Source organism: Onychomys torridus, chromosome 5 (genome assembly GCF_903995425.1).
Source record: "Onychomys torridus chromosome 5, mOncTor1.1, whole genome shotgun sequence".
Taxonomy (NCBI): Eukaryota; Metazoa; Chordata; class Mammalia; order Rodentia; family Cricetidae; genus Onychomys; species Onychomys torridus.
The window spans coordinates 16,002,554-16,146,732 of record NC_050447.1 but is presented as its reverse complement, the minus strand read 5'-3'; the positions used below and the strand labels follow the sequence as shown (position 1 = coordinate 16,146,732).

At 45.4% G+C, this 144,179-nt stretch overlaps 3 protein-coding genes and 1 pseudogene across 11 annotated transcripts; 2 read left to right on the top strand and 2 right to left on the bottom strand.

The window, feature by feature from the left end:
• Positions 1-27,306: 27,306 nt before the first annotated feature.
• Cyld (CYLD lysine 63 deubiquitinase) lies at positions 27,307-74,398 on the bottom strand. 4 transcript variants are annotated; one of them, XM_036187782.1, is made up of 19 exons: positions 74,239-74,325; positions 68,739-68,911; positions 66,428-67,083; positions 64,979-65,281; positions 62,609-62,714; positions 52,259-52,267; positions 50,947-51,045; positions 46,739-46,855; positions 40,359-40,738; positions 39,338-39,503; positions 38,392-38,533; positions 37,340-37,462; positions 35,362-35,453; positions 34,220-34,286; positions 31,565-31,697; positions 30,575-30,683; positions 29,688-29,806; positions 29,161-29,377; positions 27,307-27,861 (listed from the first exon to the last, which is right to left on the bottom strand). In XM_036187782.1, exons 3-19 carry the CDS (start codon positions 66,929-66,931, stop codon positions 27,677-27,679), a joined length of 2,871 nt encoding a protein of 956 aa, XP_036043675.1. In that variant the 5' UTR covers positions 66,932-67,083; positions 68,739-68,911; positions 74,239-74,325; the 3' UTR covers positions 27,307-27,676. The 4 variants fall into 4 exon arrangements, with proteins under 4 accessions (XP_036043675.1, XP_036043672.1, XP_036043673.1 ...); XM_036187779.1 differs by lacking the exons at positions 68,739-68,911; positions 74,239-74,325 and adding an exon at positions 74,332-74,398; XM_036187780.1 differs by lacking the exon at positions 68,739-68,911.
• Positions 48,078-48,772, top strand: LOC118583810 (annotated as a pseudogene).
• An 8,871-nt stretch (positions 74,399-83,269) lies between the features above and the next one.
• On the bottom strand, positions 83,270-131,746 carry Nod2 (nucleotide binding oligomerization domain containing 2). 5 transcript variants are annotated; one of them, XM_036188249.1, is made up of 14 exons: positions 123,390-123,425; positions 118,432-118,898; positions 111,569-111,671; positions 106,249-108,064; positions 101,346-101,429; positions 101,100-101,183; positions 99,092-99,175; positions 97,242-97,325; positions 96,577-96,660; positions 91,655-91,660; positions 88,737-88,814; positions 86,445-86,528; positions 84,054-84,719; positions 83,270-83,931 (listed from the first exon to the last, which is right to left on the bottom strand). In XM_036188249.1, the coding sequence occupies exons 1-13, from the start codon at positions 123,418-123,420 to the stop codon at positions 84,647-84,649; spliced, it is 3,078 nt and encodes a 1,025-aa protein (XP_036044142.1). In that variant the 5' UTR covers positions 123,421-123,425; the 3' UTR covers positions 83,270-83,931; positions 84,054-84,646. The 5 variants fall into 5 exon arrangements, with proteins under 5 accessions (XP_036044142.1, XP_036044141.1, XP_036044140.1 ...); XM_036188248.1 differs by lacking the exons at positions 83,270-83,931; positions 84,054-84,719; positions 86,445-86,528; positions 91,655-91,660; positions 123,390-123,425 and adding an exon at positions 131,694-131,746 and having other exon boundaries at positions 88,742-88,821; XM_036188247.1 differs by lacking the exons at positions 83,270-83,931; positions 84,054-84,719; positions 86,445-86,528; positions 91,655-91,660; positions 123,390-123,425 and adding an exon at positions 124,131-124,180 and having other exon boundaries at positions 88,742-88,821.
• Snx20 (sorting nexin 20) lies at positions 124,260-140,425 on the top strand. Of its 2 annotated transcripts, XM_036188250.1 has the most exons (6): positions 124,260-124,410; positions 125,273-125,415; positions 132,413-132,534; positions 136,370-136,511; positions 138,009-138,160; positions 139,418-140,425. In XM_036188250.1, the coding sequence occupies exons 4-6, from the start codon at positions 136,382-136,384 to the stop codon at positions 140,084-140,086; spliced, it is 951 nt and encodes a 316-aa protein (XP_036044143.1). In that variant the 5' UTR covers positions 124,260-124,410; positions 125,273-125,415; positions 132,413-132,534; positions 136,370-136,381; the 3' UTR covers positions 140,087-140,425. The 2 variants fall into 2 exon arrangements, with proteins under 2 accessions (XP_036044143.1, XP_036044144.1); XM_036188251.1 differs by lacking the exons at positions 124,260-124,410; positions 125,273-125,415 and adding an exon at positions 125,946-125,970.
• Positions 140,426-144,179: the final 3,754 nt, after the last annotated feature.

Genomic DNA, 144,179 nt, shown 5'->3' with positions numbered 1-144,179 from the left:
CTTATTGCCACCTGTGGCTGAGCAGATGCCTGGGGTCTTGTGATTTCAATTAAAAAATAAGTAAATAAATAAAACTTTTTCATAACAAAACCTAAAGTTCATACTAAAACACATGTGTTTACCCTCAGACACTTCTAGGTCAGTGACTCTAGGCCACGGACCAAAGACCACCAGTGGGCGGGTGCCTTAGGGCTAGGTGCTCTGTAAAGTGCTGAGAGAACCCCTCACTTTCATTCCAGATGTGTACGAGGCGTTACAGATGTGCATGAGTGCACCTACCCCTCACGCAGAAGTTAGCCCGATTAGCGCTAGCTTTGAATCCTGTTGGCTGCCCTCTCAGACCCTCTGTCTGGACCTCAGCTGACTGCATTAGGCAAATAATAGTTCCCTTCTCTGGAGCACAGTAGTCAGCTAATGAGAGTCACACGGGCCCAGAAGCTAAACCCCATTCCAGCAAGTGCAGCCTACAGACAATGGCTGACGATCAAACGATCCAAAAGACATTGGTCCCAATACAAGAGATGACTACAGAACAATTTGTGTTTCAGATGTCCCTCCCACAGTCATGGCCCCTCCCACAGCCACAACCCCTCCCACAGCCATGGCCCCTCCCACGGCCACAGCCACAGCCAGGACTGGACTTTGGTTTACCTCCCTGTTCTACACTTTCCCTTTTCTTACTGTGCTTACTTTCTTCCCTGACAAGATTTATTTCTGAAAATAACATCCTGGATCAATCACCCACTCCCCAAATACTTGTCACTCCCCAAATACTTGTCTTGGGCTCTGCTCCAAGGAACCTGAACAATTCGGTATGGGAGTTTTGCTAGCAAACAGACAAGCAGAATGGGATTCTGAAGAAGCCAAATGGCGATAATTTAGGATTTGTGGTAGCGCCATATGCAACAGCACACCTGGGCCACCCCTAGGGCCTGGGGGACAGGTGACAGCGGTACACTGCCTTTTGCAGGAGCTTTGGTGCTTGAGAGGTGTGACAGAAATAGTTCTCATAAACACTGGACTCGGATGACCACCAACAAACACCATCAATGCCCTAAAAGAAGGAAAATTCAGCTCAGAGCAACCAGTCACCACAAGCAATGAGGCATGAGTGGCCAAGAGCCTGTGGTAGTTAATCTGTCAGCTTCACGGGAAGAAGAAGCGCACAGGAGTTAACAAGGCTGGATGAGGGTGTTTCTGGAGATAATTAGATCAGACTCTGACCTACTGAAAGACTTGGTCCATTGAGGGTTTTCAGAATCTCAATAGGCCACTGAGGAGGTAGTTTGCTGAGGGCTTTTGCTTTGGGGATATTTGACTTGTCCTCTTCCTGTTCCTGCTCCACTCTACTTCTGGTCCGCCAGGAAATGAACAGCTTCCTCCTCACATGCCCCACTGTCATGATACTCTGCCTCATGGTGGGCTCTGAAACTGTGAGTCAAAGTCACAATTCTTCCCTGTACAGTTCCATGACCTATTCTGTTACCACAATGAGAAAGATAGCCAATCTCCTCGCACCACCATAGAGACTCCTGAGCAGGAGCAAGAGGAGCAGTCAGTCTGAGTTTAGGACCAAATCCCATCCTGAGACAACTGTGCTTGGTGAACAGGCATAGGCAGGGCTGCGGAAGACTGCCCAGTGGCTCTTGAGGATGATGGGTTCAAGGGACAGATGGAACCCTGCATAAGGTAGCATTGGCTGACAAGGGTGCCCTCTCCTTTGACACAGGACTTAAAACCCCAGGAAATGTTCCAGGGATGGAGTCCCTGAGGATCTTGGGACATGTGATGGCTCACTAAAAGAGCAGCGTTGCTAGCACTTCCCATGTGCACAATGGACAAAAGGTCAACCAAGCTTCGCCCTGTGACCCCTGTGCCAAGGATGGGGTCTTCATTACTTCTTGGCTGCTGTGCTAGAGCACTGACCAAAACCAACTTGGGAAGGAAAGATTGTTTTCACTTCTCAGTTCACAGTCTATCATGAAGGGAAGTCAGGACAGGAACTCAAGGCAGGAACCTGGAGGCAGGAACTGAAACAGAGGTCATGGAATGTTGCTATGCTCAGCCTGCTTCCTCATATCATCCAGGACCACTTGCCCAGGGTGGCACTGCCCCACAGTGAGCTGGGTCTTCCCACATCAATCATCAGTTGAGAAAATGTCCTACAGGCTTGCCCATAGGCCAATCTGGTAGGAGCATTTTCTCATCTGAGGCCCTCTCTACTCAAATGACTCTAGCTTTTGTCAAGTTGACAAAACACTAATCATAACAGATCGTATATTCACCAGAGCCAACTATCAGTGTGTAGCTTTGGATCTGGTCTGATTAATGTGTCCTTTTACCTACCATGTCAGTTTCTTAACACTAGTATAACAAATTTGTAACTGAGGTTATCTCCTGGTCCTGCCTGGCCCACAGTCAGGACAAATCTCTCTCAACCACCAGTCCCACAGCCAAGTAAACACACAGAGATGCTTATATTATTTAAACTGTTTGGCCTAATGGCTCAGGCTTCTTGCTATCAGTTCTTATATCTTAAATTAACCCATTTCTATTAATCTATACCTTGCCACATGGCTCTTGGCTTACCTGTACTTTACATCCTGCTCCCCATGGCGGTGGCTGGCAGCATCTCCTGACTCAACCTTCTTCCACCCAGCATTCTCCTCTCTCCTTGTCCCGCCTATACTATCCTTCCTGCCTGACTACTGGCCAATCAGCATTTTATTTATCAATCAATCATAGCAACACAAATTCCCATAAATGTATTGGGAATGTAAAACAGAAATTTATCCCTTATAGTCCTGGAAACTGAGAGTCTGACACAAAGGCATGAGCAGACCATGCTCCTTGTAGACAGTCTTGCAACTCCCAGCTTCTACTGACAACCAGAAACCCTTCACCTTTCTTGGTGGCAGACATATTTCAGTCTCTACCCCCATTTTCACAAGACCTTACCCACAATGGGTCTCCACTTCTCTTCTAGGGGCATAGTTGGGCCCACCCTAATTCAAGATGGATTTGGATAATTGTATCTTTAAAGGATCTCATTCCAAATAAGGTCATTGTCTTGGTTAGTGTTCTATTGCTATGAAAAGACATCCATGACCATAGCAACTCTGATAAAAGAAAGCATTCAGTTGGGGCTAGCTTATAGTTTCAGAGGTTTAATCCATTCTCATCATGGCAGGAAGTATGATGGCACACAGGCAGACATGGTGCTGGAGAAGTAGTTGAGAGTTCTACATTCGAATCCTCAGAGCAACACTGGACTTGGCTTGGGCTTTGGAAATCTCAAAACCCTCCCCACTGACATACTTTCTCCAACAATGCCACATCTACTTCAAAAGCCACACCTACTCCAGCAAGGCCACATCTCCTAAACCTTCTCACATACTGCCACTCCCTAATGACTAACCATTCAAATATATGAACCTATGGGGGGGCATTAATATTCAAATCAAACCACCACAATTATATTTGTACATTTTTGTACACATATATTTAGTGGGCAGCATCGACCAACTATATATACATCCTAACCATGACTGGGAGGTCAAAAACTTTTAAATTATGTCCAAGGGATAATAGTGAATCAGTCCAAACTATTATCAATTAACTGGACATTTCTCAAAGCATCTGGCATCATTTTACTGTATTGGTGACATTTTGTTAGCCAAGTCATATAAGCAAGAAGAAGCAAGTCTTCCAGAAGCCTTACTAAGATGTACGTATGTACACCCCAAAGAGGGTGTTTAAGATTCAGGAGCACACATGAGCAAAGTGGTCTGGAGCAATGGCAAAGGCTCTCCAAAGTAAAGCACATCACTATACTGTACAACTCACCCCAGTGGAGGAGCTGGGCTAGGCAGACCCGCCTGGATTAGAAGCTGCACATACCCACTCTTAGGAGCCTGCTCTTGCCCTTTCAGAGGCTGTGTGGAGAAACGATGGTCTTGAGAGACCTTAGGCAAGAAAGCAGCAGAGCCAGGCTCTGCTGTCGGTTCTGTAGGGTAGCCCTGTGACTCAATACGCCCCATGGCTCTAACTTAGGAAAAAAAAAGGTTTAATTTGATGATTTCTGCTTAGGCCTTGATAAATTAGAAACAAGACAATAAATAAATAAGCAAAGCAGATGAAGGGAAATAATAGATTAGGGCATAAAGCAATGAAATAAGAAGAAAGAAACAGAAGAAACCCAAGAACTCAAAGATCTGGTTCTTTGAAAAGATCATCATAACCAATAAAGTTTTGGGTGAAATAATCAAGGAAAAGAAAAGAAAACACAAATCTCCAATAGCAATGATGAAAACAGAGACACAACTACAGATCTTACAGAAATTAAAATGTTGGGTAGATATCATGAGGGGGACTAGCCTTAATATACAATGCATACTTGTATAATATTTAAAAAATAAGGCATGATTATGCCATTAAACTTGATGACCAAGATATGATTGAAAAATATCTTAAAAGATACAAATTACTAATGTTTATTTGATAACTAAAGAAATTTGATTCATAGCTTCAAACATAAGTTTAGCTCAGATGTCTTTTCTGGTGCATTCTGCTGAGAGCTTAAGGGAAAAATCCAGTACACTGTAGAGAAGAGAACATGAACCCATTTGAAGATAAATTTGCATGGTAGAAAACCATACACAGAGCTGGCCTGGGGCTGCAGCTCACCTAGCATGCACCAGCACTATAAAAACAGACCCAAGAGGTTTTCAAGATAGACAATAGATACTCGAGCATGGTCTGCTAGAGTCTCAGGATCTCTAGGGGAAACTGATAATCAGCCATCAGAAAAGCAACTAGTAGACTAAAAGCTGCACCCGGGGCAGCAGCAACAACAGCAGAAGGAGAAGCCAGAGAGACTCCTCCCCTTGTCTCTGAGTTTTCAGCACTGGTAACCAACTCGGCAGAAGCAGGGCGACATTTTTTCAAAAAGAGCTCTGCTGCCATGGTGGCTCAGCAGCCTAAGACCCTCTGTGAAGTGTGCTCTTGGAAAACTCATACCAAGGGTTCCCAGGATCACTGCCTGAAGCTTAGCAAACAGAATGCTAAGAGACAGCAGGGAAGACACCAGATCAGATCTGCATTCAGTGAGCTGGAAACCTGGTGGGAACCAAAGCCCACAGGGCTCCAAGTAAGACACCATTCATGCCCGTCAACTCCCTGTCATGGAAGGGGAGGGGATCAGGAAACTCCACCCCTCCCTATGGGCTTATATGTAGGTAATGGTGATAGGGGTGGGAGAGGCATTTTCTCCAGGGGGTAGCCACTCACAGGTACAGTGCCGGTGCCGCTGCTCTAAATAGCTCTCAGAGCACTAACAAGCTTCACCAGTGCTGAGGTCAGCAAAAGGAATAAAGGCATTATATATATAACTTTATATATATATAAAAGCATAATAACAAATATGCTAAAAAAAGAAGTAAGGTCATTACTTGTTCAATATGATAGCATACACTTTTTTTTTTTTTTTTTTTTTTTACAATTCCAATATAATTCACCAGAAAGCTACTACTAGGCTAACATGTTACTTTAACATTAAATAGGGCTCAAGAATAACATACAAAAATCATAAATGAAAAACTGAAAATCAAAATTCTACCTGGGTGTGGTGGCCCAGGCCTATCACCCCATCGTTGGGGAGGTAGTGGCAGAGCGTCAGAGTTCAAAGTCATCCTCAGCAACAGAGTGAGGTCAAGTCCCGTGGTGATATATGGTGTATCAAATAAAGCTTGCCTGAGGATCAGAGGACGGAGCCAGCCACAAGATTAAACATAGAGGCCAGGCGGTGGTGGACGCCTTTAATCCCAGCGCTTGAGATCTCATGCCTTTGCTACTGGTATTTGGGAAAAACACATGCCATTAATCCCAGCACTAGGAAGGGAAGGGAAATGAGTGGGCGGAGAAAGGCATAGAAGGCGTGAGGAGACAGGAATTAAAGCTTTTTCGGCTGGAGCCCTCTCTGCTGAGGACTCAGAGGTGTTCAGTCAGAGGATTCACGCCTTCCATTCCACCTGAGAATCCAGCAGTGGTGAGAAGTTTCTCTAGTGGCTTGTTCCTTCATCACTCTGATCTTTCAGCGTTTACCCCACTATCTGGATCCAGGTTTTTGTTAAAAGACCAGCTAGGATTCATGCAACAAAGTCTGGCCCAGACTACAGGAGACCCTGTGTTAAAATACTGCCTCCACCAAAAATAAATAAATAAAGACTTTACAAAGAGCATTTACAATAGCTTCAGAAAACACAAAACAGTTATAGATCGATCTAATATCTTTTATGAGGAATGTGTGTACTGAAAACCATAAAACACTGTTGAAAGAAGAAATCAAGCCCAAATGAATGCAAAGAAATCATATTCTTCCTCTAGGTAACTCAGTGAGCTTTGAGTAAAGTCCTCCACACAGCCCTCCATGGGTAGGTGGCTCTTGTCCAATCAGCAGAGACCCTAAGAGACCAGCAGGCCAAGCTCCCCTGGGGAAGGGCAGCTCTCTGGAGCATCAGCCTCGACTTGATCAGCAATGGCTCTCCTGGGCCCTGAGCCTACCAAGTAGATCACACTACACCAAGAATGAACAGCAAGAAAATATATAACATGGTGTTTTAAAATAATTAGCTATCCAAATATGCCAATTAACACCACCATATGCTAGAAAGAGAAATGTTTAAAATACTGATGATCACCCAAGGGGCACACTGAGGCTTCCTGGAAAACTCCAAGTCAATCTTCAGTAAAGCTACAAGTAAATTACCTCATGACCCAGCAGTCCCATGGGCATTATGGTAAGAAGAAGGCAGACTCGATTTTAACATTGATGTGCTGCTGGTCAAGGAAATGCCAAGCTTCATAGGAACAGAAATCAGATCAGTAACTTCCCCAATGCAGTGGTGTAGAGCAGACACTGACAGAAAAGAGATGAAGAGTTATTTTGACTGAAGGAAACACTCTATTGCTTGGCTTGTGGCTGTGTGTGACTGTAAATATCATCAAAACTCTCTGAGCCAGGGCTTAGGAGTGCTGCTTGGTGGCAGAGAGCTTTTCCAGCCTGTGAGAGGCCATAAGGTCTATCCCCAACACTGGAAAAAAAGAAAGAAAGGAAGGAAGGGAGAGAGGAAGGGAGGGAGGGAGGGAGAGGGAGGGAGGGAGGGAGGGAGGGAGAAAGAAAGAAAGAAAGAAAGAAAGAAAGAAAGAAAGAAAGAAAGAAAGAAAGAAAGAAAGAAAGAAAGAAAGAAAGAAAAAGAAAAAGAAACCTGGACAGTCAATGGCCTCGAACTGGGGCCCAACCACCGCTTCACATATGAGAAGCAACACACTGCCTCTAAGCTGCAGCCCCTCATTGAACATCAAAGTGATGTATGTTTACACTGTATGAATTTTGCCTCAATAAACCTGGCAAACATGAGAACTCTGAGAAGCTTTGCCCACACGCCAGACCCTGAGCCAAGCTATTTTCACGAAATGACTGATGCTCACTCACTTGGTGATTTATTCCATGCGATTCTGAGACCAGACCTGAAGTCAGTGAATGTAAAAAGGGGAGGAGCGCAGAAGGCAACTCCGAGCGGATCCTCTGTCTCAGCCCCTTTCTGTGGCCGCAGGAAAAGACCACAGACTGATTGGCATCCAGTGAGGTTACTGCAGCATGCAAGGTGAAAGGCCATGCATGCACATGCAGAAGGAAAGCCGCCCCTGGAGAGCTCACTTCCTGACGCGGCGCTCCTGTGTAACTAGTCTACTCCAGTGAGGACATTAACCCCCCCTTAATGACTTCATCACTCATTCCCAGCCTCACCATGGCGCCAATCAATGCGCCTGTTATGCTAAACCAAGTCCTCCCTCCCCACTCTAGGACACGCCCACTGGCTGCAGGGTGGACATGGTACTTATTGCCCCTGATTCCTCAAACACTTTTTCAACAACCTAGTCAGAATCTGCTTTCTAACCAGACCCCACAGAGCCCTAGGGTGAATTCCTCAGATGTATTCCTGCTTCCCAGATTCCTTTCTATAATCCTAATGAAAGACAAGCTCTGGTCTCAAACTAGCTTACTAGCTTACTTCTGTTCCCAGCCCCATTTAAGTCTGGCTTGTTTTACTTAGCATAATGATCTCCAATTGCATCCATTTTCCTGCAAATGACATTTCATTCTTTTTTTTTTTTTTTTTTTTTTTTTTGAGACAGGGTTTCTCTGTGTAGCTTTGCGCCTTTCCTGGAACTCACTTGGTAGCCCAGGCTGGCCTCAAACTCACAGAGATCCATCTGGCTCTGCCTGCCGAGTGCTGGGATTAAAGGCATGCACCACCACTGCCTGGTGACATTTCATTCTTTATAGCTGAATAAAATCCCAGGCATACCTAGGCCACATTTCTTTACCATTTATCTGCTGACAGACATTTAGGCTGACACCACATCTTGGCTGTCATGAATATACATCTATTACATTTTAATTTGTAAATAAGGCACACCATGAGACTAACAATAATTACAAATAAAAATAGAACAATTATAGCAAGAGGCTACAACGAAAGTTATCTATAACCTATGAATTACTCATTTCTGGGACTTTCAGACCACAATTGACTGTGGGTACCTGAAACCACAGTAAATACAACTGAAGATCCATGTAGGAGGAGGTGGTGGTAGTTTGGTTGAAATTTTGTTGTGGAAATGGGTATGGACAAGACAATTTTGAAAATTAGAAAAGCATGTCAGAAACCTCCGCCTGAGAGTTCAGATTGCTTCAGAATCACCTTTACCACTCAGCCTTTTAAAAGGTGAACTTGGAGGCTGGGGATGTAGCTCAGCGGCACAGTGCTCAGCCTGCTGGTGTGAGGCCCTGAACACACACACACACACACACACACACACACACACACACACACACCAGTGGCACCTGGAGATGGATTTCAGGGTAACCAACCTGCAACATGGTTGCAGTCTCTGAGAAGCCAGAACGCTGGTTCATAAACTGTGTCCCAGCTCTCGCAGGGGGACCTTAGTGGCATTGTGGCATTTCCGGTCTGCAGCCAGGGCAGTACTTACTTGTAGAAAGGAGCTAAGGGGCTAGTGATGTTAGCACACCGCACTCTGCAGACGCCCCAGGGAGCAAGCTCCTGGTCCAACCTCCCACTCAGCCTGTCCAGCAGCCTCCTTTCCAGAGCCTGTCTCCTGAGCTCCTTCCCGCCTTCCTCTCAACCTCCCATTCTGTGCGTGGTCCAGCTCTCCCACTGCTCCACGCCTTCAAGCCTCCCACCAAAGCTGTCTTCTTTGTGTCCTCTCGTGAGGGCTCTTGGCCCTCAGCCCCTGAAGGGTCCGAAACTGACACAGTTAGTCTGGAGGAGGCTTAGCAGAAGAGGGGCCCAGGCCTTAGGGTGCTGCAAGGGGGAGAAGAGGCCTTTAGCGAGGCTTTGCTGTGGTTCTCGTACCCACCCCACTCTGGCCTTTCTACTATTGGCATAATGATCTTTTTTCTCTATTTTATTTTTTTGTTTTTTCATCTTACTTTGTGGCCCAGGTTGATCTCAAATGCAATTCCTCTATGTCAGCCTTTCATGTCCTGGGATTATCACCACCATGGTGCCTAGCCCATGGGTGTGTGTGTGTGTGTGTGTGTGTGTGTGTGTGTGTGTGTGTGTGTTAATGATGATGATGATTACTATTATTATTTTACACTCCTTCCAGTCCCTTCTTCCCACCTCCCCTCTACACCCCCCCACACACATGTACTCCTCCTCTGTTTCCCTTCAGAAAAGGACAGGCCTTACACGGATATCAACCAAACATGGCATATCAAGTTGCAATAAGACTAGGCACCTCCCTCCTATTAAGACTGGACAAGGCAACCCAGTAGGAGGAAAGGGGTCCCAAAATCAGGGAAAAGAGTCAGAGATAGCCTCTGCTCCCATGGTTAGGAGTTCCACAGGAAGACCAAGCTACACAACTGTCACATACATGTAGAGGGCACAGGTCAGTCCCATGAAGCCTCCCTGGTTGTTGGTTCAGTCTCTGTGAGCCCCTATGAGCCCAGGTTAATTAATTCTGTGGGTTTTCTTGTGGTGTCCTTGACCCCTCTGGCTCCTACAATACTTGTCCCCCCTCTTCCACAGGATTCCCCAAAGTCTGTCTACTGTTTGGCTGTGCGTCGGCATCTGTTTCCATCAGTTGCTGGATGAAGCCTCTCTGGTGACAACTGACAGTTGGGCTAGGCACCAATCTATGAATACTGTAGAATATTGTTAGGCATCATTATATTGACTTTTTTTTGCCAGTCATGTTCAGTTCTATCTTAGGTCTCTGGGTTATCCAGCCTCTGAGTCCTGGTGCTCCAGGGAGTGTCAGGGGTGGGCCCCCTCTTGTGGCATGGGTGTCAGGCTGGACCAGTTAATGGTTGGCCATCCCCACAATTACTGGATGGAACTAAAAAAAGTTATCTTGAGTGAGGTAACCCAGACCCAGAAAATCAAGCATGGTATGTACTCACTTATATGTAGACATTAGCTGTAAAGTATAGGATAACCATGCTATAATCCACAGACCCAGAGAAGCTAAGTAACAAGGAAGGCTCAAGGGTGGGACTCCTGAATCTCTCTGGGGAGGGAAAATAGAACAGATTTCAAGGGTGGACTGGAAGAGGGTGGGGATGGGAACATGAGGGGTCAGGTTGAGGGAGTGGACTGGAAGAGACGGCTAGAAAAGGGTATTGGTGAAATTATTAAGGCCACTCCATGTAGTTAAAAGGGAGGTTTATTTTGTGGGGTAGCTTACAAATGAAGGGGTAGGTTGCAGGGTCTGGGAAAAGTATGGCACAGTCCAGCGGTGTTCTCTGGAGAACTCTGCTTGGCCTACGCCCAGCGTCCAGGGTCCTGGAACCAAGAGAAGCCTCTCCTTTTGATCCTAGGTCTTCAGCATCCTCTCTCAGCCCCGCCTTGTAGGCGTGACCATTACTGAAGCTTCATTGGGGGTTGAAACTTCCAGGCCAAAGCTGGAATGGCTACCCACTACAAAAGGGGGGAATTTCAAAGTGAGGTAGAAGCCAGGTAGTGGTGGCACAGGCCTTTAATCCCAGCACTCAGGAGGCAGAGGCAGGTGGATCTTTGTGAGGCCAGCCTGGTCTCCAAAGCGAGTTCCAGGAAAGGCGCAAAGCTACAGAGAGAAACCCTGTCTTGGGAAAAAAAAAAAAAAAAAAAAAAAAAGCAGAGTGAGGCCGAAGCCTAGCGTAATGGAAACTCCCAGGAATCTACAAGAGTGACCTTAGCTAAGATTTCTAGCAATAGGGTATATGAAGCCTGAACCTGCCATCTCCCAAGACATCAGTGGAGGGATTGAAATACCAACCCAGCCACAAAATCTTTGCCCTACGATTTGTCCTGCCTACAAGATGTGTTGGGGTAAAGGTGTCACAGAAACCATGGTGGTTTTTTATTTTGTGTTTATTATATAGCTCTCAGGTCTATGAACATCGTGGCCTGGTGGTTTATTTCTGTGTCTGCTGCATGTCCTGTTAGCTCAGCAGCTTAACTCAGCACGGTACAGAATGCATCCTCTTACAGAGGTGGAAAGTGTCACACATAGGTGTGGCAGGGTCACAACTCTCCTAAGAGACTGAGGGGAATCTATTCTTGTCCCTTTCTGCTTCTGGGACTGTTTCGGCCTCTGGTGTTTCTGCATTCTTTAGCTAAAGTCACTCCGGTCTTTGTCCCCAGTTCACATCCCTTCTCTCCAGCATGTCTCTGTCTTTCTGTCTCTTTAGAGATGCTTGTCCTTGGCTTTAGGGTCTATTCTGACGTGAGTGTGATACCATCTTGAGATCCTGACCTTGACATCTACAAAGACTCTGTTCCCAAAAGGATCACTTTTGGGGGTTGGCTGGTAGTTTTGGAGAGATGCTGTTCAGCTACCCAGTCTCTGCTGTGAGTGAACAGGTCTGGGGATTGTCAATTTCCCTTCCTCCAACCCACTGGCCCGCAGATTACTCTCCATTTGACTCCCAAATCCAGAACAAGCCAAGAGTAGTGAGCTCCATTTCTCCCCACCACTCTTCTATCCTGTGTGTACGTGCTTGTGTGTGTGTGTGTGTGTGTGTGTGTGTGTGTGTGTGTTCTTAAATGTAGATTGTATGTGCATTTGTATTTTCTAATACATGTGCAGAAACAAGAGGAGAGTGTCCAGCATCCTCTCTCATTCTCTACCTTAACCCTTTGAGGTGAGGTCTCTTGCTGAGTTCATTTGATTTTTCAGCTTGGTCATCAGCCAGCAAGCCCTAGCACACACACACACACACACACACACACACACACACACACACACACACACACACACCTGTGTCCCAGTGCTGGGATTACAGTTTATCTGGGTGCTGGAATCCCCGCCAGTGCTTATGACTACACAGCAGGCACTCTACCCCTGGATCATCATTCCAGTCCTGAAGAGCAGAGAAGGTCTGACTTCTGAGACATGCCTTTTGGGTCTCCATTCCTAAAGAAAGACATTTTTATCATTCTGGGGAAATCCATCTTCCCTCAAGCAACCCCATGCACAGGCCTGGGGCCTCCCCAAAGGCAAGACACTTTTATTTTGTCATTTTCTGGATGACATAGTTTATCATCATCTACATAGGCTTCAGTGAATGAGATAAATGAGGTGATATAAAAGACCAGCCACTTGGGATGAGTGAGGAGCAAAGAGGGCTGGCCCACCTCCTCCTCACCAGCTCAGCCCCCTTACTTTGGTAACTACAATGGAGCCTTTCCGACTCCTAAGGTCCAAGGCTAGAAATCATTTCTTGGTCCTGCATCCCCCACCATTAGGGCAGACTTAATAATCTCTGGTACCCAGGCACAGGGCAGCCTTTGGTTACTATGGGGGATGGCAGAGTTCTGTGCTTGCTGGGGTCCTCTGCTGCCCAACTGCTCTTCCAGAAAGTGGGCCCCGAACTGCCAACTCCTTTAGTTTTCTGAGAAAAGCTAGAGGTGCCAATTTTATATATAAAAAAAAAATTTAAAACACTAATGTGTTGGTCTAAGATCTCCAGAGAAATAGAACCAATGAGATAGGTAGATGGTGGGTAGGTAGACAGATAGATAGACAGATGGATAGATAGGAAAGATAGACAGACATATAACTGAAGGGATAAAAAAGGAAGATCGACCATAAAGCTTTGGCACAGTTACCACCTGCAAGCCCCAGAAGACCCAGTGATGAAATTCCACCCAGACCCAAGGCCCAAGATGTGATGGAAATGTCAGCTTGAGGCAGGGGAGGATGAAACAAGATGCCCCATCTAGTACTGGCTAATTCTTATTCTCACCTTGAATGGATTGAGAAAAGTCTAGAGAATTAATGAGGCATGTTTCTAGGGGTGTCTGGGAAGCCACCTCTAGAGACAATTACATCACAAGGTTTCTGACCTAATGAATGGATTCATCCCCGATATGATGGCATCTTCAGGGCTGTGTCATCCCCTGACCTCTTCCTCTATGCTCTTTACTCTGCTTCATGCCCACCATGAGGGAGCTGCTGGGATCTCCAAGCCCTCGCCTCCACGGTGGACTGAGGCCCTGTAAGCATGAGACTGAAGTCAGTCCTCCCTTTAAGCTTTTTTTGTGAGGCACCAGCAACGGTAAAACCACCTCACTCCCAGCTTGAGCAGACAGGCATGGAAAGGGGCGAATTCCTCTTTCTTCCATCCTTGATTCTCTTCAGCCCTCTGAAGGACTGAGTGGTGCGGGCTAACACTGGAGGCTGGGGGTGCGGGTTAGGGGGCTCTGCCCTGCTGAGTCCCTAGTTCAGATGTGATCTTATCAAACAGCAGACGGATACAGTCCCCCTCCACCAGTGTTGAATCTGAACACTCACTGGCCCACTAAGGTATGAGATTAACTGGTATCGTAACTATTCCCACTGAGTTGCAAACATGAAGATGGGTGGAGTCTGCAATGCGCACTCTCTGATCACTTGCCATCTTTCTGAGCAAAGAAGCCAGGGAGAGAAGCAGAAGACCTCTGGAGGGAGGCATCACTTTTCTCTCCTCTACACATGCTCTCCTACCCAGGTCTTGTTCTTAGAGAGGAAACTCAGAGCCACCACCAAGACCTTTGTGGAACTCCAGGTCTTTCCCAGACCCTACACCAGCACACACACTGCCCCGCCCCCCCCCCCCCCCCCCCCCGCAGGAAGCCCCGCTGTCAGATAAAGGGGATAGAGGGGGCTCAGGATTCTCTCAGACCAGAGTTTGGTACCTGGCTCCATCACAGCTCAGCCAAGATATCCTGGGTGAATCGCCTCCCTTCAAAGATGGCAACACTAATGTCCATCTCTCAGGGAAACTGTAGAAGGCCTTTGCTCAGTGAGCAGAGTGTGTGAGGTGGTAGTGTCCTTCTTTCAGTCAAGGTCTTGGAAAGGACCACACATCCACCTACAGCCATCCACTCCTTCATTCTTCCTGAGTCTCCGGTCCTGGGCCAGGCTCTGAGACCCATCACCAAGTGCAATCAGTAGGCAGGTGTGGGATCTGGTGACCATTAAACTGTCTCCAAGCTATGACGCTGAGGGCCCTGGCACTGAGAGTCCGTCCTTTGAGACTGCTGGAGTGTGGGCTTGGGAAGGCTCCCCTGGTGTCTGGGTGGCACCCGTGCCAACAGAGGCTAGAGAAGAGAGTGGGACATGTGCAGTGGCCAGCATCATGACCTGCAGAAAGAGCAGGTACCGAATCTAGGGGAGTGGGAAGAAGGGGAAGAGGGGCGAGAGGAGACGTCACCACTGGTGGTCCAGGTGAGCGGTGGGGATGGGCAGAGGAACCAGCAGGCTCTGTGCTGAGGTAGGGGGACAGGGAAGTCACCTACAGGTGAGTAGTCACTTGCCATTGTCCGGGACATGCAATTCCATCCACCCAGCTGCCAGAGGGGAGTCCCCATGCTCCCTATTCATTACCTGACATAACTAATTGCCTGGTGACATTTCCCATATTATAGACAAATGTGAGTTATGGGCCCAGCTGCTCCCTCTCTCGTCACCAGGAATCGGTTGATAAATATGTTTATTCGAGGTCAGCCTGGCCTCATCCATTAGAAATATTGTTTTTCTAAACATTACATTGATTTAATTTAACTCTAATCAATTTAAAATGGTTCTGACAATTAACAAAAGCTTCAAATATGACCTTAAAGTAATAGGATTCATTAGCTATGTTTAGGATTAAACTTACCCTAATAGGGCAATTTTTCTTCCAAGGGTATTTGGTAAGCGACTAGTGGTCAGTCAAAATGAAATCAATTATTATAAATTATACAGTTAAAGTTGATTATGTATCCCCTGCTAATTTGTATAAATAAGGGTCTCTGACAATGGGAGTAATTTATTAATAACTATCTCTCCCCCAGCCCGGATCACACTTCATGTTCCAGCTGCCAGGGCATCTGTAACCCACGAAGTATTATTTTCAGGGCTGCTCTCGATGTATGCTAATTAAACCATAATTAATTGGAGCAGTTATAGTTAAAGACAATGCTGGTGCCCTTTGCTCTGTTATTCATGACAGTTCACTCATTCAAAAGGCAACCTGATCAAAAATGCATATGCTACGCTGGCCCCCAGTCAGCTCACAAAGAGAGACATGGCAGCTGGTGAGCTGAGAGGGAGACACACAGGCAGAGCTCTAACCTGCTTGGGTCTAGACTTCTCTCTGCTGCCACCAGTCTGGGCCCGGATAGAAGATGTGGCCTCTCCGAGTGCCAGAGAGTGTGTGGAGATCACAAATCGCTGGTCCGTCAGTTCAAGAGAGAATGATTGTCAGAACTTTGCGAACGGGGAACTCTCACTTCCTCTGGAAAACTGGATTTGGAAAAGCAGAGCAGACTGAACCCCCTGCTTGCTCCCTTTAACTGCACAGACCCCAGTATCATCCGTCTGGCCCTCAAGGGCACCTGAAGCTTTAAGAGCCGTGAGCTAGGATACCTCATTTGATTGCCCAAGGTCAGCACATGGCCAGCTGAGCCCTGTCACTTAGGCAATACCAGCTCGTACTCCAGGAAGAAATTCATCTCCACTGAGGAGCCTCAGAGCCAAACCATGTCCCGGGCAGGAGGGTTCACCTACTATATCCTGATCCAGCCCTGCCTCTAACTCACCTGAGATCCTGGGTGTGCTCATCCCCAGGTAAGGGTGTACTTATTCAACAGAGCCCTGCCAGCAAGGAAGGAGAGAGTGTGGTAGAATGTGACCAGTCCAGTGACAACCTCAGACTACACCTCAGCATGCAAGGCCACAGACTTCCACGACATGAAGTTGGTGGAGCCAGGAGCCAGAACGATGGTTGTGGTATGCAGGGGCTGACACTTGCCTGCAGGAACAAAGGAGCCTGGGCTCAGGCTGGATGTCCCTAGGGTGCCATGTGACCTGAATGCAGGATGGGAGTATGCAGAAGCCCCACATGCTGTGGCCATTGGCATGACATTAACAGAGAAGAAAAAAACAAAACAAAAAACAAAAACCCGCTTTGTATGTCCCTGTGGCCCCAGAGCTGGCCAGCTTACCACGGGGCCTTCCCTTCCCATGGCCTTTCTACAAGCGGAACCGAGGGAACCACCATGACCCAGCACTTTTCTCCAAGTTCAAGTCCCATGGCTCTGTCAGTGCCTCTGTTTCCCCACCTGAGAAGTGAGGATGATGTTCTCATAAGAGAATTCGAGCCAGGGACTGGTGTTCTCCCTGTAGAGAAACTGAGGCCCAGGCCACATACACACCTTGCTTTCTCATTCACCAGGCTCCATCAGCTTCTGACCTAGTTCCTCCAGGCTTAGCATCCTTAAAAACATGTAGCCTGAATCCCGAGTATGTCCACCCAGTTAGTCCTTCCCTGTCCCTTATCCCAGGTGTCCAGGTTATACACTTCTACGTACAGGTATCAGCCCACACTGCCCATGTCCCAGCACCTCCTCTATCCACACAGTGTGCTCAGCCTTGCTCTGCTCCTCCGGGTTCTCTTTGTACCTCTCATCCTTCTCTCCAGAACCCCAACACTGGCTGGGAAAGGGAAAGACATTTCTAAGGTGGGAGGCCCACAGTCTCTCCTCTCCAGTCTCCCAAATAACACAGCCACAGATGGACCCTCTTGGTCTATGGGTGGTTTTAGTCATGGTGACAGAGTCCATGTACCACACACATGAGGCCAATGGAACTTTTCCCATCCACGAGACCATACAACCCACCCTCCATCCTGCTGTTGCTTTTCACGGGCATGGCCTCTTTTCCCCGGAGAGGCCAAGAGAAGGCCTCATTGCAAACCTGAGGGAAACGTGCCCAGGCCTCGCCTTCCCAGTGACCTCCAGAATTCCTGCCACACACTCCCCAGTACCCAGAGCAGCACGTAGCATGTGATCTACAGCACACAAGGCTCCTGTACCTCCTCCGACACACCCAGCTATGCTCGCGACAACTCCTGCTCAGTCAATGGTTAGTTCCAGTTTAGAAGAGATGGATGAGAGAAGAGCAAACTTATAAATGTCATCCATGGCCAGGAAGAGCTCTGTAGCCAGTGTGGTGTCTTACACACACACACACACACACACACACACACACACACACACACACACACGATCCAGAAAAATCATCAGAGACTGAACCATGCTCCAGGGTCTACTTCTACCATAATATATCAAGATCCTGAACATTCAAGCTTCTCAAGTTGACCCCATTATAAACAACACCATCAGGGTCTTTCGTCTTACCCTAGGTAGATGTGCAACCACCAATTCCCTCAAAAATGTTCCTACTGAGATCCTTGCTGACTCCAAAGTTTGCAGAACATGGAGACTTTTGAACCCTGGTTCCCAGTTTGTGAGCAATTACCTAGGAGCAGGGAGCTGAAAAATAATTAAAACTAGAAAATCCAGCAGCGGAGGAGAACCAGACTTCAGGAGAGGTACCTGGAGCTCACTGATGGGGACTTCAAATGCCAGAACTGGACGGGACAGTGCAGAATGTGGTCCAGGTCCCCTGTGTGGGATGGGTACTGATGCTCTGAGAGAGGCCATGAGAAAGATGGTGAGGTCATTGGAGGATCTTCCCAGCAAAGCCCTGTGCTTTGTTTATGGTAAGCCCTGCTCAGGGCCCCCACGAATGGAGCTGCATACTACCCTTCCCGACCTCCAAGCTGAGCAGGAGTGGGAGAAAGCTGGTGGGTGCTGGGCATGCCATGGTGGCGGCACACAGGGAAAGCAGCAGCAGTAACCTGCAGGACCTCCTGTGGCCTGCCAGGCCTACCCAAGGGTCTCTTGATGCATGTCACAAAGTGAGCATGGAGAAGCACCATGGCTCCTCAAGGGCTGTCTGCCCCCACATACACAGAAAGTACCGTATTAGTGTCCTTTCCACATGTAAACTCCAGGTCTCCTGAAAGATAAAAAGTGTGCTCCACCCTGGCAGGAATTGGCATACAGTCCACCTGGTGAGGAAGGGATGGCTGATTCTGTCGGTTCTGAATGGGACCTCCACACCTGCCTTTCCTCATCACTCAGAGGTAGGTGGTCCACGATCACTCTAGATTCTGATGAAGTCAATAGTGGGGACATTAGTGCAACTGATGCCTTTAGGTTGAAGCCGAGACACACACCTCAGTGAAGGGGGTGTGACGTCAGAACCTGTTCCTTTCCAACTTTCTTCACATAAAACAAGATTCATTCTTCAGATCTGGGCTAGGACTCCACAACCAATCTTACTGTGTTCTCCCAGTAGATGGCACTAACTCGTTTTAAATGTGGCTTTAGAGGAGCCTGGAAACTGAAGCTAGAGTTAGAACTGGGGCAGAGCCAATCATGAAAGAGGACAGTGACAGCAGAAACGGCCAGCGCAACCATCTGTCTTTAAATCACACTGGGGAAGCTTAAGACCTCCTGCATGTCATTTGTAATGAGTCGCATAGCCCCGAGGGCCAGCATCACCTGCTCCTTCCACACATACAGTCTGACTGGGGCTGACTTCTTGGGAGCAATCAGGGACATTGTCATAACTTAAAGTACCCACAAGATGGCGCTGCTGCACGAAGGACAAGATGCCTAAGACATTCCGAATCTTACAAAGCAGTACAGAGACTTGCTGTGACGGAGAGAACGAAGGGGTATGTTAATTAGTCTTGCGGGTCTATCTCTCGAGTTTGGATTCCATTTCCACGATGTTGCTGCTTCTGCTGCTACTGTGGCTAACATCTAGTAAGGGGGTTCTGAGCACCAGGCACTGTGTTGTGTGCTTTATGAGCATAGCTTCATTCAAAGTTTACTGAAAGCCTCTGGAGAAGCTCTGCGATGTCTCCAAGAACATGTGTCATGGGGCAGCTAGAGGCGAGGAGCTCTTGTATTTCCTCAAAAGGACTGACAGTGATTCAGTTCTGGCTGTACCCACAATAGTGAATAGGCTGGCTTATCTGCGTAACAAGCAAACGGTTCCTTTCCCCATTCAACTATCTGAGCATCTACTTTGTGTCATGCCGAGGAAAAGGGAGTACAGAATAAGAGAGGGCCTGCTGCTAGTTCTGAGATCACAGCAAACACCAGATCAGAGTAAATGGTAGAGGAGGGTGAAGAGAGCTGGGGAGAAACGCCCATGCGGGGCATTTGAGGAGTCTGTGGTAAGCAAGAACACCACCCACAAGGGGCTCCTGAGAAGCAATAGTTAAATCTTCAGGGATGGACAGCAGTGAGCTTAGGTCTTAAATATATCCATTACAAAGTTAAAGCGAGGCAGGAGAGTTGATTCACACCTGTAATCCCAGCGCTCAGAACACCAAGGCAGGAGGATTATGGCAAGATCAAGGGCACCCCAGGCTATAGAATATCTTCCCCCCCCAAAAAAAAAGAGCAAGGAAGAGAGGGAGGAGGAAGAATAGGAGAGAGAGAGAGAAAGAGACAATTAATTACATGCACAACAAAAACAACCTTTAGAAACTCGACCCTTCCTTTACATATCTATCTTACCATAGCTATAACACCAGTGGTGGACTTTTCCTGCAAATAGCCAGAGGGTAAATATTTTAGGCCGTGCAGGCCTCAAGTTTTCTGTCACAGCTCTACAATTCTGCTGTTGCCAGACCCAAGCAGCATAGATGAGTGAGTGTGACTGTGTTTCACCAAAATGTCACTTGGGAAAACAGTATTGGGTTAGGCTTGGTCCCCAAGCAGTGTGCAGAGCACTGGGTCTAAACTGTAGCATTTCAAGTGGACACGCTCTGCACTTTTGTGAAGAAACCTTCTGTGTCCCTCTTTCCATTCATCTGCTGAGCTTTGATAGCGTGCAATGGCCAAGGTCTGGATGTCAGTGCCACAAAATAAGCAAAGAGACCAGCAGGTTTGCTCCCATGCCCCCCATACTCTACCCTCACCCTTCCCATACTCCCAGCCCCCAGCTTTAAGGCCTCCCCTAATGCTTCTCTGGGAGGACTCCTAACTTGCCAGGTCTGCCTGCTGTGTGGCAGTTTGTTTATGATACAATGCTTCCCACAGTATAATCACATCCCATGACAATCCCCTGAGCAGCCTTGATACTCTGTAGCCAACGGAGCTGAGAAGCAAGCTGTGGGTGTCGGCTCAAGGTCTGACTGCATTTATTCCACAGGCTGGTGAGACCAACTGGCCACCAAGCAGAGCCTACCAGGGTGGCATAAAGTCTTGAAAAGTGGTAGTGTCCACAGATAAAATCCTTGCATATTTTAGTTGTCTTTTGTAATGAGAGCCCCTTGCTAAGAGAAATTACCCAGTTCCCGTAAAGTGCAGGTGAGTCTTTGATCACCTCCTTGCTGTAACTAGATCCCAGAAACAACCCCTTCCATCAAAACTGAGTACTGGAAGGCAGTTTTCCACCACTGGCAACCCATCTAGACCTGCTGCTGTTCACCAACAGGTGAAGATAGGCAGGAAACTGTCCCAAACTGTCCTTCCCTGGGACAGATTCCCTCGTCAACCTGGTGGGCTATTCTTTTGAATGACACCTGAAACATCTGGAGGTCACACACACTTTAGATGTTTCCTTAAAAAAAAAAAAAAAAAATAGCACCTTCACGGTGCCCATATTGGTATTCTAATTGTTTAAAATCTTTATTTTTATGTGTGTGGGTGTTTTGCTTGCATGTATTTCTGTATACCATGCTGCATCCAGTGCCTTCAGAGTCCAGAAGAGGGTATCAGATTCTCCTGGGACTGGAATTGCAGATGGCTGTGAGCCATCATGTGGGTGTGGGGGATTGAACTCAGGTCCTGTGGAAGAGCCATCTCTCCAGCCCATATCAGTTTTGTTTTTTGTTTGTTTTGTTTGTTTGTTTTGGTTTTTCGAGACAGGGTTTCTCTGTGTAGTTTTGCACCTTTCCTGGAACTCACTTGGTAGCCCAGGCTGGCCTTGAACTCAGAGATCCCCCTGGCTCTGCCTCCTGAGTGCTGGCATTAAAGGCATGCGCCACCACCGCCCAGCCATATCAGTATTCTTTACTCAAACCTTCTCCCATCCTGCCTCTAATCCATCTCTCCTATATCCAACACACATCTACCCAATCTTTCTTGAAGAGCTGGGCCAATAACTTTTCATAGATTTTTCTACTTCACCTTTAGAGCTTACATCCACAACCTATCTTCTACTAGAGCAGAAGGTTCCCATTAGCCATGTGGATTGCTTACCTTGAAAAACTCTATCCAGAAGTGGTCCCAACTTGACCAATGGATAGAGCAAATACCTGACAAATACCTCTGGGCCATCTACAGATACTCCCTTGGGCCTACATAAAGCATAAGCACCCTGAAAAAAAAAAAATCCCTGTGTAGACCTGACCTCCAGGCAGGAATCAGAACCCTTGCTCTGACAGTGCATTGCATCCTTCAGATTGTGTCAGGGAGCCTGGCCAGTGGTCAAGGATAGGACCAGAGTTCCTCTGGCTAGGTCAACTTTCTTCAACAATGACTGGTTTTCACTTGATGTTCATATCCACAGATGGGCAATCCAATCCCTGTCACATCAATATGCCCAAATGCAAGAATGAGATCTATGAAAATGTATCCCAACCTTTGAATTCAGCAGAAGTAGAGCTGCAGAGTTGCCCATGCTGCTATCAGCATGATCATGTTATCAGCTGTGGGTTTTCTAAACAGAACCCTTGAGGTACTAGAACAGCAATATAATTCAGATCAGTCTAGCATCCCTTCCTGGATGCACTAAGTGGCTTGGTCTCCAAGGAAGGAGGATTTTTCATGTATTTTGTTACCTAAAAGAAGCCCAGAGTAAAATTTCAGTCCCTAAAACGTCATAGATCATTCCCTGGGCATTACAGAGAAGTAGCCACATCCTTGGCACCTCATAGGCCCAGCACACACCCTCTGAAATGAACAGCTCTGGGCCACATATCTGCAGGTGAAATGGCATCTCAGGAAGAGTAACCTGTGGTTGGAGGCTTAGAGATGGTGGCGATGAACCACATCTAGCACCAGAGTGGGTAGTTGCCAAGCTATGGCCCAGAGCTGAACGTTGGTACCCTGAAACACTCCCTAAACACAATGTATGCCTAGAAGCTTGATGAAGAACCAATTTCCATGTCCCCCCAACCTCAAGACCCTTCCCCAAAAGAAATCAAGGAGAAAGAACCATAAAAACTGCATTTTAATGATACAGAAATAGTACATGGTACATTTCTTTCCACAGCAGCACTTCATTCATCTCTAAGTTTAACAAAATTAAGGCTAAATCGGAGCATTCTGAGAGTAAGGGACTGTTTTATACGATGTCACTCATGTTTTCATAAACAAAAGGATTTCTTCAGGCAAAAAAAAAAAAAATGTTGAACAAGATACCAGAAAAGGAAATGGAATACAAAATGTGTTCCTTTGGGTCAGCCTGATAATAACCATACCCCCCTAGGGAGTGCCAGTGGGATTTTATTAAATGAATGCTTCCAGTATGAGGGCAACTCTCCAGAGTTAACATTCTGCAGCACAAGGCTATTTCATAATATGAAACTAAAGACAGTTGTGTCTCCAGTCTAATCCCTTTGGAATAAATAACTAGTGAAAGTCAACAGTATTTAAAAGCACAAGAGAACTGTGCGGAGGCCCATGGTGCCTGGAAGGATCATCCCTGCATCAACAGCTCTTCTCCCTCAAGCCTGTTAGGAAGAAAATGAGAACTAAAATGTGATGAGACAGAACCACAGCTGCCAGGACAGAGGTCAGGACCCTGTGGTACTCGTGAGCACAGCACTGCCATTTAAGGCCAGCAGCAAGGGTTTGTCCCCATTCCCCACTGTCCACTACTCCTGGCCAGCTCCGCTGCTCAGCCTCTCTCACCACATCTGGACTCAAGAGAAACCCTACAGGCTTTAGAATAAGACAGAGCATTGCCCTGCCCCCTCCAGCCAGCCCCCCACCCAATAAGACAGCTGACAAAAGCTCCCACAGAGGCTTAATTCCCTGACAAGAAGCCACGCTCTGACATCTTTGACAAGAGGGCCAATGCCCAGAGCCACAGAAGCTTGCCTTCATGCCACCCTGTCCTCTGCTATGCTGGGCAGCTCACTGCCTCCTCCAAACCTTTTTGTTCATAATTTCTACCTAACATCCTCTTCTCCACCCACCCAGCTGCGTTTGGAACTAACCAATTATTTCACTGTTGAAGAATTGGGGCTGGGGCTGGAATCACCAAACTCAAGGAGTCAGTCTTGTTTTCAACCACAGGTCTCCTCAGGAGCTACCTACTCTAAGAGGACACGCTATGACATGAAGACTTGTTATCCAGTGTGTGTGTGGTGGGGGGGGGGGGCGTGCAGGCAAAATCTTCCCATGAATTTAAATGTTTACATTATTAAGCAGTAGAGAGAAATAAATTCAGTGATTTTCCCCTTCAACATGAGAGTTTTGTCTATTTCTTTGGCCCCCAGAGCCTCTATTTCTGTAGAAATAGGGTGGAAGGAAATATCCAAGTAAGTACCATCAAGCATCCTCTAAGACTTACATATATTCCAAAGACTGTTAATCGCTATAGCAATAGAGGGCTGAGGTACACATACCAAATGCACTTATTATAGAAGTTCATATATAAACACAGATAAACAGTCAATACTCACTTCTGCACACTTACATAAAATAACTGCTACAGACAATAGCATTGTTTGACCCCATAGTAACAGAAGAGAAAGGGTCTTTGAAGCCTTCCAACCTTATGATTCCATGCACACTGGACACTGGGTTCTGTTGCTGAACTTCTGAGCTGAAATTTCCTGCCTCCAACAGGAAATCAGATCTATTAGGCATGGTCTGGAACCTTGACAATTTGCCCCATTTTCCCTATCCAACCCCTTCATCATACAGAGCAAGAACCTACAGCTCAGGAAGTCAAGGTGTCGTCTGGCTACGGAGCAAGTGGTAGAGAAAGGACCCAGGTTTTTTGTTCCTCAGTCCTTTACTTCCCTGCTACTCTACATTGTCTCCGAAACTGGTCCCCAGATAGGCCTGTCACCCATACCTAGGCTAAGAAGTCATCAACAGATGCTCTGGTGTTGAAATTAGGCAGTAAGCTGTATTAGAGCAGACAGCAAGCCTCATAGGCCCCATGCCATATCCTAGCCACCTAATAAATGTCCAATAAATACTTGTTGGCACGTGTTCACCAAGGCCAAATACTGTATTTTGCACTCCTGTCTCAGTGTAGGATAATGCAAACAGACACAAAAGTATATAGCTGCTTGCTAAAATCCATCCAGGAGGGCTGCTACTCCTGAATTTATAAAAATGCCACATTCAGACACCCAGAGAGTTGACAAGCTCCACAAGAGTCAATCCTTTGTCCTCCTCTGTGCTCGAGAGGGTGTGTAGGAAAAAGAAATGATCAGAGCTAAGATGAGCCTGGCCATTTACCTAAGCATTTGGCAAATATATAATAAAAACCCTAAGTTACTCTGAGGATAAAATGCATAGCAACTATCAAAAGCTGCACTATACAGATACCTATTTATGTTTTTCAAAGCATTTGTCCCATCTTAGAAAATGTTATTTTGGGAATTGAGTTGGACTCTTTCTCTATGAAACTGACAGTGAGGAGCTAGACATTTAGCTTAGGTCCCCTTCCCTCTCCCTCTGCCTATCCCTCTGATTCCCCATACACAGATACAGATTTACTGCAAGGTAGAGAAACATGAATTCTTTTTGTTTGTTTTGTTTTTTTTGTTTTTGTTTTTGAAGACAGGGTTTCTCTGTGTAGTTTTGATGCCTGTCCTGGATCTCACTATGTAGACCAGGCTGGCCTCAAACTCACAGAGATCCGCCTGGCTCTGCTCCCCAAGTGCTGGGATTAAAGGCATGTGCCACGACCACCTGGCCGAGAAATATGAATTCTTATATTTTCTATTTGTAGCTATGGATCATAAACCATGTTGTAAGTAAGATGATCTTACTATACTATCATCTTGATAAGGAAAAAGGATAATCAAAACATTTTAAAAGGCAATTGGAAAACAGCACAGAAAACCTAAGATTTAAATTAATCAACAGGCACACATCTGCACCACCTAGTGCAGCCCTATTACCCCCACAGCAAACCAGGCTCTGCTGGAACCAGAAATGAGGAGAACTATCCAGAGGGACAAGAAAGCATGAGGAAATGCTCCTGCTGGCCTGTGGTCCTCAGGGCTCCAGTCGCTGAAAGTGGGTCCTTCACTGTGTGCCCCCACTCATCCACTTCTGCTAAAGAACACAATACTACTTGGAGAAAATCTTGCTACAGATTGCCTATGGACATGGTTCTGCTCACTCACAAAGTGCCACCCCAACTTTGGAGACACTGCCAAACAAGCTGTGAGTCCTCTGCTCTGAAAGCCAAGTAGCTGGTCTCTCTTGACATGGATTTTTGCCTCCATTTCTACAATTAAAACAAACAAACAAATGCTTTCCCTCACCCCTTTTGCTGTTAAATCAGTCTTGCCTATATACAGATTCATGATAATTTCTCAATTAAACCTTTCAAAGTCACACTAACAGCCTCACTCAATACATACTTATTACAGGGTGACTGGACTCTGGGTGGTCAGTCCGCAAGCCTCAGACCCTGTGCTGGCCACTCTCACCCGTCCCAAGGTGATGAAGGCAAGGTTAGACCATAGCTGGAGGTCTTCACTGCCATCTAGTCATGGCCTCACCACCAAGCCTAGGCACTCAGCTATACAAAATTCTGTGCAGAATTTATGTTCTTTTCTATTGCAAAAGTACAAAGATTACAAGATGGAAGAACTTTTGTGCCTTATGATTTATAAAGCTAATACACACTAGCAAAATGGAATAATAAAACCAAGGAGCAAAGTGCCTTTAAAAATAACAGCAAGATTTATAAAGACTCTCTTTTGACATTAAATATTTTATAAAGCCATATGCTACCCATACAACACCTTCTCTGTCTTTCTGTAAGGTTGAAATATTATTCCAGAGAGACAGCAATACCACAAAAGAACACTCCAACAACAAAGCCCTCAGTGCTGGCTTGTATACTTGATAGTTCTAGTGCAGAGCACCCACCGTGGTCTATGCACACACTACACGCAGTCCTAAGACGACATCCATCTTCTACTTCTTCAGTCAGCAGGAAGAAGCTGTCACTAACATTCCAGTTACACATGATATCAATGCCATTATCTCAAGTCAAACAAAAGTGACATCAGTGAGTATAAGGCTCTCTGATCAAATCCAATCACAGTCTTATTTAAATTAAGAGAGGTTCACTTAAATTAAAAACAAAATAATTTATTTGCAATGAGAATTTTAAATACCTAATACATCTTTTCAGGAAAATGTTAGTAATGTCTCTAAGCAACTTTATCTTCTCTGGACCGTGTACCTATATAAGAATATATTATCTACTTACCACTCCAGTCACTTCATAACTGTGCCTTGTTCCATAAATACTTAAGAACTCCTACAGAAAACCTGTTAGGTAAAGGTTGTTACCATGACTGAGATGCTCCAATTGCTATGTACCCTAATCCTCCAAGGTGACATCAAAAATGGACATTTTATAACAAAGTCACTCATTTATCTCAAAACCAGAACAAATAGAAAATAACAGCATGAAAGGAATGTCAGCATGTTCTGACCACTGCTGCAGGAACACAGAAACTCGGCAAAACACAGACATGCAGGAAATCAGCACTAGATAGGAAAAATGAACAATTAAATTCAGCACACCTTCAATAACTGGAGTAAAGAGAGACTCTTAATAAAGCTGTATTATTTCTTCCTCAAGGCAATCAATAGCTACAAAAGGAAAATGATTTCATATCCTTGGTCCATAAGAAGAGATATTTATTTACATCCTCAATGGACTAAAAGATGTTTCAGATGTCACAATTAAAATTGTATGCTTCCAAAAATATCATATCATCAATGCAGTTAACTTAAAGTTTCAGGTATTAATAACTTCATTTAGACTTCTTAAAAAACCAACACAAACATACTTCCTAGAGTGCAAAATGCTTCTTATTAAATACTTCAAGAACACAAAAGCAATTTGTTTGGAAACACAAGAATCCTTTGCTGAAGGGCCAGCATCACAAAAGACACCCATTGCCGGCAATGGGCACCGGAAAGAACCGCCAGCTAGAGGAAAACACAGCACTAAGCTTTGTGCTCGGTCTCTGCCCATTTCAGATGACCTGTTATTTGTACAAGCTCATGGTTGGACTCTGGTACATGCACATGTACGCATCACAAAGAAGTCTGCGTGCACAGCCTTGAATCCTTCTGGAATCCAAAGAGTGCAGGTCCTCCAGAGACATCTTCAAGTACTCTCCCACTTCTGGGCAGGGTGTCACTTGTGGAATGTTGAAGCCATTCTGACCACCTAGGAAGAGAAGATCTCTCTTTAGGGCAGCAAACTTCAAAGTCCTCTGGGCACCCTGTCCCCCTATAACAATTTTACTATCCTAGAATTTAGTGAAGACTGACTCCCGGAATCAGGTGAGAAAAAAAAAAAAAAAACACCTTTGACTTACTTTCAGTTTCTAGAATTATAGTCTCCTTTTGGCTTCTGAGAGGGTTCAGCAGCCAAAAGTGAATAAAATTGGTAAAAGGACATATATTTAGGAAAAGCTGCAGCCCTGTTTGCAGGCTGCTACCCATGTGTGCACACACAGTCTTGGCCCCTCATACTTTGATATCCCTTCCAGACACTAGCAGCCTTACATTCTTTCCCACAAGAATATCCAATTTTGAACAAATTTAGTAATTACACACTACTGTTTCCCTAAGTTTTAAGAACATACTTGCACACCTCTAGCATGGTTTGTTTAAATACTGATCATCAGAATAGGCATGTGCTCTGATGATCGCACTTGCTCTCCCAAGTGCTTTCCCAAATGTCACGATGCCTATGTTAACTGGGTGAAGCACACACAAGGAGGGGTGGGCTGGACCCTCAGGCATCTGAGAGTTGAGGGGAGATGAAGAACTGTTGGTCTACAGCTTCTTATGCCTCTGGTTATTAGAGAGCCACACCAGAAGACCTGGGGACTAGGGCTTGGGAGAACAGCTGTAAAGAAAATGGGGCATTCGGGGGTACTGTGACCAAAACCCCCCAAGATCCTGGCACCCAAGTGTATACTAAGTAATAACTAAGCTTCCTAAAAACAGCTCACTGGGTAAAGGTTTCTTCTTTAAATGAAATGCACGAGATCAGGAAGACTGAGTTAAATACAAACGATGCAACCTTAACCACCTTCAACTTTAGCTGAGACAACAGAAAAACAGGCATGATTTCCATGACCAAGTATTCCCACAGAGCTTAGCATTTATGTATACTATACTGTATACAAAAAGGAAAGAAGTAGACTTTTAAGATTCTTCTTTTTTTTTTTTTTTTGAGGTGGGACAGCCTGAAACAGGTACTCGCTGTGTAACACAAACTGGCCTCCAATTCACAATCCTCCACTTCCCAGGACTCTTTAACAAACCTGTGTTAGGGCCAAGACATCACAACATTATTGTTCCTTAGTTTGAATAGCAGAATTATGAATATTCTTTGAAGATTAAAGTCTGTAACACTATGATATCCTTCAAAGAAGCCTCTCACAAAATACCCTATTACTACAAACAAGTACCCTCACTAGGAAGCACCTCACCACAAACGAAAAGTTTTAAATACCATCTCTATCAGCCATGCTGTCAAAGAAGAGCCAGGCAGAGTCATCCTTCCCATACTTCACAAAAGCAACATAGTGGCTCGTTTCTATGCAGAGAACAGCAAATAACTCCATCTTCTGACAGGGGATGCAGCCATGTCTCCAGTCCCAGTCAGGCAAGTCTTTGGGAAGTGATACTGGGTGATATGTATGATTCAACCTCCTGGGATGGAGGTGAACCTAAAATAGACCATGAAGAAAATGCCACACATGAGCTAATGCTATGTTTTAAGGGCAGACTCTAATCACTTTCACTGACTATCACATCTCTTAAAAACAGTCAAGTACTTCACAGACACATACACACACACACACACACACACACACACACACACACACACACACACACCAGCAGAAGAGACATGAGCAATAACATTTATTGTGAATGTTTAAAGTGCACTTTATCTTGAAAGGCTTTCAAACCCTGCAATGTTCTGGACCATCAGTAGCTGATTGCTGCAGGGCGGATCCACCAGTGAGTTCAGATTACCTGAGTGCTGCAGGTCTTACAGAACTGCTTGATCTTCCCTGCTGAGATGTCAGGGTCATCATAGCACTCTCTACACTCATACATTGCAAGTCCTCCACAGATGCGACACTGCCTAGGAGCTACCATATGCAGAGAGGGAAGGAAGAAGACTTTTAAAAATATATTCTGTCATTAACAATAAAAGCTATACTTTGAATACAAGAATGTGGCAGGGGTGCAGGGAGAAGGACCTAGCCCTCTCTGACTCCCTTTTATTTGGATTTTCTTCTATTTAATATTTTTAAGTACATTTTTTTTTCCAAATAACTGTTTTGTTCACCTATTCTAGAATTGTTCCTCTGGTCTTGAAATGTCCAAAGAGACCAAGAAAGTATAAAGAAGACCGATAGCAATATGATCATAAATAAGTCAGTAAGTGACAATCATTGCCTTTACGAACTTTCTCTAACAGTTTCATGTCTGAATATTTATGTAACTGTGTGCACCCAGGTACACATGTATCTCAAGCATCTCTCACATGGCCTCTCAATGCTTTCCCTTCCACTAACTACTACACATACTGCTTTCACATGTGTTGTCCTCAAACCTGTGGGTTTTAATGGTAGTATGTGTATTGTTTGGATATATAATCCAATTAACCACTTCCCTCTAATTAACATTTACTTGTCTCTAATTTCTTGTCAGATAAGTAATTTTGCATTCAAAGTGTTTATTTTTACCTCTACTTTTTTTCAGAATAAATTCTCAGCACTCAAATTATTGGCTTAATATGCCAAGCTCTTCAGATACTGAATTACCTATCAAAAGTATTACATCTGTAACTAATGAAAAGCCCAGGCCAACTATTTCTAAATAAAACCAAAACAAACAAAGGACTGTATACTTACTGTCTTCAAGCAAATCTGTTATATTTAATTCCAGAGAAGGAAAAATTTTTTTAAATAGCTTAAAGTCTTTTCCAAACCGAGGCATCTGGATAATCAAGCATGATGGTGCCTTAAAAAAAAAAAAAGAAAGAAAAAGAAAAAGAAAGACAAATAGTTTTAGAAATCAAAGTCCTAAGTAGCTGAGTACTCAGCTAAATGTAGTGCTTGCCTAGCATGTCCATAGCCTTGAGTCCTATCCCCTGTAACTCATGGAGGAAACTTGTAAAACAAAACAAAACAAAAACATTTCCCTATGAAACTGAAACAGTTATGGCTGTCAGGCCCAGCAGTGCTTTTACCAGTGTTGTTGGCCCATGAAACAGAGCCTACTTGTGAACGTGCAATGTGAATGCAGAGCAGCAGCAAGCTACAGAATTTCCAGATTTGATGCTACCTATATATCAGCAAAGAAGTAAGTGAAATACCACCTCAAAGACGAACATGATAAAAACAGACCACAGCATGCACTGCAGAAATTATACATTCAGACAGTAAAAGAAACTTTTCTATCACATTCAGTAGCAAACCCATACAGAAGAATTTACTGACATTTTACCTCTTAACAAAGGGAGAAAAGTAGCATTACCTTTGACATATTTAAATAATATGTGTGGGTAAAATGACAACTAAAAACACAAACATGTATGTGTGTATGTATATCTTTGGTATTAGGCTACTTTAAAGTTAAAAATTAGCTTTTTTTCTTTTGGATCCCAAATCCAAAACATTCCAACTTAAGCTAAGGGGCTTTCTTTAAAAAAATAACTAAGTTGGAACATCATTTTTAAAAAATGTAGTTTCTTCAAACTATACTTGCTTAAAGCACAGTGAGAGCTGGGTGTGGTTGAGTGGGGCAGCACTTGGTAGTGTGTACAAAGTCCTGGGTTTAATCCACTGAACTGATAAGAAACAAAATAAAGTAACAATAAAAACCCAGAAGGAATCACTAACCTCGGCAAATTTCAGGTTGCTGTTGATAAAAGACCATTCTAGTAATTGCTGAATTGTAGGAACTCCAACTTTCTCATTTTTTTCCATAAAAATTTGATAGAAGTTACAGTCTTGAACTTTTTGACCTGCTGATCTAGGAGCATGAAGAAAGAAATGCACATAAGCTATCTATTAAATGCCCGAATCAGAGTATGAAGCCATCTGACAGGACCTGAGAGTATGATACCAGAATGCTGATGTGCAGCCTTGGATCATCCAAATGCCAGGTAAAAGACAATGATTTGGATGAGATAATTAAGTGCACTTATGCAGAAGACCTCGTAAATTATTTCTTCTGCCTTATTTATAAATTATTCAAAAGTTCTTTTTGCCATCACAAAAAAATGTAAAATAATGTCCCAGTCAAGAAACACTATATGAACAATATTCAATTCAATTTCTCCCTCCAAATGTAGAAAGCAGCCACTGCTTTTTTAAAAAAGTTATTTTTATTTTATGTACATTGGTGTTTTGCCATGGGTGTCAGGTCCCCTGAACTGGAGTCACAGACAGTTGTGAGCACTGTTTTTAATGACTAGAACAAATGCTTAAATGCCTCAATGACAGACTCTTAGACCTAAGCAAACTTTCTTATTCCCTAAAATAAAGACCCTACATGTAGGGAAGGACAATTTCCCTGCGATGTGAAGCCCAGGCATCCTAACAACTGTCCTCTAGCCTTTCAGTCACCAGGTGTTCTTTAGATGGTCACCCACTGACTTGACAAATACAGGGAAACGTCTACAAACACCCACCATAGTGAAACACGTGTCCAACATCTCCCTTCTCTTACCAGCTTACTAGTAATCCTTAAAACTAATTCTAGCCGGGCGGTGGTGGCGCACGCCTTTAATCCCAGCAGGCAGATCTTTGTGAGTTCAAGGCCAGCCTGGTCTACAGAGCGAGATCCAGAAAGGCACAAAGCTACACAGAGAAACCCTGTCTCAAAAAATAAAACAAAACAAAACAAAACAAAAACCAAAAACTAATTCTACTAAGAAGATTGTTTTTAATCTTTCAGTTTACTACTTATCTTTGGGTTTAGAGTCACCTTGTTTAAATGTATATCTAGATTTTAGGAGAAATTTTTAGAGAAAAATATCAGCAAAGTGTTTATAACAAAACCTCTGCAATTCAGAGAGCACCCTATAGTGATCTTCAGCTTCCCTAAGCAAACTATGTCCTGAATTTACAAAACTTAAAATCTGGTAACAAGCTAGAGAACTCTTGAGAACTAAACTAATAAGAACAGATTATAATCCAAGAAACCAGCAGTTATTCTAGAATAACATTAGGTTTTTTTTCTTTCTTTTTTTTTTTGTTTTTTTTTTTTTTTTGATACAGGGTTTCTCTTTGTAGCTTTGGTGCCTTTCCTGGAACTCTCTCTGTAGCCCAGGATGACCTTGAACTCACAGAGAGCTGCCTGCCTCTGTCTCCTGAGTGCTGGAATTAAAGGAGTGTGCCACCACTGCCCGGCTAGAATAACATTGGTTGTTGATAACTACAAAAGCTAAAATGTCATAGAAAAAATTCTTTCAATATGTACTCCTCACAGTGGGGGCAGGGGCTGTCTCTGACTCTTTTGCCGGCTTTTGGGACCCTACTCCTCCTACTGGGTTGCCTTGTCCAGCCTTAATACAAGGGAGGTGCCTAGTCCTCATATGCAACTTGATACACTCTGTTTGTTTGATATCTGTGGGAGGCCTGTTCTTTTCTGAGCTTCTGTGAGTTCAAGGCCAGCCTGGTTTACAGAGCAAGATCCAGGACAGGAACTAAAACTACACAGAGAAACCCTGTCTTGAAACCCCTCCCCCAAAAAAATTTTAAAAAAAAATTGATTGCTTCTTATTTTTCTTTCCTAAAACATAAAATATTCTCTTTTCTATATGCTTGAAGGAATACAAAAATGTTGCTGGTTTTTCGATGATTACTTTTTACATGGCTAGATTATAAATTCTTTTGTTAATTCTTTGTAGACAATTTTAGGATTTTTCTAGGCATACATAAAACAACTGTGACTTGCTAATAAGTATCTACACCCAATGCTTATGCATCATGTCAATTCATTTGTCAGAGATTCCCAAAGGCTACCAAACTCCAACTGTGGTGCTTTCCTTGCTCCCACAAGTCAGTTTAACATGGGCTCAAAACATAGACAGCAGTAAGAGAACTCGTCAGTGCCGGGCTTTTAAAGGAAGTAGACAGCACACTCCTAAGGTTTTCATCAGAGAAACCAAGACTGAAATTGAGAGGGGTCCGCCAGATTGTGACCACTCAAATGACCTGGGAGGCTCAGACATTTAGAATGTCTCACTGAGAACCATATCGCAATAAATCCGGGTACTCTTCCAACACAGGGAAAGGAAGAGATCAAGTCACTAAGCTGAGAACTAAGGAGCTGATTTAAGGCTAACTTAGCTCTGTAAGTGACGGGAAGTCAAAACAATGTTCCCATGGTTGTTGTTGTTTGTTTGTTTTTTGTTTTTTAAAATTCAGTTAGAATAAGATTCTTTTAAAACACTGATGAAGTATCAGTAAAGACTTCATTCCTACTGAGTGATGGCAGTGGGAAAGAAGGTCAACTTCCCTAATGTTCCCAGACAGCTTGAGAGTTACCTGATTTTTAACAATGGTTCAACCCTTAAAATATCATGAAACAGGATATTTAGAAATTCTTCAGGATCTAGGAGAAAACAAACAAAAAAATTAAGTAAATCATAGGGAAAGTTTAAAAACCATTCTACTCTTTATGACAGACACATTTCTACAAGAAATGAGTTTCATTCATTCAGTATTATTTCAATTAAAAGTTTAGTTTTTTCAAGTTTTCCTGACAAGAGAAAACTTTTATTTAAAGGTTATAGTAAAAAAATACTTTTTCATTTTGTTGTCATATTGCCCCATTTAATAAGATATACTCATCCACACACAGTGAAATCATTTCTTTGTCTTTTGAGGGTTTCAGTAGAATAATACCTATTTTCCCTTCTATTTAAGTAAGAGCCACGTGTATAGACACCACAGCTGGTTATAATATACTGTTAAACAAACTCAAAAGTCAGAAGTTGAATCTGAGCAGATTCTTCAGTTGTGAGTAGATGGAAGTGCTGGCCAGCTGTTCCACAGCCCCTTTCAACAGGGAGCACAGTGGGAAACTGAGTGCTCAGGACACCACTCGCCACAGGAAGAGAAGCAACTCCAAATACCATTGCAGGTGACAAGGAAAGCCCTTTACTTAGTCATCTGCTGTAGAGGCAGCCAGCCTTTTTTTGTTTTGTTTTGTTTTGTTTTTTGTTTTTGTTTTTTTGGGACAGGGTTTCTCCATGTAGTTTTGGTGCCTGTCCTGGATCTCGCTCTTTAGACCAGGCCCGGCCTCAAACTCACAGAGATCCGCCTGGCTCTGCCTCCTGAGTGCTGGGATTAAAGGCGTGCACCACCACCGCTCGTCAGCTAGCCAGCCTCTTAAAAGAGTTGTTTTACCAGCACATTCACTTTAGAAGAATCACAGTATCAGGAGAATTTGTGCATATCACATAGAAAAGAAATTTTTTCATTTATTTTTGCAGTGCTGGGAATGAAAGCCAAGGCCTCTTGCATACTCTACCACTGAGCTATATTCCTAGCCCTCTCAAATAATTCTAACTTAAAATTAACCCTCTAAACTAAACAGGTATATTTCAGGAAATAATTTAGCATGTTGTTAAATAGCATACTTTCAAGTTATTTTCAATCCATGTATTATAAATTAAAAGGGTCACCTTTTTCTTCAGAGGTAAATCCTGATGCAGCCTCAACTTTTTCAAGTATTTTCCTCAGTTTCATAATTTTTGTGGCACACACATATCCATATCTACATTGATAAAAATGAATTAATTGACACTGGCACAGTGAGTTATATGATACATCTTAATAACCAAATACTTCTCATACAATTATAACATGTTAAGCAAACAACAGATATGGCATTTATTTTTAAGAATACAATTGTAGGCTTCTTACAGAACTTTGAAAAGCCAAAGTCTGAGAACCAGAATTGTTTTCAGATCCTATTAAACACCTCAAAAATAACTACCATGTACTAATATAATTCTGAACTTTTTTGTTTGTTTTTTTTTTTAAGACATTGTTTCTTTGTGTAGTTTTGGTGCCTGTCCTGGATCTTGCTCTGTAGACCAGGCTGGCCTTGAACTCACAGAGATTCACCTGGCTCTGCCTCCCAAGTGCTGGGGTTAAAGGCATCGCCACAACTGCCCGGCCAATTCTGAACTTATTAAAAAGACTTGGTGAATGATTTTTAAATGGCATTTGCTTATTATATTAAAATATTTCTTTAATAAAACAAGATGTCCAAATTTTAGGAAGTCCCTTTAATATGCAGGGTAAGAGACATGGAAAAGGGAATTGATGATACTAAAAATCTATAAAGTCTTACAATGAAACCAGTCAACATAATTATAACATTCTCTTGACTACAGGAGACTATGGGCTTAAAAGAGCAAGTCAGAGCCAGCTAATCACACCATGTACCTGCTTTTTAGAGTGACTACTCACTCACTTGTTAGCTCTTTGCAATCAATATACACTAAACACCTACCACTTATGTAATGAATATATGTAGGGCACCAGGAATACAAAAGGAGAAGATTAAAAAACAACAACAACAACAAAAGCAAACAAAAAAGGGTCTCTGCTTGTGGGAAGCTTCCAATAGAGAAAGCAAAACCTCTGTCCAAACAACAGATACGAAGTTTACAGACACAAGAAATATATCTCAAATCTCTGGGCTCAACTGATCTTGCCTTAGCCTCTTGAGCTATCAAGTGCTGGGATTACAGGTGTATACCACCATGCCTGGCAAGATGCATCTTGGTCTCATAGGCCATCTGGCAAGTTTCTTGCAGTAGAGTGGGTAACAAAGTATGATAACTATGATTCTGGACTGGTTGGGCAATAGCATGCAAAGAGCGCTTGCCAACAGACTTACAGTGTTCTGAAAAGAAGGCAGGCTGTGATACCATGCCTTGTAGTTAAGGTTTGACCTGTACTGTCCTAGTGCCATTTACAGAGGGAAAGAAAATCTCAAAGCTTAAGATTTGTATAAGACAAAATAACTAATGTGAAAATCAAAGCACGTAATTAAAGGATAAGGTATCTGATTACAAAATTAAGGAAAACAAGCACCTAGAGAAATTTGTCCTCTTTGAATTTACTTTCTGAGTTACATGACACAGTAGGTCATTTGGAATACTCCTTCCTTTCTTTCTTTTGTTCTTTCTTAAATATATTAATTTTTATTTTCATTGTTAAGAAAAGTGTATCACAAAATTTCAATTGATCATAGTTGGACTTTAAATTGTATAGTTGTTTTCTATGTTCCTATCTGTTTCATGACCATTGGATAACCTAACTCTTCATCAGGCAAGTGTCTTGTGTTGTTATCACAGATCAGCATTATGTATCAAAGTCTTCCTTCCCACATGATCTTCTGTATATTTACAACTCACCTTAGTAAAGGAGTAGAGGAAGACCTAAGTATAATCTTTTAAACAAACGAAACACCATATGACTTTAATATACCTCATTAGTTTCTAGTGCAGAGTGTCATTACTAACTTGTAATGCATAATACAAATGGTTCACATCATTTCACAGAATTCACAGAGCATAAATTAATTACTATACAAAAAAACAGCAAACAGAACACCAACTAAAGACAAAACACATGTCTTCTACTTACATTCTCAGAGGATTAACTATCTCTGTCCTTAGTAGCTCTTGAGTCTCACTATAATACTCTACATCATTCTTTTCTTTGGGTCTTAGTAACACAGTGTCCAGGGCAGAACTAAAAGCAAATAAGCTGCAAAATAAAAAGAACATTTTCCCTCATGTTACAAACACAATAATATTTGAGAAAGATTCTTAAAGGAGTCAGAAAGGAAAAAGAACAAAGTGTGGGGAACCACTGGCATAAGAACCCATCAGACAGCACAGGCTGTGTTCAGCCATTCCTGCCCAGAGACCCTGAAGGTCCAGACCAGAAAGACCAAGACTATACCACACACGTGATATTCTGTTCTCTACTTTTGAAATTCTACCATCCATGCTAACTTCCTGCCTCTTATGGTACAGAGCTAGCAGAGCCACTTAGTTGAACTGGCAGTGCACAATCCTTAAGGCTATCTATTCTTGGTTCAATCTTCAGAGCCTAATGACCCTTGTCAATCCACTTTAAGAAAAACTACACAAAGGAGGGGAACAGTGATCTCATGGAAAATGATTGTGAATATAAAGATTTTTTATGATCCTCTCGATATACTAAAACATGCAGCATACAATGTCTACAGCTGACTGCAGGTTCCTTGGCATACAGGCAATCATACTACACTGGAGGCAGATGTCCTTAGAGTATCTGTTCACTGGGACCACTGCTCCTACTTATTATTCACTGCAGTGTTTTATATTAGTGCTGTGGATCTAGGATTAAAATAGGAAATTCTTTGGCTACCAAGGACCAAATCTCGTGATCTTTCCCTAACTCTGTTAGTTTCTCTACTTAAAGGCACCTGGCACCTCCTTTCACATACATACACACCTACCTGTCTCCCCTCTCCCCCCACCCAGCACCATCTATACACACACACACACACATACCTACCTGTTCCCCTTCCCTCACAGCACTATCTACACACACACACACACACACACACACACACACACACACACACACACCTGTCTCCCTCCCACACACAGCACTATCTACACCTACTGCAGAAAACAGGAACTCACCAGAATAAAGTTGAGTCTAAGTAACAAGAATTGTAATGGCCCTGGATGCCTTTTTTCTTTCCAATCATTATCTCTAAACCTTCCTTTTCCATTCTTGGTGGAGTATTTTCTTCTACTACTTCACTTAAGTAGCCTCCAAATGCTGAAAAGATAAAAAAAAATGAAAACAATTTTTTAGACCATGATATTATATATTCATATACATGCACATGTATATAATTTAAAGTATATTCTGGCATCCTCTGCAATTGTTTTGACTTTAGTTAACTGCTATTTGTCTAGACTTATAAAAGGCTATTCTTCACTTTCAACATCACTCCCTTCATACAGAACTTAGAACTAAGTCAATTAAGCACCTGTCCAAAATGTTTCATTTTCAAGCATAAAAAGAAAAAAAATTTCCAAAGCACTTTTCAACATTTAGAAAAATGTCTTTCATAAAGACGGTTTCTCTGTTTTCTCTTGCATGACTCTGACTATTACTCAGAACTGGGAAAGGCCAGCATCAGCAACCTAGTGACAAGTACTGAGAAGACCGGTCCTCCATCTGTCAAGCTGACTGCATCCCCAGAATGTATCAGATTTATCATAGGATATCCTGAATGAAGTACTTAAACAAGATGGTGAGGGGGAAGTAATGCTAAAAGGGCCACATTTCATTTCTACCACCCATACTGCCAAAAATTAAACATCCATAATCAATAGAAGAGAAGAAAAAGCAAACCACTACTTTTCACTCTTTAGATCCTAAACACTTTTCCTGACTCTTTTTCAATGTATCTCCTCTTAGGACAACTTTCTTATGCACCAAGTAACAATCTTTTCCAACTTAGAAACTTGACATTCATTGGCAAGTGAATCATTTCAACACTGTCATCCTCAGATACTGAAAGGCATCATGAGCAGTCATTCCAGATCGGTAAATAAATTGAAAGTATCCAAATACCTAAAGAATTACACCTTTCAATCTGATTAGGAACAGGCTGCAAGGACGCAAACCTAGAGTCGGGTCTGCAGCTCTTCAGTTTCACGAACAGCGCCTTCTTCAGGGCACAGGTGAAGTAGCGAGTGCCCCTGAAAGTTCCATCAGTGCAGCCTGCACACTCATCTTCCTGAAAAAGAAAGGCTTTGGTATGTGTTACGTTACATGGCACCTCACAAATAAAGCAGAGAACTATGGAGTTTTCACTTTTTCTGAATTCCTTTTTCAAATCTGTACTGCACAGAAGAGCAAAAGGGACTGACTAACTGGTGTTTGGCCCTCAGCTAGTGGTTTAAGAAAACAATTCTTCAGCTCACCGGGAAGTATTTGATACATTTCCTTTCAAAACAGGCACTTAGAACTTCCCTGGTTTACTGACTTGCCCTGAGCCATTTCAGAAGTATTAAAATCAAGGGCAGGAGTAGATAAATTACCTAGTTCCTCACCAGCAAGAAAACAAGCGAAAAAAAAATTGAAATCCATTTTTAGGTAATAGCTAAGTTTATTCAAGTCCCCACCTCCTGCTTATGAAATATCACACAATATGCTTTTCTAATATCCAAAGATAAACCTTCCCCTCTCCCAAAGACCTCCAAATATGATGATGAGCTTTAAAGTCAGTCCCATCCCTGAACCAACTGCCACGGGAGGAGGCTAAGGAGTGAGGAGAAAAGCTGGTGACAGAATAGCTTTCTTTGCTGCAGGTTTGCATGTGGAAGCTAAATAGTGCAGCCTCAAAATCAGTCCATTCCTTGATCACAGACACACATGAGGAATAAGTGGACAGGAAGCCTGAGGAATGCAAAGGGTGAAGCCAGGCAACACTGTAGAAAAGGTTTCCTCTACTACTGGCTTTTTTCTTTTCTTTTCTTTTCTTTTTTTTTTTTTGACAAATAAAACGATTTCCCAAAAATTATCTAATAGGGGAAAACCTAGACAAAACCTCATGCAGAAAATTTGTAGATTTTAGATCAAAATAAATTACCAGTTCCAGTCCAGCTAACACGTCACTCAGCCCTGGAGGCTGGCCAATCCAACGGATAACCCCATAGAACGGGGGGTTCTCTTTCACTTCAGCTAGTGAGCCCACCTCCAGACCGTGTGCATTACCAGAAGAGATGGGCAAGGGTGGACTCTCCTGGACGGGTGTGCTGTTCAGCTCCCCCATCACAGACTGCACTGACAATGAAAGTGGGCTGTGAGCAATGCTGCCATTGGTATTGGGCATCTTTGTCAGGCTGAAGGGTAAAGAGTGAAATCTGTTCTCGCTGGATAAGGAGTTCATGGAAGGAGGTTGCGGTGGAGATGATGAATGTCCAAAGTCTGGAGACAGCTCTGTAAGTGACTTTGCAGGGTCTTCAGCAACTATGAAAAATTGTCCTTAATTAGAAAAAGTTGTTCAAGAACACTAAATATGCCTGCATCTCTAAAAACAATCCAAAGCTCTAGTCTAACTGACCACATGACCCCTCGGCAAGTCTGCTCACAACATTGTAAACACACTGACTCTGAATAATGTTCTTGTTTCTCTTCTTTACCTCCAAACGTTTGTCTCAGTAATCTGGCACCCAACTGCTCATCTATGCCTGCTCAGTATCACATATGTTATATTCTTTGCCCATAATATAATTAAGTTAGAAATTAATATGAACATATACAAAAGTTAAGTAACAATTCTAAATAACTCATGGATCAAAGAAAAAATAAGTTTTAAAAATAAAGAAAAAGGACACCAGGTGTGGTGGCACAAGCCTTTAATCCCAGTACTGGGGAGGCAGAGGCAGGGAGAATCTCTGTGAGTTCAAGGCCAGCCTGGTCTACAGAGTGAGTTCCAGGATAGGCTCCAAAGCTACACAGAGAAACCCTGTCTCGAAAAACTATTAAATAAATTAAGAAAGGAAGGAAGGAAAGAAAGAAGAAAGAAAGGAAAGAAAGAGAGAAGAAACCAAAGAATAAAGAACATTTGTAGAATAGAGGTAAGTAATGTTTTTAAAAGAAAATTATTTGACAGCTTATTTTAGAAAAAAATAAAAAGCTAGGTATTAACTCACATATAACTTGGTATATCAGAAAGACAGAATAAAAAGAGAACAAAGATTAATGAAAGAGGGGAAAAAAGAATTAAAAAGCTTAAGTCAAAATAAAAACAAGAAAATAAGTCAAGAAAACAAACTTACAGTAAAGAAAACAGCCAAAAGTTTTGACTAATGCAGCTAGCAGGCAGATACTGCTTCTCTGCAGGAAAGAATGACCTTTTGAATAGTGTTGAGCTAATCATAAGACATGTGTTTGAAAACATTAGGGCTGGAGAGATGGCTCAGCAGTTGAGAGTGCTGAAGACCCCTGTGATTGGCTCCTAGCACTCCCACAGCAGCTCACAATTGCCTGTCACTTCAGGTCCAGTGGATCTGATTCCTTCTTCCAGCCTCTGTGGGCTCCTGCATGCATGGGGTACACAGGAACTCACACACGTGCAAGCACACACACACACACACACACACACACACACACACACACACTTTAAATTTTAAAAAATTAAGCTGGGACTAGGAATATACTAGGAGATTTCAGGGCAAGTATGAGGCCCTAAGTTCAGGTCCTAGCATGGCAAAGCAAAACCAAACAATAACAACAGACCAATAAACCAGAATCTTATTCATACTCTGCAAAAGTCAGATCCAGATAGCATTAAAAAAAATGTGACTGGCAAATGTGTCTAGACTACAATATAGAACAATGTTCTTTATGACTTCAAGGAAGAGAGTAATTAGGTGTAGGAATATAAACCTCCAAGGAGGAATGAAAAATAGCACCTGGTTAAAATTAAGAACCTGTTCATGAAATGGGGTTGTAGCTGAGAGTGGCCTTGAGTCAAAGGAGAAAATACTTGTAATATACACTTTTCTCAGAAGATAACTGCGATAAACGGGGGAATAAAAGATATGAAAGGTAATTCACAGAAGAAACTCAAGTAGCCAATAAACCAATGAGAAGACTTCACAGAAGAAACTCAAGTAGCCAATAAACCAATGAGAAGACCCTTGCCCTTACTAGTAAACAGGTTAAATGAATACCCAAACCAACACGAGATGTCATTTCAAAAGCTATGGGTCTTAAATGCTACTCCCATGCTTTGTCAGAGAATCTTCTCTTTGTAGTGAGCAGAGAGGTGTGTGCAGGCTCGTGGCTACCTACCACATTTAGAATGCACAACTGCTGAGTATTCGGCCTTAAACAGGACATTTATACAACCTCCTCTAAGGCTCAAGGAATAGTGCGGAACAGAGTGGAGAAAAGAATGAAAGAGATGGGCTGGAGAGATGGCTCAGTGGTTAAGAGCACTCATTGTTCTTCTGCACGTACTGAGTTCATATGCTGCCCAGCAACCATATGGTAGTTCACAACTGTCTGATGCCCCCTTCTAGTGTGCAGATGTACATTCAGACAAAACATCCATATACATTAAAAAATAAATAAATAGCTGGGCAGTGGTGGCACACACCTTTAATCCCAGCACTCAGGAGGCAGAGCCAGGTGGATCTCTTTGAGTTCGAGGCCAGCCTGGGCTACCAAGTGAGTTCCAGGAAAAGCACAAAGCTACACAGAGAAACCCTCTATCGAAAAACCAAATAAATAAATAAATAGCTGGAAGAAAACAACATACATATGATTTTTTTTTAAATTTGAAATAGGGTTCCATGTAGCTTAGGCTATCCTCTAAATTCCTATATAGTCAAGGCTATCCTTGAACTCCTCTATTTCCCAAACGCTAAAATTACAAGCATGTACCGTCATATCCAGTTTTCCATGTAAGTCTTTTAAGACAAATATTATTTCATGAAATTACTGAACAATACATCAGATTCTAGTATATCAAGAAGTTATGAATATTCTAGTTGTGGTGGTCTGAATGAGAATGGTCCCCATAGGTTCATATATTTGAATGCCTGGTCACCATGGAGTGAAACTGTTTGAGAAGGACAAGGGTTAGGAGGTGTGGCCTTATGGGAAAAGGTGTGTCACTTTGGGTGCCCCAGTCTCGTTTTCTCTGTCTGCTGCCTACAGATTAGGATGTAACAGTCTCAGCTACTGTTCCAGTGTCATGACTGTATGTTTCCCACCATGATGATTATGGACTAACCCTCTAAAACCACAAGTAAACCACAATTAAATGATTTCTTTTAAAAGAGCTGCCTTGGTCCATAGTATCTCTTCACAGCAATAGAACAGTGACTAAGATACTAGTACAATACAGAATTTGTACTAATAAAAAGAGAGATGAAGTTACAGCATAAATTTGAAGAATCAACACTATCTAGATTATGAAAGCCTCTATCTCCATTAGCTCCTTTTTCTTAGGAATCAATCAGCATCTTGGAAAGCATTTGTGAAGCTGCTTGGAATGACAGGGCATGATCACTCTTGTTTACATCATCCTGGATGGTCCTCGTGCACATCCAGAGACTACTAGGCACTCTCCAGTAGTTAGAGAGCTGAGAATTGGTAGTATAGTCCACTCCTAACCAAAGTAATCCACCAGGAGACAGGCCCGCCTAAAGGAACACTATTTAGACACACATCCTACCATGAGCAAGGGTGAATTCTTGAGAGAGATGGCCATGCTGCCTATGCTCATAGAGCCTACCTCACTCAGTGAAGGAATCAGATGTGGAGAATACCCACCTGAGTCACTTTCTGTGTAAGTATATATGTAATTTATGTTACGCAACTGCAGATTTTTACTGTGTGTTTTAGCCTGTAACTGAATCGATGTGGTAAGTAGTCCTCATAGAAACTTAGAATACTACAAATCCATGTCTTCATTTAGCTTACTGAATCTACTGAATACCAAGCACTGTAGAAGCACTAGGAACTTAGAGAAAAGACATGCAAGTAACCAAAACCACTTCAAGAACATTTAACCTAATCTAAGAGAGTGGGTGAGTACAGGGGGAAAAGAGCTTCAGTTTAAGAGGTGAACAGCAGTCAGCCACAACATCAAACTGGAGAAACTAGAAGGATTTCCAGGCAATTGATTATATGCACAAAAGGGAAGAAAGTAGGGAGAGACAGACAGACATAAATACATACACACAAGGAAGAAACCAAAGCTTCTTGTCATATCTCAGTTGCTTTGCTCCATACCCTCAGCTCACCCCAATCGATCCTCTGATGAATTATCCCCATGACAGAAGTGACTGGGGTCAGTCACTTCCAGAGGCTGGATCAGATGGGCTTTACGGGGGCTTCACTTCACATGCCCTCTCAGACAATTCAAGACTGCTGTCTACTTACTCAATGCACTCTTGACCCAACAGTCTCTTGGTTTTCCCCAAAGCCCCAATGTTACTCTTCCTTAGACTCCATTAACAACTTATCTTCCTCCAATCCCAGCCATTAAGTCCTTCAACATTTCCATCCCTGCCCCCTCTCACTGTTACTCAAAGAACTTGAATTCTCCTGTGTAAAGACAACTACAAATGTATTTCTCTAGGTCTTACTTCTCTTCCATGCTATAAACCTATACATTCAACTGTCTACTTAATGATTCACCTCTGGGAAGCTTTAAGGGACCCTCTAATGAAAGATGTTCAAAATCAAACTCATCATCTACTTCCTGCCATCTAAGTACATGACCCAGAAAACCAAGGGTCACCACTGATATGTCTTTCTTCTACAACTATTGCATTCAATCTACCTATAACTCCTTTCAGTCCAACTCACAATATCCCTTTATATCAATTTACTTCTATCTCTTCCCCCAAGTCTTATCTCAGAAATTCTAATCAGTTACTGGGCCCTATAACAGCCTTCAGTGGTATCCACTTATTACATTCACTTCAGTCTACTATCTGCCTATACCAAAATGCCATTTCCAAAAGGCAAACCTTGTTATGCCACTCTTTATAAAATTTGCTCAGTGGCTCTCCATTTTCTTTCAGAGGGTTATAAATAGGCTGTGTGTAGCCTGGCCCAGTTGGCTGTTCCCTTCATCCTTTGGATCTTTCTAGTCTACTAGGCTCCATTCTTCTCAGAGGTCTTTATATATGCTATCTCCACAGCCTAGCATATGACATTCCTCTTGTTGCACTATTTCCCTGGTGTCCTAGTTAGTTTTCTGTCAACCTGACACAAAGCAGAGTCATTTGGGAAGAGAAACCTCAACTAAGACAATTACTCCATCACATTACAGCCTATAGGTAAGCCTGTAGAGCATTTTCTTGATTAATAATTAATGTTGGAGGGCCCAGCCCACTGTGGGCAGTGCCACCCCAGGCAGGTAGTCCTGAGTTGTATAAGAAAGCAAATTAACAAGCATTAGGAACAAGCCAATAAGCAGCGTTCCTCTATGGCTTCTGCTTCAGTTCCTATCTCCAGGTTCCTGCCTTACCTCAGTGATGAAATTAACCCTTTCTTCCCCAAGTTGTTTTTTTTTTTTTTTTTGGTTGTTGTTTTTTTTTTTTTTTTTTTGGTTTTTCAAGACAGGGTTTCTCTGTGTAGCTTTGTGCCTTTTTCCTGGAACTCACTTGGTAGCCCAGGCTGGCCTTGAACTCACAGAGATCTGCCTGGCTCTGCCTCCTGAGTGCTGGGATTAAAGGCGTGCGCCACCACCGCCCAGCCTCCCAAGTTGTTTTATGACAGCACGAAGACACCTGACTGCCCTGTGACCTCTCTAGCACCAAGGCCTGTCACTGCACTCATGAGCCCTGCAATGCTACATAGCTGTGTCTGATGAATGTCTATCTGAACAATTCGACTACAACTTCAACCAGGGCAAGGGCTGTATCTATTTTATTCTGTCGCAGTAACCTGAGAATGTCTCAATAACTATTTGCTGAACACATGAAGGAAATGAATACATGAGAGGAAAATGACGTCTAAGAAATGAGTAAAGGTAGTGAGTGTATTTTAAGGGAAGTAAGATAGGAAAGTCTTAAAATGAGTCACTTCATTTCAAGAAACCTTTGATCCTAAACAGATGTATAAGAACAGACTGCTGGGTGTAGTGGCACACTTTTAATTCCAGCACTCAGGAGGCAGAGGCAGGTGGATCTCTGTGAGTTTGAGGCCAGCCTGGTCTATAGAGCAAGTTCCAGGACAGCCAGGACTATTATACAGAGAAATCCTGTCTTGGGAAAAAAAAAAGAAAGAAAGAAAACTAGACTACTAATACATTTCAAATGCATACTCAACCCTAATAGCAGTGTAGTTTAAACTATGTTTAATATTTAGTTCAGCAATATTGGCATATTAGCAATGATCTATTCATAGTTTCCAAAAATTACAAATATTGATGAAAAAGCCTTTTCCCTTACATATTAAACAGAGGGAATCATTATAAAGAAGACTAAAATTATAGATTACCTTCATCAATGTACCATGGATTTTTGGATTTGGATTGTTGTTGTGAATCAACAGATGACCCATTTAAGGTATAAAATAATTCAGATCTGCTTCTACTTCCAGGGTCTGAGGTAGATCCTATGGAACAAGAAAAAGTCCTTTTTTAAAAAGCCAGTATGTTATAAAAAGGCATTTTATAAATAAATTAATATGCATATGGTATACCAACTGCTCAAACAACTAATATATATACATACTGTATTGTCTTCAGTTTTAAAAGTTTAGTGGTCAGCACAGAAGAGAGCAGGAGCAAGTGAAAGCCTGGTCATTTTTATATTAAATCTCTAAGAAACCATTCTGGTGGGCAGTGGTGATGCACACCTTTAATCCCAGCACTTAGGAGGCAGAGGCAGGCAGATCTGAGTTCAAAGCTAGCTTGTCCTACTAAGCAAGTTCCAGGAAACCAAGGACTATGCAGAGAAACTTGGACTTGGGGGAAAAAAAATCATTCCATGTAGTCTATTTCTCAATGTCACCTCCTCTATTTTCATTTGATGAAACTACTAGCTCACAAATTTAACCTATATCTGCAACTACAGTCAAGTGCAGGCGGACATCATACCATATAACAGTGGTTTTCAACCTTTAATGCTATGACCCTTTAATACAGTTCCTCATGTTGTGGCAACCCCCAGCCATAAAGTTATTTTCGTTGCTACTTCATAACTGTAATTTTGCTACTGTTATGAATCATAATATAAATATCTGTGTTTTCCAATGGTCTTAAGCAACCCCAGTAAAAGGGTCATTCAGGGGTCATGACTCACATGATGAGAACCCCTGCCATACAAGGGCATTTCAGTCAACAAAAGAACAGACGTGCAGCAGTGTTACAGAGCCTTGATTTGCACAAAGTTCTTCCACCAAGGTTTGTGAAGTGCTTTCTATGATGGTCACAGAAAATGCATCCCATTATTAAGTGACTCGTGATTATAATTCCCCCTCATAATCATCAAATGCTATAATATAAACTGATGAACAAATTAAGTTAAAAATTCAGGTTTAGGGTGTGTGTGTGGCTCAGTAGTAGAGTCCTGGGTTAGTTTGTGTAAGGCGCTAAATTTGATCCAAGCACCACCCCCCCCAAAAAAAGTGTATCTCAGTGTCTGGAGCAATATCTGAGTAGTAAAGTACTTACCTAGCCATGTATAAGGTTCTGTTGACTTTGATCCCCAACATTACAAAAATAAATGATTTAAATTTTTTAGATTTACTACAAAATATCTTAGAATTTTATTAATAAAATTTCTAGTTTTTTGCAGTTTCAGGAGACAGACTCTTAGGGGACCTCTGGAGCAGCATGCCCTGTGCCCTGGGTGGGGATGCAGTGGAATATCTAGCCTGTGTCTGTCAATGGCCTCAGCAATTCAGCCAGTGACCCAGGTGACCAGTGGTAGTCCCCCCACCCCCTCAGGAGGTGGCATGTTCAGCTCAAGCCCAGACTGTGAAGCCCAAAGGTGAGAAGCCAGATGACTTCAAGTCTGGCATCTCTCATGCACTGCTAAAACTGGAGATGAACTCAGATTTCAAGGTGCAGTTAGGGAACTCAACATCACCGCAGCCAAGGGAACTGAAGTTGACGGTGGTCATTAAGCCATCATATTTTTAGTACCCAGTTCCTCAGATGAAATCTTTTCAGAAAATTCAAGTCTGGCTAGTACATGAATTAGAGAAAAAGTTTAGTGGGAAGCATGCAGTCTTCATTGCTCAGAGGAGGACTCTGCCTAAGCCAACTCAGCAAAGTTCTACAAAAAATCAGCAAAAAATGCCCAGAAGCTGCACCTAGTGCTCATACGCCATCCTTGAGGATTTGGTCTTCCCAAGTGAAACTGTAGGTAAGAGGATCCCTGGGAATGGATGGCAGCCAGCTCCTGATGGTTCATTTAGATAAAGCTTGGCAGAACAAGTGGAGTACAGGTCGAAACTTTTTCTGGTGTATATAAGAAGCTCACAGGTAAGACTGTTAATTTGGAATTCCCAGAGTTTCAGTTGTAAAGAAAATAAGTGAATAAAGTGTCATTCATAGTGAAAAATAAAGAATAAAATTTCTTAAATTCCACAAGTCTGAAGAATGAAGCACCATAAGTCCTCACAAATTAGATTTATTGTAGGACAAATTATACTGGAGATTAATTATGTGGGTCTTGATAACTAGATGTTATGCAAGTTGACTTCTAAAGTGCTAAATAAAAGGCCAGGCAGTGGTGGCACATGCCTTTAATCCCAGCACTCAGGAGGCAGAGCCAGGCCAGCTATCTGTGAGTTTGAAGCCAGCCTGGTCTACAGAGCAAGATCCAGTATAGGCACCAAAGCTACACAGAGAAACCTTGTCTCGAGAAAAAAAAAACAAAAGCAAACAACAACAAAAATGCTAAATAAAAATGCATTTCTCTCCAGAAACTTCCCCATGGTAGATGTAGAGAACACACAACTCTCTTTCTGTTAGTTTCCACACATCTCATTGGTTATAGCAGTGTTTCTCAACCTATAGGCAGCAACCCCTATCAGACATCCTGCATATCAGATATTTACATTATGATTCATAGCAATAGCAAAATTACAATTATGAAGGAGCAACGATTGTTGGGGGTCACCATAACATGAGGAACTGTATTAAAGGGTCACAGCATTATGAAGGTTGAGAACCATTGGTTTATAGGGTGATCGGTAAATAAGAAGAAATTATATCTGCATCACAAACAGGTATAGATACTTCTCTGTCTTTGTATTAACTACAAAGACACACCTCATTGGTGATCAGTAGGAATTCCACAACTCATACTGAAGCCAATTGTTTTTCAATTTAAATCAAAAAGCTCTGCACCTTCATACCTTATGTGGTGCTCCTGTAGCCAGCTACTCAGAAAGCTAAGACAGAGTACCATCACCAGAGTTCAGAAGTTTAAAGTCAGCATAGGAAACTTATTAAGACCCTCATCCACAAACAAGAAATCTATAGCTTTTTTTTATATTTGAGAATAGTGATCTTATGGTATCTTTTCTGTGTGTTTAATGTGTGTGTGTGTGTGTGTGTGTGTGTGTGTGTGTGTGTGTGTGTGAGATCTCTTTTTTTTGAAGAGAGTCTCTGTTGGCCTGAAATTTGCCAATTAAGATAGGCAGACTGGGGCTGGAGAGATGGCTCATCGGTTAAGAGCACTGGTTGTTCTTCCAGAGATCCTGAGTTCAATTCCCAGCAACCACATGGTGGCTAACAACCATCTGTAATGAGATCTGGTGCCCTCTTCTGGCCTGCAAGGACACATGCAGGCAGAACACTATACATAATAAATAAATAAATCTTTAAAAAAAAAAAAATAGGCAGACTGGCTGGCTAGTAATAGCTAGCAAGTCTCAGGAATCTCCATGTCTCCGTGTCCCTAGTATTAGATTCAAAGGAAACTCTTAATTTTCCCAACTCCAAAAGGCAGTCTTGGACTATAGGAGGATTTCTAGTGGTTAGATAAAAGCCAGCACTCCGCAGGAACTTGTGAAGCCAGTTCCTCTCTACCAAAAGGAGCCATTTCCCTAATCACTGGCAGAAGAGACAAATGGTTATCTATAGTGTCTAGTAGCATACCAAAGTACATGCTGGCCTCCAGGCTCCCTCAATATCACAAGTACCATTATACATTTCACAGCCCAGGCTAGCATCCTAGCTTTTCTCACCTCCTCCCCAACCCTAAACTCCCTCCAGCTCATGGCCTTCCCTGTCCACAGCTATCCACTGTTCTCCACATAAAGGCAAGATTTGCCCCTGCCCCCACTACTCTCACTATTCTTGCAGATAGCCCTGTCATGCCCAGTCTCCTTCTCTTTCTCTCTACTCTAGACTTTTCAGATGCCCTGGATGTTCATTCTTTCTCTCTATCTCTTGCTTTGTAAACTAGGCTGGACCTCAAACTCAGTGCTGGGATTAAGAGCATGTGCCACTACCAGATATTCTCTCTCTTATCCACAATAAAAACCGCCCCCCTACAACTCATGGGGTAGTCATTTTGGTGGTTTCTTTACTTCATACTCACTTATAATCATGTATGTAAAATTTTAGTTTACATAAAATGTCTGAACAAATTATATGTATATACATACACATACATAATAGCATATAGCTTATTTAACATCTCAGAAAATCAGATTATCATGTAAACTACTGAGAATGGCATTCTTACCTGTAACCTTTGGTTTATTATGACTAGATGAACCTTTGTCACCAACACCTCTTGACATAAAGGCAAGTTTGGGAGGTCTCCTCTCCTGTGTCATACTATCTGAAACAGTAAACATACCTTTTAAATAAATTCATATGGAAGATAGTTTAGCAATTAATGACAATAGCATCAACAAAACAAAGAAATCCTTTCCAAGAACAAAAATTAGGCACAATCTTTATAGTCTTATAGATATTCTCTCTCTCTCTCTCTCTCTCTCTCTCTCCCCCTTTTTTTTTTTTTTTTTTTTTTTTTTTGGTGGTGGGGGGTGGTGGGGACGAGAGACAGGGTTTCTCTGTATAATAGCCCTGGCTGTCCTGGAACTCACTTTGTAGACCAAGCTGGCCTCAAACTCAGAGATTTGCCTACTGCTGCCTCCCAAGTGCTGGGATTAAAGGCGTGCACCACTGCCGCCACCACCAGCTGCCACATTCTCTTTAAAGTTTCCAAAGTACTGAAAAGTAATTTCTCAGGGAAAAAAAAAAAAATCAACACTGTACTTTAAAATGTAATTTCTGCAAGAAAATACACTCCTCAGTTATCGAAATGCTTTAAATTTTGAAAGGTTAGTCAGATGCAGCCAATTTTATTTGATGTTTTAAAAAAGCTTTAAAGAAAACATTGTTCATAATTTTTGTTGCATTTTCCACATCAGCATGCCCAGCACAGCCTACATATTACAAAGTGTTTTACACTCAAGCAATTATGGAAGGTGCTGAGATAAATAAAGATGGACAATTTATTTACTGGAAAAAAAAGAATCTTTACATGCCAATGTGTCTGGCTAATCTCTAAGCGACATGATATACTAAACTGATTTGATAAAACTTTTTGTGCCACTCTCGTTAGTATCTTGAATTAATGAATTTTACAGAATACAGGTTGATAAAAGCCTGGGAAGGAGACAGATCAGAGTTAGGAACGCACACAGTAGTAAATGTTTCCACTTTTTAACACACAACATTAAGAACAACACAGATATGTATACAAGCAAATGTAAACAGGAAAACAATTACATACAAACCAATGTTGCAGAAAGCAGAGACATACAACTAAATTTTTGAAGGAAGTTTCACTTCAAAGTACAGATAACAAAAAATTCTGGCAAATTTCTTTTAGAGTCAAAGATCTTCTTCCTAAACCTCAGAGCCTGGTAACATTCATGACACTCAAACACTGATCAAATAAACACAGAAGAGTCAAGGTGAAAGGTTCCCCTCAGGAAGTTCAACAGCACATCCATGAAGTGTAACATGATGCTGAGGAGCCGTACCTGATAAAGCTGTTATCAGCAAAAAAACGGTATCACCCACAGTGGAATTTTGAGGACAGAAAGAAAAACAGGAAAATTTTTATATTTTTAAACACAGAAAAGGCCACTTAAAATAAAATAGGGAGTCATATTGAATTAATTGTATGTAAATAATGCTTGACATCTTTTTTTCCATGGTTGGATGAGGAGGGAAATATATATTAAACTATAGGTCTTAAACACTTCAAAATACAATCAAATGGAATACTGAGGTATCATTTCAATTGAAAATATACTGACTAACCATAACTTTTAAAGATGATATAATGAAAGAAATACTTAAAATGTTTTTATGATATTACCATTCAGATATCTACAAATGTCATCTATGACAGTTTTGTAGAAAAAAAATAACTCTATCACTGGAGGAAGGTTCCAAATTATAGCATATAAGCTGACTAAAAATAACTAATGCCCACTGCTATGGATGATTGATTGACAAATAAAACACTGATTGGCCAGTAGCCAGGCAGGAAGTCTGGGCGGGACTAGCAGAGAGGAGAATTGAGAGAACAGGAAGGCGGGGAGGAGGAGACACCAGCCTGCCATCCAGGGAGCATCATATAGAGGCAACAGGTAAAGCCACGGAACATGTGGCGACATACAGATTAACAAAAATGGGCTGAGTATAAGAATAAGAGCTAGACAATGGCAGGCCTGAGCTAATGGCTGAGCAGTTTAAATAATATAAGCATCTGTATGTTTATTTTATAAGTAGGCTAAGGAACTGCCAGGGCTTGGCAGGAGATGGAGACAACCCACTGTTAATTGTAACTAAGAGTATATAACTCCATTTCAAAAGAGACCACCAACCATACGGATACCACAATATATGCATATTACACAGATTGAATCACTGTAACAAATGCAGCCAAGGGTCCTTCCTTTGTAAGCTGTAAAGAGGGCCAAGCAAATGGATGAGACATGATGCCAGCTCTGCTCATGATGGAGGTGATTTTCCAAGTTCTAGGAGTGGGAAACCTGCAGTTATCCTTCCACCAAAGACTTTGGGGGCTAGGGTCAAACATCAACCCTTTGAGGAACAGAACATCCCAATAGGATTCCACAGTGAGAAGGGTCACACAGCACATTTATTTTGCCCAAAACAATAATATAATAAATATTCCCTAGTATTTTGTCAAACCTATGTTTATAATCCAAAAATCACTTGGATCATAAAGCAAATTTGGCTTAATGGCTTAAATTTGAAGAGCTTACTAATATAGGATGTAGTGAACAGGGTGAAGAATAAATTTAACAGACAATTTATAAAATTGAAATTATCATGATTAAAGATATTCAAAGAAATAAGGTAAGTCAACCCAATAGCACACCAAAATGCACACAGCAACCCTATTAATAATAACTAATGGATGAAAACAATCTATTCTATAGAACAGATAAACTAGAGCACATAAAATTGTGAGCTGGAGATATAGGTCTCCAGTGGTAGAGCACTTCCCAGCATGCTCAAAGCCCTGGGTTCAATCCCTTCACCAAAACAAAATGAAACAAAACAAAACTTCTAAGGGATCATTTCTAGAGTTCACTAAAAATGTGGTCTATTAATACAATGTTCTACTACATAGCGATAAACTGGAGCAAACTACTGCTACACACAACAACATGAACACTGTGCTGAGCAGAAGAAATCAGATCTCAAGTATTCACCACACACACACACACACACACACACACACACACACACACACACACAGCAGGACTACATTCAAAATGATAAAGCTAGGAACTTAGTCATTACTCTTGTTGGATCTGTAAGAAAAAGGTCTCTTGGAGATTCTTGGGCTGAAAATCCTAATAATAAGAGAGTGAACAAGCTATTCAAACCAAACAAAATGTCTATAAATTTGAAGAGCCCTTTAAATTGAGAGCAGTTGTTTAAATGATGTACTGTTCAGCATCACTGATCACAGAGCACAATTCAAACCCAAATGAGAATTTAACATGTACAAAAAAAAAGGGGGGGGTATTAGAAAATACTGATGCCAGGTATGCTATGCATAACAATTATCTAAAAAAATCTCTGTAAGACTGGATGACTAATCAGAATAAATACTTTAGATAATTGTAAATAATAACTGTATCTGCATGGAATCTTACAGGTAACATCAGAGTTACCTGATGAGCTCTGGTACCTCAAACCATCCTTCCTTTGGACTCTATCTCCCATGACCAGAAATTATGCCTATATAGAAGAAATTCCAGAACAGGTAACTTGGAGAGACAGTTGCCAGGATCTAGAGGGAAACTACTACTGGACATAGGTAACAGGGTTTCTATCTAGGATGGTAGCTAGATGATAGCAATAGATGTACAACACCCTAAAGGCACTTAACATTGATGAATTATGCTTTAATAGAGTAACAGTACTGATATATGAATTATATTTCATGTTTTAAAACTAAGAAAAACTTCTAAATATAGAACTAAGTAAAAGTTGTTGGATTTAATCCCAAAAGTAAACCATATGAAGAAGATAAGACAAAGTAGGAACTAGAAGAAAATATTTGCAAATCATATGCAACAAAGGGCTAGTGTCTATATTTTTTAAATTAACATAACTCAACAATAAATAAATAACCCAATTAGAACCTGGCCAAAACAGATAAAAATATATTTTCCTGAAGAATATAAATATATGATATAAACTCATGAAAAGATGTTCAATATCATGAGCTATCAAAGAAACAACACTACAATGAACTATTAATCACATATTTCTCAAATAGCTAACATGAAAAGCAACTATGCTGGTGAGGAAAAACTGGATCGGTCATTCATATATTTCCAGTGGTCATGTGACACCATACAGTCATGCTGTAAATAGTGTATTAGTTTCTTTAAAAGCTTACTCTAAATAGTGGTACCCTGTGTGGGTAGACCAAGTTCCTTTCAGAAGTCATAGGTTATTAAATGAAAATCCCAGGGTTGGGGATGTAGCTCAGTGGTAGTGCGCTTGCCTAGCAAGCACAAGGCCCTGGGTTCGATCCTCAGCTCCAAAAAAAAAAAAAAAAAAAGAAAAAGAAAAAGAAAATCCCAGTGCCAAGGGTGTGAGCTACTTCCATTTGAGTTGCTGATCAGGAAGGTGCCTTCAGTCCCTAAAATAGCACAGGCAGTTAATTGCCACTGCTGGTGATTGCCCACCAGATTTAGATGATAAAACTTTATTGCTGAAGATACCATACGCCCTGGTCAAGAGCATACAGAAATCAGACTGGAACTCAGCTGTGACCTTCCTCTCTGCTAACTAGTCCTCCTAGTGCAGAAAATGTAATGCAGGATGCTAGGGGAAAACTATAATCAATAGTCTTATTCAGCTATTTACCCTGTGTGTTAACAACACTGACTGGCCAGGCAAGATGAGCTCACTAGCAAGTCTATTATGGGATAACCAACAGTTTCCTGATTAGGTTTGGAGCCTACTCTACAGGAGGGAACATCTCATACTGTAAAACTAATCAAAAGCCCTTGGTTAAGGGGGTCATAAGACTTAGTACAGAAACTACTGCTGTTGTTTTGTTAAATGGACAAGATGTGACTCATGAATTGTCTTCTAAATAATTTATGTTTATGCCCTCAGTGTTGCTGTCAGAGAAGCTTCCTTTTGCAGTGGTTAAAAAATACTGAAAAGAAATGGCTGCTGAATGTCCAACCACAAATGGGATATATATATATATCAATTCCCTTTTCCAAGGCTCAGGAAACACTGCAGAAAAAAGGGTGGGAAGAATGTAAGAGCTGAAAGATGTTGAGAAGCATGTAGAATGTTGACTTCCAGGCTGCTGTACTCTTGAACTTACAGCAGCGATGATACCTTGCATAAGCTGTGCATGAGATTGGCCTGTCATGGAAGGGGAAAGACCCATGGGATCCACCCTTCCTAAGGATTTATACATAGTCAGTGGTTCATAGGAGAGGGAGAGACATTTTTTCCCCAATGGTATAGCCACAGGTAAGGCACACATGTTCCTATAGCAACCCTAAAGAAACTCATTAAGTAACACACACACACACACACACACACACACACACACACACACACACACACACAAGACATTAAGCTGGATGGTGGTGGTGCACGCCTTAAATCTCAACACTTAGGAGACAGAGTCAGGCGGATCTCTGTGAATTCGAGGCCAGACTAATCTACAGAGTAAGTTCCAGGATAGGCTCCAAAAGCTACACAGAGAAACCCCGTCTCGGAAAAACCGGGGGGAAAGAAAAAAAGCAAGACTAGTTGGGAAGAGAAGGGTTACCAGGGGTGAGAGGGGTCAAAAGAGGGTTGAAATGCATTACATGTATGAAAATATTATTATGTATAATTAATACTCACTAATAAAATATTCTTTAAAAAGCTTACTATGGAAATAACATATAACCTACAACTATACAAAGGAAAACTATACATTTTCTACCAAAATATAAAGATTTGCATTCACTCAAATCCTGGCATACAATGCTCATTAAAGCATTGCTCATAATGACCCCCCAACTTAAAAGTACTTCAATGGGTACTCATTAAATGAACATTACACTAAAAACAAGGATTATCTTAGCAATTAAAAGGAAAAGACCACTGACACAACATGGATACATCTCCAGAGAATTATGCTGAGATAAAGAGTCAATCAAAAACTATATCCTTTATAATTCCATATAACTTTCCTGAAATTGTAAACTTAGAGAAACTAAGAATGGCTGGCAGTTGCAGATGCTCCCTCCCCAGCAGCTACCAAATGCCAATAGTGCTTCAGCTTAGTGATGAGATTTCATATCCACTACCCTCTCTGTCCATGCTGGGATTTACCTGGCTCGAGGGTGCACAGGTCATGCACATGACATCACAATTCCTGTAAGATTATATACACAACTGCCCCCTGCATCCAGAAAATTCTGTTTCCTTGAAGTCGACCTATACCTCTGGCTCTTTTGATCTTCCTGCCCTCTCTTCTGCAAAGTTCCCTGTGCCTTGGTGGGATGGGTACAAATGTATGTTCCTACTTAAGGCTGAGCATTCCATAGTCTCTCACTCTTTGCACCTTGACCAGTTGAGGGTCTCTGTCTCTGTACAGTCATCTATTGCAGGAAGGAGCTTCTCTCATGAGGGTTCAGATGTACTGTTCTATGGCTATGTATCAATTATACTGCAACAAAACTGATACCTTTTTTAAAGGACATGAACTATGAAGACATGCAACACACCAAAAAAAAAAAAAAAAAGATCAAGAAAGATACAAAAGAAAATTATGAGCTTGGGGTCAGCCTCAGGAGGGAAGGTTCCCACTAAATGACTTCCTTTTCAAATTGCTGTGAATATGTACATACTGTGTAGTCTAAGTTGTTGTTAATTGCATTATACTCTTAACTTTCACAACTAAAAGACAGACACAGAGCTCAATGCATTACTTTAAATGCATTACTTTAGGGGCGTCACAAGTTGGCATGCTTCATCACAACCTGGATATGCTGTCACAGCAGACTTGTTAATTCTTTGGACCATTGGAACAGCAGTGCAAAGAGAGACATTTTTATAGCAGGGTGAAGCAAAGGTATCCAGACACCAACAGTAAGAAATGGTTCACTGGGGAGAATTCTTCCTAGATCTCACTAACTATTCAGCTGCTCCAAAAAGAATCTTTCCAACGTGCTGGAAATGTTAATTTTGTCCCACAAATAGTGGTAATTGGGCAAGAAAAAATAAATAAACTAAGGAACTAAAGGAGACACTGTCATGCTTTTTCCCCTCAAGAAAGGAGTGTTAATGATACAAAACATAGATGAAGGCTTATTCAAATGAACCAAATTAACTTTCATCTAAACAACTTTACTTTTTAAAATTCTATTTGCAAGCTTTATTTTGTTGGCAAATAAGTGTAATTTATGTGTATAAAAGCAGTATCATTCTTAATTATCTACTATTCAAGGTTTATGAATATCAATAGCTACAAAAGAGAAAAAGCATTCTCTTCCTTTCTCATCACTGCTCTAAACCAGCAATGACATCAATGACAAACAGGAATCTTGAAGACCTTGACAGGAGACTCTGAAGTCATGAAACTCATGTTTTGTTTTGGTTTTTGTTATTTTAATTCTATACCAATGTTTAAATAAAAGATAATTAAAATGTTTTTAAGGTAAGCACTGCTAAAAAAAATTCCTTGTAAGGTTACACCCCAATTCCAACACAGGGGAAAAAAATATGGCTTTTTACTTTCTTCTTTCCATTTATTATGTGCTACTGCAAAATCTAAGATAATTTATATTTCAAACAAATTTAGAGGTGGAATATATACATATATTATTCACATATATAAAGAAAGAAATGCAGCTGTAGAGTTGGGGGAGGGTGTATCACCTCAAATCTTTATTTTACAGAAGACTGAAAACAAAACAACCAAGTCTGCACCCCTGAGCTGTGACCTTCTTGAATGGTAATACTAACAGTGATTTCCCCAATCCTACAGCATACTTCATTCAGCTATAAAATGTAAAACTCAAAGCAGTACAATTGAAATAGCTAAAAACTGACAATTACATTCACTCAAAAATGTCACAGGGCTGGAGAGATGGCTCAGAGGTTAAGAGCACTGACTGCTCTTCCAGGGGTCCTGAGTTCAATTCCCAGCAACCACATGGTGGCTCACAACCATTTGTAATGAGATCTGGCGCCCTCTTCTGTATACATAATAAATAAATAAATCTTTTTTTAAAAAAGTCACAGATTTTAAGGTTTCAAAAGCATCATTGGACAGCTCTCTGAAAAAAATTCCTTAAAAAAGGAATGCCAAACATATTTATTAGCTAACTGAAGTGAAGTATCAGTGAGATACAACTGTAGAGAAGCAGCATTACCCTGAATTGGTTCCTCTGCAAATATTCATAAGTAAATAAAAGAATTACAAGGCCTTCTACTCAGCCATCCAGCAAGTTAACAGTATAAAACCAGCAGAGCTCTCCAAGTTTGTTTAGGACAGGCCCTGTTAATTCAGCTCCCAAAGAATGTCTTGTGTTTGGCTGCTCAAATGTCTCCTGGAGAGATCTGTGGGATGTGACAGGACAGCCCCCCATGCTCCTTATCCCTTGTTTTACCCTTCTCCAGCCTCATCACCATCTAACTGCCCATAGATTCTGCTCATTTACTGTCTATCTCAACTTGTTAAAATGAAAGCGCCACATAAGAATTAGTTTTTCAAAATTTGTATAGTTAATGTACGGTGTGTGTGTGTGTGTGTGTGTGTGTGTGTAAAATCAGGCTTGTCTGAGCCATCTTGCTGGCCCTAATTATTCCTTTTCTTCAGTGCTAGAATTTGAACTCCCAGCTTCAATCAAGTGTTCTACCATGGAGCTACATTCCCAGCCCAAGAGGTCTTCTCTGCTTTGCTTCTACAGTATCAACATCTAAAGAAGCCTACGTAAGGGCTTGCCACTATCTGAACGAAGGTGCTTTATACTGCTGTTCTTCTTAACAGTAAGCACTCATTCTAACATTAAAAATATTTCAATTCGGGGTTGGGGATCTAGCTCAGTGGTAGAGTGTTTGTCTAGCAAGCGCAAGGCCCTGGGTTCAATCCTCAGCTCTGAAAAAAAAAAATTTTCAATTCACAAACATCCCAAACTGTGCTACCTATAAAACATGGATGAAAAAGAAAATGTCACTAAATAAAATATGAACACATACATGTTTTCCCCTGAATATAAACAACTTGTTTCCAAAAAGTTGGACAAGGAATTGGAAGTGGGAGATCCAGGAGGAGTGTGTGTGTGTGTGGGGTATTATAATCAAAATATATTATATGCATGTATGAAACTTCTCAAAGAATTAATAACAAATATATCTTAAAAGAAATAAAAAGTAAAGTACGTCAGACTTTTTAGAGCAAAATTGAAATAAAGCTGCCACATGAATCTCACACCTCTTGCTACAAAACTAAAAGCTGCGTGGGAAGCATGTTCAAACTGTAAAACAAGTATTTATGACTTGACACCAACAGGGAGACCAAAAGGGCAGAGTGAAGGCCAGGAGCCTTCCTTTTCTATTTCTATGAAACAAGAAATTCAGAACCTAAAATAAGCTATAGAAAGAAACTCAAAAGCATTTTGTTGTCAACATTATCAATAATGGGAAAAAGCAATAGAAGGAAAAAAAAATAGTATGCTGCTCACTTATGATTCTTGCCACAGTAAAATAAGCTTTTATAGAACCAGAGACAAAATACATCTCCATTTCCATGGAAACAATATCTCCTAGTATGTGACACTCAAAAATATGGGTTCCTATGCAGATCTTCACAATGGAAGAGCACTCATAGGATATGGGATTGCTGGGGGACTGAAGAGAACATGGGTTGTTAATTAGACGGGTTTGGACACAAACTTTGGCTCTGTTACTTACTTTCATCACAGACAACCAAAGTCTCATTTGAGCCACAGAAGTTTTTGTTTTGTTTTTGCTGCTTTTGCTGTTTTTTTCTGTTTTATATATTTTTTAAAATAATTTACTTATTTTATGTATATGAGTGCTTTATCTGCATATACAACTTTATGCAAGAAGAGAGCAACAGCTCCCATTACAGATGGTTGTGAGCCACCACACAGTTGCTGGGAAACTGAACTCAGGACCTCTGGAAAAACAGCCAGTGCTCTTAACTGCTGAGCCATCTCTCCAGCCCCCATTTTATACTTTTAATTGGCAAAAAAAAAAAAACCCATCTATCTGTTCAGAACATAAAGTAGCACAAACCATCTAATATGGTCTACCTACAGGCTTTTTGACATTCCCACCTCTGAATGCCTGTTGGATTTATTGCACTAGCCTATCACTGAGAATCCTAACAACAGAGGTAGGTATTGCTACTATTGTCAATCACCTCATAGTAGCAAAGGAAGACATTTATTTGAGGAAAAACAAAGGTTCTTAAGTTTTGTGGGGATTTTGTTTTTTGCTTTTCTTGTTTTGGTGGTGGTTTTTTTCATTTGTTTTGAAGTTCAGAGGCTGTACTACAGCTCAGTGGTAAAGTGTTTTACCACTGTACCACTTGTAACAATGTACAAAACTCTAGGTTTCATATATATATATGAAACACACACACACACACAGAGAGCAAGTGTCTTTACCCACTAAGCCATCTTGCTGGCTCTAATTATTACTTTTGTAATAAATAACATAGATGGTAAATATAATAATATATATATAAAATAAAACTAATGTTTCTGACTACAGTCATGGAGCACGATCTATTATAATACCATCTTAGAACAAAAAGAACTCAGGGGGGAGAGTAATAAAAGAGAAGTCTTGATGGGGTACATTTCAGGGTCAGGGAGAAACCTGGTCCAGGGATACTCCAAGAATCCACAAGGATGACCTCAGCTAAGACTCCTAACTATAGTTGAAAGAGTGCCTGAACTGGCCATCTATTGTATTCAATTAGTGATACCCTAATTGTCATCAGAGAGCCTTCATCCAGTAACTGATAGAAACAGATGCAGAGATCCACAACCAAGCACAGGGCCAAGCTCCAGGAATCCTGTTTAAGAAAGGGAGGAAGGACTGTACAAGCCAGGGGGGGTCAAGGTCATCACAAGGGAACCCACAAGAGTTCACAGGCTCTGGACTGACAGCCCTTTACATATGTGTGACAGTTGTGTAGCTTGGTCTATTTGTGTGACTCCTAGCAATGGAATAAGGGTCTGTCCTAACACTTGGGATGGCTTTGGGGAACCTATTCCTCATACTGGGTTCCCTCACTCAGCCTCAATACAAAGGGGGGTGCTTAGTCCGACCTCAACTTGATATGCCATGCTTTGTTGACACCTATGGGAGGCCTGCCCTTTACTGAACAGAACCAGAGGAGGAGTGGATGGGAGCAGGAGCAGAGAGGGGAAGTGGAGGGGGAAAAGGAGGGGAGAAGGAAGTGGAAACTGTGGTCAGGATGTAAAATAAACGAAAAAAAATTTAGTTAATTAAAAAAAAAAAAAAAAAAAAAAAAGAACCTCAGCCAACTCCTCCAACAGGTAGCAGCTTTTGTATTTCTGAACCTTCCACAGGAATTTTCTTTATTAGAATATCTAGGAGAAGATAATGTAAGAGAGAATGTATAAACACTACATTTACATACTTTTAGAAAGAACCTTTGTTGCTTTATTGGGGGAGAAAGAAAGGATATTCTATATAATGACAATTCTACAATATAAAAGCCAACTTCAAAAGATCTATCTTAAGTATATATTTGCATTCTCATAACAAAATACACGTTAGAAACAGTCTTCTGAATACATAAAAAAACATACCTGGGATGATGTCATTGATGTGCAGAAGAATTGTACTTTCAACACTTGCAAAACTACAAAGCTGTACTCCATCAAACCTTCCATCCCAGTTGCCAATAGGGTTATCCTAGACATGCCATTAAGAAAGTAAACCTTTAAACCCTTGTCAATAAAATGTAAATACGAACACCAACATTTCTTACAAAAGTATCCTCTAAAATATTTTTCACTGAGAAATTTTAACTATTTTGTCCAAAAGAAGAAAGACTCCATTAGAAATCTCTATAAAAATAATAACAATCATCTTACAGCAAACACATAAAATAATGAGTCAAAAGTGTTTTTCATACTTTAGCCTGCAATAATAACACCAGATGAGGTTTAAAGAGACATTATTTGCATTAGAAAATTTACTAGGAATGCATTGTTTTACCCAGAAATGTACCCTTAAAAGTTAATCACACATTTATATCCCCTGGGCATTTTGCTCATCTGCATTACTATATGCCTTTCTGTAAACAGAACAGGAGTTACTTCAGAATTCTTTTGTCATCTGTGGGTACGCAGACTTTCAAACAATGGCAAGTTTCTAAGTTACACTCTACTGTATCACCAGCCACATGGGTTGTTCATGAGGTATGGCTGGATGACAGAGAAACAACTGCTCTGAGCACCAGCATGAGGAATGCTAGTGTCCCTGGAAACAGAAAGACATGAGTAAAGTTGCAATTGATGAACTTTCTTCTCAAGAAGCCTAATGGGAGTGTTTGGAACTGATGCTTGCATAAATTAAATGGCAGATGGATAGAACATGAGTGGAGGTGGCAGGCAAGTCTCAAGACAGTCTAGTCTGCCTCAGCTAATCAAGATGATCCCCTAGGCCACCATCAAAAAAGGGGAGGACCCAAACAGCTCCTGTCACATTTAAAGCCTGGCCAAAGAACCTATAACAAGGGGAGACTAAGTCCAAAGATTAATGGCCTTCTTTCTCCAAGCTTTTCTCTCTCCAGCCCACAACTTCTCTGAAACACTAAACTCACATTTAAAGAATACTGGTTCTTAATTATTAGCAATTCTGAGGGGCCTAGGGGTCTTACTCTGGCTCTAATTTCACATAGTGAGAGTCTGGCAAATTCTTATTTTGTACCTAACTAATCAGCATCTTACACAATTTCTAAGCACAAGATAACGAAAACACACTAGAACGTTTATCCCCTACCATCTCTTTAGAGTATTTCTGAATAGATAAAAATGATTACTAAAAATACCCCGTGTGAGTCTGCTGCTCATATCCTTTCCTAATACACCCTGGTATTAACAATTATGAAGGATTCTCCTTTATCCATAATGAACTTTTGCTCATCCCCCCCCCCTCTCTCTCTCTCTCTCGTGTGTGTGTGTGTGTGTGTGTGTGTGTGTGTGTGTGTGTGTGTGTGTTTTGTTTTCCGAGACAGGGTTTCTCTGTGTAGCTTTGGAGCCTGTCCTGGAACTCACTTGGTAGCCCAGGCTGGCCTTGAACTCACAGAGATCCACCTGGCTCTGCCTCCCGGGTGCTGGGGTTAAAGGCATGGGCCACTGCTCTTCTCATTCTCTTAATACCACAGGTTAATTCAATATGTGCACTGGAAGACATCCATTATTAACAAGTATGATTATTCAGTAATAAAAACGGGTGATACAAACAAAAGATACCATATGACCTCACTTCTGAGGTACCTACAGCAGGCAAAAACCTAGATTATAGTTAACAGACATGGGCAAACTGGGCAGAATTAATTTAATAGGAACAGAGCTCAACATGGGATGATGAAAAAGTTCTGCACACGGACAGTGGAGATAGCATAATGAGAATATACCATAATAACTGAACTGTTATTCTAGCCATGGTTAAGGAAGAAATTTTGTGATACATATTTTGCCACAATAAGAAAACAGTTTTTAAAAGTGAAAATACTTTGTCAACTCAAAAAGCAGGGTGGTTCTTTTCCTGGTATTTTCTATTAATGACTTTTTATATTCATTATCATCAGAAAATCAATCAAACTTTACCAAAAATACAGTATCATACAATGTATTTGGACTTGGTCATGGAAGTATCAGTTTATTTTATTGTTTTGGTATGGTTTTTGCTTTTGTCTACTGGTCAGTTATAATAAAGAGAATTTAAAGACTAAGAGCATTATCTCAGTTTATTAAAACATGTAGTAAATGCATTCTGTTTCTGCTCACATGTCCTATTTTAATGTTCTTGTACCAAAGATAAACTGGAACATCTTCTTTAAAGTACTGTAAATCAGTCTATTTTAAGTATACAAAATATTAATTTTATGCCTAAATTGTTAATTAAATTAATACATATATTCACAATAATACAATCCAAAATTTCCTTACCATGTCCACACCAACAAAATATCCTAGACTCTCTTTTCCTGGCAAAACATCACAGAATATTACTGTTCCAGATTCTATACTTTCTCCAACCTTCAAAGAAACTCTGGAGTTTATTTCCAAAGGGGGAGGTTCAACCTGCATTGTATCCCCTGGGCCTGCAAAATCACTTTCCAATCCATTGTCATCATCTTCTATGAGTTCCAGCTTGTCCAATGCAACAAATACTCCACAGTCTTCATCACACTGAAAAAGCTGCTTCCCTTGATAGACCCCATCAGTGAAACCTTGGCCACGACCTTCTTCCTAGTTTTGAAAGATTTTTTTTTAAGAGATATAAAAAGATTATCCATTAAAGGGATTTCAGGATAATTACTTTGGAAAAACTCTAAATTGTACACATAATAAGAAATATCATGAGTAGCAGCCACTGTTGGGTTTAGGGCATGTAAAGAATAAAGAAGCTGTACCTGATGGAGAAACTAACTCATAATACCCAATCATAATTCTTTTGAGAAAGAGTTGGGCTGAAATTTACAACATAAGTTTACCATGACTTTTGCCATGAACAGACAATCTACCTTAAGCAAATAGCAGCATTAGCTCCATTTACTGAGAACAAACAGTATGTCTTCCACTGTAGAACTACTACAAGCCACATGTGCTCTAAGCACTTCACAGATGAAGAACAGATTAGGAGAACTTGATGTAGTCTAGTTAAGGAGCCTGGCAACCCTGCTAGTATATACTATAACTGGCTGTCAAAACCTAATTATCTCATTTCTTGGAAAATGAAATCAAGAAGCAAATAAAGCATGAAATTCTACTCACAAGAATGTCAAGAGTGTTGCATTGCTGAGAAGCAATATTCAGTTTGGAAATACAGAATTCTTAGATATGTTTCCAAGAGAAATAAATTCCAAGGCAGTTGATATATATCCAGAGATAAGTATAAGCAAACTGAAATTGCTGCAACACACTTCAAAACTCTTGCCTCTGAACTTTTACACTTAATAGCATAATTAAGAACTGGACTCCTGGAGATGATGTCATAAGATAGCCCACAATTTTTGGAGAGGTTAATTACAATTGGTAGTGTTAACTTTCAATGTAGATAACTTAAAACTCTTAAAATATGAAAGTCCAGAATGACGTGTACATTTCTACTGTAAGAGAAAATTTTTCAAGAATTGTCTTTATATCCTCTCAATTTATCATTAAGTAAATTTTGGGGCTGACATATAGCTCAGTGGCAGAGGACCCTGGGGTCTATCCTGAGAACTGCACCAAAAACAAAGAAACAAAAAACATAAATCCTAAGGATCATGAATATAAAAAATACATTGCATATGAAGGGGGAAATATGTACTTGCACATACAGATATACATTCATTCTCTCTCTCTCTCTCTCTCTCTCTCTCTCTCTCTCTCTCTCTCTCCCATCAAACTTACCAGCAATTCTACTCCAAAGAAAATCCCCGACACTGTCCTCTCTGCTAATAAAGGTCCTCTGAAGCGTACAACTCCTGGAAATTTCTCTTCCCCAGATCGCAGCTGTACTTTCACAGGGCTGCCCACGTCTACCTGGAGGCCTTTACTTAGTCGAATTCTGTTTCTAAATAGGCTGAGCCTCTCTTCACAGTTGGTAATTGCCAACAGTAACTCTGTGAATTTCTCATTTATTTCTACAACATCCTTTTCATCAACAAATAGAACTGCATGCGGTTGCTCTAAGATTTTTAATCCAATCTGATTTTTCTTGCCTTTTGCGGAAGGAACTCTTGAATGCCCCACAGAACGGTCTTGGATGTACTGTCCTATACTTCCTTTGGGTACTTTCAGGAGCTTCTGTGTCTGTTTGTCTGTTACACTGCATTCTTGAAGAAGCAGATAAAAAATCCGTTCTTCCCAGTAGGGTGAAGTAACTTTCTCTTGGCTCCATAGGCTTGAACTCATTGTGACAGTAACTTCAGAACATCAACTCACAAAAAGGAACCAGTAGCAAAGCTGTCATAAAATAATCCCAAAAAATGAATTCACTGGAAGTCCCAAAGCAAGTTGTTAGCAGCCCGGTGTCCATGCTGTAAAAAGACAGCAATTCAAAGTGCCTGGCAGACAAGCAAAACAAACTTTAGACTCCTTTCAATCCAACCTCAAATTAAAGCTAAAGATTTTTTAAAATCTCATTTGACTATATACATATATAAACATCTCAAAGAGCTAAAAGATATGTATGACTTGTGTACACTGTAACTGCATTTTTTTAAAAATCCAGTAACAAAGCATCCACAGACAGTAACAAACGACTGTTCCAAAATTATAAAATCAGAATCTAACAAAAACTTTAAGGTTACCTTAATATACCGACTCTGAGTTTTTTGTTTGTTTGTTTGTTTGTTTTTGTTTTTTTAAACTTTACAAAGTAACATTTCTGTCTAATTTGAATGAATAAGACACGGTATTTGAGAAAACACACATAATCTTATAAATTAAAAAGGCTATTTCTAAACATGTACCTTAAATAGAAAGTAACACATTATAATATTGAACATCTTTTATCAATAAAGATATGACAATATTACATTCTGAAACTTCATCCACAATTCATTTATCTATATGCTCTATTTTGGTAATGGAACATTATCTCACTCAATTTTATTATATATATATATGGCACATGTGTGTATAACAGAAGGCCAAAAATAGGACAGTTGGATCTTCTGGAGCTGGTGTTATAAGCAATTGTGAGCCACACACCATGGGTGCAGAGAACTGAATTTAGTTCCTCTGGAAGAGCAATACACACTCTTAACCATTGACCAATCTCTTTAGCCCCTCAATTTCATTTTCATAATCTTGTAGCTTTTGCGCTTAGACAGGGAGATGTTAACTATATTAATTATAACTACCATTTAATTTCTTATAATCACAAGTGTTAAATATAATCTTGAGTATATAAAGAATATTAGAAAATGGTTTAGAGCATCAAATTTTAGACTATGTAATAAAGACATATGACTATATTACATTGCTCTAAGACTTTTAATCCAATCTGATTTTGATGTTTATATCTATAAATTGTGGTTTTTATACCACAATTTTAACTATGTAGAAAAGGAAAGAATATACAAGTGATTATCTTCCAGCTTCAATTTTTCATTTAAACTGTTACAAAAATAATTTCACAATTCTGTAGCCTCATCTTAAAGCCTACTTTAACTGATGGCTTAAAACAATGTAATTTCAAATGCTGTATATGACAGCCCATGGTCAACACCATGCTAAATGTAGCAAAGCTCGAAGCAATACCATTACAATCAGGAGCAAGGCAAAGTTGTCCACTCTTGCTACACACATTTACCACAGTTCACATGTAAAAGTACAAGGACAACATGTAGGAATTGGTTCTCTCTGTCCATCATGTAGGCTCCAGGAATAAAACTCAGGTCATCAGGCTTGGCAGAAGCACCCAGACCTGCTAAGAAATCTAACCAGTCAAAAATCTACTATTTTGTATGCCAATTTAAAAAATATAAGTTAAAAGAAAATTAGAATTAGAAGGGAGATATCCTACAGACTCTTGCCAGCCCCCTTGGTTGCCCATCATAAGTAGATGATGAGATTCTATTACTTAAGGCACCACATTCCTTAGCTGTAAGATATAGAGAAACCAAGAAACCAAGTTAGAGCTGGGATGGACACATCTTCCTGCTGACTAGATTTCACAGTGCTGATAGGCAGAGTAGGACATCAGGGGTCTTACCTTGCTGTGAACCCTGGGAAGTACACCACTAACCCAGCAGGCAAGACATGCTCACTAGTGGCCTGACTGTGATGGGATCAACCAACTATGCTCTATTGGATCTGAGGTCTGCTCTGCTAGAGGGAATCCATGCCAGGTATTACAAACCAGTTGAGAAATCCATGGTATAGGGACTGTCAAAGAACAAAAACAAAACAAACAAACATAAAAAAAACCCACATAATTTCATTCCTTAAAATTAAGGGCTTCATTATTTAATTACCTTTCTGAAAAGAATGGTTTCTATGTATCTCTGTCATAAGAATGTGGCTACTTCAGGGCTGGAAAGATGGCTCAGAGGTTAAGAGCACTAGCTGTTCTTCCAGAGGTCCTGAGTTCAATTCCCATTAACCACATGGTGGCTCACAACCATCTGTAATGAGATCTGGCGCCCTCTTCTAGCATGCAGGCAGAATACCATATACATAATAAATAAATAAATCTTTAAAAAAAAGAATGAATGTGGCTACTTGGTTCCCAAATGCAGTACTTGTTTGTTTCATCCTTTGAGACAAAGATATCCTTCTCTAGCCCTGTGGTTAAAGGCAGCAACTAATAAAGCTATCATATGCTTGCATTTTATTCTTATAATTCAAATCAAATACACTTAAAACTAAAACATCAAACTGCATTATTTGACTCAATGATTAAGCAACCTGGCAATTCCACCGACAGAATAACATTTATTTCTCTTAGAAAACACTTTTAGGTGACAAAGGATCCCCATCATAGTAACATTTTCACAAGTCTGTCCCTCTGCAAGCCCAAATGAGAGACACAGGTCACCCAAGACAGGCAAAAGTCGTCACTCCTCCAAATCACCATCACGTAAGGCATCTGTGCAACATTTGGTGAGGACTGAGGCAAGGACAGCATGAGCGGCTCCTTTCTGCATCCTTTTGTAATGTGTCTTTAATTCCACTTGAGGGCACTGTCTACTTCAACAGAATCGGAATAATTTCTTTCTGCCACTTACATAACACACCTGTGGATACCTCAATCTTAGCCCGACATAAACAAAATCCCTCAAAAGGGCATGCAAGAAACTACACAACCCCTTAATGTGGCTCTGTGCCTCTGAGGCACCAAGATAAAGTGTTTGGTTTTTTGGTTTTTTTTACTAAAATGCTATTAATATGTAAGCATTTTTCAAGAAAGGAAATTACTTTTTCTCTATAACTAAGTTATCATTAGAAATATAAATTATTATTAGTGAGCCTCAATATATAAGGCTATTTATTACTTCATTAGAAAGTTTTCCATCCTGTCCTCTGGCTCTCTTTCCTGTTTTTTATAAATCATAGTCTATACTTGTATGTCCCTCTTGCAATCAGCCATTTTCTGTGATTTCCTGCAGTCTGTCTTTGACTCTTTTTGCAGCCTCCTGCTTTCCAAATTACTGTTTCTAATCAGTTCTAAGAAGTGAGGTGATTAGCCGGGCGGTGGTGGCGCACGCCTTTAATCCCAGCACTCAAGAGGCAGAGGCAGGCGGATCTCTGTGAGTTTAGGTTGGCTAGAAGAGTCTGAAGAGTAAGGTGCATAAAGCCTTATTACAAAGATATTCTTGAGACTGTTCCTAGAGGTTGAGGAAGTCAAAAAGCAGTGAATTATTGCTTGCGGGGGGGAGGGGAGGGGAGTCACCTCTTTAAAATGCAAAATTTTGGCCAAAAACATTTCATAGATATTTTATTTTTAAAATAAATTCTTTTTATTTCTAAAATTTTCTAAAACCAGGTGTCTTTAAATAGTAAACTAGAAGCTGCCTATTCTACTGGTTCTCTAATGCCACAATTTGAAATAAAAAACATTAGTGTTAATGAAATATTATCAAAGCAAAACAAATCACTACATGTGTTTTAGGACATTATCTTGTAAATGAATTTGATTACAAAATTGCCTTTTGCAACTCATTAAAGGATGTAGTCCACAGTTTAAAAAAGAATGATATAGCTCCTTGGTTTGTAAAAAGGTTCATGGAAATAAACAGAAGTTTTAAAGCACCATTTTTAAAGTGAACCTGACAAAGAGTGATGAATGTCTGCCAACTTGTTGCACAAGTGAACCTGAGTTTATACTCAGTAATAGGACAGGTCACAACAGACAACTAGAATAGTCAAAACAAACATTACAAAACACTTTTTTAAGGTATTATCCAAATATAAGAAACATGTGTGACCTTCCCTCTTTTAGAAGGAATATATTAAAAATACTTTTGAGGGAGCAGGAGGAGGGATGAGAGGGGGATCTGTGGTTGGTATGTAAAATGAATAAAAAAAATTTTTAATGTAAAAAAAGAATATGTTTGAAACACATTACAATTAATTTCCTTTATTACAAATAATAAAGTTGAAAGAAAAACTTATGGCCCTTTCTACATATATACTTGATGATAAACCAAATAATCATTTATCATCTCAAGATATCAGCATTACAAAAGAAATGCACTAACATATCTTTCCTCCCACTGTAGTAGTGAATGTAATGCCAAGATTCTCATTCCACTGGGATCTTCACAGTATGTTAAATAAAGTCTTATAACCCCAAGCAATAATAACAGCCTCAAGACTCTACAAAGAGGAACATCAAAATCCCATTGTGAGTTCTTTCCAGATCAGGGTTTAGTATACAGCCAGGGTTAGACGCTAAAATCTACAGACTTTAAGTAATGTGTGATGACTGCTTCCCACTCACTCAGCTCTGCTTTAAATACAGGTCATGACTGCTGTAATACAGCACAAGGAAAAGAAGACCCACCAAGTTCACAGTGAAGAGGATGGGGTTAGTGAGGGAGAATTTTTCAATTGTACTCTCTTGTTACTTGGCAAATGGAATAACTGTGAAAGTGAGTATATCACGAACAATTCATCTAAACACTGTCTCAGGTCAGACTGGGTAACAGCGATCGTATGTATTTTGAAAATTAATGAAGTACTGAAAGAAGAGTATCAAAGAGCTAGGACACAGCAGTGTGTTCAGCCTCAAACAAGGACAAACAGAGGCTTTTTCTTTCTTTTTTGAGGGCACTGGAGACATGAAAGAAGCACAGAGCTTTGAAATTGTATCTGTTTATATGAGCTTGTTGATGACCTGAATGCTGAGTAAAGGAGCATTTAGTTATATTAAGATAAAAATCATTAAACTAAATGAAGGTTGAAAAATATAAATGTTGACCAATGTCCAATAAATAAAATGAAAAGATGATCCAGATATAGGTCCTACAACAAATATTAACGATCAGAATTACCAAGTTCTAGAAACCACAGTACAAATGGTCATTAACTACACAAAAATGGTAACTGTTAACTTTTCTAGACTATAAGACATCTTGATATCAGCTCAAGTGATCAGGTTGTACCATCCCTAATAAACTCACAAAAACAGATTCAAGAACGTCTGGCATTTTCTAAGGTAGCCTCGTTTTCCTAAAACACCACAAGAAGCTTTCTAAATCAGCATAGAAATTGCAATGCTAAATCCTGCCCAAATCATAAATGGTAAAGAGGTAGGCAGGCTGGCAATGGATACGCTAGAGACACATCTTTTTCCAAATGCTTCAAGACAGCTAGAATGACTATTATTTTAAGAAAAAACAACTATCACTAAAAGAACAAGTTGTTAAATGCCTCAACAGTAAACAGAAATACAGAGACTTCAAGTCCAGAATAAATGTGTGACACAAGGAGACAGTCCCTACAACAAGTGGGTCTTACAAGGTTTAAAAAAGAAAAAGTCTGGTTCTTGCATCTACAGTCCTATCAGGAGGACAGGAACAATACTGTCCCTTGAGTTAAACCTAGCCACTGTGCTCTAAATCCATGACCTCCCCCACTCAGGGCCTACGCTAGAAAACTTGATTAGCTTAGGTGGGAACAGCCAAAATGCTATTTCCTTATCCTTTTTAAGTGACTAAAAGTTTCTACCATATTAAAAGTACAATCAAGGAACAGGAAACATGACTTTGGCCTAAAACATTAATTCTCTGAATAAATGAAATCACAATCAGTCTTAGACTATGCTGTTACACATGTAAGTAGAAACAAGGAAAAATGTCACAATTATGAAACCAAGTTGCTTTCAGCTTCATTTGAAACTGGCTTCCTATCCTCACACCACCTATGACATGTTCAAAAAAAAAAAAAAAAACAAAGAAATTTAAGATCATAGTATACAAACCAGGAACAAAATACTAGTATAGTTTGATGAGCAGGATAATTACTGTCCTATTTAAAGACTTCCTTAAATCACTTAACCACAGTTTAGGTTATCTGCTGTTTGATGTTATTTTATATAACAAGTTCCTGGCCTTATCAGCTCATCTCAAAAGTTACCACTCCAAACAAGGATTTCTTTGAAAGAATATCTTAAAATTTTGCAACAGAACATTAGAGAATGTTCTGGGTATTGTCAACATTCAAATGACATGAACTTCACTAAGAATTTCCAGCAAGTCATTTTCTCTTAATACTGTTCAAGTGCAAATCCACCCACTACCCAGTGGGGAGCAGCAGGCTAAATTCTTGGGGCCACTCAACCTACTTGCGGGATGAGGGGGTGTGCAGGAGACTGACACTTGAATGCACGCCCTCTTGAGGCCTGCATTCTTCTCTAGAGCCAATGATTACAAAAATGAACAATCTTATTAAGATTCCCTAATTAGCCCCAAGTTTAAAAAAAAAAAAAAAAAAAGGTATGAATGAATGCTCCTCTAAAGAGACAACTCTCCAGGGAAAATCAGAGAGGGAGAGGAGAGCAGTGGGGGTTGGGAGATTGCAAGGCTTGATGGCTAGAAGATGACAAACTCTTAAAAACATGCAAATGCCAAGGGGTGGAATAGAAACGGATGCCAAGGACATGAATAACCTGGCAGCTGACCCAGCCGAACTCAGCTCAAGACCGTGATCTTCATTCACGACTTCGCGGTTCTCCTCCACCGCTGACCACGACAATAAAAGGAAGACGAAGTCCCTGTCTCCACGGGGCACACCTTCCAACTACATCTACATGACAGTGCGAGCCCATCCTCCCCGCCAGACCAGGGAAACTGAAAGAGCACGCCATTAGCGAGGCCGGACTGCTCTTCCGGGAGAGGAGCCACCGGAGCCCCCCACACAACACAGGCACAGAGTGCCCTAACCCGGGGCTCCCCGTGCCTCCCGCAGCTGCTGGGAGCTAGCTAGAGTCCCGGCCTCAGTTTCCCCGTCTGTCAACGGCGGCGGGCCAAACAGGGGGACTGGGTGCTGCGCTGCTCCCACCCAAGCCCTCCGATCCGGGAGTCCCGCGACTCGGGAGCCCTCCCGGAGGCTAGAGGTGGGCAGCCGCGGCCGACGGCAGAGGCTCGGCGGCCCGGGGCAGCTAACGGGCTGGCGCTGAGGCCCCACGGTCGCCTCAGCGGTTCAGGGAGCCCGAGGCAGAGCAGGAACGCCGGAAACCTGGCCTCGGCCGCTCGGCCGCGCTCACTCACCCTCCTCGACCGCCGCTCAACGACCCGGCCCCGGCTTCAGAGCCGGCGTCCCGGGCCGGCCCGGAGCCCCACACCCACCACCCCAGTATTTACCTCAGGCTCGCTGGGGGGCCCCCCGCGCAGCCGAACCTGCTACCTGGGCCCGCCCCCACCTGCCCCGCCTCCGAACCGCCCGCGGGGAGGGAGGAGCGGGGGCGGAGAGGGCAGACGCCGCGCCAGCCAATCGTATCCAGAGATTCGTCCCTGCGCGCGCTCTGATTGGGTCTTCCTGCAACAGACCCCCCCCCTCCAGTGGCTGCGGGCGTGGCGTCGGCTGAAGGGACTTTCCGCTCGGTCAAGCTCGGTGGAGCCAAAGGGAAAGCGAAGGGGCGGGGCAGAAGGGGCAGAAGAGAAAGGCTGGGGGCGAGGAGCGATGGCTGATTGGACAAAAGGCTGAGGATGCCACGTCACCATTGGCTGAAACCAGACCTGGGCGGGGCGCTGTGCTCCCAGCTCCACCTCCGTTGCGCGGGTCTTGGCTCTTGGCTTAGCTGTCAAAACTGGGGTGGGAAGAGATCCAGAGGAGAGCGGAGAATTGTTTTTCAGAATTCCATGAAAGATCAAAGCTTAGAATCACACCGAAGAGTCAATGTTTTCTTTCCCAATTATTCTCCTTGTGACATGGGGAACTCCCAACCATGCTGAGCCTCAATGTCCTCATCTGTAGAATGGAGGTGTCAGTACACCTGCCTTACCGGATTATTGTGAAATGCTGCAGAGTATCTCCTAGCAGGAGGCGCGCAGTAAAAGTTGAAGCTCTTCCTGCCTTCAGATGGGGTCTGGAACACCTGCTGGTTTTGAATCTCTGTGGCCACCTATCCCGGGTTGGAGAGAGTCTCCTAAGGATAGAGAAAGGATTTCCACCCCCCACCTTACCCAAGCTTGCACCCCTGGCCACCAGCCAGATTGGGGGTATAGTTAAGGATCTTTCAATTAGAAGGGAGGCTTCTGACTCCCAAAAGTGCTCAAAATATTTAAGGAAACTCTTTTTATAATCAGCCCAGAGCCTGGCAGTACATGCTTTGCTTCAGTGGATAGTTCTCTTAATTAATTCCTTCTCCTTTGACATTTTAACTACTAATTATGGGAGAAGGTGATTAATACTGAGAAAGAAGGAGGTGTGTGTGTGTGTGTGTGTGTGTGTGTGTGTGTGTTTAATCGTGACACGAATTCCCCCAGTGGAAAGTGGCATGTTTCTGAAAATCCAAAGAATTGAAACCAGTGAGAACCTAAAAGCGGGCAGACACATGGGTGATTACTAACAGTACAAACTCACCACAACTCTCCCTGCCAAAATCACCCATGATGATATTGACATCTTTTGTAAGCCTCAGCCTCCCTCCTCTCCTGCCTTTCATTGGTACACATACATCCTGTTCCCAGCTTCCTGAGCTCCAGCGAGAAGCAGCATGATGTGAATCAATAGTGACGTGCAGTGGCCTTGGGCAACAACATTCCCCTATAGATCTGGATTCCCCTGTGACACTGGCAGGACTCGGAGATCCAATCTGGCTGTGTGGGAGAAGGTTCCAGCCTGAAAACTGGTTTTGCTTGACTCCATCCAACAAGGAAGAGAAAGGAGTTGAGGAAGTGGACTCTGGGGATCTTTCAACCAGGCAAGCACTCTTGTTCTCCCCAGCTTGCCACGGTCCTCCCATTCTGTTTTCTCTCCTCAGATCCTTTCTCTTGTGCACACTGTCCATCGACTGGCCGCTCCTGGCTGCAGCGGCCACACATCTCACTTAGTCCTCCTGTTCTCACGTGCTCACCGAATCGGGGTCAGGGCCTGACTTCATCCAAGACCATCAGCTAAGCCAAGCCAGCCTTCCACCCAGGTTCCTCTTAGTCACCGTCCCTGTCAGTTGGTACTGACTGCCTAGACTTGAGCCACCACGATGCTGAAGCTGTACGTTCAGGCTCAAGAGATAGCTGCCATGATCTGAAAAGGAGAACAGTGTCATCACACTGTGTGACTTGCAGTTCTTCATCTTCCAGCCTCTCATTTCACAGAAGGGAGAGTAAGGTCCAGAGAGGGAAAACAGATTCTCTCAGTCACACAGACGCTGTTCCCCACCACCCGTGTTCAAATGGTTTCTGACTGAGTGCTTATCATCCCTCCCTAAGCTTCCCTTCCTGTAGGACCCAGCCCAAGTCCAAACTCTCCCAGCAGTCTTTTCCAGATGACTCCAGACCCTCTGATACTGTTTCTCTACCCTCAGCCTGTCCCACCCAACCTGGCCTTGGCTCCATGCAGATGAGGTTGAGTTAGTTGCTTAGGAGCGGACAAGAGGAACGCCTCCATCGCCTCCATCAGGGAGCACAGGGTAGCCCCCTACTGTCACTGTTGATGCTCAGTCACAGTTAGGTTAAGAACAGTCTAAGAGGTAGTCTCAGGAGGGAGGAGCGCACTCGGAGAGAGCGATGGTGAATGGCAGCAAGAGCTGAGGGAGCAATCCAAAGGGAACAGAACGTGCATGACATATTGAAGGAACTAAGAAGGGCAAAGCTCTGACAGCGTGGCACACTTCATCGGGGCCAGGTGGGGCCTCATTCCCAGAGCGATGGGACTTCCTGAAGGATCTTTAGCCTGGTAGTGAATGTGACTCTAAGCTGCCTTACCCAGTCCAGTTCTCTTACTGCGTGTGCAGGACCCCCGAACACATGGCCAGTGAATTGAATGCAGCCCCCCCTGTAGACATTGCGAATCCAGGTAGCTTTTTAGGAGCTGTGTCAGACACACAGTGGGGACTGAAGGAAACATTTCTTAGTAGTGCTGGCATGGCCATGACATACACCCGCTCCATGCCTCCCAAGTGTTGCCCTATGCCTCACTGAACACTCAATAAACACTCACTGTGTTTATTTCATGCTTCTCTGCTTACTCCGTATCAGTACTTAACACAGCCCAAAGTAGATGTCTGGTGTCTCCGGTCCTCCCCAGAGGAGGCAACTTCCAGTCATGCCCCGCAGCCTCCATGGTTCTACTTGGGTTCCCACCAATCCAGTGAACACGGCTCAGAATCAGAATGGCCTCAGAGCCGAGAAGCTACCTAGACCAGGGAGCCTTGCAGGTGAGGCTAGGGTACCATTGCTTCCTTTATGGAAGCCCAGCATGGTGTCTTGACCAGAGATGGGGAGCTGAGACTCCTCCATCCCAGATGTATTTATCTCTGTGGAGGGGACTCGCAGCACACCTGAGCGCTCCATCTGGGAGCTTTCCCACTGGCCACCTAAAAGCTCTCTTCAATGAGATAAAAAGGATTACATTAAACACCTTTAAATTAACCCAGCTGAGCCCCTGCTCCCCTCTTTGAGCTGTTATCAGTACTTATCAGCGATGAGTGATTTCTGGGGGCGACTCGAAGGCGCACAGAGGGAAAGGCTTGGTGCTCTTCACTGACACATCTGCACCACATCTGGACCCATCTGGGGCAGTGCATGCACTGAGCATGATCTCATGTCCAGTAGAGCCAACCTTCCTTGAGAAGGAAGCTCTGGCGGTGCCACGGGAAGGAGATCCATTCTTCTCATCCATGCCAGTGCTGGTTTCTGGTCCCATTGAAACCAGCTCATGAAGTGAGCCAGGGCTTCACTTAGCTAAAAATAAAATATATTGAGTGCCTAGCATGTGCCTTGTACCTTTGCAGGCTGGGGCACTGCAGTGAGCTCCGCCTCTGCTCTCAAGTTGCTGGCATTCCAAGGAAAGTATGTCAGCCTTTGCTAAAGTCTGTTGCTGTGACGAAATACCCGAGGAAATTAACTTAGAAGAAAGAAGGGCTGCTTTTGGCTCAGGGGTTTCCTGGTTGGTTTGGCCAGTTGCTTTGAGCCTATGGTATGGAGCTATCATAGGGTGGCGAGCCCTTACCTTGTGGTAGTCAAGAAGCAAAAGAGACATGACAGAGAGCCAGTGTCCCAGTATCTCCCTCAGTGGCACAGTCCCAAATGACAGAAGAGCTCCCAACTCTTAAAGGCTCCACTGCCTCCCCACGGTGGGACGGATTGGCAGCTAGGTCTTCAAAACATAGGACTTTGAGGGATAGTCAAGAAGGAGGAGGCGAATGCACACAAGGAGTCCACACTGAGAAGACCCTGAGGCAGGAAGGAGAAAGAGTGGAGATGGGCAGACTGTTTAGGGAAGAACTCCCTCAAGGAGGTGATGTGTGGCAAAACCCTAAGGAAACAGGCACAAACCTAGCTCAGGGAACAGGGGCACCACAGGAATGATGGGCAGGTGTGTGGTCTGGAAGCAGAAAAGCCCTCAGCAAAGCAATATTGTAGAGAACACGGTGACAGAGACAAAGGGAACTCCAGAACAGATACAGAATGGTTAACTTGACCTTCCTCTGAACTGGACGGGAAGGCAAAGAGGGCCTAGAGAACAGCAGCAGCTCGTCTGACTCGATCTGCAGGCCCAGGGCAGAAGCAAGGAGCCCAGCCAAAGGACTGACCGCAACAGTCAAGGGACCCCTTGGTTCCCGGGAATGGGAGCACTGAGCAGGAAGGGGTGGATGCAAGGGAATGTGGAACTGAAGAGGCCAAGGAAGACAATAGCTAGACATGGTGGTACACACGTGTCATCCCAGCAGTAGAAAGGCTGGGGTAGGAAGATCTCAAGTTCAAAGCCAGCCTTGGCCTCATAACAAAATGTCAAAAAAAAAAAAAAAAAAATTAAGGGAAAGAGAAGTTTAGAAAGAGACAAATAAAGAAAGGAAGTTATTCTGATTTTGGGAACGAATGCTGTGTTCCTTAGAACAAAAGTTGCCTCTGAGTGACAGAGGAGAGCTGTGCTTAGATGGTTGGATGGAGGCTTGTTGGGGAAAATAATTATAGGTTAAGGTGGGGTTTAGAGTCAAAACAACAGGCACCTCAGGGGAGCACAACTAAAGAGCTTGTGTTTCCGGTCTACACAGCTGTTGTCTGTTTGGATGTAACTCTCCAACAGGAAATTGCTCAGTGCAGTCCCCATGTCCTGGATGACCTGCAGTCATGATCCCAGACCTGAGGCTGAGCATGCACACTGCTGGAGCTTCTTCACCCCCCACACTGGACCGACTGAGTGGGAGAAGACACCCTGATGATACACTGTTGAAGTAGAGCATCCAGTCTCTGGCCTAGACTCAGCCCACTTCAGACACAGTTCCACCGTTCTTGGTTCTTCTTTCTTGATATTGAAGACTCAACCCTGGACTGCACAAAGCAAGTGCTTTCCCAATGAGCTGCACCTCCAGCCTTTTGATCACATTTCAGTGCCACATATTCATTTCAGTATCTTGTTTCCTGATTGTGGAGGAGGTGGTAGGGGTGAGGAAAATACTCCATGACCACTTTTTCCCAGGATCATGATAAATATAGCTAAAATCTGAAAAGTTTCCTAAACTAAAATCTAGAAAAGTCTCCCACTCTGGTACCTTTTCTTACACACCAAGAATTAGGTACTTTTGGCCAAGTGGGGAAATCTGCAAGGACCGGGTTAAGCCAAGGGCTACGAGCACATGCACTTCTCCAATAACTTTTCAGTCAAAGAAATTTAAGACTGAGAACCTGAGTTCACGGGATACCTGCTGAGGCCTGAGTCCTTTCAGGGTTGTCTGCTGGCCTTTTCAAAGTCTGGAAAGTTCTTCAACTCTGAACTCTGTCAATAATGTCCTACCAAGTTGTGGGTGTTGTCTTTGTCCGGGTCTTTGTAATACCTTATTCCCCTTTTTGTTTTGTTGTTGATTTCCTTTTTTTTTTTTTAATGTTGATTGATTGATTGATTGATTGATTGACTGACTGACTGATTGATTGTTGCTGTTTGAGATGGAGTCTCACGTAGTCCAGGCTGACCTCAACCCAGTACGGAGCCAAAGATGACCCTAATTGTTCCGCTTCTCCCTGCCCAGTGCTGGGATTACTAGTGTACACCACCACACTTGGCTCCCACCCCTTATTTCTTCCCAGTCTCTCCCTGGATTCTGCTGTCCAGTTCTGAGAATGCCTCACTTTGATGCTGAGGACACCCACCCCACTCTCTGCGGCAGTGCCCTCTCTGGGCTCCAGCCTGATACAGTACAACTTGACTTCTCTCAGGCAAACCTGATCATCTGAAACAGAAGTCTTTCCTTTCTCAGCTTATTTCCTACCTGCTGTCCCCAGCCCCATGCTCAGGACTAAAATCTATCATTCTGGATTCTTCCCTTTCTACCTTTCCTAGATTCTCTCCTATCTACCTGTAAGCCTCTGGCATCCACCTCCACAGGGTCTCTGGGGTCCATCTTCCCAGCGCCACCTCCCCCACCAATACCCAGCATGCACTAATTCCTCAGCCTCCTTTCCACTTCCTCCTCTCTCATCCCCACCCCTAGGAATTTGGGTCACATCTCCACCCAGGAGCAAAATTCTTCATTAAAGAAAAGTTGGATCATATCTCCCCTGTTTGGAACATTCCAATGGCTTGACCTTCTTTTTCTTATTTCTGTTTTTTTGATATAGATTCTCATTACATAGCCCAGGCTGGCCTCAAATGCTAAATCCTCCTATTGAGCCTCATGAGTACTGGGATTACAGGCATGTGCCACAATATTTGCCTTTATTCCAAGGTCAAGACCAGATTCTTGATCATGACCATCAAGAACTGCCCCTACCAGCCCATCACGTGATGTCCTCTCCTTGGCTCACAGCAAGCACAATGTGTTCATTTCCTACAGTTGTAGCAAACCATCACAAACAGAGGGTCTGAAAGTGACATACCTCCATCACTTCTAAGTCCAAAGTGGACTGGGCTCCCTCCAAGACTCTGGGGTCAGGGGAGGGGAGGGGAGGGGAGGAGAGGGGAGGCTGCTTCCCTGTCATTCCCAGCTTCCAGTCCTGCAGCCATCACTTCTTAACACCCCCTTTCTGCCTTCCAGGCCAGCAGCATGGCATCTGCTTCAGCTGTCATAGTGCCTTCTCCATGTCATTCCACCCCCCATCACCACCACCACCTCCACCACTACTACCACCACCACCACCTCCACCACCACACCACCACCACCACCACCCCATCACCACCACCTCCACCACCACCACTTCCACCACCACTTCCATCACCACCACCACCCCACCATTACTACCCCACCATCAACAACAACAACAACACCCCACTATTACTACCCCCACCACCATCACCACCCCACCACCACCATCACCACCTCCACCACCACCACCCCACCACCACCACCACCATCACCACCACCACCATCACCACCTCCACCACCACCACCACACCACCACCACCACCACCATCACCACCACCACCATCACCACCACCACCACCACCACCCCACCACCACCACCACCATCACCACCACCACCACCATCATCACCACCACCACCACTACCCTGCCTCTCATAAGGACACACAAGTGACCTGATGTCTTTGGGGACTATTACTCAGCTTGCTGCACATCAAGGATCTTGTCTGAACAGTCTTTGTGCCGTTGGCTCCATGACATTGAAAGCCCCACTGCCCACTCACTGGTGGCCTGGTCAGCTCCTTTCCATGAGGACAGAGCTTTCCTAGCTCATCCAAAGAAAGCTCCCTGGCCCTGCTGCCTCTGTTTGTTTCTCAGTAACTCAGCTTTCCTTTGAGGCAGAAATGAACCCCTGAGACAGTAGCACGGGAGAGAAAAGGCTTACGTGGGCTCACTAGTCTCTTGGCCTTATTGCTGTACCTATAGCAGTACAGTGAGCTCCAGCAGAAACATGGCCATAGGATCTGTTTGCCTCATGGTAGACAAGAAGCAAGAAGACCAGAAAGGGTCAGAGGTCCTGATATCCGGAGAAGAGCATGATCCCCGATGACCTCACTTCTCTCCATCAGGCCCCACCTCCTCCAGTTTTACCTCCAACGGCATCACAAGCCAGGCACCAAGTCATCAGTGTATGGGCCTCTGAGGAACAGTGAAATCCTGGCTATAGCAGTTTCCTTCCTAGTACTTTAAGAGGAAAGTATCCTTTTACACTTGCACTTAACGGACTTGCTTTCTGCCTACCTTTCCCTCTGTCCCCACCCTGGTGCTTTGAGGACAAGGACAATGGCCAATTGTTCTGACATAACTGGTTAATAAATTATTACTGAAGATGAGCTTACCATCCAACATTGTGCTATGCAAATGGCCGCTATATTTCTTCCATGGAGAAGGTGGCCCTATCCCTGCTTCCCCCAATCATCTGCATCACCACGCAGGCAGGGCATAGCTCCAGGAACAAAGAGAGTCCATGGATACACACACACACACACACACACACACACACACACACACACACACACACAGGAAAATGCCCCAACATTTAGCAAACCAGACACACAGAACATGTCTAAGGACGCAGGCCTCCCCCACAGCCAGCAACCACCAGTGTGCCTGCTCCTGGTGAACAGCTAAGTTTCCTGTCAGGGAGGCCAGTGCAGAAGGCTGCTGGCAGAGGACAGCCAAACACCTGCCATCTTCATCTTCCTCCTGCTAAAAGGTTCCTACTTCCACAGCCACTTGGAAAGAACTAAAGAAGGCCCAGGGGGCTGTCCCCATGGGCCCTATGGGGCTCTAGAATAGCTTCAGATTTCATGCTGGGTTAGACTTTGCTAACTTGAAGCCAAATGTGTTTTGACTGCCAGCAATTTCTAAGAATTGCCTTTGCACCAAGCAATAAATTACCCGATAGAAATAGCATTGTCCCCTCATTATAGAACATGGTACTTTAAAATTTTGACAGGTTTGAGGAATATTTTTAAATGTTTCATCACAATGAACACAGCTTTGGTAACTCAATAGTTTTCACCTCTGTGGTTATTTATAACAGAAAGTTCATGACCACATTTTCTATAAAAGTACCAACTTAAAATAAAACAATGCAGTTTATAAATATTAACCTGTTTTCACACATAATGATATGGAAGGCAGTAAAATCTGTATAATTTACAAATTACAAAGGTGGCATTTTGAAAAACACAAAAAGACCTTGCTTAGAAAAAAAAAAAAAAAAAAGGCCCGGTTTTGTCCCCTGCAAACCTCCAACCCCTGACTCTATATCCTAAAGCATTCTGTCACAGATAAAATAGAGCTGTCTTTTATGAATATGCTTCAGAAGTCCGTTGTTAGAGTTTGGTTCACCAACTTGAGGCCTGGTGGGGTTGTTGAAATTCTGGCCCAGATTAATTCTAAAAAGCTTCAGCTGAGGGAGGGGCCGATTCCAAAGGCTCAGCTACAGAGTAATGGATGTTACCGGAAACCTAAGCCCACGTGTGTCCCAGCTGGAATGTGCTCATGTTTTTCTTGTAAATCTAGAACATCCCTGGGGCTGTTATTTGTGTTAAGAAAGGAGAGCAGGATAGGTATTATGTTGGCTGTCTGGGTTGAGGTCCTGTTGGGCTTCATGCAGGGTGAGTTGGGGAGACCAGAGTGGGATGCCCTTAGAGGGTGAGCTGAGTCTAGACATAGCTAAGAGCTGCTTCCTGAATATTCCTCTCCAAGAGAGAGGAAGGGGGTGTATCGCATGTGGGTCTAGGTCTCCACACCAACCGGCCCTGAGTTGCCATCCGTGGATCTGACTGACCCCCATAAGAACCCTGGCCGTTCAGCTGTAGGCCAGCCACGTACTGACAGAGGAAGCCTCCTGTGTTCATCACATGCTTAGAGCCTAGAAAAGAAAAAAGAGCAAAAGCAGGTACATTAGCCAGAGTTGTTCCGAGGAACAGAACCAACAGAGTGGGTTGGGAGGAGGGAGAGAAAAAGGGAAGGGAATTTCTCAGATCTACTTACACCATCAGGACTGGGTAGTCCAACAATGACAATCTGGAGAGGCAGAGAATCTGATAGCTGCCCGGACCAAGAGGCGGAACACCTCAGCAGTTCCACCCAGCTCGAGGCCTGGAAGCTCCCTAAAATGTTGCTGGTGATGGGACCATGTTGAAAGGCTGAAGATGCTGGAGTCTGCTGTCCCATGGTGATGGCCGCAGTCACAGAAGTCCTCACTCAGGAAGAAGAGGGGCTCATGGATGCAATATGGTGTCTTCCTCCTCCTCAACTTCGTCCCATGGGGCACCCAGTGGAATGTGCTACCCACATTCAGTCAGGTCCTTTCCCCTCTCAGTTACTGTTCTACATGATGACTCTCTCTAGACACCCACAGAAATGTGGTCCTCTAGTCCCACGTCTCTTAAACCGATTCAGTTAACCAAGACCAACCATCATGCATCCTTGGGAAAAGTCAATTCTGGAGGGCACTGGAGCACCTTTTTCTGCTCTCTCAAGGTGACTATAGTGCTCCCAGGGAAAATGTCCAGCCCTGAGTAGCACATGGATACTGCCTGAAGCATTCAGCCTCCAGCCTCCAAGCCTCCAAGGCTGTGACGTCACAGCAGGAGTCTGCTGTCACTGGAGCTGAGTGTTTCAATTTCTTCCAGGGAGAAGGTGTTCCCTCGTAACCTGCAGAGATGAAAGGCAGTGTGAGCTGCGTGAAGACAAGCCTGAGTGAAGGCTTGCATGGACAGTGGCCACCCTTAAACCCAAGCTGGGAGGGGCTGGTGCTCAGTCCCAGCCAGGCCCACTAGATGGAAGGGGTTCTCTTTTTACCATCTGCCATCCAGGACTGTCTGGACCACCCCACAGGATGAGCAACACTGGGCCATGCCAGCTACAGACTCCCAGGGCCAGCTGTTCTTTTTCAGGCAATAATCACATCTGTTAAGAATGAAGTGAGCCAAGTCCACGCCCACTCAGCTTCATCCATCAGCAGCAAGGGGCATCGGAACCCTTAAGTAGCAGCCTGAGACTGGTCAGCTGGACAACAGAATGGGACGTCCCTTAGGCCTGTGCAATGATTTAAAAACCACCAAAAAGCAAACAAACTGGCTGTCTCAAATGCTAGACTACCCGACCTCCCCAACAACGAGACTTCGAAATCACACAGGAAGCAAAATGTCCCAGCCCAGGGGATTTCAGCTTTGGTTTCAATTTTAGTATCTGAGATCTGTTTGCTATTGTACAAGATACAGGCGCTGGCGGGAACTGTCTAGGTAACAGGCCTTGTGGGTCTGCAGCCAGATCTAAGAGTCTGCCCACCTAAGAAGGGCCAAGTTTTCCTCCACCCTGGTTAAATGTCTGGCATTGAGAATGGTCAGGCCATGCACAGTGATGCATACCTATAATCCCAGGCCTTGGAAGGGAGACAGAAGAATTGGGAGTTTCTCCTTGGCCTACACAGTGAGTCTGAAGCCAGCCTGGGCTACATGAGATTCTGTCTGAGATGGGGTTGGGGATGGGTGAGCAGGGGGACAGAGAAAATGGGGCCCCAGAGTGGACAGCAATTTTGAGAAAATACTGTAAAGTGTGCTTGTTTTGTTTGGAGCTAGGCTCTTGCCCAGATTTGCTGCAACTTACAATCCTGCCTCAGTTTCCTAAGTACTAGCATTATAGGCATATACCACTATATATGCCTGATCTGAAATACAGACTCATAGGGACTCTCTTAGTTTTAAAATATTGATACCTAAGTCAATGCCTGAAACACACCAATAGTAATTTTCTCTCATTATATTTTAAGCCAGACCATTCCTTTCTGCTTTTTACATGAGACATAGGAGCCTAAATCAAGTGGTATCTGGATGCCTTTTCCAAACACATGAAGAACTGTGGCTTTTAATGATACAGATGTAGCCACGCCATACTGCATTCCCCACCCTCTGTTTTTCTGAGACAGGGTTTCACTCTGTATCCTAGGCTGACTTAAAACCCAAAGTCCTCCTGTCTCACCCTTGAGCACTCAGGGGACAGAGAGGTAGGTGGACCTCTCTGAGTCTTAGGCCAGCCCGGTCTCAGAATGAGTTCTAGGACAGCCAAGGCTACACAGAGAAACACTGTGTAGAAAAACAAAACAAAACAAAATCCTCCTGTCCCGGCCTCTTGAGCACTGGGATTACAGTTACACCATCACACCCAGTACTACTTCTGATTTTGAGCAAAACTGGCCCCTCCTTATGAGAGACGGACCTCCTTTACAGCCAGAGGTCAAAATCTACCATGTGCAGAACAATATCTAATGTGGGTCAAAACTCATCTTCAGAATCCCACCATTCCTCTCTCCTCTCATCCCATCTACAGGTAGGAAAAGCAAAGCTTGGGAAGGCAAAGAAGTTTCCCCAGATGCCTTACCAAACCTCCAGGACGGTACTGTTCCTGCTGAGGGCCTGAAGGAGGGCTTCTGCACCCCGGTAGGTAATGCCGTTGTTGGACAGCCTGGAAGAGAGGTAGACAAGGCGTGCAACTCTAACACTGGTCTGCTGTGCTGCTCTGGTTTCAGGAAACCTGCCACACAAGTGAGATCATCCACAAGGGCCAATGCTCCCGTGAAGAGAACCCTTCTTCACCAAACTAGCCGCACATGAAGGACATAAAGGATGAGCCGAGCCCCACAGTTCATTCAGTGCCAGGCTTCCAAGGGTTCAGATCCAACCTCTACCATTTTCCATCCAGTTTTCAGCAAGTCTGACTGAATAAGGAAGTGCCTGCCTCACAAAGAGTAAGAACTGAACAGAAAATGGCATAGCAAGAGCTCTTGGCCCAGCGCCTCATGGATAGTGAGTCCCTCACAAACAGAGATGCACAGGGACATGGGTTAGAGACAGAGACTGGGACAGGGTCTGTTCCACACTGGAAACTTCTGTCCCAGCTTTGCCTTCTAGGAACTACTGCCCCATCGGCCTTCCTCCCTAGCACTGGCCTGCTGTACATCTGCCATCTTAGCAATGCTAAGAACAATGCCAGCATGTGCTAAACCTTTCCTGTGTGCCAGCTCTCTGCTTGTTACGTCAGTGCATGCTCAGAACCCATGAGGAGGCCAATTACTATCCCTTTCCTCTTGAGGCAACTCAGGCATCTGTCCAAGGAGAGACTGTCTGCCTGTGAAGCCTGGACTCCAACCAACACTTGGCAGAGAAGACAGTGGAAAAGAAAGAGGTGGGAGCTCTCTCTCTCTCTCTCTCTCTCTCTCTCTCTCTCTCTCTCTCTCTCTCTCTCTGTGTGTGTGTGTGTGTGTGTGTGTGTGTGTGTCTGTGTCTCCAACTCATTTCTCTTTCTTTATCTCCTCACATATATATATAGATATAGATATGAAGACTACTTGGGATGCTGAATAATCAGGTAACACAGGACACTCCCCACTTCCGCCATCACCTGGCCTCCTTAAGGTCAAGTGAGGCAAAGTGTAGCAATAAGGAAAGACAAACCTGCCACATCCACACCTGATCAAGGACGTACCAAGTGTCCCCAAGTGCCCCAACAGCACATGCTGTTCCATGCACCTGATGTGCCTCCCGGGCCTCAGTGTGATGGGGGGGCCTTTCTAGTTTGAATTCAAACCCCACCTTCTTGAAGGCCTTTGGCGTCCAGCTGGCAGCAACCACACCTCCCTCCCAGCCAGAAATGAGCCTTTTGTTTGCCTTCTGTCTCCACCATTAGAATCTGAGAACCGGGAGAATGAGAGCCTGCTCTGTCTGTCCTTCCCACCTGACACAGAGTCGGGGCAGGAGCACTTCCTACACAAATGCATAGATGAGTGTGCAAACCCTTGTCCAACACATGAGCAAACACCGGCACTCAAAGCACACGTCATACCAGGAGACAGCACTGGAGATGACCATCCAAAGAGCCCTTATGCCTGCCTGAGCAGCAATGGCCCCTGGGGGAGGAAGGAAACCTACCGGCCACACAGCGGATACATTCAGTCAGCCTGCCCACCCACGCTCCCTCAACTTACATTTCCAATTCCGAGGGTTGCTTGCTGAGATCTGCCACTCTCTAGAGCAGGGGCTCTCAACCTTGCCAAGGCTTTGACCTTTTAACACAGTTCCTCATGTTGTGGTGACCCCCCCCAACCACAAAATTATTTTCCTTGCTACTTCGTAACTGAAATTTTGCTAGTGTTATGATTTGTAATGTAAATATCTGTGTTCTCTGATGGTCTTAGGAGACCCTATGAAAGGGTCATTCAACCCCCAGGTTGAGAACCACTTGCTCTTAGAGCAAGCGCAGCCACATGGGACAACAGACAGCCCCACAGACATACCTCTTGCAAAAGGGCATGCATTTGAGAATAAGCATCCTGCCGCTCCACTCTTGCATTGGGTAGGTGTCAGGCATGCTCTGCCAACTCCTGGAGGCCCCAGCAACATGAGTTCTAATCTCCTCAGTGATAACCAACCCCAGGTCTACCCTCTGTGGTCAACCATCCCTTCCTGCCACACTATACCTCTCTTCCTGCACTGTTTCCCAGGCCCACCCAGATGCCAGGTAAGCACTGAGCACTGGCATCCTTATCTGCCCAGACCAAGGCAAGCTTTCCCCACCAGACACCTCGATGAGGTTCCAGAGCTGGCCAGAGCCTGATCTTGGACCCTAAAACCCCTCCTCAGGCTGGGCATTATTGTACCATCACGGGGTACTTACTTCAAGATTTTCAAACTTGAATTTCTCTTTAGTCCTTCTGCAAGAAAACACACCCCTTCGTCACAGACATGGTTTTCCCTCCAGGCTGCCAAGAACAGAAAGGAGGTCAAGTTGTGCTGGTGACACTGACTGTGGAGGAGGAGTTAACCTATACCCCCACCCCATTTAGAGACTCCCAGTACCCAGCAAGAATAGGCAAAGGCAAGAGGGTAGAGGAGTGTCAATTCCAGGGACAGCTTTGCAAGGGAACTCACACCACCGTGCCACTATATAAAAATCCCCATCATGCAAAGCTCTGAATACTCTTGTTGCTTTCTTTCCTAGATTAACAAGAAACTTGATTTTGGTGTGAGAAGCTATGTTCTCCGAGAAGAAAATGCATCCCCTGCTTTCCGCTGCAACCAGAATTGGCCAAGCGACACACACAGAGCCATGGATACACAGGGAAAGTTGACAGATGGGAGCTTCCAGGAATGCTTCTGAAAGGGAGGTGCTCTGCCTGCCTTTTGCCCTTGTGCCATACAGAGACTGAATCCTAGAAGACAAAATGTAGTTGCTGCCGACAGAGCAGTCATCTTGATCACGAGATGAAGACGTACAAAGCCATAGAGACAGTTGAGGCCCTGGCTAGCCTGCTGTAGACACCACTAAAGCTCTAAACTACCTACTCCCAGACTTCCAAGACACAAGAAAATAAGCCTTTGCCAGCCTGAGCCTCACAGATGGAGGCTTCCTATTGTGTGATAGAATTAACTTACACTAAATTTGGCCTGAATTTGCCTCCATGCTTTTGAGTTCCTTGCAGCAAACTGCAACTTAATTTAGTATGCAAACTAAGTGCAACCTAACAAGAACATATTCTTGCAGTAAATAGCTTGGTTTCAGACAATCATGACGGCCACACTTCAGCAGATCACAGGCTGGCAACCACATCCAAATGAGGCAAGAGGGGAGTTGTTGCCAACAAGTTGTTTCTGTATATGACTTCCTTTTCCTGTCTGTAAATAGTGCTGCCCTTGTTGCTGGGTGGTTGTTTCTGAACCCCCTCCTAATTCTAAGTGCCAATCTGTTCATTAATCGGTCTTTGCTCATATAAACTCTGCTAAATCTACTTATCTAAAGTTCCTTTATGCCTATCTATCTAATAACCATGTTCCTTTCTTTCTTAAATTAATAAGAAACCTCATTTTGTTGTGGTAAGCTATGTGCTCAAAACAAACAAACATACAGCAGTTTCTACTCTCTGCTATACCCAGGGTTAGGCAAGCAATCAATCATAATCACAAGCAATACCAGCTGGGTGGTGGTGGCACACACCTTTAATCCCAGCACTCTGGAGGCAGAGCCAGGCAGAGCTCTGTGAGTTCGAGGCCAGCTTGGTACAGAGTGAGATCCAGGACAAGCACCAAAGATACACAGAGAAACCCTGTCTTGAAAAAAAAAACATAAGCAATACCTCATACAATGAGGTGCTTCTCTGCCAAGATATGGTGAGGGTAATTGTCAGTCAGCATATAATCAATGCTAGATCCTCAGATCCCAGGCCCCTCCTGTTGTGCAACAGTTTCCTCCCAGATTGAAACATACCATCCTATAGAGAATCTCCTTAAGCAGGAAGGTAAATAACTCAAAGTAGCTTCAGGAAGTCCCTGAAACTGACAGGATTCACTAGGCTCCTCCCTGCCAGAGTAAACAATAAAAGCTGAGATTCCCACTCAAAGGAGCAAAGCCCAGCTGCAAAGAAGTCTCTCAGGCAAGTCAAGCTACAAAGAAGACTGAGACCAGACAAGTTGCCTGGGAGAGGTAGACACCAGCTGAGCTGCCTAAAAGAGTTTTAGAGCAACTGAGTCACTCTCGTTCTTCCACCTGTTGAGCTGCCTGCAGGCTGTGCAGTATGTTCTCAGTTCCCAGATTTGTGAGTTGTCACCCATGCTGGGGTGGGCTTTGGTGACGCAGCTGTCATGGAGTTATTTTACGTTTATATTGCATCTGCTCCTGTAAGCAGCCCCTTATCTATATTTCTGCAAGTAACCCCAATAAAACTCATGGTTCACCAAGTTGGACCTTGGTGGTATCCATACTTTGGTCTGTCATGGGCTCCTCTTCTGGGCTAAGGAGTAGATGTGTGTGTTGTGTCTCTCCAGGAAAAGTTTTGTCACACAAGGTAATTGGCACCTGACCAGGAACACAACAGAACCAAAGACAAATTGGGAAGGAGTGAGTGCACATTCCTACCTATGGAGAGCAAGACATGCAACAGAGGCTGTTGCTAAGCAGCCTGAGGTGGGGAGCATCCACAAAGGAAGTTCCTATAAAGTTGTCCCCTCCTATATGGTGTGTGTTAGTGTGTCTTTGTCCAGTCAGTGGTTGCATAGTTCATGCTATGTTGGTGAGACATTTAACTAAGGCTGAGCCAGCAGGTTAGCAGTGTCTGTGGGAGGAATCCCAGGGGGGCAGTTGTCTGTGTGGTGTGGAGTGGCATGCCTGCTTGATGAGTGGGGTCCCCCAAGTGAATATGGAGATGCCCTGAGAACAATCGAAGGTTTAGAGGAAATCTTGCAGTCTTTGGATCAGCACACACAAGGATCAAGACTGTCAGCAAGCAAGGTTGCCTGGCCTCCATTGTGTGTGGTTAGAAATACATCTGAGGCCAAGATGGCGGCCAAGCAGAAACTCACTAATGTAAAGGAACAATTGCAACCAGAAAGGGAGATGAGACTAGCATCCTCCCAGTTAGCCTCTGACTTGGCAGGTGTATTAGATAAACGAGAGGTTAAGAGAGAAACAGTAAAAGTGATTAAGATACCCCTCAGCCAAAACTTTACTTAAAAAATTTTTGAAAAAAATATGTAATCCAACCTACAGATGGGGGTGGGCATTAACAGTTCAGTGCAAAAACCAGTGTGATCAGAAAATACTCAACACTTAAACTGCTTCCATAGGGGAAACTTTGAAACAAACAATGAAAGAGCCTGTCTCAGCCTGGCTTGTGAGGCCCTGAGACATGGGAGTGGCTGGGATCAGTCTGACTGCTGAGGAGGCAGAAACACTGAGTAATGTGACTTCCCATCCCTCCTTAAGGCAATGGCTGCATAACCTGCGACTGTCTGAAGGAAATCAGTCTCTGATGGGTTGGCTTATTAAAGCCCTAAGAACAATTGCTTATCATCATCTGAAGTTCCCATAATATCAGGAACTGTAGGACCACAGAGGAGGGGCAAATATTCCTGAGGGAACTGGGAATAAGAGAAGCTGTGTTGGAACCCCAGTTCACTGGGTCACATGGACCTATGTGTTGGAACCCCAGTTCACTGGGTCACATGGACCTGTGTTCACAGAGGAGTTAAAGGAAAGACTGCTCCAGCATGGACCTCAGGGCTGGTCTGGAGCCTTAGCGGCTTCACTGAGCCCTTTGGTGAGGCAAGATCTTTATGTAGTAGGGAAAAGGCTTTAGTGGATCTCAGTGACTTAGACCAGCATATGAAGAGGGTTTGTAAGGTGAGAGAATGAAGTAAAGGAGAATAAATTAAAAAATAGATAAATGAATGAATGAAAGAAGGAAGGAAAGTCTGTCTGGGTTACTCAAAAACTAATGTGACAAGATTTGTGTCAAGCTGGGGTTTCTAAGGAAAAAATTAATAAGACGCCACACTGTGAGCTAAGGAGATGCTGGGAGGCTTTGGAACCCAAGGAACAGTTCACAGAAGACTTTGGTGAGAAAACAACACAGGTGAGGATGACCAAGCCTGCCCCAGGGCGGGTAATTATCCTTCCAGAGTAAGGCGGGCACATTTCCCTCCAGCAAAAGGTTATGCAAGGGTGAAGGAGATGGTTTGCCCAACCAGACTGCAATGAATGGATAGGCAATGGATGGATGCAATGGATGCAATGAATGGATCCCACAGTGCTAACCCAGGGATCCAGCAGGTGCAGCGGAGGTGAGCAGCGCTACTCTCACCTTTGACCCCACGCAGATCTGAACAGATTAAGTCAGGCCCGCTGAGTTCATCCAGTGCAGAGAGACACGGGAGGCTCTGTGAAAGAGCTGCAGGGTATGAAAACATAATGGCTCACAAAGAATGACTGAGGGTCCAGGGAGCTAATTAGGTTCGTGCCTCCTATCCATGCTTTGCACGATATAAGTGATGGAACCTTTCCATGCAATATTAACCTTGGCTTATGTTCAACTTTAGTAGCTTGTTAGTTGTGAACTTCTGGGGTCACCTGATGCTTACTGAGAACACGTGACAACAGACTTTCTGAGTGCTTCACCAAGGTATCTTTATAACCTCACTATTTGTTAGAGGATGGTGGCTTAGGATGTTGCCTTGCCCCCCACCCCTGCCCTTGGCTTCTAGAAAAGGTTTTGCTTTATAGCTGACATAATGCTAACCCCTGAGTGTTTTACAGATTTGAGAAGTCATTAGAGAGACATAGAGGTAGAATCTAAAGGAACAAGGATGGGAGCTCAGTCTGCACCAGGTGCAAGGATCCAACACAGCTATAAAATTCTTGAGTAATTACAGAGTGGTAAGATGTATATTATACCTGGCAATGTTATTGACAAAATCCTACAACATCCAGTGCCTGTACATGTAAAGAAGCTACAGGAATCCTGGGTACTCTTGGGACATTGGCAGATTTTCTCTTTCTTTCTTTCTTTCTTTCTTTCTTTCTTTGTTTTGTTTTTTGAGACTAGGTTTCTCTGCATAACACTGGCTGCCTTGGAACTTGTTCTGTAGATCCGTCTGGCCTCCAACTCAGAGATCCATCTACCTCTGCCTCCCAGGTGCTGAGATTTAAGACATGTGCCACCACACCCAGCGATTTTGGCAGATTTTCATACCCCATCTTGCCTAAGCTGTCTGTCTTCTGTATAACTTGATAAAGAGTATTATATAGGATTGGAAAAGAGAGGCTCAAGGGACTTTTGAGCAGGCTAAGATCCTTGTAGAATAGGCTCAACAGTAGTGTGTCCCCTATCCCAGTGTCCCTTCCTGATAGAAATCACCAAGAGGTCAAAAGGCTATAGCTGGTGGCTTTGGCAAAAACAACCTGAACAAACAGTTCCATAGAGTTGTGGTGTCGATCATAAAAAGAAACAAAAGCTATGTAGACAACACTTGACCAGCAACTGTAAGAGTATATAAAACATCCCAGTGGGTCAAGTTCATAACTGGTTCCACCCCAGTGACTGTAAAATCAGCTTACTCAACCAAGGGCTGGATTGAAGGCCTCCTGGCCAAACTGCTTTCTGGTGTGGCACAAAATCAAACTCAACAAAGATGACATCCATACTTCAAACAGTGAAAGGTGGTGTCTACCAGCACTAGTACTAATGTCCTACAGGCTGTCCTAGGACCAGTGTCCTTTAAAGCCACTGAGCATCCCCCAGTAATTGAACCAACAGCTAAAGCATTTAAATCCAAAAGACCCTACATGAGGAGAGAAAGAAAGAGAGGGGCCGGGGAGGGAGGGCAGGCAAGCTTCCAGAGGCTGTAATGAATACAAACCCCAGAGGTGGGCTACATCCCTGTGAGTTCTTGACCAGGAAAGCTCCCGAGGAACCTCAAATAAAAATATTGCTACTGGTGTTGTTGTATGCCAGAACTAGACAGTAAGACCCTACTGCTGAAAACGCTGTGTGTCCATGCTTTCAGGACCACTCCACAAAAGGGAGTTCACCTCTGGTGCTGTAATCCAGTATGGCTGAGGAGGTCATGGGTCCCAGTGGGAAAACAACTTCTATGGTTTTTCTAGATGGATGTAGTGTGCCTGTCCAGCTGTCTTCTCAACGCGTGTTTATACCCATAGATCACTGTTGTGGTCAGCCTCAACTCATAACCACCAGTGAAGCTCCAAAGAACAAGTCACTGTTACTGTGGCATGGTGGCCTGTTTCTTAGCCATGGGTGGACATCTATCTTCTCCTCCAAGGCTCAAAGACATTGCAGAAGGGGGCAAAAAGAACGTAAGAGCCAAAAAAAGAAGTGGAGTGTTGTCAACAGTTTCTTCTGTGGGAGCCCACAAGGGTTTCCTAGTGAGATCTGAGCTTGCTTTACACAGCAGAGCTGAATTAGGGGATGGCCTGACCACGTGCATGGTCTGTACTTGGCCATGCTAAGGGAAGATCTTTTGCTCCACTCCTTGGAATTCCTTTAAAAGCCTATTAGTAAAGACAGAAGGGGCTAGTGGGTTTTGTCCCAGGCCCTCCTGAAGCTATCCTGTGTTTCTATCTGTCTCTCTCTTCTATATTTCTATCTACATATTCCTCATTTCTCCTTGCTCAAGAGTACCCTGGGGGAAAATGTGAGGGCAGGCCTCCCATATTCTTCCAAGACTAAAACATTCCATCCTACAAGAAAGCTCCTTAAGCAGAAAGCTAAACAACTCCAAATAGCTTCAGGAAGTCCCTGAAATTGATCAGATTCACTACACACACACACACACACACACACACACACACTCCAGTGTAAACAACAAAAGCTCAAAGTCCCTCTTAGAGAGCAAAGCTGAGCTACAAAAGAAGGCTCTTGAGACCAGACCAACTGCCTGGGAGAAACAGAAAACAGCCGAGTTGCCTGGAAGAGGTTTAAACCAACTGAGGCACCTGAAAAGGACACCGTCCAACCTACTGAGCTGCATGCAGGCTGGGCAGTGTGCTCTGGGTTCCCAGCTTTGTGAGCTATCCCCCATGCTGAGGTGGGCTTTGGTGAGTCTTTTCTACTCCTTAAGTGACCCCTCATCCATATTCCTGTAAATCACCCCATCATACTCATGGTTCACCAAGTTGGACTTCGGTGGTATGCATACTTTGATATGGCATGGGCTCCCTATCTGGGGTGAGTAGACGTGTATGTTACATCTCCCCAGAAAAGGTTTTGTCACACAACACTTCCACACTGTGTTTGTGGCGATCCTTTGAGTGTCTATGCTTTGCTGTTTCCTGGAGAAATCACTCAGTATTTCTCTTACTGCTGAGTCTGGCACTGCAGAGGCTCCCCTGGAGCTGCAGACTCTGGCAGCACCTACAGGACACATAACTGAGGTCTGTCTGCTTCAGGTCCATGTCAGAGGCACACTTTGTGGTTCTTTTTCCCATGTTCCCAAACCCCACTCACCTTCATACAGCCAGTATTCCAAAGAACTCGAGCTCATGTTGAAATACTAAACTTACTCATGGTCCCACTTGCAGTTGTTGACAGCTGCAATAGTAGCAGCAACCTCACTGCTACAGTCGTAGCATTTATGAAACACATACATATGGCAGCTACTATACTGAGCATGTACATATGGCAGGCGCTATATTAAGCTCTCTACCAGAACTACCTTCCTTAATTCTTTTTTTTAAGACAGGGTTTCCCTATGTAGCTTTGGAGCCTGTCCTGGATCTCGCTCTGTACACCAGGCTGGCCTCGAACTCACAGAGATCCTCTGCCTCCTGAGTGCTGGGATTAAAGGCGTGTGGCGCCACCACTGCCCAGCCCCTTCCTTAATCCTTAAAGCACCTTTCTGGAGCTGGAAGCGGTCTTGCTTTTGGTTCACAGGTAGAAACCTGTAATCTGGAGATTACTCAATTTACCCACTTGATTCCAGAGTCTGTGGTCTTTACCACTGTGGCATGTGCAGGCAATAAATGAAGCAGCAAGCCAATATATCCATGTAGCTAAAAAGAATTAGCAGTGAAGCCAGGCTCTGCCAGCTTCACACAATTCAAAGCCAAAATCAATTGATCAGTCATCCAGGCTTAGCTTATCCATGCAACCTCCCGAGAATGAGGCTACACAATCAATAAAGACCACACCCCACCTCCCAGGAGCAGTGGAGTGCTCCCAGCTCACCAGAGTTCCTCCAGGGACCTGTTCTTCTCCAGCATCAGTGCCAAGGCTTGGGCACCCTCGATGCCAATGTTGTTCCCCACCAGGCTGGACATAACCATGGAATAAACATGAGTCAGAACAGAGAGGGTCCTCAGACATAAACTGACCTATGAAGGGCAAATGACACATTCTAATAGTGTCCCCCATCTTAGACATACTAATTGATTACAGGACCCCTTAAGGCCAGGAGCAGCCTCCAAACCCTCTCCAACTAGGCAGCCATTTTCAGTAGACTAGAAGAGGTCCTTAAGATAAAATATGATTTCTGAGGTGTGAAGGGGGGGAGGTAGAAAGGAAATTGGGGGAGGGAACGGGATGAAAGGAAGGAGGGGAAATTGTGGTTGGTGTGTAAAATAATTTTAAAAGCTAATAAAAGAGAAAAAATAAAAAGATAAAATATCAAGGGTTCAACTCACAGCCTTCATTTTGCTAACAGGGAATCGTGACCCTTAAAGGAGGTGATTCACCTCCAGATCCTCAAGTTTCCTGGTCCCAAACCCAATGGTCTTTCCTCCTTACTCCACTTCCTAATTCAAGGGAGTGCATACCAAGTTCAGTGACCTTCAAAACCATTCCAAGGACCTAGTTTCCCCTATGACAAAGACAAGACACACCTTAAAGCTTACCTGAGCCATATCATGCTCTGGTGACCAGCCACAGCTTCAGCCAGGGCTTGGGTACCTTTGTCACCCACACTGTTGCCCCAAAACCTGAGAAGTCAATAGGGTACACATCAGACATGTGCTGATGTGACTGTGTGGGGCCACTCTACACTGGGGAGTTCTCAGTGGTCTCAGCAAAGTGGACCCACCACCACCTTCTTAGTAAAATGATCAAACTCCACTCAGACTTTTTGGTGATGTTAGAGACTTAATAAAGGCGCCCTCAGTACTGAAGGCTGGTAGACCCACTCTTTGGTGATATAGAACTCACTCTCAACTCTTGGACCCATCCCTTGGTGATGGAGAACTCACCCTCAGTACTGAAGGTCATGGACCCACCCCTCAGTGATGGGAAACTCACCCTCAGTAGTAGTTCACATGGTAGCTTTCACCAGATTTAGTTTTAGTTCAAATTTGCTTCCTGGTACCTTTCACCTAGAAGTCTCTAACTGTTCTCAGAACAATGCTATAACTACCCAGAACAATGCTAACTCCTCCCGGGCAAGCCAGCTTTTCATCTCTTGCTCCTTCTTAATTCCTCTGTTTCTATGCTGTTCAGCTCCTTCGCCTTCTCAGCCATTCTCCTCTGACCTACTGTGGCTTGGACACAGTTCCCACATTCTGACCCAGTGTCACACATGGAGGGACTTGACCTGGAATGTGTATATGTACAGATGAACAAAGACAGCTGCCCTGGGCTGGCAAAGCACTTTCATTCACTATGTGAAATAGTTCAGTTTGATTGTCAGCTTCATTGGGCTGAAAAATATTTAAGAGATAAAGCCCACCTCTGCAGGTGTCAGTGAGAGTACTTCCGGCAACAATCTGATGGTGTGAGGGTGTGACCTAGCCAGTAAACAAATCCCTTGATGGATTTATAATGTGACGTTGATGGGAGGTGGTGAAGTAGGAGTATGGCCCACGGAAGAAGAAGATCAGCTGGGGTATGTCCTTGGGCTGTGTATTGCCTGGGTCTCTTCCTACATCCTCCCTCCACTTGCTGATCTATTTGATGAACTAGAACCAGCCAACCAGCGGGATGCTCTGCAACTCTTCTTAAAGTAGGGTCATACTGTCTGAAAGATGCCCAGACTATGTTGTGAAGCAAGAGGAAGGGCCAGGCTTACAGAACAGTCTGCATCCTATGAGAGTGTTGGAGTTTCTGGTGCAATCCCTGGCCCAGACAGGAGTCTTTAAGAAACTGTTAAGTGGGACATAAATGTCCAGAAGTGGCTGGTGAGCCCTCAGGCAGAAGGGAGCTCCATGGGGCCAAGACCTCTGTGGCTGCTAACACAGCTAGAAAGGGTGCTGGCTTCAGATGAGCAGTCTCTTTCCCGCCTCACACTGAGTTCAGGGCACCTATCCTGCCAGAGCAATGAGTCAAAACATCCGGGCCCCATAATTACTCTCTCCCTACATCTTGGATTCCTCAATCCCCAGTTCTTGACAACTGACCTGTCCCTTGGAAGCACATTAGATATGTCATTTTGTCCCTGGTGTCCTTGAGAAGCACAGAGTACTTGTGAGGGCAACCCAGTCCCAAGCACCCCTGAGAACTAGGAGGCTCAGATCCTCAGTTCAAGGCACAGCCCTCTCCTACCTCCATACCGTGAATTTCCTACTTACCAGGTGAGGAGGTGAGCAGAGAGGCAGCTCAGAAGCAGCCTAGCACCACCCACGCTCACCCCAGCCCACCCTTCCGTCTGGAGCTAAGGCTGCCTGTGGGCTCTTCAGGTGAAGTGCTCGCCTGCCCTGAAATCTTTGAAAGCCATGCATTTCTTCATGTGGACCCTCCATCATTGAACCCAACCTACCCCAGGAACTTCAGGGAGGTGTTGCTCTTGAGCCCCTGGGCCAGCACCTGAGCTCCAGCAGCCGTAATGTGATTGTTCCCCAGCCTGAAAGGAAGACGAAGTTCAAAGAAAGTGCAGCCGGCTGGTGCCTGGCCTCTCCCGGGGCGCGGGGCGCGGCAGCGACAAGCTGTTCTGCAGAGTTTACTGACATCTTGACTCCCACCATGGTTCCTGCCCACCTGGACTTGGTTTTTCCAAACAGACTTGGGCAGGGGTCACAGCCGAAAGCTGTCCTGGGAGCTGGTTTCCCTGGGAAACTGTCACATCTTTGCTTCTTGGTTTCAGTCATCCTCAGTCTACACCCCGGTACGCCCCTCCCTCGTGACTTCAAACCCACTGTCATCGTGGAGTGGTACTGGCCTGAAGGGGCTGGGAAGGGAGGCATCAGGAGGGTTCCCTGACCACACTGAGGATGCTGCAGGAGGGAAGAAGGCGGGACCAACAGGCTGCAGCAATTAGCAAGGACAAGATCACAGGCTCTAACATCGCTGAATCTAGTCCCCACTCCCACCCCTACCGCAACAGTTCAGAGCTGTCACCCAAGACAAGCCTTCTGAAATAAATACAATTTCATCTTTTCAAGGCACTTTAAGCCGCTCTAGCTCACAGCAATATTAGGGTAGGTATGACCATCTCATTCCAGAAAGCGTGTGGCACCAAGAAAATACCCCAAGACCTCTGCTGGGCAAATTAGTTTTGAGAGCACCCCAGTGGTTTCATGAACTCTCTCGGAGCTGCACCAAAGTCCAAAATACTTCCTCCCATCCATCTTCTTCAAGCAAGGTCAGTCCCCAGCCTCCACATCTCCCTCCCCATTTTCCCACCCGTGGGCATTTTCTGCTCATATAATCCCTACTTTGAGGACTGAACTAACATAAGGATGCGCAAGCTGGAAGCTTACATAATTTACCCACGATCCTTCAGTCTCTGAGCTTACTATATAAAGCATGTACTGTACCAGCTCTATGTGTGTTAACTCCATCGTGACAGCCTTTCAGATGGCTGTAACTATGATCCACATTTTAAGAAAAGAGATAGAGACAAAAACATTATTGGACCCAAGGTCATGCAGCTAATACGAATTCAAATCTCTGGGTTTCTAGAGTTGAACCAGAAGTCAGCCTAGCTCCAGGGCCCCTGCTTTCAGCCACAATGAAAGCACCATGTGCTGGTCACAAACCTAGGCCTCTGGTTCTGCGTCCCATAGCCCATGCTACCCACAGACTTCCCTGGACTGCTGGACCAGGTGAGTCTTGGGGAGCAGGGGACAGTGGTAGAACAGAGCTTTCTATGCAAAGTAGTACCTGTGGCCTTGGCCTTCATAGCCCTGTCTGAGATGAGGTAAATGACCAGATTTTAAAATGACATCCCTCATCTCCAAAGGCAGCCAGCTAGTAGTAGTAGTAGTAGTAGTAGTAGTAGTAGTAGTAGTAATAATAATAATAATAATAATAATAATAATAATAATAATAATAGAAGTGGTTCTTCACTGTCTTTGCTATTGCTTCACAAATCTTAAGAGGCATGACTATCAGAGAGAGAGAGACTGGAGAAAGAGGCACCAGGGACTTGGGGTGCATCTGTTGATCTCTGGGTGGAATCTCAAACCTTGCCTGATGAGAACTGAGGAAGCTCTGGGGGCAGTCCAGCAACTGGGTACCACAGTTGTGATAGCAAGCACGGGTTCATTGTACATGAGAAAGAACTTGCAATCTTCATTGACACTGAGTGGGGAGAAAGACTTAGAAACTCCCCACCCTAGGGACCAAACGTCCAAGAGACAGGGCTCCTCAGCCTCAGTAGTGCAGAGCAAGCCATGGCATGTGAGAAACAAGCACAAAGCGAGACCCTTTCCTCGATGCAGTCAAGGGTCACCAGCCACTGTGGGTCACCCCACGGTCCAGACCAGATCACCTGAACTCAGCTATGGGAACATCAGACTCAGATAATAAGGGAAGTCAGCACTCACCTCAAAGACAAGAAGTTCTGCCTGTGTGCAAGGAGCTTGGCCATGGAGGAGGTGCAGCCATCCGTGAGTTTGTTGTTGAAGAGCCTGCTGGGTTCCAGGGAAGATGGAAACAAAGCACATGACCAGCAAGCTAACCAGGGTTTGTATCTTCCTCTCTTCCTAGGAGCCACCTTGCATCCTCCAGCCAGGTCACCACCCCATCACCCACTCATAGCTGCCTCAGTGGCCATGCCCAGTCCAACTCACGCTAGCTTCTGCAGCTGCTCACAACGAAGAGCATACTCAATGAGTGTGCAGATACCTCGATCTGAGATATTGTTATCTCGCAAACTGAAAAAAACATGGATTCAGTTAAAAGTAGAGCTGGTAAGAGAAAACCCCAAAGAGACTCTCACCTCCAAAACGACAACCTTACTATGCTTCTGGGAAACAGGACAAAGCACTCTGTGCCCCCTCCTCCCTGGCCAGAGCTGATGGTAGGGGACAGTCCAAGAAGTGGGGAGACCTTGAGCCTTGACTAAAGAACACTGGGGTCTTTGAGAGGCCATGGAGTTAATTCCAAGCCCAGTTCCCATCTCTGCAGATGGGTAGTGATCATGACAATCATCCCACATAAGGCTGTGAGGTGGAAAGGAGCTGACCCATGGGAGAAGCAGCCAGAACGGGACAGAACCACCTAGCAAGCAGATGGCAGACCAGCTAGATAAACACAGCGGCTCAAGCCTTAGAAACATTCCTGGGTTCATGAGCACCATTCACCTCCCTTTGCCCAGCAAAGGCCTGCTAGTGGGCAAGCCCCTCCAGCTCCTCTAGGGACCCTGGATCACAAGGTCATCTGAAAGCTTTCCTAAAGTACAGCTTCTCAGGCATCGACATGGAACGGGCAGCCCAGGAACCTGTACTCAATGAAATCAGAATCCTGTATACTTTAACGACCATGCCCACCATTCTTTACCATCAGGCAAACTTGAGTAGTCTTGGCTAGACAGTTACCAGCTCAGGTGTCTCGTCTGGATGTCCTGACCTGAATCAGCTATTCACTAACTGTCCAAGTTCAATTTCTATTACTGTGATAAAACACCATGAACCAAAAACAACTTAGTGGAAGCAAGAATTTATTTTGGCTTACGGTTCTAGAAAGATAGGCATCTATCATGGCAGAGAGGCATGTCATTAGGTAGGCACAGTGGCCAGAGCATGAGAGCGTCCATCTTCAATGGTAAGCACAAAAAGAGAGTGAACTCCAGGTGGTAGGAGTCTTTAAACTCTCAAAGCCCACCCTCAGTGATATACTCCTGCCAGCAAGGCTGTACCTCCTAAACCTCCCCAAACATCACTGCTAACTGGGACCAAGTGTTCAAATACCTGCCCTATGGGGGCGTCCTCATTCAAACCATGAAAATTGCTAGCTGCAGCTCCCTCCATCTACAAGAAAGAAATGACCACCCTCAGTAAACTGTGCCCATACAGCCCCCTGAGCACCGTACATGGAGGAGCCCACTGAAATCACAAGCACATCCTGCGAACCAGGCATTGCTCTACGGACTTCCCATCAGTAACGTCGTTACTCTCAGCCCAAGCCCGTGCAGTAGATCCTACATTATGTCCTCAAGAGAGACTATGAAGCACAAAAAAGTGACCTGATTTTGCTGAGATTGCACAGTGCTGGAGGGGTGAGCCTGGACAGTCGACTGCCAGCCTGCCCCAAGCACAGCACTATGCAGCCTCCCCAAGGCTTTTCTCGGGCTCTCGGAGAAGTGGCTTTCAAGCTGCAGGTTGCATGACCTATTAGTGAGTCCCACAGACAATTCTGAAGGTCCTGAGCAGAATTTGAAAGCTGACATAGAACAGGTAGAAGAAAGCAGAGTGAGCTGGCGCTAATAAGGGAAGTCATTTCACAGAGTTCTTGTTTTAATTCTACGTGCCTCCACCTGTGCACTCTCTCTCTGAGTGGAAACTGAAACCATCACCCTAGAGGCAGAGAGAGCAGAGTCTAAAGAAACCTGCATAGGAGCACTTTGCAAGTAGGGTTTCTTAGAGACGAGGATTTCAGTTGGCATGGAAACCCTTCCAGTGGGGAAGATGCAGACTCACACCGTGGGAGCAAAGCCTGCCCCTTCTTCCCTTCCACTTTCTTTCCTCCCTCTTCGTGGCTGTGCAATGTACACACTCTTCACACACACACTACACACACACACACACACACACACACACACTACACACACACACACACACACATACACTACACACACACTACACACACACACACACACACACTACACACACACAACACACACACACAACACACACACTACACACACACAACACACACACTACACACACACACACACAACACACACACAACACACACACACACACACACACCACACTACACACACACACTACACACACACACACAGGTTCACTTTGACACACATTTTTGGAGATGTTAGTCCTTTAGTTGGCCTCATTGCTTTGCAGCCCATGTCGGGGCATCACATCATAACCAGAAGGTGATGGAGGAAAAGAGTGTGTATCTCCAGGCAGGGAATAAAACATAAAGGAATGAGCTGGGTCTCCTATAACCCATTACAAGGACACACTTCCAATAACCTACATACTTCCCACAATGTTGTAAAGACAACACCTCCCAACACATGGATCCCCAAGGGACATACATCCATACATAGCAACCACTCAAGGCACAAGAAGCTGACTCTTACATATTCTCACAGGGTAAGACTTCTGGTGTTGGAGTCAGCAGCTACACAGCTACACAATTTCCCAGGCCCAAAGCCTGAGCCTATGGGGACAGGAATTACTGCAGCCCAGGAATCTCCTAAACAACAAGCATCTTTACATGATACTGGTTTGACCACCAGGAACTCAAACCAGGTCAGCCCTCCCTTTCTCTGAAACAGACAGACCCACAGCCTCCCAGATCCCTGGGCCCATCAGCATGCCACAAGATCATAGAAACATTCTTAATCACAGAGAGTGAATCATTTAAACATTCCAGAGATGGGTGCTGAGCCTGGTAGACTGTATCTGAAACTCCAGTACTGGAGGCAGAAAGATCACAGGTTTGAGATCAGCCTGGACTGGTTGAGGGCTCATTAAAAAAAAAAAAAAAAAAAATCCAAAGATGACATGCTGAGGGTCATCCAGGCCAGTATATCTGATCTTCTGAAGTTCATGGTTTGAAAGTATAGATTCACTGTCAAGGAAGGTGCACACTCATATTTCCACCAGAGCAGCTTCCACAACCAGGTGTGCAAATTCTCAGTTAAAGTATCTTGTTGCTCGCTTCCTGGGGAAATGGAACACGGTACAGGGTACAGACCATGTCCACTCATTTCCCTAGTCAGGTCCATATTCTTCTCTTAGCTCTTGATGCTAGGAGGCAGATACCCTAAGATGACATCAGGCGGGCTCAGCCTCCCTACTGGGCTCAGTTAGCGGAAGCACAATACTGGAAAGGCAAAGGGGCAGAGAGAAAGGGCCAGGCTGTCTAACCTCAGATGCATCCCTTCCTAATTCCCATCCACAAGTCTGCAGTCGTTTCCAGACTTTCTTCCTATTTCCCAACTTAAGGGTAACATCTGTTTCCTCAAGACCCAGATGGAACTATTCATATTTCTAGTATATAGTTATTATATACAATAGAGATCTATATTGACTCCATATACTGTACATTAAATTGTGTTATAAACTTGTAACCATGGTCCCTGTGTAAGAGTAGTCAGATTACCACACACTTTCACGCAGGTGTCTGTGTGTTGTGGCTTTGTCTCAGAGCAGATAAGCTATCCTAACACCCACAGGAGTCTTGCCTTTTGCAAGTTCAACTAAGGTTATCTGCAAGGAGCGCCAAAGCCTCAGGAGGCTGTTTCTAGATCTTAACTGTAATGTACAACTTCCTCTTTCTGATAGGCTCTAAAAAAATAGCAGATTGGGGTTGGGGATTTAGCTCAGTGGTAGAGCGCTTGCCTAGCAAGCGCAAGGCCCTGGGGTCGGTCCTCAGCTCCAGGAAGAAAAAAAAAAAAAAGCAGAGTGTCCCTTCTCAAGGCAAACAAGAAGGGTAGTTGGGAGCTTCAATCATGCTGGTCTCCAGGCCTGGGCATACCCTCTGCCTATGTCTGACTCCAGACATGGAAAGAGGTCCACACATTTAAGAGCACAGATGTTCCAAAGAGCAGAGCCTTGTGTTTCAGCCACGCAGCAGAAAGCAATATGGGTCATGGAAAGTTCTCCAACAGCTTTCTCTCAAGACCCATCTTGGTGAGATTTTAAAGACTCTGACGGGGTTCAAATCACTTCTGATTTGAAGCAGTCCCCAGTACAGACACAAAACTTGGCATGGGACCTCCCTCAAACCTTTCCCAGAGCATCAGCAGTGCAGCCACAGACAGGGACCAGGAAGGCATGCTTTGTGAAAGCCATGCTTGTTTCCTGTACGATTCTGAACAAGTTCCTTGACTTCTATGAGCCTCAAGTAGAGGATCATGAGGGTGCTAAGCCCAGCGTGGTTGTGGGGATGAATGAGATCATTCTGAAAAGTGGAGCACAGTGTCAACTATGCAATGGCCAATCTCGATTGTCAACTTGACACACCTGGGGAGAGGAAACCTCAACTGAGGAATTGCCTCCTCCATCGGCTTGGCCGGTGGGCATGTCTATGGGACATTTTCTTGATTGCTAAATGATGTAGGAGGGCCCAGCCCACAGTGGGTGATACCATCCCAAGGCAGGTGGGACCTGGGATGTATAAAGCAGCTAGCTGAGCAAGCCAGAAGAAGCAAGTCAACAAGCTGCATGCCTCCACAGTTTCTTCTTCACACGCTTGCCCTGGCTCCATAGATGATGGATGGGAACCTTCAAGATGAAATAAACCCTTTCCTCCTTAAGTTGTTTTTGGTCAGAGTATTGTATCACAGCCACAGAAAACAAACTGGGCCAATAGCTATTGTTATCTGTACTGAAACTGAGCTCCAGAAGAGGAAAGGGTCTGGCTGGTGTATGAGGAAGGGTCACAGACCTGGGATTGGGCCCCAACTTCTGAATCCCAACTCTGTGTTAGGCTTCTACATCTAAACTTGACAGTAGCATGTGCCCACAGGCCCAACCAGCAAGAACTCATCACACTCACTACAGAGCTGTGCAGACACCAAGGCAGGGCAGCAACTGTTCCACTCCAACATCACCAACAGAGTTGTGGTCTAGCTGCAGGGCCACAGGCCGCTGGAGGTGCCGCAGCACAAAGGCCAAGGCAGCACACTCAGCAGGGCCCACTCTGCAAAAGGTCAACTTCAGGTGTCCAATGTCCAAGCGACGTACGGCCTCCTGTGCCAACTGCTCCTCCTGCATCTCATACAAGCTGCGGATGAGCCAAATGAAGCCAGGCATGGCATGCATGCTCTTGGCCTCACCAGGCACAGCAGGTGGGATGTTGTGGAAGTGTTCACGAAGGCTCTGAGCCAGACAGGAGCGGATACATGCCTGGCGCTGGAGTAGAACCCTCTTAGAGATCTGGCATGCGGTCAACAGGTCCCGATGTTCCTTGGACAACAGACCCGCTAGGAAGGCTGCTGTGATCTGCAGGTTGTGTGGCTCAGCCTTCTGTAGTAAAGCCACTTCACTGCCCTTCTTGACTCTGGAGCCCTGGATACACAGACTGGGCAGCAGCCTACCCAGCAGTGAGTTGCCCAGCCGGCCACAGCTGAAGAGGTGCCTGAGTGAGGCTGCCGATGTGTCCACACTGACTGCCAAGTAGAATGCGGCAAAAAAGCACTGGAAGGTGATGTGCAGGAATTCCAGGGGTGCCTTGCTCCCAGGCACCACACTTTGGGCCGGTACCAGGAAACCAAGAGAAATATCCTCAGAGTCAACCTGTGCTGCCTGGAGCTGCTGGACTGAGAACACATAGCAGCTCAGGGCCAGGCCCCGGAGAGCCAGGTGGCCAAGGTGCAGGAGGGTAGGGAGCCAACTTCGAAGGAGCTCAGGTCCCAGGCCAGGAGGGTAGGTATCTGGAGGGGAGGCATGGAGCAGGAAATGCTGTAGGATCAGGAGGTACATGTCTGTGCTGGTCGTGGGGAACCCCCCGTTCTGCAGCAGCAGTTCCTGGTGGCATCTGGACACCATCCAAGAGAAGACAGGGAGGTGGCACAAACCATGCAGGGCAGATGTGGCTTGGAGCAGGTGGATGAGGCGGTCTGCCACTCCAGGTTCCCGGTGGTGCTTTCTCAGGTACAGTTCAATGCCCTCTTCCGAGAAGCCCTTCAGGTGGCATTCTGTACGGACAAACTTCCGGAGGAGCGCTGACACAGCATCTGGGCGACTGGTCAGCACCTTGCAGGCATTCTTCAACAAGTTCCCCTGAAGAAGATTGAAAAGCAGCGTCTGGACTGACGTGGGGTCAGTCGGAGAGCAGTGACGCTCCCGGTCTGTGAACCGGAACTTGAACTCATCCAAGCCGTCAAAGGTTAACAGGACACGGTCAGGATGGTCAAGGAGGAATTGGAAGACATCATGCTGACCAACATCGGGCCAACAGCAATGCTCAAAGAGCAGCGTCCTTAGAGACAGTGGTTTGCCCATGCACTGCAGCTGCCGGCAGCTGAACGGGAAGACGAAGAGAAACTCCTGGAAGTTCTGGCCGGTCGCCCACAGCAAGTGCAACCGCTGTAGGAGAGTACTCTTGCCGCTGCCTGCCTCCCCCACCACCAGGACAGTGTCTGCATCCTTGTTCAGGTGGCCATGGGTACCAAAGAGTTCCTCCAGGCCCAGGATGGCAGGGCTCTTCTGCAGGGCCCCAGCCCTGCCCACCTCTGTCCGCAGCTCCAAGATGTTCTCTGTGTATATATCCTCCAGGCAAAGATTGTCTGACCCATCGTAAGTACTGAGGAAGCGAGACTGAGCTGCCACCATGGTCCTCAGCTTCGATACGAACCTTTGACACTCAGCAGCTGGGATATAGAAGAGGCAAATGAGGGTGGGATCGTGGTCATGATGGGACCTATGCAGAGAATAGCCTACATGGGGGATGTGATTCGTGGCTCAGAGGGAAGAGCTGGTGGGCATCTATCCTATCTTGTCCACTTATAAACTGTGGGCTTTGGGGACAGCCACGGAAGCTTCCTAAACCTGATTCTTCCCCCTGCAAAGCAGGGAAGTGTCAGAGAACTTTGGCATGAGATGCATGGCACCCGGTAAGTATAGCATCCAACACAGAGACATGGGCCACTGTCATACTTAACATGCGCACCTGAAAGCACCTGGGAGGGTATGGCTCACAGGGTATGTAGCCTGATTCTATATTCCTGTTGGGCGGCCTGAGAGACAATTCAGACTCTACTGCCAGTTTCTGAAGGAAATTAGGTGACAGGGCTTAGGTGTCCACTTTCTGAAGTCTGACACCTGGGCCCACCACCTGCTGGCAAGCTACTTGGCCTTGCTAGGACCCAGTTTTCTTATCTATAGAAATAAAGCCTTAATTTGAAATGTCCCCACAAGCTTAGGTGTCTGAATGTTTGGTCCCCAGCTGATAGGACTGTTTTGGTAGATGTGGAACATTTAGGAACAGGGCTAGCTGGCTGACATGGTCCACTGCGGGTAAGCCTCAAAGGTTATGGCCTGGCCTACTTCCACGGGAGCTCTCTGCTTCCCATCTGTGGCTGTAATAAAATCAGCCTCTCATGTTACTATTCCTTAGGTCAAACTGCACCAACCACCAATCCTGCTGGCCATGACGGACAGTCCAAAACTGGGAGCCGAAACAAGCCTTCTCTCAAGTTAATTCTGTCAGGTACTCCACACCACAAGAAAAGTGGCCATGGATGGTGTCCAGATCTCTTCCTAGAACCCATGGCTGTGCTACCTTATATGGCTAAATGGACTGGCCAGAATCAGAGGCTGACTCTGGGAACTCAGGGTCACCAGGCGCCTGTGCCAAGTCCTCAACAAGATCTTCTGATACTTCCTGCTCCTTCCTCCTCCTGCCCCTCTGTACTCAGGGCCCTACTGCCAATGCAAAGCACTTCCTCCTGAGGGCTTTAGTTCCCCTTTCAGGAAATAGGGAAGGGCTGGTCAGAGGTTCAGGCTGTCAGGACGTCAGGGGATGTCAACATCATTACCCCATCATGACCTCTATGGCTCCAGTAAAGCCAGCCCATTTGTTCTCAACTCAGAGGCAAGCAAGTTCTTGTCAGAGAGCTCTTAGCCCACCGAAGTATCTGCAGAGCCAAGCAAAGCAGGCGCCCCATACTGGCATCGCTTCTTTTTGTTGTCTTTTTTGATATGGGGCCTCACTATGGGGCCCAGACTAGCAATCTGTCTGCCTGAGCCTCCCTAGGAGCTGGGATTAGAGGCTGTGCCACCACACCCAGCATTCAATGCCTCTTGTTCCCAAAGGGGAGGATCCTTGTGGTTCTTTCTACTCTTTGGCTATGTCAGGAGCACTGATCAGACACCAAGATATACACAGCCTCCTTTCTGATTCCCTGGTTTCCAATGCCAGTCTCCAGCCATCACCAATATTACTAAAAGCTTCAAACAAACCAACCAACCTAGGCCTTGGCAAGATAGCCCATTGGGTAAAAGCACTTGTCATCAAGCCTGACAACCTGAGTTCGATCTCCCAAACCCATCTGGTGGAGGGAGACAGCCAACCACTACAGGTTGTCTTCTGACCTCCACATGCATGCCATGGTGCATTCACATGCATGTGTACAGACACACACACACACACACACTCACACACACACACACAGATAAATAAATAAAAATAAGTAGATAAGTAAATAAATGTAAAATGAAAATAGAGAAAATTAAAGAATATCTCTCATTTTTATTTTAAAGAAAATAAACACAAATTTTACTTTTTTTCCCCTTGAGACAGGGTCTCATGGCTTCTAACTTGTTGCTATGGAAGTTGACCTTGAACTCCTGACCTTTCTGCCTCTACCCACAGGTGTCTGCAACCATGTCCATCTGCTCAATTGTCGTCTTTGGAAGCATCTCGAGTCAGGGAACGGTATAATGCCTATATGGCCAGCTATACTTGATAACATTGTTAGCAAATGCTCACCTAGGGTCATACTGGCTACCACACAGTGATGTCCATCTCCTGCTCTTGTATGAAATAGTTTACACCCGAGTACCAAGCACAGGGCCTCCAGTCATCCTGCCCACAGGCTTTCTTTCACACAGAGGGCAGGGCCAGAATGATAAGCCCATCTGTTAGCTCTGGGCACTTAGTTCACGGACCTTCAGTCCACATTAGCTTCCTCCTCAGTTGTGTGGGAATAAGATGACTGGGAAAGTACCAGGCTTGTATCCTCTCTGCAACTGATGAGTTCTTCTCCCAAGTAGAGAAGTGGGGGCACTACAGTCAGGCCCATTCCCTGTTCCTTTGTGGTGATATCTTATTTGTGCTAAACTGTGGTGATATTTTATTGTATGTTAATAATTAAAATTTGTCTAGAGATCAGATGTAATAGCAAGCCATTAACACAAAAGTCAGACAGTAGTAACACACTTCCTTAATCCGATCACTTGGCAGGCATGGTCTCTGTGTGTTCAAGGACACACCAGGGAACAGCCAAGCCAAGCGTGGTAACACAAATCTTTAATCCCAGTACCAACCCTAGAGACCTGGAGATCTGTATAGACAGGCAGTGACAAGGAAGTGAGGTAGCTGGGCTAAGAGCCAATGAGAGGGAAGAACAGCAAGGCAATAAAAGCCTGGGTAGACAGGAAGTAGCTCTATTGGGAAGCTACAGTAGCATGGTGAGTTAAGGCTAGCTGGTGGCTATCATTATCTCCCTCATCTCTAAGGCTTTCACCCCTATATTTGGCTCTGTGTTTCTTATTTAATAAGGCCATTACAAAATTCGCCCACGTCCCTTGCCACTCAAGTCTCAGTTTACTTATCTGTAAAATGGAACATAGCAATATCCACCTCTCAGGACTGTTGGTAAATGGTAGAGAATGCCCATAAAGTCCATGGCAGGCTCCCTGGCATGTCTCAGCCCTGCCACCCAGGCCTATCGAATTACTCAGCTGGTGAGCATAAACATAGATGAGACTACATTCTCTAAATTTGCCTGGTTATGAATTCCAGATCATGAGAAACTAGGTTTTATAGATTAAGAGATCCCAGCCCCATCTGTACCTGGTGTGGAATGCAGTGTGGACAGCAAGGTATACTCATAGCTGGCTCTGCACATACCATGGCTCCAGTGAACACTGTGTAGTTTAGGAAGCAATGAAGGGGGAGCCACTGTGTGGTCCTCCTTTGAATCTTCACTGCTGCCCAATGAGTCAGGTAGCTGCTAGGCTGCAGAGGGAGAAGCTGAGTCTGGGAGAAGTTGTGCACTAATACGTTAACTGACGTACGCTTTGCTCTTTAACCAGGAATCTGAGTGGACTTCCTTTTCTTTTCTGGTTAACCAAAAGGGACAAATACATACCCTCACGAGGCAGGGGCAGTGAAGGTAATTCCTTGATGTACTGTAGAAGGAAATCGGACAGTCCATTTGCCTTCACTGTGGCGAGATCAAGCAGCCTCCTTGCCTACAGACGAAGAAAAGGCCATTACTCTTTTCAAGAAGACTGATGGAGAAGTAGTGTAGAAAGGCTTCTATTAAAAGTTAGACACCCCTAATCTGAAGACCCCCAAATCCAAATGCCCTTAAATCCCAAACCTTCTGAGTGCTGACATGATGTCACAAATGGAAAATTGAAACGTTGTGTAAAATTGCAATGTGTATATGAAATACAAATGACTTCTGTAGTTAGACATGGGTCAAGCTGCCAAGATACTCATTGTTTATGGAAATATCCTAAAACCCCCAAAATATCTGAAACACTTCTGGTGCCAAGCATTTAAGATGGAAGAAAGTTCACCAGTAATACAATTGTATGCACAGTCCTCTTCTGTCATAATGAGAGCCCAGGAAAAGAACTCCGACGCAAACAATACGTAGTCGTGGTTAGTGAAACAAACACACAGCCAGCCTGGCTCCTTCTCAAAACCCACTGAAAGAAGGAATAGCTAAAATGAAATAAAACGAGACAAAATAAATAAATATATACACCTACCAACCTACAAAAGCAGAAAATGATTCCAGAAGCTTTAGACCACTTGGAAGGCAGGGGGCCGCACCAAGTCCTGTGGCCTGAATGTTTGAACTCACTGTCTGCACAGAACCTACTTTTTCCAGCCTCCACTGTCCCCCTGAATCTGAGTCCTGCACACCCAAATGCCCATCTTCTTCTATTTAATGTGTCCTTAGCACACACACATGCTGGGCACACATCTGGGCACATAGGTCCGGCCCATCGCCTTCCTCATCCCTGCTCAAGTCTCCTCCATCCTTCTAGCTTTTCAGCCCAACATCTGAAGTCACTCGAAGTTCCTTCATCCCTTCTCTGCACTTCATCAGCACATCCTGCGACCCTCACCTTCAAAGAACCAGAATCAGGTTGTCCAACAGAAACAGAGCCCAAGGCATACAAGCAAGTTACACATGCACTGAAGCCTCTTAACAGCCACACTCTTCAGTGACAAGTAATAGGTGCATTTAAGCTTAGTCACAGAGCACACTTAACCACAACATCCAAAATATTGCCATTTCAACACATAAAAATTAGTGAAATGTGTTTTTTTTTTCCTTTTCTGTTAAGTCTTCCATAGCTGCTACATTTAGACTCCTGGTGTGGCCCAGCTGTGTGGCAGTGTACAGAAGCTCCCAGAAGCTGATGTCTACAAGCTATGGAGCCCTGCACACATGAACCCTATTACTGTCCTGCTCCAAGGAATGCTGTGGCTCACCTGGAAACGGCATAACTGCCTCTCTCTACACTGCCCCTGCCTGCAGCCTATCCCTGTGCCACAGCCAGAGGAGAGTGCTTCATAGTCAGAGGTGAATACTTCATAGGTTAGTCAAACCTCACAGGCCTAGCATAAACACCCCAGCTATGGCCCTAGACTAGTAGAGGCCCATGCCCAGTGGTAAGTCCTCAAGATCCAAAGTAGACAAGCATCCTTGCCTGTGACCCTGAGGACCCAGACTGCATCACTTCCTGACCACCTCCTCTTCTTCCCCTTGAATGCTCTCCCTAGCACTGGCCTCCCTCCCATTTAATGAACATGCCCAGTATGTACCTGTTTCAGGACCCTTGCTGACTGCATCTCTGTCTAGAGTACTGCCCCCCACCAGTGTCTGCCTAACTCCCTCACCCACTTTAAGTCTTCCCTCAGATTCTACCTTCTTAATGAGAACTCTCTAACAACCCTATGGGAAAATGAAATTACTACTTCCCACCCTGGGAACTCTCAACAGACTGGGTCCAGTCCTTTACTAACTGTATGTGGCACCTTCCAAACTATGGTCTGTTCCCAGCTGAAGTGAACATCTCCACAACAGGTTTTCTGTTTTGTTTACTGAGGTAGTCCCAAACAGAGGCAGTATGAAAGGACTCACTGGATGGATGGATGGATGGATGGATGGATGGATGGATGGATGGATGGGTGGGTGGGTGGGTGGGTGGGTGAATGGATGGATACATGGGTGGATGGTAGAAGAATCCTGAAGGCTAAGTCCTAAACCAAGAATGTTGTTGTTGAAAAGTGTGTCGTGTGCACCCTACAGTCTGCCAAGAGCTCTGCCATGGCAGCATCTAGTATGCCTGTAACACAAGGAGACAGTGAAAATAAGGAACAAGTCAAAGGCTTTACGAATGACATGGATCATCAGGCTTTCTTCCCCACTCCAAACCATACCTCTGCCTGCCATGGCAGTCTGGAGGTCTGCATTCTGAAAGGATGAAAGAGGATCCCAGGACTGGGAGAACCCAGGCACAACTAAAGAGTGGCTGCCACATCCCAAAGCCAGGGTTCAAATGACCACCTGCAAAGTAAGTGCCAAGGCTACCTTGCCACTACCCAAGCCACTCATCTCCAGGTTCCTAGACCTTTGCAATCAGACCTTCACCCCAGGCAGGAGGCTCTCTATTTGAGGGGAAAGTCTATGGACAGAAGCACTGTCATTTCCTGACCATCTATTGTAGAAGCCACAGTAGAGAGGTTTTACCCACTTGCACAGTGAGTTTCAAAATCTGTCATTTTAATACTAAGACAGACAAGCAAGGCTTACCCATGCCCAAAAAAAACCCGTCAAATATAGGAGATCAGAGCCAAGTTAGTGGGGAAGGGAAAACAACTTGAAGGGTTCAAAGGTTTGTGCAGGGAGAAGGTGATATCCCTAACACGAAAACGTATGTAGTATGAATAAAGCAATCCCACCAGCCGTACAAACAAAAAATCCAACTATTATTATCTTTCTGTCTACATCAAAGATTTCATCCCTAAAACAAGAACAAGACACTGTAGTAAAGGAGCAGAAAAAAAGAGCCTTACACACTGCAAATGTTAACTCAAAGGTGGAAACTTCAAGAGTTCAGAGCTGAAAATACCATGCAGAAAACAGCACAAAGTTGGACTGTTATACAGAGAAACCCTGTCTCAAAAAAACAAGAAAGAGAGAGAGAGAGAGAGGAGAGAGAGAGAGGGAGAGAGAGAGAGAGAGAGAGAGAGAGAGAGAGGAGACAAGAAGAAGGAGGAGGAGGAGGAGGAGGAGGAACACTATGTTAAAATCACCATTAGACTCATCAGATGACTTTCTCAAGCACAAAGATGTAAGTTTCTGAATTTAAGCAGCCTCTTGAATGTCCAGCACTCAAGGTAGATGATTACAAAATTTCAGTATATCATGGACTAAAAGAAACTTTGACTAGTTTCAGGAAGAGATAGAAAATGGTCTTTGAGGTCTTCGTGGCAGCACTAAACAGGGAAGATAACAGAGTAATGCCATCAAAATTCCGATGGAAAATGATTGCCAGAATATTTGTTTGTTTACAGTGCTGGGGATAAAACCTGAGGTACCACACTTTAGCTCTCTACTACTCAGGTATAGCTCCAGAGCTCTTCTTACTTTGAGGCGGGGTCTCACCAAATTGACCAGACCATCCTTAAACCCTCACTCTCCAGCACACACAATCCTTAACATTTGGTCCCCTCCTGCCCAGCCTCCCAAGTAGCTGGGATTACAAATGTGCCACTAGGATTTTATCCCTAATCAAACTGTCAATCAACTATGTGGGAAGCTTTAGACACTCAGAAAACTCAATTCCTAAACCATCTGTCAAAACAAACAAACAAAAACAATAGACTAGAGGACATATGGTCTACCAAAATGTAGTAAATTCGTCTAGTCAGCTGAGGACAATGGTGTTATCCACAGAAGTGCTGACCTGTTCCCAGGAGTCAGAATCGGCTTTAATGCGCTCAGAGCAGTCTGGGCAGCACAGCCCACTTCCTCAGACCACATTCCCAGTGATCCTTCCCACATGCCTCACATATATTCTACCTGATGCTGCAGCTTGAACAAGCAGGATTTCCCCAGACTCACCAATGACCTTGTCACTGACCTACTAGAAGGTCCTTGACAGACTCCCAAGGAAGGAGAAGACAGAGAAGAGCCTGGTAAGTTACTGTGACCTGGGATTCTCTATCTAAGAAGAAAAGGCAGTGTTGCTGTTTTCTGGCATAATTATGTTTAGCTTGCTACTTCATTTTTTTAAAACAAAATATACTGTTTGGAAATTTCCATCCAAAAGACATAGAAACCATAAAGAAGAGTGAAGGAATGATTAACAGACAAGTCAGATCATTGGTTGCCTCTACTGGTTACATCTGAAGGGCAGGGCACCAATAACAAGCAGTTTCTTAATCTGGATGTGGACCTATGAAATGTAGACATATGAAAGGTATACACTATTTTGTAGGAATGGTATATTTCCCAATTTGAGACTATTTAAGTTGATACTATGACAGGAGCAAGTAAGTTAGAGCTCAGTCTGTCACCTCAGGCCTGCTGGCTTTAGCATCTGCATGAGTCACACGGACAGCTGGTATCACAGTTGGCGTTGCCAGCCTGAGGTTTCCCAACAACTGTTATCCCCAGCTGAGCAAAACTACAGGATGCTTTCGAATCTTCTGACACAAAGGGAAGTGTACACTCCCTGGAAAGACACAGACCTAGATTCAGTTTCTAGCTAGCCCTTCCCAAGTGAGCAGTTTGTTCTTCATTCTCAACAGACTCAGCCTTCATCACTGGAAGGATGGAGGAGGGCTTAGCTGGGCTACTAGAGCTGGCCCAGCGCCTGGTGCACACCTGCCCTGTGTACACCTTTCCTGCACCTGCTCAGGAAACAGGGACAAAGGGGGCTCTTTAGTTTGCAATCCACTTTATTCCACAATGTGTTTTCAGCCCCCAACCTTCAACCAATGCTAGGCACCTCTAGAAAGAAGTTAAGAGGTTAATACTAGAGACATGTTAGCTGGAAATACTGTAAGTGCCACCTACACTGAGTCAGATTGAGCCACTGAGGGAAAGAAATCCAGAGGTCCCGGAATGCTAAAGGGAACTAAGAAAAAGTAGATTCTAATCATTTAACTTCAGGCTGTGGGGCCCCTTTTCACCTCCAGATCCTCAGACTTGCTATCCACTGTCCCACCCCTCAGCTCACTCCCTCATTGTCAGTGTTGGCTTCTGCTGTCCACAGAGTCCCTCCTTCCTTTTTTCCTTTGGACACAAGATCTCACCATATAGCCGTACCCAGCCTAAAACTCATAGAGGGCTGGGATTAAAGGTGTCCGGCCCTACTTCTTTCTTGGGATGGGGATCTTTGCTCACTGAAATCCAGCCTTTCTCCTTTCCAGCAGATTAAAGGCCCCTCTGTCCTGTTGCATCCCATAAATTTGGGTAAGATCATGCTCTCCTTTCTGTTTCTTTCTGGGTATCTACAGGCACCCACTGACTGCTTCTTTGGCCTGTGAGTTATCCCAATTCTTTTCTTAGACAATCTTGATACTTTTGGTATTCATGCTCCCATCTCCTACAAGACCTAAGAATCTGGTGGCATTCTTCAAACCCTTGGGAGAATCTCTCCCTGGACACACTGCTGAACACTAGGTCAAAGGTGATGAGCTCCAATCTGGTAACTTCTGTGTGAGCTGATTCTGACCTCATGAACGGTCACAGGGGGCACCAAGAAGGGAATGCTAACGGAAGGCACACTGGGCATATCTTCAGGACCCACGTGCACTAGTGAGAAGGCCCAGGTCAAGTGTGATCTGTAAAGATTTAGCCACCTTGAGTAGCTTGAAAGCAACTCTGCAAACAGAGATGCTCCCTTCATCCACCTCAGCCTTTGCTCATCTAAACACACCTGAAGTCCAACTCACCCGTCCTTGCACCGAAATGTAGTTTTAATCACTTATTTCATCAACAAGTATTGACCAAACACCTATCACATGCAAGGTTCTCAACACAGCCAACTTTAACACAGAAAGCCTGGCATATGGTAAGCCTCATAGATTCCGGCTGAATGAACAAGTCAAGGCCAAAGTCCACCACTGACCTCCCCTTCACTACTGCAGACTTCCAGAAACTGTAAAGTAGAATATCACTATTTTCCATGCTTCCTGGGCAGCCTGAGAACCGCTGTTTACAGGAAAATAGAAGTTTCTGGAAAACTCAGCGATACTTTTCCGCCCCTGTACTTCCTGGTGAATCCTTGCATTTCAGGGGCAGTTACCTGCCAATCCTAATGCAATTTCATTTCTGAAATCCTAGGCGGGCATTTAAACTACATTAGCACACAGTGGGTGATACTATTAAATTCAGATTTAATATAATGCAGACGTATTCTCCATTGAGCTGTTGATTTGAAGCAGGCAGCAATAAAAAGTCTGCGAGTGCAGAGAGCCGATCAGCAGAAATGACAGCAGGGACAGTGTTCATAGGCTTCCCAGACATGTCTCTAATTGAGTGAGCTCTCCCCAAAACCTTGAGCATCAGAGACTGACAGTGTCGTGCGGACGAGGAGACTAAGGTGGGAGAATGGAAGGGGAGAGGCTAAGGCTGAGGTAGAGCAAAGGCCCAGCACTGCAAACGAGGAAAAGAAGAGAAAGGAGTGGGGGGAACAGCTGGGGAGCCTCTACACAGAAACATCCGGTCACACAGAGCTGGCCTTGAACCCGCATCATTCTGGCTGCCGAGTCCAAGCCCTGCACTGCCACGCCACAGCCGCCTCCACCCAAAGTGATTTGCCGGCACAACCAAGAGCAACTTTGACCTGCCTGGCTGACTTTGCATGGAAACCCCACCAGTCATGCTACTCCGTGGGGCTGACTCCACAAGAGCAACAGTCTCTGTGACGAAGCAGCCTGCTCCTGTGAATTCGGCTGGCACAGGCCCCGGCTTACCCTCTGGGATGACGTGAAGATTGGCAGCCTGATCTCATCACATTCGTACTGGCTCAGGAATCCCCCCTCCCTTGCCTGCTCCAGTACAGCTTCTATGTGGTTGTAGAGTCCCCTGACGATGGCTGGCCGATGACTCTGCAGGTCTCTGGTTGGATGAAGGGAGTGAGTGTCCCAGCAGCTGTGTAGTTCAAGGGTGTGACTGTTGGCCTTGGCCTCCTGGACAGCTTCAAGGAGCTTCTGACAGCCCCAATCACCCTTGTTCCAGACTGTGTCCAGCAGGCGCCTGGCAGAATGGGAGAGAGGTTGGCCAGGGAGGCTGAGGCCTTCATAGTCCTCCCAAGACAGCACCTCCCAGGACAGGAGCCAGTCCAAGATGCTCTCGAAGCCCTCCAAGGACTCTGAGACCAACAGTGCCACCAGCTGGCTCCTCTGTGCCTGGAAGCCTTCCTGTGAGCACATGTCACAATCTGTAAGAGGCAGAGGAGGTCAGAGGTCAGGAAAGGATTTCTCTAGAAGCCAGGCTACGTAGGGAGCAACCTACCCCAAGTCCAAGTGGGCCAAGTTGTGCTCAGGCATTCTCCAGTCTAAGCTTCCCCCAGAGTGAGGCCCCAGGATATCAAAGAAACTAGCTGCAGTTCCCAAGAGTTTAAAGCAGCCAGACATTTAAACCCTCAAGGCCCTGGGCTCCCACACCCATGCTTGCTCTCCACCTGAGGAAGTTTCCCAAGGCAGAGCTGACAGGAGAAGTCCCACGCAGGCCACGCTCACAGCCATACAGCGTTGGAACCCCACTGGATCCATTAAGTGCATCCTGAGTACCTTCCTGAAACATTCCATTTCCTACTCTCATCTAGAAAGCAGGTGCTGTGGCCAGTCCCATCTACAGAGAGGGAAACTGAGGCACACAGGCTGGGGATCTTGTAGTAGTTGTCATAGCTGAGAAAGACAGGGCTGGGATAGGAACCCAAGCAGTGGGACTCCTAGCCTGATGCAAACCTTTGTCTCTTCTCTTTGGTATCCCCACAGACCCCCAGCCCTGCCCTCTACACATAACCCATTACTGCTCCATGAGTAGAGCTGGGCCTTCCTGCCCAGATGCCAATCCAGGTGAAATGGGATGTCAGGGTGCACATAAAGTTGGCTTGAAGCCTACTGGTACGCTACCCCTACAGCAATACACACACACACACACACACACACACACACACCCCTAAGGCCCTTGTTCCCTCCTATGCATTTAGCAGCACACACCTGCTTGCTGCCCTGCTCTCACTGTCCTTGGGAGCTAGTACTGAGCTCAGCCTTCAGTCCCAAGTACTGGGGCTTTGAAAGGAAGGGACCATCAGGGGCTTCAGGCATGGAGATCCCAGAGCAGCAGAGAAAAATCAGAAAATTTCAGTGGGCCAGTGTCATCGCCATGATCCAAGACAAGAGCTGGAGCCGTACCCAGAGAAAATGAAAGTGAAAGCATACATGCTTGGAGGAAGAGGAACAAAGACTTCCTTTCCAAATCCAGGACATTCTAAGATGCCCCAGGAGTGGGGACAGCTGGGAAGTCTAGATCTTTCCTACTAGATTAGATTTATCTTCCCTCTATGGCAGGCTCCCACTGCAGGCTAGATCTCCCTCATTCTGACACCCCTAAGCTTTGCCCAGCATGAGGTTCAGCAGAAGCCCTGGACATGCTGACGGGAGGTGGGGGGGCGGTGCCTGAGATGCTCTGGGGCTATCTTCAGTCTCTAACTCAGCACCACATGACTAACATGCATGCAGGCCAGATGGGGAAAGTGAGGCAATGGAGCTGCCTGAGCATCTGGCAGCATAGGAGAGAGGGTATCCCTACTATGGAGGCTACTGTTAACCAGAAGCTGAGAGTTCTCACTGGCCAAGCAGGTCACTGTGCCCTGTGCTGAGTCCAAGCAGAGGAGCCAAGAATAGATGGGGGGAGGGGCATCAGCAAGGAGCAGGCAGCATGAGCTAGGGCTGAGACATGGAGTGCTTCTCAACTGTGCAGACAAACCAGCCAAAGTTGGGGCACTAGATACCCCACCACCCCTGCCCAGGTTGGGAGAAAAGTAACCACTGGCCCTTCCTACTCGGAGAACAGCATGGAGGCCAGGGTAGCACTCTGGCCTGAGGCCTGAGGTGCAGCCAGGAAGTGCGGAGGGTAGACAGGGCTAAGATAGGATGGCCTGGCTCACTTTACCTACAGGACACTGGGTAAGACGCTTACTGCTTCCTTCTTCAGCAAAGCATATGAACCAAAAAAGCCCAGAGACATCACACAGGCAGTCTCTGATCCAGCTGACCCACCCTAGGGGAAATCCCAAAAGCTGAGCAGGAAGCCTGAGCTGGCAGGCCAGCACCCAGAACTTGCTAGTTCTTGGCAGTCCTGGCACGAAGCCTGGAACATCTACACTGGCTTTCACTCAAAGACCCTGGGGATGTGGGATGCCTCCAATAAATGTGCTTGCCCACATAGAAACAACTGGGAGAGAGCAGAAGCTCTCTCCAGATATGCCAAGAGCCGGCTGGATACCCAAACCATGTACACCCAGACAATGACATCAGCCATGTGGACACAGGCAGGGTGAGGCAGGAAAGCCATGTGGCTTGGGGCTCTGCCTCCCACTCAAGCTGGAAAGTCCCATCTTGCCAGTCTCCTGCAGACCACAAAGCAAGGCATAGCCCCAAAGACCAATTCTGCCAGTCCCCTGCCTCTGAGTGGGCCATTTTCCTATCTCATCTTAAGCAGCTGGAAAAGAAGACCCAGGTTTGATACTGTCCTCCTGGCCAGCAGAGGAGGTGCTTCATCACTCTATCTTGTTCAGCTAAAATTGGAAGAGAAAAGCAAAGGGTAGATGCTCTTGTCCCTTAGTTCATAAAAGCTGGTGCTAGAATCCCATTCTTGTACCTTCCTGCCCAGCCAGTCTCGCCCTCTCCAGGTTAGACACACTGCTCTGTCTTCCTGCCTTTTCTTCTCTATCTAGCCAGAGCTGCCTTGCAGTCACACAAAGGGGGCGCCTCCTTGCTGCAGCAGAGGGTCAAGGGTATCTACACTGGTCCCTGGCATCCCCAAGTCCCCCCTCCACACGCCTGGCAACTCCTCCCTTACCAGGATCATGGCTAGACTGGTTTTCCCCAAGGTCCCAGCTGAGGACTTTGTTCAGAGGCTGAGATCTCCTTGCAGTGCTCCAGGCCTGCTGCAGACAGGAAGGGAGGTACCCAGAGGATTACTTCTGAGAATATGGCTTCTGAGCTGTCCTGGCTGGCCAAGCTCTCCCTGGGGCACTAACCCCACTCTCTCTCGCCCTCTCTGAGTTGCTCCCCAGGAGACCAGTTCCCATCATAGAACAGACAGACTAATTCATCCTTCATTTCTGCCCTCTCTTGTCTGGGCCTGAACAGCCATCCCCAAGTCCTCCCTTTCTCCTTCTCCCTGTCCCACACCCACTACCAGTGAGAGTGCAAGCCATGACTTCCAGTTCTTGGCCTTCCTTTCTGTCAAGGGCATTTGGTCTAACTGCTCACCCTCCTCCCTGGAGCACATCTCTCGAGGCCATGAAGGATCTCTCTGATCTTCCTTTCCGGGTACTAGCTTCTCTTTCTATCCATTCTACCTCCAAGGCAGGTACCCCCGCCCCACAACTGAATCACTGCTACTTCTCTGGGTCACTGTTTCCCAACACAAGGCCACCTGCCCACAGGCTTAATTCCCAACTGTGTGGCAGTGAATGTCACTGCCAGCTCTGGACAGCTATTCAACATCAGCATCTCCAAACAGATACAGAAGCCATCACGGTACCTTCCTCGTAACAGCTCCCCTCTCGAGAAAGTGGCCCGGAACTCCCCAGGCCATCCCTGACTCTGCCAATCTCATGCATCACAGACTATCCACCCAACCTTCAACAGACCTCAAATCTGAAAACCACAGATTCTCTCTCCACCTCTCTCTATACCGCGATGTAAGACCTAAAGCCCCCTCACGGTTCCTTCATCTGCCATGACCCCCATAGGCCAACCTCAGCCTCATAACTAGATGAACCTGCCAGACCCTAAGTCAGAGCAAAGGCCTTATCTGTTCATAGCCCAGCCCATCAGTGGCTCCCATCATAGTCAAAGTGAAAGCCAAGAGCCCTGATAGCAACCTTCAGCCCAATACAAGACCTCAGCTCCCAGCCCTTTCCTCCTCACCCCATCTCCCCTTCCCACCCTGCTGTAGGCCCTAGCCTGCCTCCTCACTCTCAGGACAAGGGCACCTGCTCTGGTCTGCCATGCTCCTGCCTTTGTTTAAGCTTTTTGCTCCCAGGGCACTCTCTGTCCCACAGACGGTCACATGACCTGCCCATCACCTCCTGAAGACTTTATCCAGTGGTCCCTGTCTCGGAGGGCCCTCCTATGTCATGCAAAATGGTGGTCGCCAAGCCCTGTCCCAGCTTTTCCTCCCCACAGTCCTTCCTGTCACCTGAGATGGCACACAATAGCAGGATGTGCTGTAGGAACTCCTCTCTAGACCCTGTGCTCCTCCCACTACATAGATGGGGTTTGAATGGATGAGAATGTGTTTATTCCACACAGCTTGGGGAGGTAGCTGTGGAGCCAGAGAGTAGCCAGTGCCAAGCACAGACTTCAGCCAAACAGGCGTAGAAGCCACCTCGCTAGTAGTAAGTGTCTGCTCACTGGGCCACACTGAAGGCTGACCTGGATGAGTGAGAGGGGCAAGATGGAGCCAGTGTCAGCCTGGAGCTGCATGCGGAAGCCAACTGGCATCAAATGGCCAAGAAAGCGGGGGCTCCAATAGCCTCACAACAGACTGACCAAGAGGGCAGAGGTGACTGATGGGACCAGCTTCTCTCCCCGCAGAACACCCACCCTGGGGGAGATCACACGCCACAGGAAAGCTAACACCCCTGCCCCAGGCCAGGACCCTGCAGGCTCTGAGCCAGCTACAGACCTACCCAGAGGCTTGGGGCCAGCTTGTCCAGACATAGACAGCACCAATGGCTTGAGAAGCAAAGGAGAGGACCAAGCCTGAAGGCTGAGTGCTGGGCTGGCATTGGGCAGGTGGGCGTGGGTCTCTGCAGGGAGGAACAGAATTTGACTCCAGCTCCCACACTCACAAATGAGTGAGGACAGGCAGGAGACATCGGCAAGGATAGCAGAGCAGCAGCTGCGGTGAGAGAGTTATTGCTGAAGGCTAAAGACAGAGAAACTGAGGCCCACAGAGAAGGGACAACTGGGCAGGGAAACGCTCCTACTGCGACCCAAAGTAGGATTTCCTCCTTCTGGGTAAGGACCTCACCTCCAAGTTTTCCCTCCATTTTCCCAGCCACCCCCAAATCGCAGCCTCCCCTCAGACTTCAAAGGATCCTGGGGGCTTCGATGTGATTTCCGTGCCCTAGACCTCTTCATCTCCAGTGACCGCAGTCTGCCATGGCTTCCCCTGGAGACACCTCTTTCCTTCTGCAGCCTATGTACTCTGCTGATGCTTCCAGAGTCCCTTCCAGAAGCGCAGCCAGGCCAGCTCCAGAGCCAGTTAGCAGCATCCGAGGATGGGACATTGGGTGCTCATAGTCTCCACCACACCGAGCTCAGTCGTCCGGAGCCCTCAGTCTGCCCCAGAAAACCCTCCTTCTCTTACACCCACCCACCCCCGAGCACCCGCAGACCACAGAAGAAACCAGCAGGGGAGCACTCACCGCCAGCTGCAGCGCGGGTTCCTCCGCCCGCCCGGTGGTGACTCTGGGGAGCCGCATAGACGCCCTCAGAGATCTCGCCCCGCCCGTTGTCCCACCCACTTAGCTGGAGACCCCGCCCACTCTGGCGGACTCGGAAGGGCGGCCACGCCCCTCCCGAGTTCTCTCTAGGGACCCGAGAGACCGAAAGCCTGCGGTGCTGTGTGTCCTGCCCTCGTGTGGCCGGCTTTCTGGGCCACCTTCCAATCAGGAGGGACCGTAGGGTCCTGGGAACAAGAGTTAGGTAAGCCCTCGCTGTCAAAGGAACCGATGCACCCTCCCAGGGAGCTGTAAACTCTTAGCTACAGTCTTAACCGCTGCATTCCCAGATGGCTGTGCTGGGTAGAGACTTGTTAGGGCATTTAAAGTTGCTCTTCGCCCCTTTGGCTGTCAGTCGTGTGCAAGCTGAGGAGAGAGGTCACAGTCCTCTCACAGAGCCTCCTAGGCTGGGCTCTGCCATCATCCTAACCAGCACTCAATAGCATTGTTTTGTTTCTATTGCATTCATTTGACTTTATAACTTCCTATTCTTAATGTTATTTTTAAAACACTTGAATGTGAAGCCTCATTAAAAAAAAATAAAGAGAGTAATTGACATTGACACGGAGCTTTGTGTATAAAGTGAGGACATGACCGCTCCAAGCAAGGTATGGTTGAGGGGAAGGTTTTTATTGTAGATATGAGGAAGAGTACAGCCAGAGGCATCTGGAAGAGTCCAGAGCAGGGAGAGAAAGTAGTAGCTTGAACATGGCCAGCAGACAGAACTGGGTCATTGGGTGTGGGGGTGGCGGAACAAGAGAGGAAGAGAAAGAGACAACCAAGAGAGAAGGGACCGAGAGAGGAAGACAGAAAGGAATGAGCCAAGAGAGTGCCTGGCCGAAAGGGCAGGGTTATGGGGAGTGAGAAGTTGGGGGAGGGGAGCCCATGAGCTAGAGAAGTTTAGGATAGGGGGTGGGGTGAGGAGAACACAAGTACTGGGTGAGCCTGGAGGCCACCATGGTATCTACTAGGCACCACAGGTGGCCATTTGTGTGGAGTTTCTTTTGAACCTGACACTAGTGTGTGCTGGCCTCTGCCCACAGTAACCCTCTTCCCCCCACCCGCAGAGTACAATTCTTGTCCCTGACTTCTGCATGAAGTGAAGCACAGGAAAGTTCATTAGCCCATCCTGTCCATCCTCAGGATGTGTCTGTCCCAGGCCCCAGGCACCAAAGACTGTGCACTAACCACTACCTTGCACTGCTTCCAGGTAAGTGCTTGTGCAGGTGGTCCCCAGCCAGCTGTGATGGCCTCAGTTGCATTTGAAAGAGAGGTTTTTCCCTAGGGAGGGGTCCCAGTGAGGCTTCATCTGTCTGTGGGCTGTTCAGCAGGATACTGAAGGGAGCCTACCCAGGTAGCAATAACAAACTTCTTAGCATGGGGACTGGTTGGTTTTAGGTTTTTGTGGGGCTTTTATTTAAACTTTTTACAATTATTTATTTACTCATCATCTGTGGGTAGTATGTATGTGGGTACACACATATGCTTGGCACGTGAGTAGAGATCACAGGACACCTTGTTTTACCATGTGGTTCCGGAGGCTCAAACTCAGGACCACTTAGCCAATCGAATCCACCCCAACTTTTCTTACCCTGTTTTGAGACAGGGTCTAATGTAGCCCAGGTAGACCAGAGGTGTCTGAAGCCGAGGATGAATTTGAAGACCCGATCCTCTGTCTTCCCCCTCTGCACTGGCTTTCATGAGCTGTCGCCCATGCTGGGGTGGGCTTTGGTGACACAGCTGTCTTCGAGTCATTTCTGCTGCTGTAAGTGACCCCTCATCCATATTTCCGTAAGTAACCCCATACATTTATTGGTTCATCGAACTGAACTTCGGTGGTATCCTTACTCTGTTCTGCCATTGATTCCCTATCTGAGTGAGGAGATATTTGTTTACATCTCCCCCAAAATAGTGTCACACAATGACAGCCCCCAAGGCCACCTGAGTCCAGATCTCCATCACTCCCCTAAGTTATGCAGGCACTACTGACCATTCTCCGTATTTCCAGCAGCATTTCCTTAATGGAGCAGCCCTAGTGCATCTCTTTCAAAATGTCAAATGGTATCACTCTGCAGATGAGGGTGCTTATTGCACTCGAGTAACAGCCGACATGCTCGGTGTCCTTATAACCGCTCTCTCTGACCTCTGTGATGGTTGATGTTGGTGGTCAACGTGACTGAACTGAGATCATCCAGTAAATGGACAAAGCTCATTTCTGGATGTCTAATGAGGGTGTTTCCAGAGAAGATTTGGTGAATTGAGTGGGAAAGACCTGCCCTAAGTATTGCCTACTAGGGTGGAACCATAGCAGCCGGATGATGGCTGGAGATGAGTCCTTTGTGCTCTCTTGCTCTGGCTCACACTCTTAAGGTACAGAAACAGAAGTTCCCAGAGGCTACTATCTTCCTACGGTGGGCCAGCCACCCAGAGCAGGAGTCGCTGGTCAAGTCCCTACCCTTCTCTAACCCTCTATCCGAGGCCTTACCTCTCCTTCAGTGGCCACACCCCACAGTCCTCATGGACTGTCCTTGTGCTCCAAGCTGGGAGGAGCAGCTGCTCATATGTCATGCACCATCAGCCTAGCTGGCTTTCTATTCCAGATCATGTTCCCCACATGCCCTCCTCTCCTACTCGACTGAGGGTTCTGGAGGATCAAAGGACCCAGTGGTCATTGCTGACCTCCGCCTTTGGCCCAGGTGTAACCCAAGCTTGTTGTTGAGTGACTTATTGAAAGGTGGACAAGTTCATCCAGGCAGTTGCCACTGAGCTGCCGAAAACCTGGAGGGCCCAGTATGTTTGGGTGCCCTGGTAGCCTCTGTCCTATTCCATTCCTACCTAAGAATGAGAGCTAGCATCCTGTCAGGACCCCACCTCCTGTCCTAAGCCATTCCTGAGCTCATTAGTGAACTGGGAAGGTTTTACTGAGCAGCTGTGCTGGTCTGAATGTCTGAATTCTCCCCAGTTTTACACCATGAAATCCTAACCTGCGAGGGCCTAGGAGGTTGGGGATGCAGTTCTGTCTTGAGGTCAGAGCCTCATAAATGAATTAATGCCCCTATGAAGGAGACCCAGGGAACCCATGATGGCAAGACAGTCATGGAGCACAGTCATCTGTGGTAGGCCCTTGGCAGATACCCGGTTTGCAGGACTCCTGACTTTGGACTTCCCAACCTCCAGAACCATAAGGAGTAAACTTCTGTCACTCATAAGCCAGATGGTCTGTGGTGCTTTGTTATAGCAACAAGCCCAAGAACATCAGACAACTAACAAACAAAAGCCAGCTCTCCCATCCACGTTTTCCCACTGACTCCTTGTTGAGGCACCTCCTTCTTCTTCATTGTCCCATAATGCTTCTGGAATCAGCTCTGTTTACAAATTCCACTTTGATAAAATAAATATTCCACCACCCAACAGAGTGTTAAGAAGCAAACTAACAGTTCCTTGTCAGGTGTGGTAGTGCACACTTAACCCCAGCACTCAGGAGGCAGAGGCAGGCAGATCTCTTTGAGTTCAAGGCCAGCCTGGTCTACTGAGCAATTCCAGGACAGTCAAAACTACATAGTGAGACCCTGTCTCAAAAAAAAAAAAAAAAAAGAAAGAAAGAAAGAAAGAAAGAAAGAAAAAAAGAAAAAAAGGAAAAGAAAAATGGTTCCTCAGCCTCTACCTTGAACAGCTCTCTGTGGGAGGTGGTGCCCTGTATCTGTGTGACCTGGAAAACCAGCAGAGCGCCTGGATCTCAGCCCACTCCTGCCCACCCCAAGCACTCATCATGTCGTCATCTCATAACAGGCCTGTGAGAAAAGCTCCTTGTCTCCACTTCATAGCAATTCCTGACATAGATCAGAAGCCTGACCGTCCTGAGCTTGAGCGGAGACCAGGAGGCTCAGCACAGTGGCAGGCTCTTTAAGCCTGTGGTGCAGAAAGGAGGCCAGCACCCTCGTCCTTCTCACTGCATCTTAATGCAGCCACAGAATCAGCCAGCAGCACACTTGGTCTGTGGCCCCAGTTTAAAAGCCCCGCAGAATTAATACCCTTTGAAATCTTTAAAAAGGCCCATCGTGCATGCACAGCTGCAAAAAGATGAGAGTGACATCACCAGGTTTGGGGTCACTTGCAAAACACCTGGCCAGCTCAGGTTTCTTTGCAGATCATCAACTCCTTTTAATTTCTCGGAAAAGAGTTTCAGTATTGTAGTCTCAAGTATGCTCGATATCTGGAGTGGTGGCAAGCAGCAATTTATTTATTCATTTCCTATTTTTGAGGCATTGGGGATTGAGTGAGCAGTGATTTCTGGTGCTGAATTATTACTCGATGCAGAGTGCTTGCACATAAAAAGGACTGACTTAATCTTCTTGCCATTCAGAGAGGAGTGGTGGCTGGCCCAGGTCCACACTGAGTCAGGGCCTGCGCTGGAGCCACAGCCCAATCCTTTTCTGCATGTCCTCACCATTCATTTGATTGCTCATGTACGCTGTCACACAGCAATGACCCACTGAGCAACCAGTAAGTGTGGGCACTGTGCTGAGTGCTGGGGACAGACTACCAACCTGGGCCTAGCTCCTTGCCGGTGTGGTGTTTGAGACAATAAGTAAACAGATATGCCAACGGTGGTAGATGGCATGAGGTTAAGAGCAGGCTGCCTGTAAAGGCAACAGGAAGACAGACGGGAAGCTGCAAGCCAAGGGAAGGAAAAGCCCACACGGAAAGAACCTAAAGAAGGGTATTTCCAAAAAGGAAACTCCTGGACAGGCGAGTCTTTGCACCTCCATCATGTTCCATCATGGCTCTGCTGAGGGCAGCAAGGAATGCTGGGAACACTGCAGTGAAACCGGGAGAGGAAAAGAGAGGATGGAGTCTGGATTGGCTCTGAATGTGATGGGACATCACTGATAGATCAGAGAAGGAGACAGTCTGACTTTGGATTCCAGAGAGGGTACCTGACTCTAAGATGCCCAAATTTCCCCTCCTTGACTCCATGGTGCCCCCTACCTCTGGCCTTGGTATTGCCACAAGTGATGCCCCCTGTTCTGTTCCTGGCCCACCATGTTCTTCTCTGTTACAGACCAAATATGTTTCAGACTTTGGCATTAAAATCCTAACCCCTAATGTGATGGCCCTAATAAGTGAAATCTTAGGAGGCGACCATGTCATGGGATGAAGACATTATGGAGCTATGTCCCTTAAAAAGGAGACCCCTGAGGACTCTCTAGCCCTCTGCTGACCATAGGTGGTCACAACAAAGAGATAACCATCTGCAAACCAGGAAACAGGCTCTCACCAAACACTGAATCTGCCATCACCAAACCAGGAAACAGGCTCTCACCAAACACTGAATCTGCCATCATCAGGATATTGAACTTCCCAGGCCTCAGAACTGTAGGACACAAACATTTGTTGGTTAAACCACATAGCACAGGGCACTCTGTTATAGCAGTTCAAGTGGACAAGACATAGCCCTTGCCTGCCTCCCCCTCAGGCTCTAGTCTGCAGAGAACAGCCAACCCCCAGCAGGTGACAAAGTCTTCTGGTCACACTGACCTAGTTGTGTTCCCCAACAGAATATGAACCACCTCCATGTCAGGTGGTTTCCAAAAAATGGGCCCTAGACCCAAAAGAGGAAACAGAGATTGTCACACTATTCCCCTGCGGTTGCTAACTGCTGTGATGAGCTCATAGGGTGTGGAGAAGGATGCAGAGCCTGCTGTGGCATCTCACAGATTTCAAGCCTGGGCAGAGATTGGGCAAGAAACTGGATAGCTGCATGGTGGGAAGAGGAGGGGCAGAGTCTCCTTACCACACTGGGCCTTCGGCCAGGCAATGGGAGGCAGAGGGAAAGACGGCCCTTGCCGCCAGGACTGGCAGGCCAGAGGCACAGCACACACAATAGTTCTCTCAAGCCCATGCCAGAAACAAATTGTTATGGATATGGGTGCTCTTGGTAGGACAGTGATGGCAGTGCAGAGACGGGATTGGGTGATATTTCATAAACAAGACCAATAGGTAAATAGCTGAGGTACAGAGCCCCGAGAAGAAAGGCCAACGATGAAGAGTTTAGCATGACATCACTTGCCAGCACTCACACACTCAGCATGATACCATCTAATATTTAGCCCTCTTGACTCAACCCAAGCTTCCTGAGAGCCTATGGGTTGAAGCAGATGCAAATGAGGGAGAAACGTCTGTGACTGTGAAGAGCAAGACTGATCTAGCTGAGCATGGTTGACACTGCCTATTTCACACGATCCATTAAGTACAAATGTGAGCCTCCGAAGGGAGAGGAATTAAGAAGCACGGGTACCCAAAGGAGCATGTACAGCCTCTCTACAGCCATTAAAGTAATTCAATAAAAGACAAGCGATGGACTTGAACAGAGAGGAGACATGTGGGTACGATGCCCATGAAGAGGTGTCCACCATAATTAATCTTTGGGAGACACAATGTAAGCTATGAGATGACACCACTGCCCACACTGTAGTATGGTTACAAGAAGTACTAACCAGCCGGGTGTTGGTGGCACACGCCTTTAATCCCAGCACTCGGGAGGCAGAAGCAGGCAGATCTCTGTGAGTTTGTGGCCAGCTTGGTCTACAAAGTGAGATCCAGGACAGGCACAAAGCTACACAGAGAAACCATGTCTCGAAAAACCAGAGAGAGAGAGAGAGAGAGAGGAAGGAGGGAGGGAGGGAGGGAGGGAAGAAGGAAGGAAGGAAGGAAGGAAGGAAGGAAGGAAGGAAGAAAGAAAGAAAGAAAGAAAGAAAGAAAGAAAGAAAGAAAATAAGAAAGAGAGAGAGAGAACTAACCATGTCAAGGACAGAGAAAGTACAGCTTGGCTCATTAACAACTGGGGAGGTGCAAGATGGCCACCCCAGGCAGTGGCCTGACCAGTCCAGTCCAGTTGGAGACCCACTTCCTCAAAGACCCAATGAAGTCCCCTGGGACAGTCACATGGACCTGGTCAAATGCCTAAGAACTGAACCAGCACGGCAACTGTGGTGACACTCTAGCAACAGAGCAAATGGACACCACAGTTCCAGAGAGGGAGAGCAGTGACACGCTCAAATAAGGTAACGATGGGACAACAGGAAAATACGACACTCAGCAGCACACGCACGCTCACGCACACCATTAACTCCTACACACATAAATACTGAAGGAAAGAGACACCAAAGAATTCAAGTAGTGTACGTGGATTGACGCATATAAAATTCAAAAGTGAGTAAAAGGAAGCTCGAGTGTCACAAACATGTTCTTAGGTGTCAGGTTTATGAAGGAGGGGTGAAGGAGCACAGTCACTTGTGCCCAGGAGAGAGGGTGTGGCTAGATCGACACACGAAAGGCTTTTCGGGGCGAGACAGAAAGATTCTAGTTTTTTTCCTTCTCCAGCCTCTTTCTCCTGAGGCCACCCACACTGGTGGCCATAAGTGACATCCCTGCGCTATGGTCTGCCTTCTCTGGAACTTTCTGTCACTAATCATGGGCATAGCTTACCTCCAAATGGGAGTGTGGAGGCCACCCTATGCCTTCCTGTGTCCTGCACTGGCTCTGCATCCCAAAAACTCGGTGTTCCAAACCGCAGTTCTCCATCTGTCAACAGAACGTGAAGGGCCCCATGATGCCTAGCTCATAGCTAGGACAATAACCACTAAAAGGATGTGTCCCCAGATCCTTGTGTTAGACTGTGGTCCCCAGCACTATGGAGGTGAGGCCTTCTGAGGGTGACTTCATGAGGGTAGTCTTCATAAAGGGATTCACGCCATAACTATGAAACTGGGGTATATAAGATAAGAAGATCTCCTGTCCATCTTCTGCCATGTCATGTCACGTGTGGCAGGAGAGCCCTCACCAGATCCTGCCACTGTGCTGTTAGATGCCCCAGATCCAGACCTATTAGCTTTTTAAACATTTTTTGTGTGGAATTTTTTCAGTCTGTGGTCTTCTGGCATTACCACAGAAAAGGACTAAAATAAAGGACTTTGGGGTCGACTCTCCAAATGCCAGAGATTGTTCAGGCGTCTAATAGGTAGTGAGCTGCTGAGGGCTGCTAGGAAGTGAGGTCAAACTGCCCTCCTGTGGGTGGCCTTGTACCACATGGCCTGTCTGATACACTGCAAACATTTTTCTGTGCAGTTCCTGTGTACATCATCCAGCAGCCAATAAGCTGGGACCTCTGAAGCTGATCACTCAGCCTATTTCCTGTTTTCAAACAGAGAACTCAGCAGAGCAGCCGGCTACGACGACGCTCAACTGTCTTGTTGGACTTTACAACAGAGATCAGAGTGGGACATGTGACTCTTCTGGACCCCTGACTCACAAAGCCTGAAGATCCCAGGTCAGTCACTGTTTGACCCCAAGCTCAGCTGGCTTCTGGCCACTGAGACTCAGTGAGCTCTTTGCGAGCCCCTCTGGGAACGTGCTGGGGACAGAGCAGGGGGATCAAGGCTGGCGAGAGCCTGTAGGGCGGCCCTTAGAAACGGGGAGCAAACTGGAACTATCCCCTTCAACCTCTAGTCCTGGTTCCACTGGAAACGCCAGGCACCATTCCTGTTCCTGGGAACAGATCTAGACTTGTGTTTCTCAAAGAGTGGAACTGATGACCCCAGAGCACAGGATCCAGAGCCCACCCCAAGGCTGTCTGGGTGTTGTGAGGTAGAACCTGCTTTTGTTAGAACCTCCAGCACTTCCTCTCCCCCATCCCAACGGGGATTCTGATGCACACCCACCTCTGAGAGCACTTCCTGCAACAGGCTTGAGAAGGAGACACTAGGGGTCCCATGCTGCTCACCCTCCCCTGGCAGGACAGGCAGGCATGCCTCAGACAACACTCCAATGAAGACCTGGGAGACCTGCCCAAGAAAGAAAGGGGCTTAGAATAAAACTCAGCCGCCACTCCTGGCATTTCCTTCCTTCTCTTTGAATGGGGGCCTCTCAATTCTTCTGTCTTCCGGGGAAGAGCAAGGCATTTTCTACATTCTACTAGCTGCTCATCCCCTCTGCAAGCCCCCAAGAAAGGTGGCCTAGGCTCTGCAAGTGGCCCTGAGTACCCAGGAGGACTGAACAGGGCAGGGGCCCTAGAAGTGGGGAGCAAGGCACGCAGAAGGTGGAAAGAATGGTTGTCATGCACAGGAGCTGCGGTGGGGTGGGAGGCACATTTCTGAGGTCTTCCAAGGCCCCATGGGAGACATTCCCTGCTTCTGCCTTGGCACCAGATGCCCAAATCAAGAAAGCAGATCTGGAAAGGCCTGGACCACAAAGGCCGGTTCCACATGCCACCATTGGCTTCCCAGACAAAATGACAGAGGAAGAGAGAGCGCCCACAAAACACACTAAGTCTCCATTAGAGAAGTCAGGGTGGTGACACATGCCTGTAATCCCAGTACTTGAAAGGCAGAGGCAGAAAAGATTATGAGTCCCAAGCAGCTTTGGCTAAACAGTGTGGCAGTGTCTCCAAAAACTTCCATTAAATATGGACCACCTACTATCTTGCTTTAGCACTTAGCACAGTGGTTCTCAACCTGTGGGTCACATAGTCTGCATCAGATGTTCACTTTATGATTCATAACAGTGGCGCAATTACAGTTATGAAGTAGCAATGAAATAATTTTATGGTTGGGGGTCCCCGCAACATGAGGAGCTGTATTAAAGAGTCACAGCGCTACAGAGGTTGAAAACCACTAACTTAGCAGAACCTGAGGGACCCATCGCATCAGCAATTACCAGAGCAATAAGGCTTATAGTCACCCTTCCCAGAGGGAAAGAGGGAAATGGAAAGCAGAAGACAGTAAATAACTTACCCAGGGGCCGTAAGTTCGCAGCCGGACTGGAGGTCATGTCTCCTGACTCCTCCACAGGGGGCTGAAAGGTTGGCAAGGCACACAATCTATTGAGTACCCAAGCATTTATAGCACTGGGTCAGCCAGCCCCCAGCTCTGTGCCTCAGTTTACCCACCTATAAATGTGAGGTTGGATGGAGGGTCCCTGAAGGTATTTATTGGACTACTGCTTAGAAGTCACTCGGAAAACAGCTCAGGGGTCCTTCTTTCTGCCATATCAAGAACAGCCTCCTGAGGCATAGGCTGAAGGCCCACTAGCCTCCCCAGGCCAGGCCGAAAGTCCTGAGAGGAGGTGATGACATTCTTACTCCCCCTTTGAGTTCCTGCACTATGGTGGTTAATCTTGCCAACTTAACTGGATTTACAATATCCTGGGAGCCAAGAGAAACATACCTCTGGACGTGACTGTGGGGTGTTTCCACAGATGACTAAGTAAAGGGGAAAACCCACCCTGAATGTGGGTAGCACTATCCCAAAGGCTAGGAGGAAAAGAGGGAAGTGTGGTTCAATGAGATGCCTTAGCAGGTAAGGGTGTTTGCTACTAAGCCTGATGACCTGAGTTCAAACCCCATGACTAAGCCAGGCGGTGGTGGCACACGCCTTTAATCCCAGCACTCAGGAGGCAGAGCCAAGCAGACCTCTGTGAGTTTGAGGCCAGCCTGAGCTACCAAGTGAGTTCCAGGAAAGGCGCAAAGCTACATAGGGAAATTCTGTCTCAAAAAACCAAAAACCAAAAACAAACAAACCCCATGACTCATATGGTAGAAGGAGAGAACCCACTCCTGTCATAAGACCTCCATACTCTTCACACACACACACACACACACACACACACACACACACACACACACACGTTAGAAAAATCAAGAAGGTGGGAAAAGCCTCTGTTGATGTAGCCATAGCCTCTCCCTTTCCCTTCCTCTCCCTTCCTCCCTCCTCTCTGCTTCCTGGCCACCTCAAGGTGAGCTGCTGCACTCTGCCCATGCCCTCGCTGCCATGATGAGCTGAAACCTGAAACTGAGCACAATAATCCCTTTCTCCTTCCGTTGTTTTTGTGTTAGCTGTTCTGTCAGTGATGAAAAGAAAACCTAACCCTTGTGCCTGGAAGGGTGCCCAGCCATTTGTTCATCTGTAGGATGTTTTTATGTCTCTTCTAATTTGCAGCTATCTGTAAAAGCATACACTGGAGTTGTTTCCTTACTGTCTCTCAAACGCCTAATGCATGTCAGATCCTAGTAACAGAAAGGACTGTGCAGTCCTTGGTGTGTAAAGGGCCCTGAGTCCAAGCTTGAGGGGTAGGCCTAACTTAATCCTCACACCAGCCTGTGAAGGTGGGTTCTGATATTGTACCCACTTTATAAGACGCTGAGGCACAGAGAAACTAGGTGGCCTGACAGCTACCAAGTCATCCATGTCCTTATGTACACAGACTGGACACTGGAAGCCTGCTGGCCTGCTGTCTGCCTCCTGTCCACTTAGAGTAAGAGCAAAGATTCTGTTGTCAGCCAACTTGGGCTTGTCCCAGTCCTCAGCCCTGCTGTTGGGCAGCCCTGCACCTCATTGCCTCACCACACAGTGAAAATATAAACAGCCCCTGTAGAGGAGGGTGGTTGGATTGAGAACATGCAAAGACAAACATTTACAGACAGTGTCTATCTTGGAGGAGGTTCCACCTTGCTCCTTTGTACACTCACCAACCACAAGACCTGGGGCTAGACTTTTCCTTATCTGTTATTTCGCAAAGTTTTCTGCGTGCTCTATTAAAAAGGAAGGGTGAGCCGGGTGGTGGTGCCTCATGCCTTTAAGCCCAGCACTCAGGAGGCAGAGGCAGGTGGATCTCTGTGAGTTCCAGGCCAGCCTGCACTACAGGGCGTGTTCCAGGAGAGCCAGGGCTTTGCAGAGAAACTCTGTCTTGAAAAAACAAAGGAAGTATGAAGAACCAGATGAGATGAACTGGGCATATTAAATATTTGTTTAAAGGTAGATAGATAGGGCAGGGGCTGCATTGTAATATAAAACTGGGTGGTGGGACATTTATCTGCACTAGCCAGCATCATTCGCCTGGGTCATTTCCAGTTATTGCTGTCACTTGACACTACTCCATGTGAAATCCAGAGCAATGGATCCATGGATCACAACTCAGGGTCTGTCTGCCCATCAGTGGGGAAGGCTAGGTTTGGTCTGGCTGGGTGGGCAGCGCAGGACCAAGCAAGGCGATCACTGGCATTCCTCCATGCCTGCCAGCATAGATTACAACCAGAATCCCAAGCACCCCAGGATCCTGCCGGAGCCCCATTGTGAGTTGGCTCTCACTATTCCCTCTTGTACCTCTAGCAACCTTGGAGCATGGCAAGTTCGGAGCATCCTGGGAGCCCTGGCTGGACAGGACTCATAAACCAACACACACCAAGGACCAGGCAAGAAGTATTGCCCTCCAGGCCAGACCTCCCATGTCCCGGACCAGAAGAACACTTAGGTAAACTTGAGGACTTAGGATTCAGTGACGGGGGGGGGGGGGGGGGGGGGGGGGGTTGGGGGGTTGGGGGGGGAGTGGGGGGGGGTAGAAGTTAGTCACCCCTAAGCAGCCCCAAGACAGGGATTTGGTGCAGGCTCTTTACATGCGAGATGACCCTTGGAGGCACATCAAGGATCAGGAACAAGAGCAGCATCCGGTGTAGGGGGTGGATGATCACATGACTGGGTAGGTGTAAAGACCATAACAAAGTTGTGCAATCAAGGGACAAAGAAGCCAGAGATTGTCCAGCATCCCTTTCTGTAAATGCTGAAGAGACATCTGAGCATGTTGCTGTGGCCCTAGAAAAGCTCCAGGGTCCTGAGTCGAGGGGCCTCCCTTAAGAAGCCAATAGCATGTTCCAGAACTGCCAATGGGTTCCAGGCTGCCAATGGGTTCCAGCCCGGCACTGACAATACCTGCAAAAGTGCCATCTCCTGGAATAATCTCTCTTTACACTGTTCAAGATGGAGCTGCAGAAGCTTGGGGTGTGCCTCCCTCCCATCTCCACCCCCGCATGGAAAGTAAAACTGATATTTTCCTAGTCTTCAAGCTCAGCAGAGTGACATTGAAAATAATTAGAAGTACCTCAGAAAGGCCACTGTAACAAAATGGGAGGCGCTTACTCCAGTATCAAGGGATGGGTGGAGGGGTGACATGTGAATCACTTAGGACAAGATAAGGATTCCCCAGGCCTTCGCCTCTTGCAATAAATGCACAATTATTTATGCAATAGTGTTGTAGAAAACCACACTGATTCTCAGAAAGGTGTGGGGCTCAAGTGAGGCTTAAGAAACACTGTTGGACAGTGGTGGCACACGCCTTTAATCCCAGCACTTGGGAGGCAGAGGCAGGCTGATCTCTTCGAGTTCGAGGCAGTCGGAGCTATACAAAGAATTCCTGTCTCAAAACAAAACAACAAAAAATAGAGAATACTTTTGGTTTCCAGGCAAGGAAACGGGAGGACTGCATTAGAAGCAGAGTGACAGATGCACCCTGAAAGTGTTAGTATAGTGAAGGCCACCCCAGTTGAGGCTGAAACATGACCTCCTCAGGCCTTCCTCCACTACACTGATGTGCACCAAGGGGCTCCATGGCTCCATGGCCAAATCTGGAATCAATGTTGTAGGGAGTACAGAAGCAAACAAGGACGGGTCCCTGTTTGCCAGGAGCACATGGTTACAAAATGGCCCATCAGCAGGCCGGAAGCGGGTGATGCAACACTCCCACACTGCACTTCATAACAAGAAGCAGTCAAGTGCTGGATTATTTGTGGTGAACACATGAGGTAGATTCACAGGAGGGCCTGGCTGATGCTCCAATAGAGAGGGTGGGAGGAAGGATATGCTCTTCCAGAACTCCAATAGCCCATCCCAAGCAGACCTGGTCATCTCTCCCACCCCATCCCTTGCCTAGAGGGCACTGTCTATCGCAGACTCCTTAAAGGCACTGTCCTTCCAGAAACCCAAGACAGCCCCAGCTCCAACTCCTGCATGACCACGAAGGAGCTACAGGAACACTGGCAGAAGGAGAAGAGTCGCTGGCGACACGTCAAGCTGCTCTTTGAGATCACATCAGCCCGCATTGAGGAGAGGAGAGTCTCCAAGTTTGTGGTGAGCAGAGCTTAGACAGTTAGACGGCAGAGCCCCGTCGTCACCTCCTATGTGCTCCTGAGAAAGTCCAGGGAGGCCTCAACTTTCCACCCAGGACATGACACACTAACTCACAGTCTTCCAAGAAATGGAAGTTTCAGGGTACCATATGCAGGATCCCATGAAGATGAGAGATGTGTGAGTCATGTTCCTCATCCCATGACGCCAGGTGTCTGTCATCTGCACCCCTTCCCCACTGATTTTGCGGATATCACCCAAACTACTTACTTGGTTTTTATTCAAATTACTTTTTAAAAAAACCAAAAACTACATTTCAGTGAAAGATCAGTTTCACATGACACTGAGAAAAACCAGTTACAAAAGTAACATAAAAAGAAGCTGAACTCCCATTGAATTCTAGCAGCTAGTTGTGGCTGTGGTATGCGCCCTGCTGGGAGCTGCCATCTTTATGAGGTGGGGACATCAGCTTGCTCTAGGAAGATAGAGGAGTCACCTCAACCCCAACCATTCCCACCTCACTGGGAGCAGGGTACCCCACTTTTCCTCACTGGGCCCAGTACAGTTACAGTAGCTACCAGTGCATGCTGAGCACAGCTCTCCCTCACATCAGTGAGTTCTCGCACTTACTTAATCCTCAGTAGAAAGCAGGAACTAATCCTGTTAGAGATGGGGAAACTGAAACTCAAGAGGTTAAATTACCAACCCAAGACTATCGTGCCTAGATGTGTTATACCTGAAACAAATATCCCGGTGTCCCACCAAGCACTCCCTATTCCAACCCACGCTTCCCAATCCAGAACTCGGAGCCCTATTTTTTATGATAAAAAAAAAAAAAAGCAAGAGAGACCCCAGCTCCATTAGCAAGTTCCTTTTCTTCCAAGATGCTTCTAAGCACTGTTATTCTAGGGCCAACATTTGCCAGGAACTACCTTTACTGTTAACTAGTACAACGGGGATCAGGCACAAGTGTACGGTGTGGGGGTGGGGAGTGGGTGTGTATGTGCCGATCCTCAAAATATGTTATATGCATGCACGAAAATGACAGAGAGCCCACCAGATGGCTCAGCCAGTAAGCACTTGTTTCCCAGCCTGACCACCTCAGTTCGATACCCAGAACCCATATGGTGGAAGGTGAGAACCAATCCCCATTTGAGACACACACACACACACACACACACACACACACACACACACACACACACACACACGGCGTGCATTCGCGATGTCCTGAGGCTAGCCTCTCGGTTCCGCCTGCAGATGTATCAGGTCGTGATCGTCCAGACCGGGAGCTTCGACAGCGACAAGGCGGTGGTGGAACGACGCTACTCGGACTTCGAGAGGCTGCAGAAGGCGCTCCTGAAGCGCTTCGGGCCGGAGCTGGAGGACGTGGCCTTCCCGCGCAAGCGCCTGACCGGGAACCTGTCTGCCGAGACCATCTGCGAGCGCCGCCTGGAGCTCTGCGACTACCTGCGGCTGCTCTACGCCGTGCGAGCCGTGCGCCGCTCCCGCGAGTTCGCCGACTTCCTCACCCGGCCGGAGCTGCGCGAGGCCTTCGGCTGCCTGCGCGCCGGCCAGTACGCACGCGCGCTCGACGTGCTGGGCCGCGTGGTGCCGCTGCAGGAGAAGCTGACCGCGCACTGCCCGACCGCCGCCGTGCCCGCGCTCTGCGCCACGCTCGTGTGCCTGCGCGACCTGGAGCGGCCGGCCGAGGCCTTTGCGGTGGGCGAGCGCGCGCTGCAACGCCTGTGGGCCCGCGAGAGCCACCGCTACTACGCGCCGCTGCTGGACGCCATGGTGCGCTTGGCGTACGCGCTGGGCAAGGACTTCGCGTCGCTGCAGGGCAGGCTGGATGACAGCCAGCTCCGGAGGCCCACGCACAGGGGCTTCACCCTGAAGGAGCTCACGGTGCGAGAGTATCTGTCCTGAGGCGGCCTGGCAGGTGCCCTGGCATCCAGGCTTCGGACAGAGACCTGGATCACCATCGCTGGCAGGCTGCTTGGTGCCATCGCGAATGGGTGTTGCTGGGCACCTTTGAACAAGCCCCTCTTTTTGCTGTGCCTGCTAAGCAGAGGGACTCCTGCGACCCCTGGAAAAGCTATCTTGTGCCCTTTGGGTACAAGGTTCTTTGAACCATAAGCCCACAAGCTTAGCTGTCAAACCTTTGCAAGTAGTATGGATCTTGCCATCTGGGAATGGGAAGGACTTGCCTACCACACAGAATAGATTTGGTGAAACTGTCTCGAAATAAAGAGATCTGATGATATAGTTCAATGGTAGAATGCTTGGCGAGCATATGGTTCAATCCCTAATACTGCAATAAAAGAAAAAGAAGCGCCCGTTTTTGTAAGCAGCCAGGGGAGAAATCTGCAGCCTCATCATGCACAACCGTGCAATGCACTCCCTCAAAGCTGCTTCCTCCTGCTGCCCCAGATCTTCCCTTTCTCCCATCACCCCAGCATCAGTTGCAAGAGTTTCCACCCATTAGTGCAGAGCCCTAGCTCCTCCCATTAGTATCACCCACTCAGTGAAACCAGAAGCCTGTCCTCCAATCCACCCCAGGGTGGAGACTGTATGATTCTTTGAAGGACAAAAGAATGTTAGGGAGTCAGATGTGGTAGTTCAAGTAGGGAGTCTGAGGCAGGAGAATCACAAGTTTAAGACCAGCCTAGGCAAAAAATAAATAAAAAATTTTTAAAAGTCTTAAAAAGCAAAAGAAAGAAAAAGAAGAAGGAAGGAAGAAAGAAAAAAAAAATCAGCCCAGAAAGTTGCACTAGCCCAAGGCACTTTGGCACTGGTGGAATTTGTAAATGAAGTTGCCAGTAGGGATGTCCAGCCACATTGCCCAGGGGTGGATTTTCTCCCATAAGGCAGTTGTGCCTTCCACAGCTTCCCCAGGTCTTATACACATAGAGAGAAGGAAGTGGCATGAGATAAGGGATGGGCTTTGGGGAAGTAGAGGAATCCTTAACAGCTCCCCTTTTGAGAGTCAGTGCCCACGGAACTTCTCTGATAGATTGGGGTGCTCTTGATGGAAACTACTGTCATGAGAAGACAACCTTGGACCTCATGGGGAATGGGGGATCTGTACTAATGATCTGAGCTGATGGTACAGTCTGGCTTGGAGATTTAACTAGCTGCTGAATTTGGAGTGAGTGAACCAGGAGACCAAGGCACCACTTGGGCCTGTGCTGGTATCAGACGTAGGAAAAGTCTTCCAAGGTAGGGATTCACGAAACTGCACCCAAACCTTGTTCAACAGCATCCTCTAGTGGTAACTACCATAACGGTCCATGAAGGTCTTTAGGGGTGAGAAGGAAGTTGACTGAAAGCCTTCCCTCCAGCAGTTTTTCCAGGAAGACACTGCAAATTGGAAATAGTGGGCTTTCCTGAAAAGCTGGTCTTAGGGGGAATTAAAGAATTCAGTGGCAAAAGCTGTGTCTGTTTGTAAAAGGTACTCAATAAAATACAAGAAAGAAAGCAGTACCCTATAGAGAGAGCTAAATAGGAAACTCTAGGAAGAAAGCTGAGTAACCAAAGAACTGGATTCTCATTGTAAGGCTCAACACCGGCTGAGCCAAAACTTGGGCCATGGTTTGAATGTCCCCACTTTGAACCCTAATTGTGAAATATTAAGAGGGTAGAAACTGAAGTGGTGGCCCACACCTGTAATCCCAGCACTCAGGAGGCCAAGGCAGGAGGATTGTGTGTCCCAGGGATATGTAGTAAATTCCACTTTGCCCTGGGCTGTTTATTGAGTTCCAGACCATCCTGGGGTGCATGTCTAAATAAAGGTGGGGTGAGAGCAAACTTATTTTATCCAAATATCGTGTCTGGAGGTGGCACCTTCGGGAAGTAATTGGAACTAGACCAGAGAACATGAGGACAGGCCCTGCAATTGCTCTGGTGACTTTGTCAAAGGAGCCTACCTGTTCTGTCTTTCCTTGTGGTTTCCTGCCCAGCCCTGGGACTCTACAGAGTCCCACCACTTAGAAGTCCCTTATCAGGAACAGCCCCTTGACTTTGGACCTCCAGAACCAAGAGCTGAACAAACCCCTGCTTTTTAAGAATTATGCAGTCCATGGTACCCAGATACTGAACAGAAAAGGGGCCAAGGCTCATACACACTCCGCCCTGCAACCGAGGACAATGGTAATGTGACTGAGGTGGGAAACCTCTGGGAATCTCTGGACTACAAGCCAGTACCCACCCACACCTGAGGGCTGGCTAACCATAGATTGGTCCCATATAGCTCAAGCAAGAAGGCTGGGCTCAAGTGCTCTCTGGCGGACTTATCCTTGGCACTGTGGAGGAAATAAAATTAATCTTATTCAAAAAGAGTGTTCGGCACTAAATGTGCATCTCCAAACGGAATGGGCCATGTGTGGGGGGAGGATGAGTAAATGGGTGTGGGTGCATGGATGTGAGTGTAGAGGTGTGGGTGCATGGATGTGAGTGTAGAGGGGTATTCAGGGTGCATACGGGAAAGAGCTACAGCGTCATGTAGGGGAGTCCCCTCAGTGCCCCTGAAGAAGTGTGTAGGGAAGGAGGACTTGTCCTGTTCACCTGAGAAGGCAGCTTCAGGACCCCTGCTCCTCTTCCTAATGGGGCCCTCCCTGTGCTGCACTCCTTCTGCCTGAACCTTTCCCGTGGAGAAAGTTGAATAAACATCTGTCACACCTGATGATGAACCAAAGTTCAATCTGGTGAGCCATACATTTATTGAGCTTACATAGAGAGCACAGGTGAGGGGCGCCTGCCCTCAGTGCTCAAGGAAAGGCACAGCAGCCTATGAGGGGGATGCTTTGCTCCACCACACCCTCCCCACCATGGTATCTTTACCACAGTCCAGAAATAGAGCCAGATTGCCATAGACTGGCAGGATCAGGAGAGAGGCCTGCCACACAACATCCACGGATGCAGGACGCAATGGGATGCCCACCCTCACCCACGGAGACACACAGGCTCTGGTCTCTGAAACCCCGAGCCGAAACCAGTTTTTCCTTCTTTAATTTGTTTCTCTCAGGTATTCATCAGTGAGCCAAACAGCAGTGGCACAAAGGCTCACAGCCACACTCATGAACTTGCTCTAGAGGTTTAGCCCCAAAGCCTGGGGGCCAGGCTCCCACGTGAGCCCTCTGGGTAGAGATGGGCATCCCCATTACACCCTGTGCCCATGGATGCTATGTACCAGGCTTCTCTCCTGGCACTGCCAGCACCACCCTGCCCAGACCACACTCTCATGTCACTTACAGCTGAGAACAGACACCCTAAGGTGTTAAAGTGACTTTCTCAGGGTCACATGACTCCCATTCCGTAGAGCAGGAAATGAAGCTTAGGCTGTTTGGCCCCAAGTCCTCACCTTCATCACAGGGTCTGATGCTGGAGGGTGGAGGGTGGTTGCTCCTGGACCCCTCACCCAGAAGAGCTTTTCAAGGTCGTACCACCCATCTGTTTACAGATGTGGAAAACACTCAGGTGCATTGCATGGCATCTGGACCAGACCTGGGTTGCCCACAATGTGGTGACATGCTCCAAAAGGCAAGGCAGATGGAGGAACCCTGGTTTCAAATTCTAGATGCCCTTGGTGGTCACCTAGCTGGACTTGGGAGGTGCAGGGTCAGGATGGACACTTCACTTCTGGGCTCCAGGCTGCAGGCTCCATGGTGGATGGAGGCGGGGGAGGGGACCGCATGTGCTCAGCTGTGATCCCCAACTCTCAGCTCCTGTGATTCTTCACCTTGGAGCTGCTAAGGCCACTTGCTATCTGCTGTTTTCCTTTTACTTATGCAAAAGAAACTCCATATATAACTCTATCTTCAAGTAGAAAGTCAGGATCCCTCGCCCCAATTAGAAAGTGACTCAAACAATAACATAGTAACACCTGCCGCCCTCCTTATGACCAACAGACCTCGCCCTGAGGAGACCTCGCCCTGAGGCAGGCTGCAGGCCTCCACTGATAAGTCCCATCTGCGCTGATGGACTCTGGGGACTGGCAAGCACTGCTCCATGGACAGGAGTG

What these genes read in the sequence shown, in the direction of transcription:
- Cyld (XM_036187779.1), bottom strand. Translation starts at nt 66,931, where the DNA reads ATGAGTTCAAGCCTATGGAGCCAAGAGAAAGTTACTTCACCCTACTGG. An exon ending in TCCATGGTACATTGATGAAG is followed by an intron (nt 40,739 to 46,738) that starts GTAATCTATAAT and finishes AATTTTTCATAG; the next exon opens with TTGCTGAAGACCCTGCAAAG. An exon ending in GAACCATTGTTAAAAATCAG is followed by an intron (nt 31,698 to 34,219) that starts GTAACTCTCAAG and finishes TCATGCTCCTAG; the next exon opens with ATCAGCAGGTCAAAAAGTTC.
- Nod2 (XM_036188249.1), bottom strand. Translation starts at nt 123,420, where the DNA reads ATGTCTGGACAAGCTGGCCCCAAGCCTCTGG. An exon ending in CAGAACTTCTTGTCTTTGAG is followed by an intron (nt 99,176 to 101,099) that starts GTGAGTGCTGAC and finishes TCTTCCTTTCAG; the next exon opens with GCTGGGGAACAATCACATTA. An exon ending in CAGAGCATGATATGGCTCAG is followed by an intron (nt 96,661 to 97,241) that starts GTAAGCTTTAAG and finishes GGTTATGTCCAG; the next exon opens with CCTGGTGGGGAACAACATTG.
- Snx20 (XM_036188250.1), top strand. Translation starts at nt 136,382, where the DNA reads ATGGCAAGTTCGGAGCATCCTGGGAGCCCTGGCTGGACAGGACTCATA. An exon ending in CGGACCAGAAGAACACTTAG is followed by an intron (nt 136,512 to 138,008) that starts GTAAACTTGAGG and finishes CTGTCCTTCCAG; the next exon opens with AAACCCAAGACAGCCCCAGC. An exon ending in GGAGAGTCTCCAAGTTTGTG is followed by an intron (nt 138,161 to 139,417) that starts GTGAGCAGAGCT and finishes TTCCGCCTGCAG; the next exon opens with ATGTATCAGGTCGTGATCGT.